Source organism: Bubalus kerabau, chromosome 21 (assembly GCF_029407905.1).
Source record: "Bubalus kerabau isolate K-KA32 ecotype Philippines breed swamp buffalo chromosome 21, PCC_UOA_SB_1v2, whole genome shotgun sequence".
Taxonomy (NCBI): domain Eukaryota; kingdom Metazoa; phylum Chordata; class Mammalia; order Artiodactyla; family Bovidae; genus Bubalus; species Bubalus kerabau.
The window spans coordinates 12,837,293-12,981,471 of NC_073644.1; the positions used below are offsets into that span (position 1 = coordinate 12,837,293).

The 144,179-nt window shown below is 37.8% G+C and overlaps 1 long non-coding RNA gene across 1 annotated transcript; it reads left to right on the forward strand.

Moving 5' to 3' along the window:
- Positions 1-15,296: 15,296 nt before the first annotated feature.
- LOC129635912 (uncharacterized) lies at positions 15,297-113,857 on the forward strand. Its single transcript, XR_008706530.1, has 4 exons — positions 15,297-15,358; positions 16,108-16,280; positions 64,312-64,376; positions 113,604-113,857. It is a non-coding gene; the product is annotated as an uncharacterized LOC129635912 (long non-coding RNA).
- The last annotated feature ends 30,322 nt before the right edge of the window (positions 113,858-144,179 follow it).

Here is a 144,179-nt window from a genome sequence, read left to right on the forward strand (position 1 = left end):
AAATGACTTTTGATTCTTTGCTTTGTGTCTCTTTTTATCTCTTTCTTAGAGAGTATTGGTGGAAACAATTAGCTGTCTGATGTCCTTAGTTTTCATAACATTTACATTAAGCTCTTGTAAACCTTTACAGAGTACAAAATCAATGTTGAGACTTTGTCAGGATTATTTTGTCTGCTTCTTTTAAGTGAGCCATTGAATGCACCTCAAGTAATTCCAGTGCATGTATGAGAGAAGAAACTAAATCAAAGTCTGAGTCTAGAGTCCAAGAGATGAGGCTGATCATTAGTAAACCCATAAAAGGAAGCTGGGATAAAAGGGCAAGTAATCTGAAAAGCAGACGAGCATGAAGATCTAAAGATAAACATTCTGAGAATGTAAACAACTTGTTTAGAAAAGAAAGAAAGAAAGAAAAGGCATATGCCAAAAAATTAAAAGGCTCAGAAGCATAGACAGATTAATTGGATTCACAGAGAAAAAGGAATCACAGAGCTGTCATATTCAGTCAAGAGATAAAATGTTGTTTGGATCTATGATAGGGAGAAAGGCATTAAAGCGATAGAAAGGGTCTGTGCGTGTCAGCACCACCCTTTCAAATCTCATGGCTTAGACATAATCACACCAATTTAAAGCAAGTGCCAGTTACAACTCTGGAAATTGACTATTTGGAGATCTCCATCACCCTTGGGTGACATATTCACAGCTTCCGGATAGGGCATTATGTTGAGGGACATATCATAAATAAGAATAGCACTCCAACATGACTCAAATAATTCAACAGTATTCGCCTACACATAGAGGAGAAATTGTTCCCATACAGACAGGATGCCAAATAATGGAGGCAGAGAGAATGAACATTACAGAGCAGTCGTCTTAGGAATGTGAAACATAGCCCAGCTTGTGCAAGACAATCAAACCCCATGAGCAAGTCAGGTTAGCAGGACCGAGAACACTGTCTCTTACCTCCTTTGAACCTGCTGAAAGAGGTGCTCCGCTAGGTTGGAACAAAAGCTTGAATAACCCAACCTGAGAATTACAAAATAGCTTCTCTCTTTGTCCTAACATTAGCTTTGCTCAGGCTTCAACATATTATTATGTTCCTTTCATTTTCTTCCTGAGACCTCAAAATTTAAGTACTTTGTAATATCAGTATATTTTTCACATTTAAGAAGTACTGTTGGGAATTTGATGGTGTCCAGGAATTTAGACACACCAAAAGTCCTATCCTGATTTTACACCCTCCTATATGATATTGTTTTGATCTTCCCTGTAGCTCAGATGGTAAAGAATCTGCCTGCAGTGTGGGAGATGCAGGTTCGATCTCTGGGTTGGAAAGATCCTCTGGAGAAGGGAATGGCAACCCACTCCAGTATTCTTGCCCGGAGAATCCCATGGACAGAGGAGCCTGGCAGGCCACAGTTCATGGGGTCGCAAAGAGTTGGACACAACTGAGCAACTAACACTACTACTACAATGATATTAAGTGTTGACCCCAGAACCCTTTTTCCCTTGTTCTGTACATTATGAAAAATGCCAGTGATGGATCAAAATCTATCCATACATCCTAATCCACTTAAAATCCATGCCCTGTAGTCATCTCAAGCAAACGTTGCTCATTATCCTCTCATGCTAGTCAGAATACTGGCCTTCAAAAAACATCACATCTTAATCACCAGAACCCGTGAATATACTGTGCATGACACAAAGAGGGACCATGCAGGAACAGTTAATGTTAGGAGGCTTACAATAGATTATCAGAGCTTATCTGGGTGGGTCTGGCCAAATCCCATGGACCTTTAAAAGCAGAACTTTCTCTAGCAGGAATTAGAGAGATGCAGTAGAAAGGGTGGGAGAAGGCAATGACACCCTACTCCAGTGTTCTTGCCTGGAAAATCCCATGGATAGGGGACCCTGGTGGGCTGCCATCTATGGGGTCGCACAGAGTTAGACACGACTGAAGCGACTTAGCAGCAGCAGCAGCAGTAGAAATGGTAGATTTGAAGCACAAATTTTTCTCCAACCACTGTTTCTAGAAAGGGCCATATGAGAGAGCAGGGAAAGGAATATGGGCAGCTTCTAAGAGCAAAGGCTGGTCCACTGCCCACACCCAGCAAAGAAAGAGAGACTTCAGTCCAACAAGGGCCGCAGTTCTATGAATGCGTGGAGATGAACTTGGCCAACGTCCTGAATTAACTTGGGGGCAGATTCAACCCCAGAGCTTCTGCAAGGGAGTGCAGCCCCTCCAACACCTTGATTTCAGTCTTGTGGGAATCATTGCAGAAGGCTCACCTGAGCCATGCTGCACTCATACTTCTGATTTGCAGATGACTAGGATAATAAATATAGCTTCCCTGGTGGCTCTGATGGTAAACAGTCTGCCTGCAATGCAGCAGACCCAGGTTTGATCCCTGGGTGAGGAAGATCCCCTGGAGAAGAGAATGACAACCCACTCCGGTATTCTTGCTTGGAAAATCCCATGGATGGAGGAGCCTGGTGGACTGAACCCCCTGTGTTTGCAAAGAGTCAGACACGACTAAGTGACTAACACACACAGGATAATAAATAGCTGTTGCTGATGATGTGTTATGGGAGCAACAGAAAGCTGATATACCCAGTTCTCCCATGGATCTGTTCACCCATGGATCTAGAATTGAGCTGGATATCCTCACTCTGGGCTTCCCAGGTGGCTCAGTGGTAAAGAATCCGCCTGCCAATGCAGGAGATGCAGGAGATACAGGTTTGATCCCTAAGTTGAGAAGATCCCCTGGAGAAGAAAATGGCTACCAACTCTGGTATTCTTGCCTAGATAATCCCAAGAATAGTTCATGGGGTCACAAACAGTCTGACATGACTTAGCAACTGAGCATGCATGCACATCATTATTTTACCCTGATGCTTCAAGATCGTTCCAGGGATAATCAGGAATGCCAACCTTTCCTACTCTGAATAGCTGTCATTTTCTCCTATATTAATTGCAGGCTTCAGCACCAATTCCTAGTCTATGCCATCACCCTACCAATAGCATGAAAACTCTCAAATACCACATGCATGACATATCTAGTGTCCTAGCCTCTCAATTTTCTTATCTCCTTATATCCCCAGCTACCGTCACTCAGCTCCACTTTAGCAACTCGCTCAGTTGACATGCCCTAGAATTCAGATTGCAGAGAACTGTCTCACTGTGAAAACACTTAAAAAGAAAAAATCTTCTTCCTAGTCATATTTTCACATCTTTCTTTTTAGAAAATAATTCTTCCCGGATCTCTCATATTTCTGCCTACATTTAACAGTTTTTGTTCCAGATTATCTTTTTAAGGAGGTGTATATAACAACTTTGGGCTAGAGAGGCAGTGTCCACTTTTTGAACATCAGGATGATAAAAATGATGTTTGCTTCAGGTTTATTTCCAGCCCTTCCTTCACTGAATGTTTCCTAAGCTGGGGTTTCTAACTAGAGTATGGATCAGCTATGCGGGCAGCCTTTGTCTGGGTTGCTCCACACTATGCTGTGAGACTTGGGGGGAAAGAGGAAATAATGCAGACATTCAGTTCATGCTACCTGCTGTGCAAAGAGTAATGAGTAATAAGTCCTTCATCTCTTGTCTCTGTCTTTGATTCAGGGCTCTTGTGTCTTCTGCCAGCACCCAGAGACTAGACAGGCTAACCTGTCAGCTTGTAAGTAGAGCAAAATCTCAGAGCCTTTACAGTTTTTGACACCTTCTTGTTCTCTTGCAATCTTTGGATACTGAAACTTTCTCCTTTTCTCATAATCTCCTCATATTTTAAGTTACTTTCCTATCCAGGTATATAAGGAAACAGTGAACTTGCATCTGATCCTGGGGAGAAGTATGCTTAGCTCCAGGGATTTCTGGAAGGATGCTGTTGCCACTTGGCCAAGATTAGGATGGGATGTGCTATGCGGTGATTTATAATGTGCTGTTTGGTGTCCACACTGCTCTGGAGGCTAAGAAGTGCTAATTTGTCTACAGTGTTTAGAGAAAATGTATGAACTGATGATTTGAACCTCTTGACTTAGACTGGCTTTAGCTATGTGACCAGCACATCACAAAAGACCCCGTAAACGGGTGCTATGTGCGCTGTGTGCTGTGCTTCGTCACTCAGTCATGTCCGACTCTTTGTGACCCCCACGAACTGCAGCCTGCCAGGCTCCTTAGTCCATGGGGATTCTCCAGGCAAGAATAGTGGAGTGGGTTGCCATGCCCTTCCCCAGGGCATCTTTCCAACCCAGGGATTAAACCCAGGTCTCCCGCATTGCAGGTGGATTCTTTACCATCTCAGACACCAGGGAATCCCAACTTATGCTATAGCTTTCTTGAAACCAAGATATCTGGCATATTTCTTGATATTTCATAATCTGAATGCATAGCATGTTGTGTGTGTTAAAGGAGGTATGAGAGCCTGAAGTTAGAAGCTGTGGGGCTCTCACTGATTGTCTATGTTTATTTTCTCTGTCTTACTGACTGTGTATCTTTATCAAAACCTTATACAGGACTGTGGAGTCTTATGAGCCTTGGATTATGGATCAATTATTTTAATCACTTTATTGCCAAATTCTTCAATTCTATATCCCATTTTTCTTTCACCTCACTAATTTGGCAAATATTAAGACGGGCAAGCAAAGCTGTACATGTACTACCTGATAACACTAGACATAGAACTGCCATAGGTAAAGAGCCTCTGATTGAAACTCAACTCCTAATGCTACCTTTCCAGTTGTGAAATCACTTCTTTATTTTTCTTATCACTTAGTATTTAGATTTAATAAGTGGAAGTTACATTTCTTCTTTACATTTTGAAATGCATACCCAAAGTCAGTATCTTCCTAGAATTAGCAAAATTGCTGCTTGTCCACAAAATGAAAATCAAAGACTTCTTTATATATTGAAAATGAGAGTTCCCTTAATTCTTACTATGATAGTACATTTATCAAGTGGAACCCTCCTATGATTAAGGATGAGGTATTTCACATGTGGAAGATTTTCAAACAAAGATATGTATATATGTATTTGTTAATTCCTTAGAGAGGGATTACCCTAAAATTGGTAGAAATGCTACATTCTACATTCTGCCTCTTACCTTTAGATACATTTTTTTTTCTATTTTTTCTAAATTCTTGCCCCACTTTTTTCTAGTGGAGGCAATTCATATGTTATTCAATTCAATTAAACACATGTTTTCTGATTATGCATTTATGGGCTAGACATAATCTTAACGCTGTATATAAATTGATACAAAGAAGAATTCTCAAAAAGTTCTCAAGCACAGTAATTAGCCGTAATGTAAGGGGAAAGGTAGCATGTTGTGGTATGCACAAAATTCTTCAGGATCACACTAAAGGTAACAAATTTTTCCTCTGGGTCTTGAAGGGTTGAGAAGGGTCTTTGTAACCAGAAGATCTGATATGATTAAAATATGGCACAGAAATGACACTTGCATTGGACATTAAAGATTCGGATTTTCCACACAGCTTTTGGAAAAAAGCGGTCTATAAGGGGTCTAATAAGTTAAGAAAATGCATTTCAACATACATATGTAAACAGACTAGAAAGAATGAGTAGTCTGTCCAATGACAATGTTATTTAAGTGGTGTGAATAGCAGATGAAGCTGATCATTATTATTTCATAAATAATACATAAAGAACATTTAAACTGAAATCACTTGGCAGATGGTGCAATATATTCTAGAAGATAATGCAAAGACAGAAAGGAACAGACATAACAAGACATCATAATGTGTGGTAGGAAACTTAGCAAAAATTTACAGTGAAAATGTGATTGAATTTGAAGATTTTACTTGGAAACCTAAGATACATTTACTTAGAAAATATTACTGGTATTTAAAAGGAAAACTGGCTAAAAGGTTTTACTTTGTATGAAAGAAAAAGCCATCTTGTCTTGTCGTGCCTATGGATCAGCCCAGGGGTTACTAGACTACATTCAGTGACCATAATAGTTTCTTTCCTGAGGCTGTACTCTTGACCCTTCACCTTTCTTTCAACAATTGCCTGATGATGCCATGAATCTTGCTAGCAAAATAACTTTCCTGCTCTTTTTTCCGCCTTGTCTCATACCATTATCTGCCCTTGTTGTTAGCACTGTGCCCTTGACTTACTCTGATTGAACACTGAGGATGTTGAAGTGGAGGTAACATCCAGCCCTCTTGCCCTGATACGGCCTTTATAGTACTTTGTCCAGCAGGGGGAAAAAAAATGTAGGCATTTTTGTATTGGGCATTTGGAAATTCTTTTGGGGAAGTTGCTATTCAAGACATTAACTTTTATTTATTTTTTTTCCCTGTCTAGCTTCTTACTAACTTGTAGGAGTCTTAAAATTTTAAAAGGGAGCTTTCAAAGTTGAAGATATAATTTTAAAGTGAAAAATATATCTGCAAGCTTAAAAAATTTAGCATAACCAACTAGGGAATAAGTAAGCACACATGAAAAATCAAAGTGCTTGGGAAATAATACTAGTATAAGGAAAACTGGCTAAATGATTTTACCTTGTATGAAAGTACAAAGTACTGAAAATGGAATATCTTGCAATAATTAACAGAATTCAGACAGTGACAACTTTTATAGCTCTTAATGACTATATATATAATTTTTAATTGAACATATAGATATTTTATGGCCTCTATTTGTAGAATTAAATAAATGGAAGAGAAAAGATATTCAGAGGCAGAATTCATGGAAAATTCCCTGGCGTGTAGGAATAACTGAACCTTTTTAAAAAATATGTGCTTTTTGTATTCCAGGAAAAATTGATATAGAGCAATTATATCAACTATATTTTATGATTATTTACCCTCTAGGAAAAATAAACACATCTTCTGGGATTCAAACAGTAAAAGCATGTCATCCGCAGGAGGAAGAAGTTAGGCTGGCCTGAAACTAACTGCAGTAATTATCCACAAAATCCCAGTGCAAAAAGACGGCAGAACAAAATCAATGTTCTAAACAAAAAAATGTGCGATCCAATAGCATTACACCAGCCAGTTTGTGTTTTATATTCAAGACGGTCTGTTTCCTTGAATATAAAAGCAATTACCTCTTGTTATCAGTTGCCTGAGCTCTCAGAAATATGACAGTTATGATGTCTCCTTTTAAAAATAAATTATTGACAATAAATTCAGCTCTTCATTGATAAATGATAGAGAAGATATGTATAAATTGAATACACTAATTAGATAAATAAGAATAAATAACTAAGGGAATTATTGTGACAGATTATAAATATTATAAGTCTTGAAATAATATGAATAACAACTTACCCATCCAGGGAGTAGATGTGAAATGTTGTGCAGGAGTAGAGACTTTATCACACATGACACAAGATCTATTTGTAGTTCAGCTCCTAAAATTGAAGAAGGCATTTACAAATCTGTATTATTACAGAGTCCTGATATTTGTGTATATTCTTTATTCAGAAGGAAACTTTAGAAACAAATATTTCATGTATCAAAATATTTATCCAGAAGTTCAGCAATTCTTTTCAGCTTTAAAAAATAAATATATAATGATTTCAAATGGTGATGTTATATCTGTATCTAATATAAATCTAGCAAAGTAATGCTCAAAATTCTCCAAGCCAGGCTTTAACAGTACGTGAACCGAGAACTTCCAGGTGTTCAAGCTGGATTTAGAAAAGGCAGAGGAACCAGAGGTCAAATTGCCAACATCCGTTGGATCATAGAAAAAGCAAGAGAGTTCCAGAAAAACATCTATTTCTGCTTTATTGACTATGCCAAAGCCTTTGACTACATAAATCACAACAAACTGTGGAAAATTCTGAAAGAGATGGGAATACCAGACCACCTTACCTGCTTCCTGAGAAATCTGTATGCAGGTCAAGAAGCAACAGTGAGAACTGGACATGGAACAACAGACTGCTTCCAAATTGGGAAAGGAGTATGTCAAGGCTGTATTTTGTCACCATGCTTTTTTAACTTCTATGCAGAATGCTGCTGCTGCTGCCAAATCGCTTCAGTCATGTCCGACTCTGTGCACCTCTATAGACGGCAGCCCACCAGGCTCCTCCATCCCTGGGATTCTCGAGGCAAGAACACTAGAGTGGGCTGCCATTTCCTTCTCCAATGCATGAAAGTGAAAAGTGACAGTGAAGTCGCTCAGTCGTGTCCAACTCTTCGCGACCCCATGGACTACAGCCTACCAGGCTACTCCGTCCATGGGATTTTCCAGGCAATAGAACTGGAGTGGGTTGCCATTGCCTTTTCCTTCTATGCAGAAAACATCATACCAAATGCCAGGCTGGATGCAGCACAAGCTGGAATCAAGATTGCTGGGGGAAATATCAATAACCTCAGATATGCAGATGACATCACCCTTATGGCAGAAAGTGAAGAAGAAAAACTAAAGAACCTCTTAATGAAAGTGAAAGAGGAAAGTGAAAAAGCTGGCTTAAAACACATTCAAAGAGTGAAGATCATGGCATCCAGTCCCATCACTTCATTGCAAATAGATGGGGAAACAGTGTAAACAGTGGCTGACTTTATTTTTGGGGGCTCCAAAATCACTGCAGATGGTGACTGTAGCCATGAAATTAAAAGACGCTTGCTCCTTGGAAGAAAAGTTATGACCAACCTAGATAGCATATTAAAAAGCAGAGACATTACCTTGACAACAAAGGTCCATCTAGTCAGAGCTATGGTTTTTCCAGTGGTCATGTATGGATGTGAGAGTTGGACTGTGAAGAAAGCTGAGCACCAAAGAATTGATGTTTTTGAACTGTGGTGTTGGAGAAGACTCTTGAGAGTCCCTTGGACTGCAAGGAGATCCAACCTGACAATCCTAAAGGAAATCAGTCCTAAATGTTCATTAGAAGGACTGATGCTTATGCTAAAACTCCAATACCTTGGCCACCTGATGCAAAGAACTGACTCATTAGAAAAGACCCTGATCCTGGGAAAAATGGAAGGCAGGAGGAGAAGGAGACGACAGAGGATGAGATGGTTGGATGGCATCACTGACTCAATGGACGTGGGTTTAAGCATGCTCCAGTAGTTGGTGTTGGACAGGGAAGCCTGTTGTGCTGCAGTCCATGGGGGTTGTAAACAGTCGGAAATGACTGTGTGACTGACATAAACTGAATCTATCTGGCTTTAGAATTATTTACTATAATTTATTTAGGAATATTACTGATGTGACTTTAAGTAGTACCATAAAGCAGGAACTGAGGAATAAGAAGAGGGAAATAAGTCTTAGGAACTGTATAGCTTCAAAAAAAATCAGAGGTACATGTGTTAAAGTGAATAAAGTGCTGCATCAAAAAATAATATCTAAAAGCTTTCATATATTAAAGCAAAACATGCATACATTTCTCTTTCATCTACTCAGAACAAAAATATGAAGTACTTTCAATTTTGCTTACACATTTCAAAATATGTTCTAGGATAAAGGATAATCACAAATGGCTACATTTCTTATATGTATTAAAATAATTTTCCTTTGTAATAACTGTTGTTAAATCTCCACACGACACGGAAAGTTGATTTTCACTTTGTACCTGGCAACACTGATAAATGCTGCTTGAGCCACTTGCCAGTGGGAGGTACATTAAGTAGAAGGTATCTGTGACAAAGTAGTAGCAGCATCAGCAGAAGATTAATGCTGAAGCTGTGGAACGAAAGAGATATGAGGCCAGAACCCTGGAGGAGCCATGGGCAGGCTGCAGCATGTTGGACCATAAAGTGAACACAACTGCAGAGGAGTAAGAACAAATGCCTAAGTGTCAGGAAACAGTTACGAAGCAAGATAAGTCATCAAAGTTAATGTGAAAGATAACGTCGTGAGCCTCTGTGAAGATAAATATTTAAGCTTTATCTATGTAGTATATGTGTCACCTGATCTGCCTCTTGAGAAAATTGTATGCAGGTCAGGAAGCAACAGTTAAAACTGGGCATGGAACAACAGACTGGTTCCAAATAGCAAAAGGAGTTCGTCAAGGCTGTATATTGTCACCCTGTTTATTTAACTTATATGCAGAGTACATCATGAGAAATGCTGGACTGGAAGAAGAACAAGCTGGAATCAAGATTGCCAGGAGAAATATCAATAACCTCAGATATGCAGACGACACCACCCTTATGGCAGAAAGTGAAGAGGAATTAAAAAGCCTCTTGATGAAAGTGAAAGCGGAGAGTGTAAAAGTTGGCTTAAAGCTCAACATTCAGAAAACAAAGATCATGGCATCCGGTCCCATCACTTCATGGGAAATAGATGGGGAAACAGTGGAAACAGTGTCAGACTTTATTTTTTTGGGCTCCAAAATCACTACAGATGGTGACTGCAGCCATGAAATTAAAAGGCGCCCACTCCTTGGAAGGAAAGTTATGACCAACCTAGATAGCATATTCAAAAGCAGAGACATTACTTTGCCAACAAAGGTTCGTCTAGTCAAGGCTATGGTTTTTCCTGTGGTCATGTATGGATGTGAGAGTTGGACTGTGAAAAAGGCTGAGCGCAGAAGAATTGATGCTTTTGAACTGTGGTGTTGGAGAAGACTCTTGAGAGTCCCTTGGACTGCAAGGAGATCCAAGCAATCCATTCTGAAGGAGATCAGCCCTGGGATCTCTTTGGAAGGAATGATGCTAAAGCTGAAACTCCAGTACTTTGGCCACCTCATGCAAAGAGTTGATTCATTGGAAAAGACTCTGATGCTGGGAGGGATTGGGGGCAAGAGGAGAAGGGGACGACAGAGGATGAGATGGCTGAATGGCATCACTGACTCAATGGACGTGAGTCCGAGTGAACTCCGGGAGTTGGTGATGGACAGGGAGGCCTGGCGTGCTGCAATTCATGGGGTTGCAAAGAGTCAGACATGACTGAGCGACTGATCTGATCTGATCTGATGTAGTCTATGCAGGTGGAGAAACTATGAGCTGTGAAACAAAAAGTATGATGTTAGTATCTGAGTTGGGTAAGTCAGTTTCCGATGAGTGCTGTAATAAACTATGACAAACGGAGTGAGTGGCTTCAAAGAACATGCATTTATTGTCTTATGATTCAGGAGGTCACACATCTGAAAAGGGGTTTCCGGGTTAAGACCAAGGTGATAGGAAAGGTATGTTTCTTTCTTGAGACTCTCAGGGAACATCTGTTTTCTTGCCTTTTCCAGCTTTGGGGCGTTACCTGTTTTTTGAGGGCTCATCTCCCTTGGTTCTACCTGCAAAGTCAAGAGTTTAGCATCTTCAAGCTTTCTTCTGTCCATGCTCTTCTTTTTGACTGCCCTCTTTCACTTAAAAAGACCCTTGCAATGACAATGAGCCCACACAGATAATGTAAAATAATTTCCTTATTTTAAAGTCAGCCGAGGAGTAACCTGCTTCCATCTGCAACCATAATTAGTCCCTGCCGTGTAACAGATCATATGCCCAGGTTCCGGGGATTCAGACACGGACATCTTTAAAGGATCATTATTATGTTCACCACAATGGGTTTGAAACTGGAAATTACAATTTGGTGCCCATACTTAATCCATCTCTAATTTTATGGTTGTGTTGCAAGAAGGAGAACCCCTTCCAGAAACCCGTGAGTGGGCTCTTAGGTCTAACACTTGAAAATGAGTTGTCCAAGGAGACACGCTTGCTGATAAAACAAGGCTTTACTGGTAAGGGGCCCCAGGCAGAGAGCAGGAGAATAAGAGAACCTAGGAGAACTGCTCTGCCACACGGCTCGCTGTCTCAGGTTTTATGGTGATGGTGTTAATTTCTGGGTTGTCTCTGACCAATGACTCTGACTCAGGGTCCTTCCTGAGGTGACTCCAGCAAGGAGGATTCTGGGAGCTCTGTGGGACATATGGACAGGTGTCTCCTCTCTCCTTTTGACCTTTTTTGCATTTTTCCGGTTGGTGCTATTTTATCAATTGTATGTTCCTTACCAGGACATCCTATCGCAAGATAATTCATGCAAGTGGTAACTGCCGTGCCCAGCCAGGGCGGGTGTTTTCAATGAGTGGTTCCCCTAATAGTTATACTTTGTAGGAGAAACTCTGTGTTCCCTCAACTCTACTAGAAACTTTTAAAACCCTATGTTTTTTCTAACAATACAGGTATGAAGTCATGAGACTGGATGAGAACCAAAAACATATGTGTAAACACCAACGAGGAAAGGACCAAAGATTTCTGGTGCAGAAAAATATTAGGAGGTCACGTCAAAAGACTTAAGCCAGCCAATGAGACTAAAAAAGGAACTCCCCAAGAGTAAGGAGGCAGGTAGAGAGAGCTTCCCCTCCTGGACTCGGGGAAGTCAGTGCAGCTGGGCAGGGCTGGAGACAATGGTGTCAAACGCTGCTGATGAAATCTGGTGCTGAGATGAAATCTGGTAACTGAGTGCCGCATTTATCACTGGTCTTCTCCACAACAAGGGAATCGGCCCTGGGCACTTGAGAAAATGGTTCCTATTATCCAAAAGCGCTCAGTAAGAGTGCTGTTATAATAGGCTTTCCCTTCTGCAGCTGTCTCAGCCTTTCAGGGTTTAAACAGGTGGGTCCACTAGAAGCTATCACAGGTCACCTAGCTCCCTTGGCTTCCCGCTAGATTAAGCATTTTAATAAGTTGCTTCAGTCATGTCCAACTCCTTGCGACCCCTTGGACTGTAGCCCGCCAGGCTCCTCCATCCTTTAGGCAAGAATACTGGAGTGGGTTGTCATGCCCTCCTCCAGGGGATCTTCCTGACTCAGGGATCAAACCCAAGTCTCTTTACGGCTCCTTCACTGGCAGGCGGGTATTTTTTTTTTTTAACCACTAGAGCCACCTGGGAAGCCCCTTAATAAGAGCTTAATTTGTTTTTAATGGGTTAATAAGTACTCTCTGAGTATATGAAATGGAGAAGGTCTGAGAGTCACTAGTGACCCCTGGCACATAGCATCCCTAGGCTGAGTCATCTCTGATACAGCTGGCGAGTGGGTTTGGTAGCTGTATAAAGTGAAAGTGTCAGTTGCTCAGTCGTGTCTGACTCTTTTTGTGATCCCATAGATTGCAGTCCGTCAGGCTCCTCTGTCCATGGAATTCTCCAGGCAAGAATACTGGAGTGGGTAGCCATTCCCTTATCTAGGGGATTTTTCTGACTCAGGGATTGAACTGGTGTCTCCCGCATTGCAGGCAGATTCTTTACCATCTGAGCAACCAGAAAAGCCCTTGCTCCTTGACATCCTTCTTAAGATAGACTGACTGTCCACCCTGGGCTGCTAACGTGACACTGGACGCTGACCTACAATCCCTGGAAGAGCACGCTGTGCAGCATGATGTTCATTTCGCCCTGGCTTTTTCTTTTACTTTGTCCAGCCACTATGACAGGCTACTTGGTGCCTTGAAAATATCAGAACCGAGGGGCTGGGACATCTTTTCCAACCTGCACCAGCCAAAGTTGAAGTAGTAGACAAACCCATAGCACAGCCTAATTCACTAAGTAAATCTTCTGAAACATCCTAAACATGGACTCCTGTTCTTCCTCCTTGTCTCTCATTGCCTAGTTGCTGGCACCACAAAAAACTGGAATAATTCATTTTTTCACTCCCATGTATACACATAAAATTATATTTATGAAATATTTAGGAAATTTTTCCACCAACAGTCACTCATTTGCTTTCATGTTAATTACATCACTGGAAAGATAACGTGATGTTCCTTAACTTCTTCCTTGTCTTCTGTAACAGAAGAAACAATTAAAGCATTGCCCAGATTTGTTCTTTCTCACTCCTTCTCACTGGTGTAGCCTCAACAAGGTATTCCATCACATAACCCTGGACTAAATTGCAGTTAACTCATGAATTGAATAAACATTCCTTTGGAGTACGCCCTTGTCCCAGACACACACACAAAAGGCATTCCATCATGCTGATCTCCTCTGCTTTCAAATAACCACTTCGCTGTGAGTAACAGGAATCAGAGTGGCGCTGTCAGTCATGAGCTGGTTCTGAAAACACCTAGCTGCAATACAATTAACACTAACATGAAGAGGGGATATTATGCAAGGCAACCTTGTCTTTTTAAAAACAAGTTACTGCAGAGGTGTTTTATTTTATGATTCTAACATTTTATGTTAGAAAATAGAGAGAAGATGATGCAGACTGTCTATGACCATAGTACTGCAAGCGCAGGGAATGTGGGCTAGTGTATGAACTCTGGGAAGTTTGTATTACAGATTGATGTTTGAGCCCCTATGTGCCACCTGTAGGGTGAAGCAAAATAGCTGCCACCAGTCCTGGGTCCTTTTTGTTACCTTGAGCATTGGTGGGTGCCTCCTGTCTTTAAAATAAATTAGAGCTGCACGAATTATGCTCAGCAGCAGCCCACATTAAATTCCCCTCTTCCTGTCAATTCACAGGGCAGTTCCTAGCACCCAGGGGAAACTGAGGAAACATCAAGCCAGTGACAAATGACAAGTTCTATGGAATCAGCAGTGTAGTATAGACAGGATTTTGAATATGTTTCTCAGTTGCAGATTATTTTTATAAATGGTGATTTGAATGTAAAAGCCCAAACTTTAAAACATACAATGAGGGATGGTATGGGGAGGGAGGAGGGAGGAGGGTTCAGGATGGGGAACACATGTATACCTGTGGCGGATTCATTTTGATATTTGGCAAAACTAATACAATATTGTAAAGTTTAAAAATAAAATAAAAAAAATTAAAAAATTTTTAAAAATAAATAAAACATACAATGATTAACAATAATGACAGTTGTATATGTATCTGTAGTTCACAAGGTGTATACTGATAATGCAACTAAGGGTCTAATTGCACTTTCAAACACTGGTTGCACATGCTCTTGTATAGTGAAGATACACATCCTCCTGTGTAGTATTCATCCACTAAGCTCATAAAAATCAGCTCTGTTAAAGGGAAAACAAACGAGCTATATAATATTACCAAGATCATTATGTATTTACTTGGCTCCAGGCTTTACTTAAAGGCACTTTTCAAACACAGAAATGACCTTCATATATCTTCAAACTGTGGGAACCAAGTAAAAATTATTTGATTAATTAGCTAATTAACTCTGAGTATAGCACTTACTCATCTGCATATTAAAAACCCATTAATAGATCATGATAGAATTTAGTACCTATAAATTAATCAAAAGAAAAAAAATTGTCCAAAGAGGGGGAAAATATTTTCAAAGGTAATCATGTAAAGCAGGATGAAAGTGAAAATAGAGATACAGTCAGTGTATGGACTTGAAAGAGTACTAAATTTAGGAGTCACCTGGACTCCACTGGGGTCAGGAATTCAAACTCCATCCTCTGCAGCTCCGTCATCAGTAAAACAAGATTTAAAGCACCAGAGTGCCAAGATTTTACACTTGCGCTTACGATGGGATGGTAAGTAATGGTGACTTTGGACAATGACTTGATTTCATTTTCTCTTGGACTCTGTTCCAGCTTCAATCATTTCACCCATCTCATTATCAGTCTCTGTCTTCCTTGGGCTCTTTTATTTATTCTCTTTAATATAGAATGAAACACAGGATAGTGAATTATTCACAACTCCTACCCTAGAATCTTTATTGATTCATTTATCCAACTTAACACTTGGTTGGCTTGAGGAAGTTATTTAACTTTCTAGTTCCCAGTTTCTGAATACATAAACTTGATGTATCTGAATTATCTTTCCCAGAGAATTTACGTAATAGTTAAGTGAAATTGCTCATGTAAAACACTTGATGCCATGACTAGTATGCGGTCATTAGTACAAAAATATAACTGTATTCTTTTATCCTTACTTTCATTTTTATTTGCATTCATTCTCTTCATACATATCCATTGAGTTCTGTGTATGTTAGGCATCCTACCAAATTTGGATAAAGCCTGAAGTTAAAACTGGGTTCCTACTTCCAAGTTAACTCACAGTTAACCAATAAATCATTAAATGAAATGATTTTATTATTAAAAATTTAACACATAGAGAAGGGCTGAATGAATGATTCAATGAACACCTGTTTATCCATCACCTAGATTCTACAGTTGCCAATTTTTTACTGATTTTGCTTGCCTTTTCTACACACATATATATGTATTTGCTCAGTCATTAAACTATATAATTTTGTAATGTTCATATTTTAAATGTTCAGGATAACAAACACAATGAATTACAGAAGAAGGAACGCTGGCTTTAAAGTCTTGGTTCGGCCCCTTCCTGGGACCTTTCTGACCTTCCTGTGCAGCTAACTGGGAGCCTAACCACAGATGGTGGGCTTCAAGCGACAGGACAGCCATGCGCATGAGAAGGAGCTTCACAAAGAGAGTATGTGCTTATAATGGGAAACCAAATTTAATTACTGTTGCTAACACTTAACACTTATTTTATGGTTTAGCATTTCTTTTTATACACAAAATTTTTTCAGTGCTTAGAATTCCTAAACATCTTAATCCTTTCGACATGGCATATAATCCTCTTTGACCTGGCATATAAAATTGGAGAGATATCATCTACCTTGCACATTTGAAATAATAACTAAGCCAAATAATTTACACTGTGGCTAGCCTATAGTATATCCTAACAATTTATACTTTCCTAAGTATCTTGGGCTATGGAAGATCATGTAGAATATTTAATAAGAGTGGTTCAAATTAGAGTTTAGGAAAGTGTTGGGGCTTTTAGGGTTTAGTAGCAACATCTATCCTTTCCTCTGCATTCAGAATTGAGAAACAGAAGTGGCAATCTGCCTTATGGGTATGAATTTTTAATTTTTTAATATAAAAGTCTGGATTGCAGGATATGACTTAGATGGGCATTTGGGGCCTCACTGTACATCGCTGCCAGATTGAAGCTACCTGCCAAAACACAGATGCCCCTTGCAGGACTAGGGCCTTCCTCTGGGAGTTTACCTGTTGGGAAGGTAGACATTGTTTTCCTCTGCGCCCTCAGCTTAGACTGGGAGAGAGAGAGAGACAGATAGACAGAACGGGTCTAATAGAAGAAGCTCCTTAGGTCAAAAGCAACTGTCATCGGTCCTGTTGGATTTCACAGTGGGCTTAAAAATCAGCTTGTTTTGGAGGCTCACATGGCATAAATGTATGATTCCAAGTTTGGTATATTAAAAAACATAATATGCTTTTGTTCTAATAATTTTCTTGCCAATGGTTGGCATCATTTATGTTTATGCCAGTTCCTGTCACTATAATTCAATTGAATACAATATGAAATGGATGATACAAGTAATAATTCTTGCTGCTGGGTGAATCATAGTGCTTCATGACATTGGGGTTGCATAATGAATTTTTGAGTTTTAATCTTCCCAAATTTATTCTAAAAACTTCAAGATGTTTATTTAAAGACAGGTTTTGAGACTTTTTTCTTTGGAAGAGACAAATGCCCTTTATTGTAAATGATTTATTTTAGCTAATAGATACAGCAAGCTGTCTTGTTTGAATCCAATTCTAGTTTTGATGCCTTGCTGACATTACCCTAATTGAAGAGTATCATTTCTTGCACATTAAACCTGCAAAGAATGTTCACAATATTCGAGAGTCCTACCCATCTGTTTATCATACAAATGATTAAACAACTGAGAAATATTGACTTGCAAATAATCAAATACCTATATCTATCTGGCAAGAGATCTGATGACTGACTCATTGCATGCAATTTCCACCCCTCTATCCTTTATCCCTCCTTCCTGTTATATAGATATATTTATGTGCATAGATAAAGATGCTCTGCCATGCTAGGTTCATTTTTATACATCAAATTTCTGTGGAGCAGAAGGTCACAGTTCTTTTTAGTTTACTCAACCTTCAAAATGAAAATGCATTGCTGAATAGCAACTCTAATTTTCTACTAGTAAAGATGTAAGGGGAGGGAGCTATCAAACAAATCTGTGGTGGAAATTATTCTCTTTCCTTATCCTCAACTTCTGCCTTTAAACTACTATGTTCCCTGTAAGTGGTAAATCTGGAATTTGCAGTAAACTTCTAGAAAAATAATTCATGGAGTTAATTCCCTGTTTTCTAAGTTCCAAGTCACTGCAGCTTAAGCGTGATCATTCCTATTTGAATGATCAAATAGGTAGAGCCTATTAGGTCCTACCAACCTTTTATGTAGACTAATTTAGGGCTTGGGAATAAATCTTCATATGGCAATAATATAATCTTTAGAGAAGAATATTTCCTGGTCTTTGATTTCCAAACATGAAAGAAGAGAGGGCAGATAACCTGTGGAACATTAATTTCTCTGTAGTTCAAGGGTCTACAAAATGATGCATGAAGGGTTAGTTGCTCAGGTTACAGGGTAGTAGCGGATTATAGACGTTTAACAGGAACCATATCATTTAAGCTATGCTATGATGAGTTGCACATTGAATAATCTAATAAAATTGTTCAAGTAATTGCTTCACTTTATATAAGATCAAAAACAGTGAAATTGCTCCTTTTTCTTAATATACTATATGAAGTATAATTTTAAATGAATTTAAGCTTTGTCTAGATGGAAATCAGAATTTCTTCAGCCCAGGATTGGTAAGACATTTATAAATACATTAAAGGACTAGACTTCCTGTCTTATTATTCTCAGGAAAATACATAAGACCCATAAGCATAATTATGTAAGTGATTCCATAAGGTAACAAACCATCTCTTACATTTCTCCTCACAGACATCAATGTCTGAATGTTTGGCTATTAAACTCACTGACTTAAAAGAAAACAAGAAAATCGAAACAGAAAGTGGTAAACTGTTGTCAGTTATTCTCTTCCCATGCTTTCCACACTCACTCCTAAGTAGGAGGAATTTTTCTGAATAGATTGATTATAGTTAAGACATTAATGAGGTCCCTGATAATAGAAATGGAACTTTTGCACAGTTTATATAGATTAGCATATATTAAGAAAAACTTCTCATTTTATCTTTCAGGAATGTTGTATAAGATGGTGTTTGGGAGATTTTCTTGCTTATTAAGTGGAGCATATTTGCCAATTTATTATAAGTCCATGCACTGAGGCTGGAACAAAGGTTCAGTCAACTAATCTAAAAAGAGCAAAGATGTTCTCATTTCCCCAGGTAGTCTAGCTCTGCTCAGCAGAAATCAAGTTTTGTACTGAATCTTACACCCAAAGAGACAACCAGTAGGGAGAGGTTTCTTTGCCTATGCATGTCCCAAATATGTATATATATATATGAGATTTCTGAAGATGAGAAGGTGGTAGACAAGATATATATGTTGGTGTAAGATAAGATACAGATGTTGATGAGTCCAGCTCCATATGCTAAATCCTTCTCACTTTTTGAGACTCAGCTTATAATTATAAAGCTTTCAAAATTTGTGATGCATAATCTGATAAAGGAATTCTTAACTTGGCAATCATAGATTTTTTTTGGGTGCTCATTGAGAGTGTTTTAGAGGCTGATGGATTCCTAAAAATAACACTTAAAGATTTTTTTCTGTACATTTTTCTAGAAAGTTGAGCATACCCTACTGCATCAGTAGGGTTGTGACTTCCCCCTCTTAAGTATAAGAATGATCATCTGCTAACAAAAGACAAACAGAATCCATTGTCAAATAGAATCAGATATGTGTTGCTGAGTGACTGCTTCTTGAGAATCCCAGGCTAGTAATACTTAGAGCTTGCAATTTTCAGACTAGGAATCCCACAAATCTTTCAGTGACTATTATTGCTATTAAATACCAAATTCCTTCAAGGTAATAAGTGTTTTGGGTAGTACAGTCAGGAATCAGACTCAGGGTTGTCAGCAACCAGGGTTGTCATGTTAATAACATTAGTAGTAATAGAAATAGTAGTAGTCATGCTAATGTGGTCATTTAAACGGTGTTTAATCTGTAGACTCTCAAGGCCATTTGTATATATTTATGTCAATTTTAATGTTACATGATTAAATCATGTGATAGGTATGATTAGTGGTGAGGTGTCTTAACTTTGGCTTCCACATCTTAAAGATAGAATAAATACTACATTTTTAAAGGATTCCTAAGAGGCTAAATTAGAAAATCAAGGTAATTTGTACAGTTTTTGGCACAAGGATTCAATAAACAGTAGATGTTTTAAAGTTAATCATGATAATGAGGATGCAGTTTATTTTAGAAAGTAACCATTCTATTATGTACTGCTTTTCCAAAATAATAATTTAATTTTAATTTATGCACTGGATTGAGCTTTCAACATTTCCATGTTAAGATTGTACCCTAAATATAATGAAATTTGAAAGACGATTTCGCAAAACATAAATGACATCTAGTTTTCCTGTGAATTATTTGCTGTATGAAAAGCCCCAGCTATTTTTTTCTTTAATAGGCATTTAGAGCATTTGATGGTAGTTGCAGAGACTCAAGAGTGGGAGGAATTTGTGGGATAGGTCTGCACTTCAGTGTCAATTCGCCTGAATTAGAAAGAAAAGAGATTAATGGAAGGATTTAGAATTCTGTCAATAGTCATATTAAAGGTAAAAAGCAAGTAGTTGTAATGTCTTATATGTACATTCTATTAAACTTATCATCAAAGATAAATTATGAGAATGCTTTTATTTTATGACAAAAGATCTAGTCCTCTTCTAAAAACACAATCACTTATGCCACATTAATTTCAAAAGTAATTTTTTCTGACTCATTTAATTCTGTTAGTCAAAAAACTAAACTCAACACAAAAATGTACCCACACGCATGCACACACACACACTTTCATGCACCATGAGTGATTTTCACTGAAGACACTTCATAATACATGTTGTTTTCAAAAGCGTGCTTTAATAATGCACCATGTAAAAAGGCAGTATCAGAGAAAAATTTATTTATGAGAGTTTCTTAGACGAATGATACAAGAAAATGGGAAAGAAATCACAGATGTCACAGCAATGATTTTTTAACACAGGAAAGAGATGGTTGTCATCAGAAATCAAGATATCTTCTCCACTGGAAAGTTACCAAAACAATAACAAGAAAATACCAAGTCTGAAGAAAACTGGATATGGTAAGCATAAAAACAATCTGTGAGTCCCAAAACATTTGTGATAAAATAATTCTCTCTCTAGCGCTCTGAAAGGGTAAAGGAAAGGTAGTGGCTTAGTTAGAATGTATCTGAAAGAAATTTCTTACCCATTAATAAGTTTCTGTGTGAGCTACACTTTCAATGGGGTAAACCCCTCCTCCCGCCCCTCCGCCAGCTATAGCACAAACCTCATGAAAGCAAACACATACAGCTGAGTTCTGGGAAAGCCAAGAGGTTGTATATTTGAAAAATGTACAAAAGCCAAGAATCTCTACAAAACCAACAATGCAGGACGTCACACACATCCACACCTCTGCTTACCAGCAAAACACTGCATGTTTGTGAGAGGGAGATTGAAGTACTTTGGGTTATCCCAGCTCATCAGAATTCAAAGTGAGAGAGCAATGGATATTCGAATACATTGTACCTCAGAAGATTTAATTTCCTTTCCATCTTGTACAGTGTGCAAGTTGCTCTCTGTCTATAAATACTGCACAAAATTGCAACTCTGCGTGCACGATGTGTCCTTCAAAGTCAAGTCAAGTATATCACTCAGGGCCTAATGATAGAAATAACAGTCTGTTTTTGGAGAAAAATTTGGCTGTACAATACTTGGAATTATTGCTAGACGATGTAGTATTCCATGACATGCATATTGGGTGATTTAGTAGACTTCTTAGGGTAATTTTGTCTAGAAGGAATTTTTGCTTTATATATCTATTAAGAAATAGTACTGTCACCATTCACTCTACATTAAGACTCAAATACATCAGTAAAATGCAATAGTAAAATGAATGTTTCTTAAAGACTAAGAGTATCTGGGAAATTTCAGTGCCTGTGTATAATCTCGCACACAGTTTTGGATATATGTGATGTATTGTATGTTTTGTTAATTCAGTGTCCAAATCTCTGTATTTAGTCAGTATGTTCATTATTTAGAATACTTCCAATGGCCTAGGGAAATGCAGGGATAAGATAGGCTCACCCAGAAATTTCCGTAAAATCAATTACCTATAATAGTTTCTGTAAAAATAATTATGCACTATTTTTGTGCTAATTATGTGTCAATACTCTTTAGAAGCAAAGAAAATGGTTATTAATGACTTGTGATATTATGGAGATAGCAGTGATAGAATATAATATTTAGGTAGTGGTCCCATTAATATGGCTTCCCTGGTGCTCAGATGGTAAAGAATCTGCCTGTAATTCAGGAAACCTGAGTTTGATCCCTGGGTGGGGAAAAATCCCCCGGAAAAGGGAATGGCTACCCACTCCAGTATTCTTGCCTGGAGAATTCCATGGACAGAGGAGCCTGGTGGGCTAGTTCATGGAGTCTCAAATGTTCCTTGACATACTAGTTTTCTCAATCAATTCCCCAGAGGAAATTTAAACACAAAAGAAAAAGCTAAGAAACACTTTAATGCTAGCTGGATCTTTCACTGAATAGGATCTATAGAGATGGCAGGGTGTGAGAACGTCTATTTTGACCTTGGGTACAAGTGGAGCTATCTGATCCATTTTTAATGGCAACCAAGATGGTATTTTAAACTCTAGATGTCTCTTCCATTTTTTTCAATTGGTTTAGTGTTCAAAGGGAAAACCGTAAGTGGCTTTCTCCTCTAGTGTGCAGACTATAGAAGAATAGGCTGTACCATCTGAAAAAGTGGGCTCTTTTTACGGTCATAGTAGTTCAAGAAGCATAAAATTAAGAGAAGCCAAAAGGTGATGATTTTTATCTTCAGTGGTATATCAAAAACAGCGTTTTCAATCTTGCAACTAAAAAGGGACAAGAGGAACACAGACCCATCAATATCAGGAGACCAAAACAGGCAGAAGGGGAGGTATTGCTTGACTGCGTAGGGGAAGATATTCTAGGTCACAGGCGCAGATATTTGCTCAAGTGAGGTTGAAGTTTCCAATTCAATCTCCACTTTCAACAGAAAAGAGAAAAAAGAAAAGGAAAACATAAGAAAAGCAGTTGGAAAGTCATCACCTGTGCAGGCACCTCCAGTTAGATTTAAGTTTTCTTTGAAAAGGAAACTCTTGTGTATACAGGTGTCATTTGGCTATCAGGGACAAGAAGGGAAAAATAGCTCTCCCCGTATTCTAACCACCTTGAATTTGAAAAAGGTCATACCCCCAAAGAATGACAGCCATTAACTAAACATAGCTTTTCTGATCCTAAATAAATAAAAGATATTGCCACATCTCTGAACTGCTTGTAATATGTATGTTAAATAGGACTGATTCGTAATAATTTGAAATGATTGATTCTATCACTTTATTGGTTACTTGGATTTTGAAACACATAATTTTAATTCAGTAGGGATCTTGTATTTTCACTGTGTATAAGCAAGTGATATTGGAAAACTGGGCTTCCTGATTGAGCAAGAGAAAAAAGTCAAACTGAGTATTTTGATAAAGTAAATCCTTAGTTGGTAAAGTATACAAAAGAGGTAAGTTGAATGGCAAATTGTTAAATTGTTTGATAACCCTAATGATATATTTTTATTTATACTTTAAAAAATAAACAAATTTGTGTTTAAAATAGAATACTGTGTGTTTAAAATAGAGTACTTCATTGACTCAGACTGTAAAGAATCCGCCTGCAGTGTAGGAGACCTGGGTTTGATCCTGGGTTGGGAAGATCCCCTGAAGAAGTGAATGTTTATCCACTCCAGTATTCTCACCTGGAGAATTCCATGGACAGAGAAGCCTGGCGGACTGCATTTCATGGGGTCACGAAGAGTCAGACCCTACTGAGCAACTAACACACACACACACATTGAAGCTATGCTGTGAACATTCATAATCATTGGTCAGAAAAATAAAATTCTTTAAACAGTCACTTACACAAGCTTTTGAAGAAAGTCAAAATGATCCAGGATGCCAATCGTTGTTTAAGAAAGAAAAGGGTTGTGACTTAGGAGTCACATTTATTATCTATCCTCTCAAGATACATAGGCTCAAATAGTTAGCTAACATCCCCTAAGCATTTTAGATGGTATTCAGATAATGGGCTGTGATACAAGTATGGTCAAGAGTTAAAAAAAAAAAAGAATCTGTAGATATAGAAGTATAGAACATGTAATGTGACAAGAGAATACAATACCTTAAAATGTAGGTAATGCCAAATAATTCTAAATCTGACACTTATTTTAAAACAACAAAATGGTTCTTTACTTAAATGATTTTAAACACATAATGTAGCACCATCAAAATTTAACAATATGTTAATTTGTGTATATATACGTAATGAACTGGTAAAGAATTTGAGCATTAAATAAAGTCATATAAGACTAATATAGAGCAATTTAGATTTCTTCTGAGTGGCACTTTTAATTAAATATATTTGTTAGTTTTAAGATGACATTTAATTACTAAAGGTAATTTTAGGTTAATATGTCATCATGATTTTCTTTCAAGTTAAAAGGCACATAGTTTAAAGGTGAAATATGTTTCTCAAATATGAAACTGATCCAAATATATTGTTCCATGCAACACAATCAACGAGTTAATGGAACTATTTTTGTAAATGCTGCAAATAGTAATATTTATTTTAAAATGAACTTAAAAGATATCTTTCAGAATATGGTGAGTTAGACTAAATTAAGATTTTTTTATAATTAAAATTGATTTGTCCAAGTTATATAAAGTCACTTTGAATACTTGTACTCAATTGCTATTTCAGATAATTCTAAAGAACCAAAATCAAAAGTATTCAGACCACATATTTCCAACCTATTCTTTGTAAAGGACATGATTTCATGGATTATGGACACCCTTCTGAGTTTTCATGTTAAAGCTTTAAATAGAAATGAGGCAACCCTTTCCCTTTTACTTTAGAAGGCTGAATGAAAAGCTTAGAATTTTTATCATGTTGGGCAGGTCTTAACCTTCTATGGGTTCAAGAGGCTGATTTCTAATGAAACATAGTAACAATAAGCGGGGGTGGGGAAGCAACATTTTGAAGGAAGGCACTCTATCTCCCTCTTGTGCTTCATTTAAAAAAACAAAGTCTAACAGTTACTGACTTTATGGTTTCTGTCCTTAGACAATTGCAATCAGAGTGGCCAAAGAAAGCCAGTTGCTTCATTGTTACTAACATCACTTGAAACACATCACAAAAGCAGTTAGAGAAATGCTGAACAGTTCGCAGTTCACTTTGTGTTTGTATCCTGAGATGTTTGGAAGCTAATAAGCTAGAAAAATAGTATTGACTCTTTGTTCTGCTCCTGTTCTCACCAAGCTCGTTTGTCAGATGAAATCTGAGAACATGCCAGCAATATGTCTTATTAAGTAAAACAAACTGAAAGCCTGGCTTAGGTCACCCTGCAGTACAAATGATAGAATTAGCTACAAGGAATCTAAAGAAAGAAATTATTTTTCAGTTGAGGACCATAACAGGAAAAATGGTGGCCCCCATGTCTGCATGATAAAACGGCTACCTTTGGAACTAAAATGGATTACCAGGCTTAATAAAAATCCCACTAGTTATTTCGATTTAAGAGCAAGTTCTTTAATATTTTAAAATAAGACTGAATAAATGCATGCTGCCAAGTCGCTTCAGTCGTGTCCGACTCTGTGCGACCCCATGGACTGCAGCCTACCAGGCTTCTCCGTCCCTAGGATTCTCCAGGCAAGAACACTGGAGTGGGTTGCCATTTCCTTCTCCAGAATAAATGCATACACATACATTATTCATGTAATATCAATCTAAATGTTCACACTTGCTCTAGAATTGAGGGGAATTATAAATTGGTATATATGTTGATGAGCCAAAAAATAGGTGATTGCCTGGTGATCCTTCCATGTATTTGTAATCAACTAATATTATTCACAGACATTTATTGTTCCAAGATGTTTTTTTTTCTTTTTGTTTTTAGAGAAGGTATCAGTCAAATTCCCTTTATAACAGATTATCCCCAAAATCTAAGGCTGAAAGGAATAGGAACAGTCATTTCTTCTTGTTCATGGGTCTGTAAGTCGGCTAAGGTTCAAATCAGCTCCTCTCCTTCAAGCCGCTGGTCCTGAGCTTAGTTTAGGCTCAGGTCTACAGGCATCTGCTTAATGGGAGCTCAGACTGGAGAAGTGGTGGCCATCAGGGGAGAGTTCTTCTCCTGGGAAAGCTTAAGGCTCTTGCCAGCAAGTTCAGTCGTTCAAGCACACTTGAGTTTCTGCTTTCCTCAGCACTGTTAAAATCCCATTGGTTAAAGCAAGTCACATGAGCCCATTTATAGTCAAGGGGTGGGAATTCTCTGCCTCTAAGGGGAAGAACTTCAAGGTCACATGGCAAAGGACCTGGGTGCAGGGATTGGTGAAATCTTGAAAGACATGCTTTATTCCAAAGAAAAGCACTGTGCTTAATAAACGAGGAGAGCATCTTCTAATGAAAAACACAAAACATTAGAGCCTGTATTTTCAGGACAACTGAGAACTCTTCACATTTACATTGGACACTAAAGCAGCTTTTAAACGTTGTCTTATCATTTCATCAGTTTTGATATACTAAATCCTAATTTTCATTCAGTTGAAAATATTTTATAATTCCTCATTTCTTTCATTGGTTAAATTATTATTTGGAACAATATTGCTTAATGTTTAGACAGTTGAGTATTTTCTATTTATATTTTTACTCTGATATCCATCTTAATTATTCAATTACTTAATATTCTGAGTAATTCCATTCTTTTGAATCAGTATTTCCAAATAGGCTGATGCTTCTTGCATGTATGATATCTAATAAAAGGATATATTTCATATACCTTTTAAAGACTATATACTTTGCACTTACTGACATCAGGTCAATTTTTTGAAATGTGCTTTTAGGTCAACAATCTTTTTCTGTTATATTTTTCCAACAGATATTAAGATGTCTTTTCACTGAAGCACTGAAATAAAGAAATAGAGCTTCAGAATTGGGAAAGAGCACAAAAATCTCTTGCTATACCTTATTTTTTATGAATAAAAATGTTCAAACATGAAGTTTTCAGGTGATTTCTCACCTCAACTCTGTTTTCCTTTTAAGAGCTGTTTCTCTCATTTGGAAATATACAGTAGCTGCAGTTTATAAGTCTTATCTCCCTAAGCTTCTTACTGACTTGCCAGTGTATATGTTTTTTAAAAGGATTATGATATAATCTTTAAATCTTAATGGTATTTGTCATCTGATTTTTATTTCAGTAATAAACTGCCAGTAAGAAAGGATTTTACAGGATTTTAAAATATGAAATTAATTTTGTAGAATTAGTGAACCATGTTATATTTAATTCCTTACAGTGATCCATAAAGAAGCAGGTAAAGAAGCATATAAATATATCATTAACATTATTATTAAATATTATATATATATATATAATATTACCTATGATCAGTGCTCAGTTACTCAGTTGTGTCTGACTCTTTGCAACCCTATGAGCTATAGACTGCCAGGCTCCTCTGTCCATGGGATTCTCCAGGAAAGCATACTGAAGTGTGTTGGCATTTCCTCCTCCAGGGGATCTTCCCAACCCAGAGATTGAACTCAAATCTCCTGGATTGCAGATAGATTCTTTCACTGCTGAGCCATTGGAAAAGCCCCATAGTATTACCTATATAGACAATTAAAAGTACTGAACATATAAATTTAACAACTACATTGCATAGCATAACAATATCTAGTAACATATCTAACATAACAATATGTGTTATTTATTTTTCTTGAGGTATAAACATATGTGAAGATATTTAGTTTAAGAGGTAACTATATTGTCTTCATTCTTCAGATGGGGAAAATTATGTAGTTGTATAGAGATTGCAAAGGCTTTCCTGGTGGCTCAGCAATAAAGAATCTGCTTGCAATGCAGGAGACGCAGGTTCACTCCCTGGGTCCTTAAAATCCCCTGGAAGAGGAAATGGCTACCCACTCCAGTATTCTGGCCTGGAGAATCCCATGGACAGGGGAGCCTGGCAGGCTACAGTCCATGGAGCTGCAAAGCCAGACACAAGGTAGCGACTCAACAACAACAAAATAAACAGTTATACATGTCAATTTGAATAAAATTCACAGACTATGTTACATAAATAAGTGAAAAATGCAGAACCGTATAAACAGCATGATGCTATAATAAAATCCATATAGTTTACTAATGCTGAGGATGAAATTATAATATAAAGCTTTCATGAGGAATAAATGCTCCATAGTGTGGTGGTTACTTTCAAGATATCACTTCTAGAATGGGAGGAAAGGGAACCAATTTGGGAAGGTTTCATTGGGCTTCAATTCTTTCTGTAATATTCACTTAGTAAAAAAAAGTCTGAAGGAAATATGGTCATTGTTCAGATTTGATTAAGCAATGTACTGATCATTATTGCTTTATTATCTACATTTTATTTTCTGCACTTTTAAATATTTTATTTTTTAATTGAAAATACCTTGGAAGGCACACTGTTCTAATATTGAACTCTGCAGTTTATAATTCTGAAAGGAAATATATTACTCAGGCAAGGTATGCAAACTCCCTGTGCTTTCCTTTTCCTTATAAAAGCAACAATACCTGCCTCTGAGGAATCTTATGAGGGAAAAATGTGGGGGAAAGTGTCCTGAAACTTTGAAAGTCTTATTCAAAACTAAAGTATTCATGGAAGTGCAGAAACAAATGGTCAGAATTTTTTAAATTAAATATGTAGATTGGTGACCTGAAGTATGGGGAATTATAGTAATAGCGGGAATAAAATAATGTTTTGGGGCAGTTTTTCCTTTTAATTATGATTAATTAATTATTGGCTAAAGTCAATTTAAACTAGAAATAAAAACTATTTTTGTAAAATATCAAGGATATGTAGAAATAATTTGACTTGTTTTAATATACGATTGATGTAGTGTGTTCTTCCAAAGAAGACTTAGCCATATTGATGGGATCATTTCAATCCTGAGTGAAATGTTAGGGTCTGGCGTAGAGTTGACTGATTAATAGTGAAAGCTCGCCATCTGGTGGACAAACTAAAAACTGTGGCGCGTTGAATAATCTTTCGGGTTAAGCAATCGCTTTCCAATTAGCAGCCGCAGCAGGGTATATCCCGTGTCCATGCACTAATAACAGACACTTCCTGCATCAAGACACCATCTTCTCTTAGCTGAATAATTCAGTCCCTGTCCCTATCTGTGCCCTCTTTTGGTCCGTATTCAACACAACCACATCCTGTCAAATGTGATCATTTTCTTTTTCTAAAAATTTCAGTGGCTTCTCGTACCGTCAGATGAAAAGCCTAAGAGCTGTCGTCCACTCCCAGTGTTTTCCTTCTAATGATCCCCGCTTCCTTCTTCCTTCACCACACTTCCGTCCTTGGCATGTCATCAGAGAATCACTCCCACCCCCTTGAGGGCGCACGCACTTGCTGTTTTCTCTGCGTCAGTTCTCTCCTCTGACAATTTCAAGACTCACGCCCTCAACACTCTTCAGATCTTTCCATAAATGTCCTTGCCACACCCTCCCTGACTCACACTTTTAAACTTAAACTTCCCCCAACACATAGTCTCCTTCTATATTTTACTCTTCTTCAATTCATATGTTATTTTCTATCAGACTATGTATTTCCACTTTTATTTTCTTTGTTGAGTATTTCCACAATGTAGAATATAAATTACATGAATGCTTAAAACAATATATCTCTAATATTCAGAACAGACCCTGACAAATAGTAAGTGTTTAAAATTTTTCTGTTGAATCTAAAAAATAAATCTCCTGTTCAACCCTACAATGTTTTTCAATTAGTGATGGTTTATATTATGAGTTCTTGCTTGACCCACAAAACTGGATATTGTCCATTTTAGAAATCTTTTCTAATATCCACATATAAATATCACTGTTATTGTTCAAAAAATAAAGTATAACAACTCTTGCAGAAACAAAAATGTTAATTTTCCATGGGAGTTAAACCTTTCTTTTGAAAATAGAACAGAGTTAATTCTGCCAGTTGGTTTTCACACTCTGGTAGATAGAAAGAATTCATTACATTTGTATTGCTCCCAAACTTCTAGGTACAAGACTTTTCAGAAATTATGAAATTTTTCTTTTGTTTTGAATCCAGAACTATAACTCAAAGGATAAGCAAAGTGTTAGAAGTTAACCTAAGTATTATTCAATTTGAAAGAAAGTGAAAGTGAAAGTCTCTCAGTCTTGTCCAACTCTTTGCAACCCCATGGACTTAACAGTCCCTGAAATTCTCCAGGCCAGAATACTGGAGAGGGTCTAGCCTTTCCCTTCTTCAGGGGATCTTCCCAACCAGGGATTAAACCCAAGTTTCCTGCATTGCAGGCAGAGTCTTTACCAGCTGAGCCATAAGGGAAGCCCAAGAATAATGGAGTGGGTAGCCTATTACTTCTCTAGCAGATCTTTCCAACCCAGGAATTGAACTGGGGTCTCCTGCATTACAGGCAGATTCTTTAGCAACTGAGCTATCAGGGAAGCCCCTTATTCAATTTAGGAATATAGCTTTGATTTGTAAAATTTTGACATCTATGCTCCATTTAAATTATTTCTCATGAATCATTTCTCACGATATTAGTTGAATGTATAGCTTAATTATTGAAATTCAACATTAAAATCAAGTACTTTGTCAATAATTAAGATTTTTCTGGATCATAAAGATATACTCATTCATGTATGTAGCCAAATATTGTAATTAACTGTGATATCTGTATTGTAGCCAATTACCTCCAGTCATTAGATTTAATCAAGAGATCCATTATAAAAATAATTTATTGAAAGTTAAAATTTATCCATAAATGTAACTAAATATGAGTAGTATCTAAATGAGAGTCAACTTATTGTTGAATTCAGATGTAACTGTGATTCATTATTCTTACTTCTAACCCTCACTCCCTGTCAAATTTTACATCAACCGCTAAAGTAAATTACAAAGAAAATCAAACCTATATAGCCTTATGAATAGTTATGATTTACTTTAAAACATTGTTCATTATCACATTTCCAAAATCTTAGAACAATTGAAGAAAAAAGTCAGATTTTACACTGGACTCTCCATCAGTATCTTGGCCTTAATTTCTTTTGATTTTTATATATTCCAATATATATTTTCATGTATCTTATGGAAATTTACTGAAAATTATAACAAAATTACATAAAAATAAAAAAATAGATTTAAAAGGAAAAATGATGTATACTTCATATAATTTTGTGTGATATAACCTGAAAGTAACATTCAGTCTCAGTGGTAAAAAATCCTGCTGCCAAGCAGGAGACAGGGTTCCGAGTCCTCAGTCAGAAGATCCCCTGGAGAAGGAAATAGCAACCCACTTCAGTAAGCTTGCCTGGGAAGTCCCATGGAGAGAGGAGCCTGCAGGGCTACAGTCCATGGGGTCGCAAAGACTCAGATACGACTTAGTGAGTAACCAACAACAACATACACCACAAAAATACTGTTAAAACACATCACTCAGTTCTAGGACTGAGCAATGTGTTATATCTTTTCTGAGTCAAATATTGGGGACAATAAAACATCAAGTCTGTTTGGGCTTGGTGTCTCATTTGTTCACAGAGTTTTATATATGGATTAATTTTCTTTAGTAGTTACAAGATTATTCAAGTATATATTTGAATATTTTATCTATTTTTATCTATGAGGGGCTTCCTTCATAGCTCAGTTCATAAAGAATCTGCCTGCAATGCAGGAGACCCTGGCTCGATTCCTGGATCGGGATGATCCCTAGAGAAGGGAATGCCAATCCCTCCGGTATTCTTGCCTGGAAAATCCCATGGACAAAGGGGCCTTGCAGTCTACAATCCATGAGGTTGCAGGAGTTGGACACGACTTAGTGACTAAACCATCTATTTTTATCAGGCTTGCCAGGGATTCATTAATTAATCTTTCAAAAAATAACTTTTTAAAAAACTATTTCCTTCATTGTTTTTATTTTATCAATTTCAGTGTGCTTTTTTTTTTTTTTAATGAGTTAAGTAGTGGTACAATAATTGGTAGGATATTTGTCTACGGTTACTTTGAAACATGCTCATTAAACTTGTGCACATGGACACGATATTTTTCAGGTAAAATGTTAGAAAGCTAACCTTGTTCCTCATTATTGATAAAATACAGTAAAGAAGTATGCAAGCAGAATTAGAGGACGTATGGAGACTCAGGATAGAAAAACAGAATCATTTTACGTCTCTATCCTTTGTAAGCAGTAAAAGATAATTAACTTGAAATACTGACAGGGTAAAAAACTCAAATTATGAGTCTGACCATTAAGGCATACCTTCTGACATTAACCAATTTAAATACATGGCCATTATTTCTTTATTGAAAAATCTTTGAATTAGATATCAAGACCCTTGCTGTTTTAGGAAAATACTTTTTGAGTCTATCTATAATCTAATTGGTCAGACATGATTTCCTTCTATAAGAAGGAAAATGTTTTTATTCAATCTGTTTTTGAAAAATTATATTCATTTTCCTGAAAGTGTTTTAAGGTAGGGCTACTGGGACTTCCCTGGTGGCTCAGATGGTAAAGAATCTGCCTGCAATGCAGGTTCGATTCCTGGGTCAGGAAAATCCCTTGAAAAAGGCAATGGCATCCCACTCCAGTATTCTCTTCTGGAGAATCCCACAGATAGGAGCCTAGAGGACTACAGTCCATGGGGTCACAAAGAGCTGGATGCGACCGAGCAAGAAATTCTTGACTATTGGCTAAAGAAATACAATTTAAGGAGTCAATGTCTGGTCCTGGTGATATTGCCCAGATTATTGGCTTTGGTCATGGCTTTGGTCATATCTTTGGGAATAATAGCATTTAAAAGAACAATAAGCATACTGGTACATTTATAAATTTAATTTATAAATTAAAATTGAAATTAACATAACACTTTGCAAATTAAATTTACAGTGGTTGTTGCAGCCATAACAAAAACTTTGGCAAATTTTCACTTTACTTATTCAAAAGAATTGGGAACAAATACAACACAAAAACAAAGTCAAAATTTCAAATAAGAAGCATTCCAATCATAATTGTTTTTCTCCAGATTTAAACAGTAAAAGATTACATATATCACAATAATTTGTCTTAATTTTTCTAAATGTTAAAGAGAGTTTCCTAAGGAGTAGAGTTCAGAAGGGGTCTTGTTGAAGGAACACACAAAAAAATTATCTTTCCCTCCATTACCACATTAATTATGTCTGAACTCACATGGTTTAGATCAAATACAAGATTCAAATATTCAGAAATGTTTAGATATAGCATTAGAGGAAATTTGTCTATTAAATTATGATTTTAACTACTTTAAACTTCAGAAATTATGGAAAAAGAGTCATGAAAGTTTAATTACTTGCTCTAATACTGGTTCCAAATAGGAAAAGGAGTACGTCAAGGCTGTATATTGTCACCCTGCTTATTTAACTTATATACAGAGTACATCATGAGAAATGCTGGGCTGGATGAAGCACAAGCTGGAATCAAGATTGCTGGGAGAAATATCAATAACCTCAGATATGCAGACGACACCACCCTTATGGCAGAAAGTGAAGAGGAACTAAAAAGCCTCTTGATGAAAGTGAAAGAGGAGAGTGAAAAAGTTGGCTTAAAGCTCAACATTCAGAAAACTAAGATCATGGCATCTAGTCCCATCACTGCATGGCAAATACTGGGGAAACAGTGGAAACAGTGTCAGACTTTACTTTTTTGGGCTCCAAAATCATTGCAGATGGTGATTGCAGCCATGAAATTAAAAGATGCTTGCTCCTTGGAGGAAAAGTTATGACTAACTTAGCACATTCAAAAGCAGAGACATTACTTTGCCAACAAAGATCCGTCTAGTCAAAGTTATGGTTTTTCCAGTGGTCATGTATGGATGTGAGAGTTGGACTGTGAAGAAAGCTGAGCACTGAAGAATTGATGCTTTTGAACTGTGGTGTTGGAGAAGACTCTTGAGAGTCCTTTGGACTGCAAGGAGATCCAGCCAGTCCATCCTAAAGTAGATCAGTCCTGGGTGTTCATTGCAAGGACTGATATTGAAGCTGAAACTCCAATACTTTGGCCATCTGATGCAAAGAGCTGACTCATTGTAAAAGACCCTGATGCTGGAAAAGATTGAGGGCCGGAGGAGAAGGGGACGACAGAGGATAAGATGGCTGAATGGCATCACTAACTTGATGGACATGAGTTTGGGTGAACTCCTGGAGTTGGTGATGGACAGGGAGGCCTGGTGTGCTGCGATTCATGGGATTGCAAAGAGTCGGACACGACTGAGTGACTGAACTGAACCAAACCCTTCTCTGTACTTTTGTAGCTGATTTATTGCAATCATGTGGACAGGATGAAACCGAACTTAAATGGACAGAGCATAGCATAAAGTGGTGACCACAGAACAAACACAGCCTATGGAATGGCCCCACCAAGGACATAATAAATATAATAAGTACTGAATGTCAACAAATGTGATTCAAGCCCAAACTACATATCAGGAGTTGGAAGAAATGAGGATAATTGTATTCGGGCTTCTTTGAGAAATCTATATTCCTTTTACTCGTGGATGTTTGCTAAGAGCATAGAACAATGCATGACGAATGCCAGGTTTTCACTATGTATCTGTTGAATTACTGAAGCCACAGACTTGGCTAATCAAAGGACAGATTGATCTAGAGGTTATATTAGTAAACATAATTTAATTGACATGATAAGATCTTATAGAGATTGAATAAATATCCTTCTTTTGCTCTTAATTGCTAAAAATGGCATCTTGATTGTTTAGGATAGTGAACAATAGCTGCAAAGCCTGAGAGAAAACCATAAGCCTTCTTTATTGAGCCACACATCACCTAGACACAGCTCTGAATAGCTGAAGCGTCTACTCTGAGACACAAAGTTTTTGAATGGTGGACAGAAGGGAAATATAAGGCCCAAATTAGGAACTGAAGACCTATTTCCCTAAATCCATGACATAAAATACTAGTCCTTTTGAAAGTCAGTTGCTGGATTCTTACTGTGACTTAGTCGGAGAAAAACAAATTTTAACGACCACTACTATTAACACCACCACACACAATAATAAAAACAGTCATCAAGGGACTTTGTGTCCATCCAAAATCCAAGACTCCTATGTGAATTGGATCATTTCCACCTCAGCAAAAGAGAGCTGTATTGGGAAATGGAAACAGGACACCAGGAGTTGCATTAAAGTTGGCTCTAGCACCTAAATTCCTCCCCACCGCCCCCCCCAACCCCCACTGCCCGCCAAACTACTTGGATTTTGAGCAAGAGCAGATCTTATGTTAACTATTCCAACCACAAAAACAGCATTAATAATAATGGGAGTTGGCAGACATTTTGTGAGGTACTTGGGTATGTCTGTGATGCTTATGGTGGTGAAGGTTTCATGGGTGTGTACTTACCTGAAAATTCACCAAGTTAGGTGTAATTAAATATGCACAGATGTTTTACATGTCAATCATGCTTCAAATAAAGTGATTTAAAAAGAAACAGGAAGACACTAGATCATTATCTGAAAGACAGTTTAGAAAAGCAATCAAGATTAAATTTACTATCAGGATGTAGAAGATAGCTTTTTCTTTATGACAATATAATGGCAAAACAACTTTTCAATTATCTGATGACTGTGTTAAAGAAAATTTCCTCACCATTTGGCGTCATATCACTCTCTAAACATAGCACAATTTAAATAAATAAAAATCAGTAACTGAGTCATCCAAATAAACTATATTTAAGCCCCTGTATCACTTTGTATGTCTATACCATACCACAAGTTGAAGTCATCAGTCATCTAGAATATTCAAGAAAAATATTTTAAAGCTTTTTACTCTTCTTAAACTTGAAAAATAAGAACAAAGCTAAAGGGCTACATCTGTCTTGGTATCTTGTTCTCTTCAATTTATTAAAACATGGATGTCATGGCTTTGTTCCATTTTTCCCTGATGTGTTATGAAAATTATATTCCATATTTCTGCTCCTTACGTCTAACAACTTCTTCTGTGTTCTAGATTTACTATAGTATATAAACAGGTTTATATATTTTGTATATGTAACAGGTTTCTTTTTCAATTATATCTTCTATTCTATGAATTTTTAGTTAGATGGTCATATTATGATTATCTTTTAGTCTCAATATTATTAATTATTCATAGGAAGTTACTATTTTATAGGTATAGTACCCATTTACATTGCTTATATGAGTTTGCTCTGGTTTTAGCTTTTCTCTCTTTACTGCAGTGCCTGAGATTACAGTGATTTAGATAAATTATTTATTGATTTTTGTCGACTCACACTTATTTTTGAGAAATGTACACTGGCTCCTGATTACTATAGTCAGCTTATTCTGATCGAGGAGGGCAGAGGAGGCTGGGCATTTGTACTTTTAAGTATAGGCTGTTCATAGCTTCTGAGAGGTTTTGGATGAAAGACTACTTTTCCTTTCCAGCCCCGGGTCATGTTTAGCTTTCCTCTTCATGCCCTGGGTCATTATCTTGGAAGTCGATACTGCACTTTTATTTTTGCCATTCAGTGAGATGGAAAGTGGAGTAGGAACGCACACCCAGATCCTAAGAGTTCATTCACAAGGTGTCCTTCCGGTTACTTCAGGCGTCCTACACACACCATGATTTCACTACTTGTAAGTTAGTGATTCTGGAACTGTCTTATCTCCTCAGCTAACTGCTCATGTGCATCTCTTGGGTTTTAGCTTGTCTTCCTTCTTGCTTGTTAAAAAGTAAACCTAATGATGTTGGCATTTAATCTATTTCAGCAGTTTTTAAAATTATGAAATGCAATCTTAGAAGCCTTTCTAGTGTCACTGCATTCTTTCAGATTGATTGATTTAAAATTCCATTTTCATTCTGCCATGACATTTTGGTCTGAAGAAAAGATAAATGCTGATGTGGATACTGATCATATTATCATAATTTTAATCATGGAGTTGTTCCTTTGAGAAGGGATCATGACTTATTCATCTTTCTATTTCGTTAGGCATTTAGAAATGGATCTTGCATATGGCATAGTTTTAATAATAATGTTGATGATAATGGTTAAATTTACTGAGCGTTTACCATACATAGGCCTTTGACAAGTCCTCAATAATCTTACAAGAGTATTATCAGGTAGGTACCGATAGCATTTCATGTTATAGATAAGGGAACATAAGCTCCGAGAGGTGAAATAACTTGCTCATGGTTAAATGCCTACTGATGTCTGATTTAGAATGTGAACACTAATATTCTCACTGTAGAGACTGTGCCATAAGATATTTTAACCTAAATGCCATTTTCCAAAGCCAGGGCTCTAATTTGCAGGTTTTTCTTCATTTGTATGATATAACTTATCAAACATATAATCTTGTATTCAGAGTATCTCTCCTAGTTCTACCAAAATACAGTCTCCAGACAAAATGACTTACTTTTTTTGCTAATTTGTTACTAAATACTTCACCTACAACTATATAAGACCAACACCTGACTTTAGAATTAAAAATTAATCGTTCTTAAAATTAATTTTAAATATGAATATCCAAATGTTTGATAAAATACAATATAGAACTTTATCCCAATTTATAGTCTTGGTTGAGTTTTCACATGTTCTATAGTCACAGCATACATTTATAAACAAATAATAAGCCCAGGCAAAGAATATTTAGAGTAACAACAATCTAGAGACTTAATTTGTTAAATAAAGTTAGTGATAAACCACCAAATATAGCAAAATAGAAACTCAAAAATTCAAATAATTATCAGTTAAATATAACTCAAACTTGTGAAGACATAACATTTCATTTTACCAAAGCATTCACATTTATGGTGACTTTTTATAAAATATTTTAAATTGCCACACTCTGAGACTAATCATTTACTGGTCTATAGATTAATAGCATGGGTTTGGTGTCATACTTTCCTGGCATAATGAAGCAATTCACTATCTCACTAGGAGTCCAAAAGTAATTCTCAGAAATATAATTCACAACTCATTATATTTTAACATGACATATTTCAGGACATATATCAAGTTGTCTGCATCTTCATCTCCCCAAGTCACAATTAAAATGAGTTAATGAAATCATTATCCAACTTGCTCATTCTCACCGTTTATATATGATGCAACTTGTTATTTATGATATTATTGATCTTCTAATATACACCATAAAAATAAATTCTTCTCTTTTGCAGTGGTTATAGTAATGAAATATTTTTTAAGAAATGTTATATGTACTTAAAAAGCATCAATTTATACTATATTTACTTAAATATTGAACTAATTTGGTAGGATGGAAAAATGTCTAGCTTCCATTTAAGCAACATTTCAGTCCCCTATTATCTGTGATAATACACTAAGGAGAACCGTCACACTATGAATAATTTTCTTTGACTGGCCCAAGAAGATAACCTCAAATTAATCTGAAAATGGAAAAGAAGAATATTGTGAAATATTTGGAAAGATAAAAATTAGGATAAAATTTTATTAAAGTATGAAATAGTTTGAACATATTTCTTTAGACATATTTGAACTTATTTGATAAACTCTGTGAGATCTTAAGTTTTGAGAATAATCTTAAGTTTGATGGTCTGCTTCCTAGACTCAGTGGGTTGGTCCTCCTGCTCCCAGTATCCACTAAAGTTGATGGTATATTAATTAATAAAAGATAGATGAATAAATAAAGAAGATGGGGTACATATATACAATGAAATATTACTCAGCCATAAAAAGGAATGAAATTGGGTCATTTGTAAAAATGTGGATAGACCAGGAGTCTGTCGTACAGAGTGAAGTAAGTCAGAAAGAGAAAAACAAATATCATATATTAATGTGTATATATAAAATCTAGAAAAGTGGTATAGGTGATCTTATTTGAAAAGCAGAAATAGAGACACAGACTATGGACACTAAAGGGGGAATGGAGGGGGGTGGGATAAGTTGGGGGATTGGGATTGGCATATATACACGACCATGTATAAAATAGATGACTAATAAGAACCTACTAATAGCTCAGGGAATGCTACTTAGTGCTCTGTAGTGACCCAAAGGGGAAGGAAATCCAAAAAAAGAGGGGCTGTATGTATATGTATAGCTGATTCACTTTGCTGTACAATAGAAACTAACACAACATTATAAAACTCCAATAAAATTAATTTTACAAAATCTGTTAAAAAAGAGAGAGAGAGAGACTGCAGTACTCTAAAGTCTGTGTGGATTTTTCTCAGTCTACCTCATAGTTAAATGTTTTTCAGTCTTCATTTTCAATCTTGTGAGCTATGACTTTGCCTGCATCTGATTTGAAATTAGAAAAGTTAAATTTAAGATGCTGATGAAATTCTATTTTTAAATAAAAAGCTCACATATATTACTACTTTATAATAACAGAATAGATCTTTTTCCTTTACAATATCAATTTAAAATTTTGATAATCATAATTAAATTAGCATTGTTAAAATATGGCAAAAAATAAAATTTGACTTTTGCTCTGGGACTTAATGTGACTCTGGGCATGTAATTTATCTCTTGCTGAGCTCCACTAAGTTTTTATAAAATTAAAACTCACCTCATAAGTTTTCGTGACATTCATAGCCTGACACTTATTAGTATTAAATTAGTGGAAATATCATAATTATTAATAATCATGTACTGTTTTATTCATTGTTATTAATTACTTTTGAAACACTGTTGTAGGCTTAGTCACAAATTATTCTCAATAGTTTCTAAAGTCATATTTTTGAAATGTCATATTGTAGCAATAATTTCCATAATTGGAAAAGTAGGTTATTTTATGACTGTTAGCAGAGAATTAGATATGTCCTTTTTCCCTAAAACTTAGTATGAAAACTGTTTAAACACATATAAGCTGTTCTCATATTATTTTGCAAATTTACCTTCATTGCTTTCTTTTATTCCTTGATGCAACATAAAAATATTTATTTAATGAATTCCTAATTTCCAGTATCTATAGTAACATGTTTCATTTGATGTAAATTAATTCATCTAAAATATTAAATACATTTCTGGAATACATCCAATAAATACATATAGAACATTTATCAAATGTGTTGCATTGTGATAATTATAATTATTATTAAATCTAATATATATAATCTAAAGGATTTTCACTTCCCAAGCCTGGATATGGTCTAGGTAAGATAAGCACTTCTTTAAATGTTGCTTTAGAAATTTAGTTCATAAAAATGGAAAATTTTGTGTTTCACAAAAGGCAACTTGTCATATGATGTTATATGCTTTATTTTTGGGGAACAGATCCTCATTATTGATGCTATAGATGCAGTTTTTAAGGATGAACTAGCAACTGAACAGTCTTGCCTTTCCTGTCTTACTGTTGATAACAATGGAATCTGATTAACTAATAGTGAGATGGAATATTGTACAACGACCACCAGATGTCGCCAAACTACACCGTTTGGAAAGAACCTGCCAAAGACACACTTCCACGAATAAATGAAGAATAGCAGTGACAGCGGAGAAGGCAACGGCACCCCACTCCAGTACTCTTGCCCGGAGAATCCCATGGACGGAGGAGACTGGTAGGCTGCAGTCCATGGAGTCGCGAAGAGTCGGACACGACTGAGAGACTTCACTTTCACTTTTCACTTTCATGCATTGGAGAAGGAAATGGCAACCCACTCCAGTGTTCTTGCCTGGAGAATCCCAGGGACGGAGGAGCCTGGTGGGCTGCCGTCTATGGGGTCGCACAGAGTCGGACACGACAAGCGACTTAGCAGCAGCAGTAGCAGCATCAGCAGTGACAGGGCACAAAATATTCATTGGGAGGACTGATGCTGAAGCGGCAGCTCCAATACTTTGGCCACCTGATACGAAGAGTCGACTTATTGGAAAAGACCCCTGATGCTGGGAAAGATTGAAGGCAGGAGGAGAAGGCGACGACAGAAGATAAGACGGTTGGATGGCATCACCGACTCAACGGACATGAGTTTGAATAAACTGGGAGCTGGTGATGGACAGGGAGGCCTGGCGTGCTGCGGTTCATGGGGTCGCAAAGAGTCAGACACAACTGAGCGACTGAACAACAACAAAAATAAGAGCAAAAAACAATATTTTTCAGAAAAACAATTTAAGAAAATTGATAATAGGGAAGAAATCACGTGGACTTTATTTTCTCCCAAGAAACATATCTGTGATGGGAAGCGTCTAAGGCCACGGTCACCGTGTATACTGACCTTCCGCAGCAGTGACTGAAGGATGAGCTGTCTGGGAAAGGAGGCCTTCGGAGTGGCCACTTGCGATAATCCAGGAGGCCCTGGGTGATTGCCGAGGTATCAGTACAACTGAAGCCAGAAACGGAAGAGCAGCCTGATGTCAGGCTGGAATAGACAGTGAGGGGGTGTAGCACGGGCTTTGGTAGGACATCAAACAGGTCTACGCAGAACGGTGAAGTTGCTGCCGGTTTACAAGCTACTATGATAATATCTGCATGGGCGGGCACGCACTGTGGTAAGAGACAATCCATGGGAGAGGAATAACAGGCTGGATTATGGGGAACGAATCTAGAAAGAATAAGGAAAATAAGACTAGCTAGATCCCTGCACAGGAGAAATCTCCCCCAGCACCTTCACCTTGGGAGCTTGTCTCATTCAGCGGGAAGGTGCCTCCCAGACCAGCCAGAGAATTCACTCGCTACGACCCTGAAACAGCTCCACCAGCAGGAGGAGCGGCTGGACTTAGAAGTGTCTGTCTTATGCCAAACGTGAGATAGGGTTCACAGGGAGCTTCCCAGAGTGCAGAGCACTGGAAGCTTTCCTGTGCCCTCCGAATGGCTCCCAATGCACTTAGTGACATCGGGTGAAGGCGGCTTGCTCCTTGGAGAAATGCGGAAAGAAAGGGAATGGTCCTACAATTGTGATTGGTGACTGACAATCTCCTTCTAAAGGAGAAACTGGTATTAAAAAGAACAACAAGACTTCTGTTTATGGTACAGTACCAGGATGTACGTTTCTTCTTTTATAGTACATAAGTTTATTTTGTACCCATGCAATGGTCATGAACTTGGGCAAACTTCGGGAGATGGTGAGGGGCAGGAAGGCCTGGCATGCTGCAGTCCATGGAATCAAACATGACTGGGTGACTGAGCAGCAACAACAAAGTTTATTTTAGGGCCAGGTGATTGACAATAAATTTGGTTATTATTTGTTTATTTTATTTTATGGTCATCAATTTATCATACATGATGAATCCCAAGTTTCCCTAAACTTACAAAAGGTATGTTAATCACTTATGTTTTGAGCTGAAAACATTTCTCATACTGGAGGTTGAACAGCACTGAATGAGAAAATCTTTACAACATGGTATTTGAAATATGAAGCGCTAATTCTCTGCCGTGTGTGTAAACATGAATTTTAAAATTGGATTTTAAAAGCCTTAACTTTATTTTTATAGCAACCTCATTCAAAGTTTCAGATTTTATCAGTAGCCAGAAGAATTCACCAATAGCCAACATTTTCAAAAGCCAGAAAATAATTATTCACTAAAGAACTGCTAAACATGGATTGCCATTTCCTTCTCCAAAACATGAATAAGCATCATTATAAGATTCTGTGAGTGTGTGCGTGTGTGTGTGTGTGTGTGTGTACTCAGTCATTCAGTGATGTCTGACTCTTTGTGACCCCATGGACTGTAACCTGCCAGGATCCTCTGTCCATGGGATTCTCTAGACAAGAATACTGGAGTGGGTTGCCATTTCCTCCTCTAAGGGATATTCCTTGACCCAGGGATCAAACCTGAGTCTCCTGCAATGGCAGGCAGATTCTTTACCTCTGAGCCACCTGGGAATGTAAGATTCTGTAAGGTATGTCAACTTCTCAATTGTCCTCACACTTAGAAATGGTCAACAGCATGTAGGTATTAAGAAGTTATCTGTGGAAATAATCTTTTCTCATATGAATGAAGTAAGAATTTCTTTAGACTACTCTTCTTTGTGGTTGTTCTGAAATACTCAACTACGTTTGAGTAGTTGAGTCAATATTCAACTACATTTCTAGTAATTTGAGTATTTTTTTAAGTTCCAAACTTTTGAGTTGATCTATAAGATAGCTTTGACTTGATTGATATGACATAGTAAAAATTATGTACTTAGATAATTAGATAAATACAGATGGAATTCTCTCTTTTAGCCCATAATTTATATCATTCCTATTTATATGAGGTGTGAGGTAAAGGAAAAGAGCATAAATGATGAAAAAAAGTGATCTAGTGTGCTTCTTGACATAGAGTTTATAAAAAGTAAAGCTACACAAAATACATTGATAGGGATTATATAGAAATTAAAAGTTGGGAGCTAAGAAGATTTTCCCATGATGAATTAGCATTACGTAAAGAATATAATTGTGTCAAGAAATTTGAAATAATCAAGACAGTGGTGCTTCAAGAATTCTTATATTTTTCAAAAGAACAGAACTTTTAACTTGGAACCATCGTATCAACTTTTCATCCTCTGGAGCTATATTAACCTTTAAAAATTATCATATAAAGTGAAATATACTTTTTGTACAACTTAAGTAGGCCAATTTAATCTCTTCTCTTATGAAAAACACAGGTATTATTTTTAAATGACTTTTTTTTTTAATGACTTTCATCTGCAAATATCTTTAAAATCCTGGAAAGGAGTCATTTGCTTTTTAGATTCTTAAAAGGTTTGGGTATCTCCATGGCCACATTTATACTATCTCTAATGTCTTCCTTCATTAACCATGCTACAGCATCTGACTGTGATCTGTACAATTTATTAGAAAGTAGAAAGAAGTGTGTTATTTATAAACCTGAAAAATAGCTATTTTCAGTCTGTCTAGATCTTTAAGTTGTAGCCTACAATTCAGTATTCTAGGTAAAAAAATTTTGATTTCTTCTTTAATTTTTATTAAAGAGCAAATTAGTGTTCAGTGAATATTTTTAAATTTTAGGGGCTTTGTCACACTTAATCTGTTTCTATTGAATTCTTATCCTTCCATTTTCAACAAAGAGTCTGCTCTCAGGAAGGATGCTGAACTGGGTGTACTCTAACAGCACCTGGCTAGTCTGTTCATCTGATTGAGGAGAAAACTAGAAAAATTTCACCCTCCTACTTTCAGGCTCTGCTAAAAAATATTTCTCTTTAGAATAATAGCTAAAGCAGAATTATGTAATAAATAACAGAACAATTACAGAAGACATGCATTTTTCTGTGTCCCTAGGCAGACATATCTTCTTCCCTCTTAAGCTTCAGTTGAAATATTTCTTCTCTTTAATGTGCACATTCTTGGACCTGAATCCTGAGAGATTCTCTGTTTTCACATTGGTCTCAATCTAGCTAAATCAGTCAGTCCTTCTCTTATATAGGAGTCTTTTATTTTTTTAATCCAGTAAAAATCTGCATGTTACATACAGATACTGGTATGGAGAAATAACTGCAGATTTTCAATGATAGCTGAGATTGTCCTATCTTTTTAGTTGAAAAGAGAAAAACTTTAAAGTATTATATTTGTCACTATTAATAAAGAGCTGAACTTGTAAATCTTAGAATTAAAATTTTAACATTAAAAAATCATAATTAATTTGGCTCCAAGATAGACTATGAGAGGCATATATAACAAAGGTACATATATAACAAAGATGGCATATATAATTAAAAAATTGATGCTGAAGCTGAAATGCCAATACTTTGGCCACCTGATGCAAAGAACTGACTCATTGGAAAAGACCCTGATGCTGGGAAAGATTGAAAGCAGGAGGAGAAGAGGACGACAGAGGATGAGATGGTTGGATGGCATCGCTGACTTGATGGCCATTGAGTTTAAGTAAGCTCCGGGAGTGGGTGATGGACAGGGAAGCCTGGCATGTTGCAGTCCATGGGTCGCAAAGAGTTGGACACAACTGAGTGACTGAACTGAACTAACATAACAAAGGACAATTGAGTTTTTGGTTGTGAGGTTATTTTTCTATGCTGCATTATCTATTACCAACTCGGAGTCATCCCCAGCACCCAAGGACTCATAGTACTGAGCATATGGTTGTACTCACAGCTAAGATTTACTACAGTGACTGTGTGAGGATGTGACGCTGGGCCAGTAAGGGGGAAAGACACATCAGGTGGAGTCAGAGAAATCCATGTACTAGTTTCTTGTGCTTTCTCCCATTCCCTGGTGGGAGTCACTCAGAGCATGACCTTTTTACAAGCAGCAACATGCGTCATTGCGGGTGCATAGTATTTTTGTCCAGGGAAGCCCCTTTGTGACTTAATGGTTGAGTTTTACTGAGGACTAATCATATAGACAGGCTTCCCTGGTTGCTCAGTGGTGAAGAATCTGCCTTCCAATGCAGGAGACGTGGGTTCAGTCCCTGTATCGGGAAGATCCCTGGTAGAAGAAAATGGCAATCCACTCCAGTATTCTTGCTGGGAAAATCTCATGGACAGAGGAGTCTGGCTGGCTACAGTCCATGGGATTGCAAAGGGTTGGACACAACTTAGAGACTAAATGACAACAATCATGTAGACACTTTCCACCCATGAAAATTCTGGACTTCTAGAAGGAAATCAGATATTCACACTCTAGAAACAGTCTGGACAGGCTGGCAACACCCCGTAAGTAAGCCCTTCTTACATCAAACCTGCATATTCTTCCCTGCATGCAGACATGCAGATAACTGCAAATATATGCAAACATCTACAAGTATTAAAAATCCTATTGAAAAATAATTTCTGGTGGCTATTGATCCCTGGTGTAGACTGAACACTTGATCATGGGGTACCTTGACGTGTCCTTCATGAAACTGATGTGAACATAGTCATAGTACTACAAGGAAAGTCAGACTTAAGACAGTTCTGAAGGAGAGAGCACAGCAAGTACTTTAGATTATTATGGTAACTATAACTATGCCTGTTACATTGAATCCTGTCCCTCAACTCACATCTACAGCATCACAGGGAAATTACTATGACTCATTGACTTTTGAAGAAGATATTGTTTTTTTGGCTTTTGGATGATTCTGCACTAAAAGTGGAACACATGAAACTAGATAGCTTGAGGATTATAATTTCACCTAGTCATGGCCCCGAACGACCACGACAGAAATGCTTTCAATGAGCAAAATTTGAAACAGTGAATGTGGAATTTCCCACTCTATCTGGAAGAGGTTATGAAGCAAGTGTAGATTAATGTTGATTCTTAACAGCTTTACTGAGGTATGATTAACATACAATGATCTATACATATTCATGCTGTGCAGTTTGATAAGATCATATACACATCCATTACCACAGTTAAGAGAGTGAACAAATTGAGCACTTTCAAAAGTCTCCATGTGACATTTTGTAATCTCTCTTCCTCATCCCTCCCCAGATCTCCCTCCTAGACAACTAGTGTTTTCTTTATATATCACAGTGAATTGGCTACAGTCCATGGGGTCGCTAGGAGTTGGACATGACTGAGTGACTTCACTTTCACTTTTCACTTTCGTGCATTGGAGAAGGCAGTGGCAACCCACTCCAGTATTCTTGCCTGGAGAATCCCAGGGACGGGGGAGCCTGGTGGGCTGCTGTCCATGGGGTCGCACGGAGTTGGACACGACTGACGTGACTTAGCAGCAGCAGCAGCACAGGGAATTAGTATTTTTGTTTCCAGTGAACAGAATCACATAGTATATACCTTTGTTGCCTGACTATTTTCATTTACAATTATTTATAGTATATTTCAATAATTATTTTTCCTGAGTACAACTCTATTGTTTGTATACACTACAATTTGTTTATACTTTTCCTGATTGATAAATTTTGAGTTATTTCTAGATTTTGTGATTACAAACATAACTGATATAAACACATACAAAACGTATATGAACATATGGCTCCTTTCCTCTTGGGGTAAAAGGTTAGGAATGAAACAACCAGGTCATATGGTAAATGATTGATTAATTTTTGTGATAGTCATAAGCGTTGACTGGATCACAAGTCAAGTGATATCTGCTGCTGCTGCTAAGTTGCTTCAGTCGTGTCTGACTCTGTGTGACCCCATAGACAGCAGCCCACCAGGCTCCACAGTCCCTGGGTGCCGGGGACCAGCCCCGGCTGATCCAGGGTATTCGAAGGAGAGACGGCTAGGCGAGGGTCAGAGAATAACTGCTTAATTACACTTTAATTAAGGATACAAAGAGTAATAGAATAAGGATAGCTCAGTGAGGAAATTCAGTGGAGAAAAGCGGCTGAAATAAGGATAGCCCAGTAGGAAAATTCAGTGGAGAAAAGAAGCTGAGTGGCTTGGTTTACGTGGAAAATCAATATAACCCGTGACACCAGGTTAGCTCTGACCACGGAGGCCGCAGGCGCCCTCTCGAATAGCGGAAGGTGCCCCACCTTAGACACCTTCTCGAGTGGGTCTTAGAAGCCCAGGCAAATAAATGGTCGCAGAGGATATCCACGCTCCAGATGGACGCTCAGCTGGAATTTGGGAGAGATAGTGACATGGGGAGACCAAGTTTCAGTGAACAAGGCCCGCACTTTATTTTCCAAAGTAGTTTTTATACCTTAAGGTATGCATAGAGGATAATGGGGGAAGGGGTGGAGTCATGCAAGGACAGCAGTTCCTGGTTCTAATCTAAGCCAGGCTTTCAAACTTATCATATGCAAAAGTTCAGGTGATTGACATCATCTTCTGGCCCGGAGGCCTGTTAACATTTTAAGAAACTTATTTTTCTCTAAAGGTGATTATTCCAAAGTCAGGCACCAGCCTTCCAAAAAGCATTGGACAAAGCTGCATTTTACATTTCTATACACCCATTATATCAATCAATACACTGCCAAAGACACAGTAGGTAAGGAGTATGGAGACTTAGCAGCAAACATTGGCCCAACAAGTGAAAAACCCTTCACCAATACATTTTCTAATCAATCTTTTAACTACTCAAAGGAATCTGTGTTTAGGCAGTTTAGAACATCTCCTGCCTCTCACAGTTGGGAGGCTCTGAACAATCACATGTGGCCGGAAAAACCCATTCAGGCAGGCTAGAGGATTTCCAAAGGAGTTTGTAGGTTGAAACACTGTCACATCCAGGAATTATTAACTGGAGCTGTAAGCTAACTCTCTTTTCAGAGAGAGGTAGTGGGGGACAGCCCCCCGTAAAGTCAGAGGTGTAGGTGAAAGCACAAAGCAGAAAGTAGGCAGACTCTGGTTTTGGGGGTAGATGCTCGAGAATTTCCAGGGGGACTCCTGAGGCTCGATCCCGCCTTTGCGTATGCCGAGCCTCCTTCCTCATGACCTTTGTCATGGGCGGAATTCCTCACGCTGGCTCCCGGCAGTGATAGAATTCCAGTTGAGCTATTACAGATCCTCACTCAATATGCAAAATGCCGGCTCCCAGCACCTGGGATTCTCCAGGCAAGAACACTGGAGTGGGTTGCCATTTCCTTCTCCAATGCATGAAAGTGAAAATAGAAAGTGAAGTCGCTCAGTCGTGTCCGACTCTTCGTGACTCCATGGACTGCAGCCTACCAGTCTCCTCCGTCCATGGGATTCTCTGGGCAAGAGTACTGGAGTGGGGTGCCATTGCCTTCTCCAAAGTGATATCTGGTGAAATGTTATTTCTGAGTGATCTGTGAGGGTATTTCTGGGGGACATTACATTTGAATCAGAAAGCTGAGTAAAGCAGATGGCCCTCCCCAATGAGAAAAGGCATCATCCAATGTATTGAGGATCTAAACAACACAACAACAACAGCAAAACAAAGAAACATTGGCTTTACTCTTTATGTAATTGCTGAGCTGGAATGTTGATCTTCTTCTGCCCTCAGCACTCTTGGTTCTTAAACTTTTGGACTCAGACTAGAGTCTAGATCATAACTTTCTACCTTTCAGGCCTTCAAATTACATCTTGGGCTTTCCTGCGTTTCCAGTTTGCAGACTGCAGATCCTGTGACTCTCAGTCTTCACAATCACATGAACCAATACCCTGTAATAATTTCTGTCTATGTATATCCTAGAACTGGTTTCTTTGGAGAACCCTGACTAATACAGCTTTTTGATAACCTGTCAAACTCTTTCATAATGTGATTACACCATTTTACAGTCCACCAGGATTGTATGAGCATTCCACTTCTGCTGATTGTATGATTGTATGAACGTTCCACAGTCTCGTCAAACTTCTGAAAAATAGAAGAGGTGGGGACATTTCCTAACTAATTTTGTTGCTGGTATTACTTCATTATCAGAACCAGATGATGACACCATAAGAAAACTAGAGACTATACCCCTTCTAGATGAAAAATATCCTCAACAAAATATGAGCAACAATATATGAAAAGTGAATGCAACAATATATGAAAAGGACAATGCCCATGACTGCATGGGATTTATCTTAAGAATGCAAGATGTTTTATAAGAAAGTCAGTTAATTAGCACACTACATTGGAGGATTGAGAGAGTGAAATATACAACCATCCCAAATGACAAAAGAAAAACATTTTACAAAAATCCAAAACCCCTTTGTGATAAAATTACTCAGGAAACCAGGAGCATAAAGAAGCTTACTCTACATGATAAAGGGCATGCATGAAAAACCCACAGCTAACACTTTACACAATGGTGAAAAACCTACAGCTTTCCCTTGAGATCAGAAAGTGGACCAAAAAAATCTTGCTTTCATCACTGCTATTCAATATTGTACCGCAAGCTTGGGTTAAAATAATGAAGCAATAAATGGCATCCAAATTAGAAAGAAAGAAGTAAAATTACCAAGAGTAAATACTGAAGTGGAAAAAATTCTAGGTTCAAGGGCAGGAATTTTCAGTATGTGGTTGCCTCAAAAACCAGGGACCACAGCCCTAGAGAAGCTATTCATTTTTCTGACAGACTCAGAGCCCTGTTCAGGAACTGGAGTAAGGGGAAAAGGAAATTTGTCTCTTTCGGCATTAGCTTCTATGCTGATAGCTATTGTGATTTTCAATGCAGTTGCATCAGTGGTTATCTTCTCTCAGTTTCTGGCAAATTTTGGCTTTTTGATATTTGCAAGTGTTCATTTTTTGTTTCTATATATATTTTTACAGGGATTATTTTTAGATGCTATTAAGTAGTATCTACTTGAAAAAAGATAGGAAACTGATGATAACACAAGAAAGTGAATGAAGATTACTAACTGCTCTCATTGTAATAGGAACTTCTCTTATGGCTCAGCAGGGAAAGAATCCACTTGCTAATGCAAAAGATACAGGAGAGTTGGGTTCAATCCCCGAATCGGGAAAGTCCCCTAGATAAAATATGGCAGTCCACTCCAGTATTCTTGCCTGAGAAATCAATGGACAGAGAAGCCTGTGGGCAACAGTCCAAAGGGTTGCAAAGAGTCAAGCAAGAGTGAGCATGCATGTTATATTAAAATTACGGATGTCAATATAAAAGTGACTTTAGTAATGGAAAACATTTAGTTATTTTTAAAATAATTTTACTAAAATATTTAAAATTAGCATTTTTGTAGTTTGGGGGCCCTTATTAAAGCAATTTCTTTTCATTAACATTATGTGGAAAATAAGTTTTATTTAATTATTTTAATGTGTATTAATTATATAATCTTAAATCATGAATTTGCGGTAGGGAGAGGGCATGAAGAATGAGTGAATCCAGTTTGTGAACCTTAGTTCTCTATTTCTTGCAAGATAAAAATACAAAGAAATAGAATTTGCCTAGAATTGGAACCCATGAGTACTGACTTTGAAGTCTTCACTTTAAAAATGACAATAAACATTAGAGAAACTAACTGCTGTGAGTCCTGGTGTTCATGGGATGAGGGTATTAGGTACAGGAATTGAAACAGCCTTAAGACTATGTAGCCATTAGAAAAGTAGTGAAAGAAGATAAATTGAGCTATTTTCACTTTTGCTATACTTTGATTTGTGGGGTTTTTTTTTTTTTTTTTTTTTGGTATTGATATTGGCTCACTCCATTCAACTGGATAAGTTGCACTTAAAATGCTGTGATTTCTTAATAGATATAGCTGAGTATAAGGATCAGCCCCTCCAATAGCCATTTCTCTGTTAATTATTTAGTACCAGCAGCATATTGAGTCAATTCTAAAGTAGAAACACAAACCTAAAATGGCAAACTCAGACATATGTTCAAGAGACACAGAGCTTCTTTTACCAAAAGAGTCAATACATTTCCTGGAGCTAGCAACAATAGGGATATTCTATAGCAGTTCACTTACTTTCTCTGGAGCCAAATTACTTTTATTATTTAGGAAACATGCACAATATTGTTTAAGGCACACACTCAGCAACCTGATAATGTAGAAATTTTCGTAAGTGCTTCCAAGACCCTTGGTAAAGACTTAAATCTTAAGGTAAACCAAATTTACAGAATATTTAAAGTATGTGCTGCCAAATAACTGTGATAAGGACCCACCATCTATGCCACACATCAGTACACACCACACTATCTCCAATGGGCAAAGGCTTTTGTTGGTATTATCGACTTTAAAAATAGCCACCACCTAAAAGTTGAGAGTTATGTTTTATTTGGCAGAAATTTTTAGGACTTAAGCCCAGGAAGCAGCATCTCAAGTAGCCCTGAGAGAGCTGCTCCGAGGAGGTGGGGTGAGGGGCCAGGTTATATAGAAGTTTGCAGCAAAGGGCGGGTAGTCTGATCATTTAAAGTTTTTTTTTTTTTAATGAATTAAAAAGAAAAAAAAAAAAAAACCTCTGACATCTCAATTTAAGAAATTTACTGTTTTTCTCTGGAGAAGGCAATGGCACCCCACTCCAGTACTCCTGCCTGGAAAATCCCATGGACAGAGGAGCCTGAAAAGCTGCGTTCCATGGGGTCCCTGAGGGTCAGACACGACTGAGCGACTTTACTTTCACTTTTCACTTTCATGCACTGAAGAAGGAAATGGCAACCCACTCCAGTGTTCTTGTCTGGAGAATCCCAGGGACGGGGGAGCCTGGTGGGCTGCTGCTCTATGGGGTCGCACAGAGTCAGACACGACTGAAGTGATTTAGCAGCAGCAGCAGCAGTGTGTTTCTCTATATGGGAAGATGTAAGATTCTGGGTGCAACTGAATTCATCCCTCTCATATGCATCACAGCTATCTGGGGCCAGTATCCTGTGCTTTTCACATCCTGAGTTCTTCAGTGCTCATTGTAGAGAGTGGATGTAGCCTAGTGGCTGCCAAATCACACAGGTATTCTCCTTCCTGAGTACACTTAGGGCTCAGGAATTCACACTGGGGGGCTGGAATTGTTGATAACTGTGACATCCTTATTTACTCATATGGCAGGAAATACTCCATTTCTCAGAATCATAGCTTAATAATAAGTATTGCCTTTTTACTCTGCACAACAAGGAAATCTACAGAGTAGGAGTATTTGTAAAGTACATATCTGATAAGATGTTGGTATTGAAAATATATGAGGAACTCATACAACTCAATAGCAAAATAAAACAAAATAGCCCAATTAAACAATGAGCCAAGGACTTGAACAGATATTTCTCATAAGACATACAAAAGGGTAACGGTATGTTAAAAGATGCTCAACATTAATAATCATCAGTGAAATTAAAATAAAACTACAAAAAGATATTACTTCATACCTTTCAGGATGGCTATTAAAAAATAAAAACAAAAGATAAATATTGGTGAGTGTGTGAAGAAATTGGGACACTGTTATGCAGTTGATGAGGATGTAAAAGAGTGAGACAACTATGGAAAAAGAATGTGAAAGACCCTCAAAAAATTAGAAACAGACTCCTAAATGATTCACAGTCCAATTTCTGGGTATATTTACAAAAGAATTGAAATTAGGATCTTAAAGAGATATTTGTACTCCCACATTTATTGCAACATTATTCATAATAGTTAAGATATGGAAGCAATGTAAATATCCATCCACAGATTCACGTGTAAATAAAATGGTATATACATACAATGGAATTTTATTTAGCCTCATAAAGTAAGACAGCTCTGTTACTTGCTGCAACATGGCTGGACCCAGAGGCCATTATTCTAAGTGAAATAGGCTTGAAATAGAAAGACAAGTAGTACATATAGGTAACAGTATGGTGGTGTTCTCTTCACAATGTATTAAAAGGGTAGGTTTCATGATAAGTGTTTTATAAAACAAAACAACTTTGAAAAACCAAAAACCTCTTTATGAGGTGGTGTGTGTGTGTGTGTGTGTATGTGTGTTAGTCACTCAGTCATGTCTGACTCTTTGGGACCCCAGGTGGGGAGGTGTTGTGTATATGTATTTCCCTGTTTGTTGAGATGGCATCACAGGTATTCTTATATGTCCAAACTCTTTAAATTGCACACATTAAATATGTTCCATTATTTGTATGTCAATTATTCCCCAAGAAACTTGGAGACAAAAAGGAAAGCAAAAAGTTTGCTTATTAGTAATCAAATATAAACTTTCCTCCTTGCTTTCCTACTTATTCTAATTACACTGTGTTTTCCTTATGTTTACTCTTTCTTCAGTTATGAATGTTGTTTAAATAAGCAAAGCCTTACCAAATTCTATAAAAGAGTTGCTACTTTTAGCCAAATCCACAACAGAAGAGAGTCTATTGCAAAACACCCTGGGAAAATAGCAATTTTTTGGAAAATAGAGTTGCATGAAAAATGTCCTGATTAGGAAATTCATATACATAAAGGGTTTGGCTATGGCATTAATTGAATTTTAATATAATTTCTGGATGTAGTTTTTATTTGTATTTCTAAATGGAGAATTAAAAATCTTAGGATGAATACTTTCACAATTGGTTTTACTTAAATATCCAGTAATGTTTTATATTTGAGACTCTCATAATGACAAGAATTCTTTAGCCTCTCTAAGCACGGAATTGTGCAGGTGTTTTTTGAGAATTGGTGGGCAAATGCACTGGGGGCTATGTTCATGAAGAAATGTATTTCTAAGGATTGTTTGGTGTGATCTTTTAATCTTATGATAAACTAAACATACTGTTTGTAATATATTAGTAAACAATCTTCTTATCCACAAACTTAAGGAAACAGAGAGTAGCTTTACGTTTTCACATGGTTAGGAAATTATCTCTTGTGAAACATCAAGCATATAGGGTTTTTTTCCCATTATTATTTTTGAAAAAGTATGTTGAATAATTGCTTTTTTGTTCTAAAGGAAGTCCTTTGACTCAAATTCAACTATAATCATGGAGATTACCTTATTTAAATTAAAACTGTTTTATAGATGAAGAAAACTGATGTCTAGAAGGCTGAGTTGATTAAAATCATGGATTACTATTGGCATGAGAGATAAAAATCTTCAATACCCACCTTATATCTTATCCCCCCACTGTGCTTCTGCAGTTCCATGAGATAAGTAGATTTTAATATCTAACTGCTTAATTATTTAAAAAGCCTCAGAATTCCTTCCTCAAAAATATTATTAAGAAACATCATCAAAATGGAAGTTTAAACACTTCAAAATGCTTTTAAAACTAAGGCACTTGCCACATATCTTAAATTAGCTTGCCATTATTGAGATGGAATTCTTGATTAAACCAAAAATTCTGGGCAGGGCCATTGCTTGACTCTTCTCACAATGAAACTAATAGTGATTCAACTAAATATTTCTACCATACTTGTTTGACAACTTGAATATATCACCTTCATCTTTAAATAATCTTAATTCACCAAACCTTCCCCAAAGTACTTAGAATAAACTTTTCAGAAATAAATCCTTTAATAGATTCCTTAGATGAAAGTCTTGCTGCCACCTTTCACTTTGCTGATTATAGATTACACGTATATATCTTACTAGTGACATGAAATTAATGATGTATTACAGAGGCAAGTAATCAGCTTGGTGTTTCCTTAATAATGTTTCCCTCAAGTCATCAGGATCACGCCATTACAGAGATGTACATCGACAGTGGTCTCCACCAGCCTATCACCTATGCAATTGGACATCACTCCAGTGATGACGATGCTAATAAATCATCTGCTTCCGCCTTAGTACAGAATATTAACTTAGTGCTGCCATGAGATAATTGAAGAAATGGATTTTTTCTTCTACAACTCATTATCATTGAGGTGGAACCCAATGTCTGGATGCAACCAAGTTTTGGTGAGGCTTCCATAAAAGCAGGATAAACCTCTAGCACTTACGAAACTTTTGGGTCTGCATTGCCTCATCTGTTGGGATTAGAAGTTGCTTCAATCAACAAAATGCTTTTTCATTTGACTAGAACATTTAAATAATTTATCAAACTAGAAAATGCAAATAAGTATAGATAAATAATACAAAAATATATTTATAGATAGATGTTTCATAGGTGGTTATATTTCACTATAACTAAATTAAAAGACGCTTACTCCTTGGAAGAGAAGTTATGACCAACCTAGTTAGCATATTGAAAAGCAGAGATATTACTTTGCCAAGAAAGGTCCATCTAGTCAAGGCTATGGTTTTTCCAGTGGTCATGTATGGATCTGAGAGTTGGACTGTGAAGAAAGCTGAGCGCCAAAGAATTGATGCTTTTGAACTGTGGTGTTGGAGAAGACTCCCGAGAGTCCCTTGGACTGCAAGAAGATCCAACCAGTCCATTCTGAAGGAGATCAGCCCTGGGTGTTCTTTGGAAGGAATGATGCTAAAGCCGAAACTCCAGTACTTTGGCCACCTCATGTGAAGAGTTAACTCACTGGAAAAGACTCTGATGCTGGGAGGGATTGGGAGCAGGAGGAGAAGGGGACGACAGAGGATGAGATGGCTGGATGACATCACTGACTCGATGGACGTGAGTCTGGGTGAACTCCGGGAGTTGGTGATGGACAGGGAGGCCTGGCGTGCTGCGATTCATGGGGTCGCAAAGAGTCAGACACGACTGAGCGACGGAACTGACTGATTCTTGTTTTTTAGGGCTTTCCAGGTGATGCTAGTGGTAAAGAACCTACCTGCCAACTCAGGAGACATAAGAGATGTGGGTTTGATCTCTGAGTTGGAAAGATCCTCTGGAGTAGGGAATGGCTATTCCCTCTAGTATTCTTGCTGGAGATTTCCATGGTCAGAGGAGCCTGCTGGGCTACAGTCCACGGAATAACAAAGAGTCGGACAAGACTGAGCAACCACACTTTTTCACATTTGTTTTTAGATTTATTGGTCTGTAACTTTGCATTGTGATTTGGACAATTTATAGCAAAAAATCCCATGGACGGAGGAGCCTGGTAGGCTGCAGTCCATGGGGTCGTGAAGAGTCGGACACGACTGGGCGACTTCACTTCCACTTTTCACTTTCATGCATTGGAGAAGGAAATGGCAACCAACTCCAGTGTTCTTGCCTGGAGAATCCCAGGGACGGGGGAGCCTGATGGGCTGCCATCTATGGGGTGGCACAGAGTCAGACACTACTGAAGCGACTTAGTAGTAGTAGTAAAAGCAATATATGAGGGTCAGTTCAGTTCAGTTCAGTTACTCAGTTGTGTCCAACTCTGTGCGACCCCATGAATCACAGCACGCTAGGCCTCCCTGTCCTTTACCAACTCCTGGAGTTCCCCCAGACTCACGTCCATCGAGTCAGTGATGCCATCCAGCCATCTCATCCTTTGTCATCCCCTTCTCCTCCTGCCCCCAATCCCTCCCAGCATCAAAGTCTTTTCCAATGAGTCAACTCTTCGCATAAGGTGGCCAAAGTACTGGAGTTTCAGCTTTAGCATCATTTCCAAAGAAATCCCAGGGCTGATCTCCTTCAGAATGGACTGGTTGGATCTCCTTGCAGTCCAAGGGACTCTGAAGAGTCTTCTCCAACACCACAGTTCAAAAGCATCAATTCTTCGGCACTCAGCCTTCTTCACAGTCCAACTCTCACATCCATACATGACCACAGGAAAAACCATAGCCTGGACTAGACGGACCTTTGTTGGCAAAGTGATGTCTCTGCTTTTCAATATGCTATCTCGGTTGGACACAACTTTCCTTCCAAGGAGTAAGTGTCTTTTAATTTCATGGCTGCAGTCACCATCTGCAGTGATTTTGGAGCCCCCAAAAATAAAGTCTGACACTGTTTCCACTGTTTCCCCATCGATTTCCCATGAAGTGATGGGACCAGATGCCATGATCTTCGTTTTCTGAATGTTGAGCTTTAAGCCAACTTTTTCACTCTCCACTTTCACTTTCATCAAGAGCCTTTTTAGTTCCTCTTCACTTTCTGCCATAAGGGTGGTGTCATCTGCATATCTGAGGTTATTGATATTTCTCCCGGCAATCTTGATTCCAGCCTGTGCTTCTTCCAGCCCAGCGTTTCTCATGATGTACTCTGCATAGAAGTTAAATAAACAGGGTGACAATATACAGCCTTGATGTACTCCTTTTCCTGTTTGGAACCAGTCTGTTGTTCCCTGTCCAGTTCTAACTGTTGCTTCCTGACCTGCATACAGGTTTCCCAAGAGGCAGGTCAGGTGTTCTGGTATTCCCATCTCTTTCAGAATTTTCCACAGTTTATTGTGATCCACACAGTCAAAGGCTTTGGCATAGTCAATAAAGCACAAATAGATGTTTTTCTGGAACTCTCTTGCTATACTTAAAAGGAAGTCTTCTATAATTTAAGTGCTACTTTAAGGATAATTTTGGTGGCTGTGTGTATCTTCATCATTGTACAAAATGGCACGACTTTTCAATGTTTTGTATGATGATTACAGGAATATGCTCACATCTAATAGATAATACTTTGGCCACCTGATAATACTTTGGCCACCTGATGAGAAGAGCTGACTCATTTGTAAAGACCCTGATGCTGGGAAAGATTGATGGTGAGAGAAGGGAATGACAGAGGATGAGATGGTTGGATGGCATCACTGACTCAATGGATATGAGTTTGAGTAAACTCCGGGAGTTAGTGATTGACAGAGAGGCCTAGTGTGCTGTGGTCCATGGGGTTGCAAAGAGTCAGACACGACTGAGTGACTGAACTGACTGAATGGATATTTAAATCTTAAAAGATGGATTCCTAGTATTGTTGTTAAGATAATTGTTTTTTTCCCATCATTCCCCAAGTATTATCTAAATTATGAAGAAATGCAAAATTATATACAAAACTATAGAAATCAGAATTTTTCACACAATCATATTCAACAGTATATATGATATAATTGCTTTTTACTTCAAATAATTATGTTGTTGTGTCATGAATTTTAAGTCAGTAATAGTTTTACAATATTTATTTAAATCAATTAAATTGAAATAGGCTTATATTTTGTGAGGATTTTTTACCAAGCCATGTTTTATAAAAATAATTATTGAAACATCACTGTTTAAGTTGTGAAAATGGGGAAACCTATGCACAGTGGAAAGGAATGAGGCCATGTTGTTGGAAATAAATCTCACAGAATATTGTGTCAGTTACGTGTTACTATATGAGGGATAAGATACTGTCACAAGATTTCTGTAATAACTGAAGTTTTAAGGAGTCAACTAGTTTATAAAAAAAAAAAAGTAAGAGTTAAGAAATGAGCTTGTAGGAGGGCAGTGGATGTGAGTGAAACAGAAGGAATCCAGGAGGGACTTGGAGATTTGGGGGTAGACAGGACCCTGAATTCCAGGAAAGCACTTCAACAGAAATGACAAGAGGAGGTGACTGATGCTGAATTGTCAGGATCGGAGGATGCTATGAAGGATACACACCCTGATGATTTACATACAATGGGACTCACTGGGTCCAGGGTGAAACTGCAAAATTTAAGGGCTCTTTGAATTGAGCTAATGGGCTTTCGGGATCAAAGTGGCTCATTTCCAGGAGAACACATTTGTAACCAGCAAACCTTGGGGTGAGGGTCTCTGTGGGCTACAGTGAGAGCATGGTATGCATAATCACGTGGGCAAAGGCTTGATGCAGATGGGACCTGGGCTGTTGGGAATCAGTTTCGGGTTGGCTGAGTTTTCTAACTTACATAAAGGACACAAAAGTCGAAAGAAGCAGATGAAAGAAGATTTGGGTCATTGGATTATGTCAGTAGATAAGTAGTTTCAGCTTGAATGAAGCTTGGATATGACTTTCAGAAAAAAAGTTCTCTGGGTAAAGGAAAGAAGTTGATTGATTCTAGGTACAAGGTGAGCTTCCAGTCAAGCCATGCTCTAATGTATGCTTCTTGGTTTTTGTTGTTGTTTTTATTTATTTATTTTTTTGTAAAATCAACTCGAGACATAGGTATGATATTTTGTCCAATTTATAATCTTCAGATTATGAGTATTTAAAAACTATGAAATACAATATTGATATTATAGTGAGGACATGAGAAAGGGATAATGAATTATTATTGTTTCAATATCAATACATAATCCTCAGTTAAGTTAGTGAAAAAGAATAGGGGGCCTAATGCTAATTCTTCCTTGACTGGCTATGCCAAAGAAATCGTGAATTTTTTGCTCGTATATTAAAAGTAGACAGTGCTTCATGTTTAAGAAATTGCACGGCAGGTGACTCACAGTGGTACTTCATGTTGACTCTCTGGTAACAAATTCTACCAGAGCTGTTCCAGTGGAGTGGGAAAGGGCACTAGAGTAAAACAACTGGGGCTTACATTCTGGTCTGAAGTTCAGTTGCGTGCCTTAGTCAGTATTTCTTCATTTATTTCTATACTGTCTTTTTTCTTTTTCCCCTTTACAGGTTTACTAAGGCATACATTGCATATGATAAACTAAATATTTTAAATTGTACATTTACAATGTACCATTGGATAAACTGTGCCATCAATCATACATTTTTTTCTGAATATTTTTTTTTAACTTCCATGACTGTACTTAACTTTTGAACATGTAGAATGTGGTAGGAATAACTTTCAATTTTATTATCTTGGAATTCTGACATCAGTGTAGATCATGGCTCTATTACGAACTTTTTAATCATTATGGGTTGTTTTTTCTGCAGCTTCTCACACTCGGTGATCTTTGGATGTTAGACATGGTAAATTTTAAGTTATTGGTGTCTGATATTTTTGCATTCCTATAAATATTCTTGAGCTCTGTTCTGGATGAAGTTCAGTTATTTGGAAAGTTTGATGCTTTTGGTGCTTGCTTTTAAAGATTTATGAGGTGAGAGTAGGACTATGATTAATATAGGACTGTCTATGCAGGACTAGATAGTGAGGCAGGATCTCTCTAAGTGCTCCACCTGTTGCCCTATAAATTATACTTTTCTGTTTGGCTGGTGGAAGTCAGCTCTGTTCCTGGCCCTGAGTGGCTCCTTGGTCCTGCTCCCTATTTCTGTATGATAGGTTGTTTCTCGCCTCTCCAGATCCTGAAGGTTCTTTCTCCTCTGTAATATAGTCTCCCGTGAATTCTGTCAGTTTTGTTCCTGGAGTCCACTGAGTTGCTGTCTGGGATCCCCCTCATAAACTACTACTTGTAGATGCTCTGAAAGAAGTAACCTCGAGTATGTATAGGACCCATGTCCTTTGTTTCCCATCTCTCAGGAATCAGTATCCATTGTTGCTTGATATTAGTGTCCTGCAGTTCATTATTTAAAAAAAATATTTTATCAAAAGTTTTTCATTGTTCCAAGAATGTAAATCTCTTCTTTGTTGCTCCATTTTGTCTGAGCCTTCAGCAATTTAATGAATACCTCTGTGCCTGTGTTTCTGTCTACAAATTAGAGACAAGTTTAATCTTCTCCTAGATATTTTCTGAGATTACCACTTAGTTATTATGTCTAAAGGATGTGCAACTTTATTTGATAATTAGTAAGTGTCCAATAAATATTAGTTTGTATAATTAATATGAAGAAATATATATTGTTTGCATTTGTGCAGCTAGACAGAGTATTTTAATGTTTTGTTTCTTTTAGTTCTACAACCTCAAAAAAAAAAAAAAAGATAAAACCCTAGGAGTAGCATGAATCTATGTTATGATGCTATGGAACTTTGTGTGAATTGTTTAACCTTCTAAGCTTTAACTTCCTTATTTATTATATACACAATGAAATAGCACCTAACTCATAGAGTTATCACAAGGAATACATGTAATATTCAATGCAAAGCACTTGACACAATAAAGATCCTCCTGATTACTGGTTGTAATTCTCACTCTTATCCCTAGAAATGAGTTTGTCAAATAAATATTATGAAGCTGTATAAAAGGACTAATGGGTTGGTAGTGATTTAGTCGCTTAGTTGTGTCTGACTCTTGAGACCCCAGTGGACTATAGTCTGTCAGGCTCCTTTGTCCATAGGGGTGGGTTGCCATTTCCTTCTCCTAAAAGGACTAAAAAAAGTATTTAATTTATTGCAAATTAAACCTGTTTTAAATACACATTAAATATCATTCTGTATGTATATTTCTGTCAATGATTTTAAAAAATATGTATATGTTTTGTCAATGGATCAAGAATTCTTGAGTGTATAAAATACATAAGTATACTTTTGTCCAGAAACTGCTGGTCCTGTCATCTCTTCTTCTCATCTTTCAGTTAGTTTGAGCATCAGTCTTCCTAATAAAAGATAAGAATGCTGCTGCTACCAAAATTCCACAGGTTTATCTATTATCTTAGGAGGTGGGGGTACATCAACAATCTGTGTGACTTTATTAGCTTAATTCTATTACATCAGATATAAAGCATTTTAATTAAGGTATTTTGTTAATTGGACTTTCAAATAATTGTGTGCAATATATCAGATATTGAAATTAATTATTAGTGAATCTATTAAAATGCTTTTGACCATGACTGAAATAACAATGTTATCAAATGACTGAATCATTATTGGATTTAAATGCTTTATGGTTATGACCTACATATATAAAAAAGTTTCAAATTAGTAACTACTGCATTATTTCACCACTGATTAGCACTTTTAGTTACTATATTTTAAACTTTCAGAAAATATTAATAGATAAAAATACATGGCAACAATTTTACACATCTTGTTATTAGGAATCTTTTTATTAGAAGTGAAAGTGCAAGTCTCTCAGTCATGTCCTACTCTTTGTGACCCCATGGACTATACAGCCCATGGAATTCTCCAGGCCAGAATACTGAAGTGGGTAGCCTTTCCCTTCTCCAGGGGATCTTCCCAACCCAGGGATGGAACCCTGATCTCCCTCTCTCCCTCTTTGCAGGCTGATTCTTTACCAGCTGAGCCACAAGGGAAGCCCAAGAATACTGGAGTGGGTAGCCTATTCCTTCTCCAGCAGATCTTCCTCACCCAGGAATTGAACTGGTGTCTCCTGCATTGCAGGCAGATACTTTACCAACTGAGCTATCAGGGAAGCCCTTTTTATTAGAAAGTAATGCCTGGTGGCTCAGAGGTTAAAGCGTCTGCCTGCAATGCAGGAGATCTAAGTTTGATCCCTGGTTCAGGAAGATCCCCTGGAGAAGGAAATGGCAACCCACTCCAGTATTCTTGACTGGAGAATCCCATGGATGGAGGAGCCTGGTGGGCTACAGTCCACGGGGTTGCAAAGAGTCGGACACGACTGAGCGACTTCACTTTCACTTTCAATGCTTATTAGAAAGTGTTCCCAATCCCCATGGAAAACAAGCATTGTCAATGTACTTAGTATGTCTTAAAAATATTACTGAATTTGGCATTCTAGCTGAATGTAATCTCTTCTTCCTTGAAGTTTCCTAGTCTTTGTATTTATCTATACTTAACTCATGCTGTATTACTTTATAACTTGTATAAATTTATTTATATTTATTATTTGTTCATGTCTTATCTTCCTTAAACACATTAAGAAAGTATCTCTGATGGACTCATCTGTATACCCATGTCATCAAACCCAGTAGGCAGGGAATTGCATATTGCATATATGCTATAGGAAGAAAACACCTTCTCTGAATTTATTGGCTATAATAACAAAAGATAGATGAGAAAAATTTTTGTATCCTGTCCAAATCTGAGGCTTGTAAGAAAAAAATAGTGACTGTGAATGCATTTTAGCCATTCCCCTTTATTCTTGAATATCGCTAAACTCTGCTATTTAGTTCTTGGTGTAGATTTCTTATTTGTTAAAATTAGAATTCTGTATATTAATTTTTTGAAATTCTTTTTTGCTTTAGTTTCTTAATAAAAGTTTAAACAAAAAAAAAAAATATTACTGAATTTGGGGCTTTTCTGGTGGCTCAGATGGTAAAGAATTTGCTTGCAGTGCAGAAGACCTGAGTTGGAACCTTGGGTGGGGAAGATCCCCTGGAGAAGGGAATGGCTACCCACTCAAGTATTCTTGCCTCGAGAATTCCATGGACAGAGGAGCCTGGGAGACTACAGTTCATGGGGTCGCAGAGTCAGATATGCAACTACACTTTCACTGAATTCATGGAGACCATTGTCATTATTCTTTTGCTATTTGCTTTGATATAAAAAATTCAACTGTAAGGGTCCATAGACATATTTGAAGTGTGTAAGGAATCTCTATGTCTAAGATGATTAGATATTTCAGCTTTAGATTATGGTAGAAGTTATAGGACAAATCTAACCTGTTTTGGGGATTTCATAATAGAAATTTCATGGATGTCAACACAAGGCCACCTTGAATTTGGCAACTGCTATGTATGGATGTGAGAGTTGGACTGTGAAGAAAGCTGAGCACCAAAGAATTGATGCTTTTGAACAGTGGTGCTAGAGAAGACTCTTGAAAGTCCCTTGGACTGCAAGGTGATCCAACCAGTCCATTATAAAGGAGACCAGTCCTGGGTGTTCATTGGAAGGACTGATGCTGAGGCTGAAACTCCAATACTTTGGCCACCTCATGTGAAGAGTTGACTCATTGGAAAAGACCATGATGCTTGGAGGGATTGGGGGCAGGAGGAGAAGGGGACAACAGAGCATGAGATGGCTGGATGGCATCACCGAATCGATGCACATGAGTTTGGGTGAACTCTGGGAGTTGGTGAGGCCTGGTGTGCTGTGATTCATGGGGTCGCAAAGAGTCGGACATGACTGAGCGACTGAACTGAACTGATGGTGTATCTTTTTTTGGTCAGGGACCAAATTTTGCTAAGAATACTGAGCTTAGAGGAGTGATTACTTAATATATCTGGACTTATTAGCAATAGCAATTATATCACAAAGATAGCTATTTCTAACAAGTGTGAACTAAGAGAGTAAGCAATTTCTGTTTGATAAACTAACTTGCAGTCCAGAAAATAAAATAGAAAACAGTGATTAAAATCAAATCACAAGTTCTATTAGTTAAAGGCTGAAACCATGTCATAATGAAATTATTTTCCCTAGAGACAAAGTAGGATATGTGTGACATACCTTTTAAACTAATCATTTCAGGTTTTTGATACCATTGAGAAACATTTTATTTTGCCTATAATTACTGCTTTCCTCTGATGCGCATTTGAAGTGTGGTAGGGTGTTATTTTTCTTTATCCAGTTCACCTGGTTTTTCAATTGCTTTTCATATCTTGTTCCCTGTAGCTTTTCATTTTCCCCTAATCGAACCCGAGAATGTCTCAGCATGAGAGACTGCTGCTGATTTGCAGGTTCAGCTATTTTCTCTGTGAAAGTGTTTTTCACTTTGTTATTTGCTTCTTCTGGCCCTGATCTGTTGGACTAAGAAATGACGAATGGTAAAATACTGACTTGTGTCATGTTTTATATAATACACTATTGATACCTTATTTTTAACACAATTCAAAAACTTTAATAGCAGGTTTCATTAGCAATTTGTATAATTACCTAAATTATCAGAATTAAGTTATATTTCAGATTGTCTTAATATTGTTGGATCTTCAGAGAACTGTGAATATTACCATTGTATCAACTGTTCTGCCTTTTTGTGTTACATATGGCTAGCTGGGTGTATATGAGCTTATTTATCTGAATGCAGAGCTTTCTGATTTATATTTTTGTGACAACATAAAACATATGGACTGGCACATTGAAGGTCATTGATTGAAAATAGACACACACACACAAGTAAGACTTAACTGCATGTTGCCTATTGGAACTTTGTGCTCGGTCACTCAGTTGTGTCCAACTCTTTGCATTAACAGGCTCCTCTGTCCATGGGATTTTTCAGGCAAGAATATTGGAATGGGTTGCCACTTCCTATGCCAGAGGATCTTCCCAACACAGGGGTCGAACTCTCATCTCCTGTGTTTTCTGCATTGGCAGGTGGGTTCTTTACCACTAGCACCACCTGGAAAGCCCTATAGGAAGGTTGCTTCATATATAAAAACACAAAAAGAGGAAAAGATAAAGGATAGATTAAGTTATAATATACTAATAAAAATGAGAAGAAAACTAGAGAGGTTGTTAAGTAGGTTTCAGAACAAAGAGTATTACAAAGGGTAAGTGGATATTTCCTGATGATAACGGAGTTCACTAATGAGGAGTGCATAACTAATGTAAGGATTTATGTACCTAAAAACAAAGCTTTAATTTATATGAAACAAGGACTGATAGAATATTTTAAACAGAGAAATACACATATATAGTCAGAAATTTTAACACTTCTTTTCTGAACAATTGATAGAGTAGGTGGATAGAAAATCAGTGAGAAAACAGAAGAGTTGAGCAGTGCTTTCAAATGACTTGATGGACATGACTTGGATAAACCTCTCTTAACAGCATCAGGAGAATGAATGCACATTCTTTCCAAAAGCATATGGAGTATTTATCAAAATGGGTCATATTTTGGCACACCTACTGAGTCAAAATAAATCTAAAAGGAGTCAGTTCATACATAGTAAGATCTCTGATTACAGTGAAATTAAATTACATATCAAAGCCAGTATATTATTCAGCACTAAAAGCAACAAGGTATCAATCCAAGAAGAGACATGGAAGAAACTTAAATGCATATTACTAAGTGAAAGACTAAAAAGCCTACATAGTGTATGATTCAGGAGCATGACATTCTGAAAAGGACAAAACTAAAGACAGAGTAAAAAGATTACTGTTTGTTAGGTATTGAGGATGTGGGAGGAGTGAATAGGCAAAAAACAGAGGGCTTCTAGGGCAAAATTACTCTGTGAAAATACTCTGTATGCTATCATAATGATGGATACGTGTCATTATCCATTTGTCCAAATCCACAGGATGTTCACACAAAGAGTGGAATGTAATGTAATGTAAACTATGGTCTTTGGCTGATCACACTGCATCCAATTAGGTTCTTCAACTATAACAAATGTACCTATCACTCTGATGGGGTGATAGGTACATTTGGGGAGGCTATGCCTGTGTTGGGCAGGGGGTATACAAGATATTATTGTATTTCCCCCTCATTTTTGCTATGAAAATAACACAGGCTTATAACAAAAAGAATTACACAAAATCTGACCATGTGTGCATGTATAAACACACATGATATATAGATATACATTAATTATCTTTCAGTACTTTAAAAATCTTATTAAAATTATCAAATAAATATTTTATGTATTTTAGCTTATCTATGGATTGTTTTTCCAGTAGTCACGTATGGACATGAGAGTTGGACTCTAAAGAAAGCTGAGCACCAAAGAATTGATGCTTTTGTACTGTGGTGTTGGAGAAGACTCTTGAGAGTCCCTTGAACTGCAAGGAGATATAACCAGTCAATCCTAAAGGAGATCAGTCCTGAATATTCATTGGAAGGACTGATGCTGAAGCTGAAACTCCAATACTTTGGCCACCTGATATGAAGAACTGACTCATTAGAAAAGACCCTGATGCTGGGAAAGATTGAAGGCAGGAGGAGAAGGGTACGACAGAGGATGAGATGGCTGGATGGCATCACTGACTCAATGGACATGAATTTGAGTAAACTCCAAGAGTTGGTGATGGACAGGGAAGCCTGGCATGCTGCAGTCCATGGGGTTGCAAAGAGCTGGACACGACTGAGTGACTGAACTGATGGATGCTCTTAGTGCTGATTTGTGTATATCTATATATTTGTTTTTATACATTTCATAAAATAAGCACATTTTATTTTCATTACCAGAATAAATTTGAGTAACATAACATTTGGCTAATATTTGTATAGTACTATTTATAGACCTAGAAACATGCAAGTATAAATTAAGTAATATGGTGAAATTATTGAAAAAAAATATAGTATTAGATAAATGTTAGGACTTCAGGCCACTATAATTTTCAAGTTTATTTCTTTTTTATTATTTATATGGGCTTCCCTCATAGTTCAATCAGTTAAGAATCTGCCTGCCTTGCAGGAGACCCAGGTTTGATTCCTGGATTGGGAAGATTCTCTGGAGAAGGAAATGACAACCCACTCCAGTATTCTCACTTGGAGAATCCCATGGACAGAGGAGCTTGGCAGGCTACAGTTCATGGGATCACAAGAGTGATCCCTGATAGCTTCCTGAAGTATTAGATAAAGGTTAGGACTTTAGACCACTATAATTTCCAAATTTACCTCTATTTTTATTATTTATAAAAATGTTTCTGTTAATTATCCACAAATTGATTTAATGCATAGCTTAGCATAGTTCGAGTAAACATGGAGATTGGACCCTATTTCAAAAGTGAGTAATGGAAACTAAGAAAATATAAATATCTTTGCAATTGAAAGAAATAAATGTTGGTCAACATGTGATATTCAATTTTGAAAATATTTAGCCATTATATGTACTGATACAGAGAAATTAATCTCTTAAAATTCAATATTATTATCAAAAATAAGAAGTTAAATTAATATATCCAGACAAAATTATTTCTACAAAAAGGCTTTTACTGAGAAACAATTGCTCTCTGCCTCAACAAGAAGTAGCTTTATATACAGTGATCCACATAAGTGAAAATGGTAGATATCTTTTTGGTCTAACTGAAATAATGATTCCTTCGATGGTCTCATGAATCATATCACATCTAATTTCCAGTACAATAATTGAATTCACACAGTGGAAACTGACATAGAATTAAAGGATGTCAGGAAACCAGACATTCTTTTCCCTCTCTCTTTCTCTCTTTTTCTTCCCTCTCTCAAGGAACAGAACTCCATTTTTGGCTGGGCCACTAAAAGCCTATGTGACCCTTTATCTCCATGTTTCTTAGAAAATAAACAAACTAAATTTCACCATGTGTTCTACTGCTATATATCTGCTTGTGGAGGCAATGGGTAGTTTTTAATCAAACTTTTCTGATGACATAAAATAAAACAAACTGCGGGGAGGGAAGAAACAAAACAAGTCCTTTAAATGAACCGTAGAGCAACTGAGTTAGTCAGGATGAAATTGCCAAGATCCTTGGAGGAGGGACATGAATTCAGGCAAGTCAATCACTCTCCGTTAATTTTCCATTTGAGACAATTGACAATTCATATGCTATAATGGTTCAGGGTCTCACTTTCTGCCATATTACAAAAATGGAAGAATGCTGCTGAGAGTTACTAAGGAGGTCTGAAGCTGAGTAGTCAAAAACGTGGAGAAAGGGACCCAGAGAGAAGTCAGCCTGCTAGTCTGCTTCACACTGGCTCTCAGAGCATCTGCAGAAGCTAAGTTGTGTGGAGAAAGAGGCCAATAACAGAGCATCAACTAAAAGGCCAAAGACCTCAGGAGAACTTTCAACCATCTCAGTGCTGAGAAGGGAGTCATTGTAAACCCAGGATCTACAGAGGAAAAGGTGGCCTGATTTATAGCCCAGGCTTTCAAGGGAGAGAGGCTAAAGCTTAACACTAGGGGCAAACATACAAATACTGTAACTAGGTTCTGCCGCTGCTAAGTCTCTCAGTTGTGTCCGACTCTGTGAGACCCCAGAGACGGCAGCCCACCAGGCTCCCCCATCCCTGGGATTCTCCAGGCAAGAACACTGGAGTGGGTTGCCATTTCATTCTCCAGTACGTGAAAGTGAAAAGTGAAAGGGAAGTCGCTCAGTCGTGTCCGACTCTTAGCAACCCCATGGACTGCAGCCCACCAGGCTCCTCATCCATGGGATTTTCCAGGCAAGAGTACTGGAATGGGGTGCCATTGCCTTCTCCGTAACTAGGTTCAAGTCACCTCAAACACGGGTTGCATAAAGGTGATTTGACCATAGGTTTACAAATTGCTAGGAGCGAGTATATGTTTATAGGAAGAAGATAACATTACCTCTCTATATTTCTCATACAGCGTTGAATTTTCATACAAAATGTTAAGCAATTTTCATTCTCCCACAGCCAGACAGCATTAAAGCCATTTTCAAACCCGAGTAAATGAATAGTAGACAGTAGAACAGTAGAGACTAAGGTAAATATTTATACCCCGAAAGGGCACTCTTCTTTTTCTGCTAGGCTTCTCAACAGGGTGTGTGCGTGTTTCATTTAACCCTTTACACTAGGAAGAAGCTTGACTCACGCAGTGCCTACTACAGTGTATACTGCTCTTTTCCAACTTCTGTAAATTTCTCCCATAGACACAGTCATTTAGCTTTTGTTCTACTATTTTAAAAGGGCTTCTCAGTTCACTTCAGTTTAGTCACTCCATCATGTTCAACTCTTTGCGACCCCATGAATCACAGCACGCCAGGCCTCCCTGTCCATCACCAACTCCTGGAGTTTATGCAAACTCATGTCCACTAAGTCGGTGATGCCATCCAACCATCTCATCCTCTGTCATCCCCTTCTCCTCCTGCCCTCAATCTTTCCCAGCATCAGGGTCTTTTCAAATGAGTCAGTTCTTCACATCAGGTGGCCAAAGTATTGGAGTTTCAGCTTCAGCAACAGTCCTTCTAATGAACACCCAGGATTGATCTCCTTTAGGATGGATTGGTTGAATCTCCTTGCAGTCTAAGGGACTCTTCTCAAGTGGCTCTAATGGTAAAGAACCCATTTGTCAACGCAGGAAACATATGAGACGTGAGTTCCATCCCTGGGTCAGGAGGATCCCCTGGAGGAGGGCATAGCAACCCACTCCAATGTTCTTGCCTGGAGAAACCCATGGACAGAGGAGCCTGGTGGGCTACAGTCCATAGCGTCACAAACAGTCAGACATGACTGAAGTGACTTAGCATGCATGCTACTATTTTAAAAAAATTATATTTTTATTTTGCCTCTAAGAGGGCATGTAGTATAGGGCCTCATATATTATTAATCATTTGATTTAGAACATTTTTTTAACCATAGTTGGAACAGTAGAACTAGAGTTTAAAAGTTCTCAGAGTAAAGAGCTTAAATTATGCCAAGGAAAAGTCAAGAAATCTCCATTTACAGTGTGACTTACTGTTTGGCCTGTTATAAGTTGGCATGCTTGAGGCCTTCTATTTAATAAAAAGAAGTGCAGTTAACTGGATTGATAAAAAGAGTGAGAGGAGAGAGAGTGCAAAAGAAGAATGAAGAGAAGAACAAAGTTCTGGAAAAGTATTTCGTGACTTGAAGCATTATAGATACAGTGCCAGCCACTGTCAAGTGAATTATTTTGTGCCATTTGGCAGTTAAGATGAGTGCTCTGACTTCCAAGTTGAAAATTACTTCCTTATCCTCAACTGAACAGTGACGTATAGGGAGAGTGTTGGGGAAAAAATTAAAAGGGAAAAAGTTACTCTGTCACAGGGAATCATATTTTACCATTTAGACTCCTGTGTCAGAGCGACAAGACAGACTGAGGACCGATTAGGAGATAATAATACAGACACATGACCTAATATCAAAGATGAACGCTTGAGTGATGAAAGCTTTTTCTCCCACTAATGCTGACTTATTACAGGCAGAGGTCCCACTGTGATTCATTTCACGATGTTACCAATTGCCCTGACTTTTCAAATATCATTTATAAATAAAATTTTGACCTTAATATTTCAGCAGCTTTAATGAGACTGAAATCAAAGATAACCCCGATTCAAGAAAGGATATACAACAGGGAATGTCAGAACACAGAACTTTTCTCTGGCATACTATGATGATGAGGGGAAACTCATGAGTTTAACAAAGTTTCTAGTTATATGCTGCTGCTGCTAAGTCGCTTCAGTCGTGTCTGACTCTGTGTGACCCCATTGACAGCAGTCCACCAGGCTCCCCCGTCCCTGGGATTCTCCAGGCAAGAACACTGGAGTGGGTTACCATTTCCTTCTTCAATGCATGAAAGTGAAAAGTGAAAGTGAAGTCCCTCAGTCATGTCCAACTCTTAGCAACTCCATGGACTGCAGCCTACTAGGCTCCTCCATCCATGGGATTTTCCAGGCCAAGAGTATTGGAGTAGGTTTCCATTGCCTTCTCCCTTCTAATTATATATAGGGATGCTAAGAGCACTCCCAGCCAAGGGTCCCCAAACCGATACCAAGATTCAGCCTGGGGACACAGCGGTAATCCACATGAACAGCTGTCCAAGGACAATGCATATATGGGGTGTCCTCAGACTTGAAACACGTGTTGTCTTTCTCTTACTGCATCTGATCCCTTACTGTATGTTTCTGTAGAGTCTTGTGAGTCCTTTTAAATATCTAACTTGGGGACAATGCAGTTAGATAATGTAAATACATTAAAACATGTAGTTAAACCTTTTAAAAAATATCCACAATGACCAAAAGAGTAATGAATCACAACAAGACTCCAGTTTCAGGAAAGATTTGTTTGTATATTTCCCCACATATTTAAGTAAGGTATAATCTCCATCTTAACCTTCCAGAAAAGGGAAGAAGAGGTAGAACTTTCTGAATCATTTTATGGATTCAGCGTGACTATTGTACTATGTGCATGCTCGTCACTCAGTTATGTTTTTTGCAATCCCACGGACTGTAGCCTGCCAGTCTCCTCTGTCCATGAGATTTTCCAGGCATGAATGCTGTAGTGGGTTGCTATTTTCTTCTCCAGGGGATCTTCCAGACCCAGAGATTGAACCTGGGTCTCCTGCTTAGACAGAGAGATTCTTTACCATGGAGCCACCTGGGAAGCCCAATTATTGTATGAGAATCTGATAAAGATACCATTTTACTATGGATTAAAATGCAATAAAAATGTCAACAAGTCAAATCTTCCAAAATATAACAAGGGAGGTTGCATCAACCACACTGATTATGTTTAGAATTGAAAGGGGATTTAGCACTAAACATTTATTGACAATGTGATTTTTCACATTAGCAAGAAGATGTAGAAAAAAACATGTGAGCAATTCAATGGATGCTAAAAAGCATCACTTGATAGAAAACAAATTTTCTTAATATGGTAAAGTGTCCAAAATGAATGCAAGCAACATCACTCAAATGGCCGAAGAATTGAGAATGTTTCTTCTGAGTTCTTTAATAACTCTGTTTGTATCAAGCATTTTGTAGCTTAAGAAGCAGAGCCTACCACATGGTATATGTTCAAAAACTGTTAGCTCTGCAACTATTATTTTGATGGGATAAAGTTATTTTTAGTAAATGATGGACATTAAAATGTTCCATTTTGACACTTGGGGGGCAGCCCTAAGATGGTGGAGGAATAGGACGGGGAAACCACTTTCTCCCCCACAAATTCATCAAAAGAACATTTGAATGCTGAATAAATTCCACAAAACAATTTCTGAATGCTGGCAGAGGACATCAGGCACCCAGAAAAGCAGCCCATTGTCTTCAAAAGGAGGTAGGAAAAAACATAAAAGATAAAAAGAGAGACAAAAGCGGTAGGGATGGAGATCTGTCCCAGGAAGGGGTCTTAAAAAAGAGAGAAGTTTCCAAACACCAGGACATACTCTCACTGGCTAATCTGTGGTGAGCCTTGGAACCTCAGAGGGCAGCATAACCAGGAGGAAAAATAAATAAATAATTAAAACCCACAGATTATGTGCCCAATGGTAAATCCCAGCAGAGAAGCAGCGCAGATGCCTGCATCTGCCACTAGCAAGCAGGGGCTGGGCAGGGAGGTGCAGGCTGCATTGCTTCCGGCCGGAATGCCTCAAGGGCAATCTAAGGGAACTAACTTGAGATAGCATACCAGACTGTGGGATAGCTACCCTGGGAAAAGCCCTAACCTAAGACACCCCCAGGCCCGCTCACAGAACAAAGGACTGAGTAGAGTTAGCCAGCTGCGGACCGGCCCATTCCCTGCCGGAGACAGGCAAGCGAGGGCAGCCAGAGCTGGAAGGGGGCAATCGTGGCCCCAGAGAGGCATCATCTACCATCAGCAAGCAGGCTTCATTGCTAACCAAGACTTCTCGGGATTCTGGACGGTCTACATCCACCAGGAGGCTCGCAGCCAGAGATCAGCTCCCCAGAACAAACACACGGCACACCTGAGAAGGTGCACCAGTTGTACATCCAGAAAACCGAGAGGCAGGGATGGGGGAGGCTATAAGTTTCAGTGACAGTGCTCTCCAAGCACCTGGTCACCTGAGCTTCTTGGACTTGGGAAGGGCACAAAACGCAGGCACAACCAAGTCTGCACCTTTGAGGAGTACCCAAGTGCCTGAACCTGAGCAGCTTAGACCTGGGAAGTGCAGACAACCCAGGGCCCATCTTAGACAGTTCCCAGCAGAACAACCTAGAGCCTAAGCAGTGTAGACAGGGAAAGCACACATGCCATAAGCAGAGGCAAACCCAGTGTGGCTGAGACACTGTGAGCAAAAGCCAGTGTTATTTGTTTGCAGTGTTCCTCCCTCTCCACAGCATGACTGAACAAGTGAGCCTAAAAAAGTGTCCACCACCTCTCCCTTGTATCAGGGCAGCAATTAGACACTGAAGAGACCAGCAAACAGAAGAAGCTAAAACAAACAGAGCAAACCGCCTTGGAAGTGACAGGTGCAGTAGATTAAAACCCTGTAGTTAGCACCGACTACATAGGAAGGGGCCTATAGATCTTGAGAAGTATAAGCCTGATCAAGGAACTATCTGAAAATGAACTGATCCCACACTGTCCACAACAACACCAGAAAAAGTCTTAGATATAGTTTTACTATCATCATTCTTTAAATTTAAAAGAAAAAAATTAATTTTAAGTCCTCTATTACTCCTTTAATTTTCATTTTTATAATCTACTATTACTTTGCAAAAAAATCCCCTATTTTTTAAAGCAAACTTCATATATATACATTTTATAATTTTTGTGACTTTTTTTTTTCTTTAATATTGTATTTTTGAGAATCCAACCTCTACTCTAGATTTTTAAACTTTTCCTTTTGGTATTTGTTATCAATTTTGTACCTTTAAAAACCCAATCTTCAGTACCCATTTTACTTGGGAGCGAGATTACTGGCTTGACTGCTCTCTCCCCCTTTGGACTCTCCTTTTTCTCCACCAGGTTGCCTCTATCTCCTCCCTCCCCCTTCTCTTCTCTACCCAACTCTCTGAATCTCTTTGTGTGTTCCAGACTGTGGAGAACACTTAGGGAACTGATTACTGGCTGGATCTGTCTCTCTTCTTTAGATCCCCCCCTTTATCCTCCTGGCCACCTCTGTCTCCTTCCTCCCTCTTCTCTTCTGTGTATAACTCTGTGAACATCTCTGAGCGGTCCAGACTGTGGAGAGCACAAAGGAAGTGATTACTGGCTAGCTTGCCCTCGCCTCTTTAGATTCCCCCTCTTCTCCTCCTGGTCACCTCTATCTCCCTCCTCCCTCTTCTCTTCTCCATGTAACTCTTTGAACCTCTCTGAGTGTCCCTCACTGTGGGGAAACTTTTCATCTTTAACCTAGATGTTTTATTATCGGTGCTGTATAGATGGAGGAGTCTTGAGGCTACTGTAAGAATAAGACTGAAAACCAGAGGCAGGAGGCTTAAGTCCAAATCCTGAGAACATCAGAGAACTCCTGACTCCAGAGAGCATTAATCGATAGGAGCTCATCAAATGCCTCCATACCTACACTGAAACCAAGCACCACCCAAGGGCCAACAAGTTCCAGAGCAAGACATACCATGCAAATTCTCCAGCAACACAGGAACATAGCCCTGAGCTTCAATATACAGGCTGCCCAAAGTCACTCCAAACCCATAGACATCTCATAACTCATTACTGGACACTTCATTGCACTCCTGAGAGAAGAAATCCAGCTCCACCAACCAGAACACTGACACAAGCTTCCCTAACCAGGAAACCTTGACAAGCCACCCATACAACTCCACCCACAGTGAGGAAACTCCACCATAAAGAGAACTCCAGAAACTGCCAGATTACAGAAAGGCCACCCCAAATACAGCAATATAAACAAGATGAAGAGGCAGAGAAATAGCCAGCAGGTAAAGGGACAGGATAAATGCCCACCAAACCAAACAAAAGAAAGAGGGAATCTACCTGATAAAGAATTCTGAATAATGATAGTGAAAATGATCCAAAATCTTGAAACCAAACTGGAGTTATGGATAAATAGCCTGGAGACGAGGATTGAGAAGACACAAGAAAAGTTTAACAAGGACCTAGAAGAAATAAAAAAGAGTCAGTATATAAGGAATAATGCAAAAATGAGATAAAAAACACTCTGGAGGGAACCAACAGTAGAATAACAGAGGCAGAAGATAGGATAAGTGAGGTAGAAGATAGAATGGCAGAAATAAATGAAACAGGAAAAAAAAGAAAAAAGAAAAACGAATTAAAAGAAATGAGGACAATTTCAGAGACCTCCGGGACAATGTTAAATGCCCCAACATTCGAATCATAGGAGTTCCAGAAGAAGAAGACAAAAAGAAAGACCATGAGAAAATACTTGAGGAGATAATAGTTGAAAACTTCCCTAAGATGGGGAAGGAAATAATCACCCAAGTCCAAGAAACCCAGAGAGTCCCAAACAGGATAAACCCAAGGCGAAACACCCCACAACACATATTAATCAAATTAACAAAGATCAAACACAAAAAACAAATATTAAAAGCAGCAAGGGGAAAACAACAAATAGCACACAAAGGGATTCCCATAATGATACCAGCTGATCTTTCAATAGAAACTCTTCAGGCCAGGAGGGAATGGCAAGACATACTTAAAGGGAAGAAAGAAAATAGCCTACAGCCCAGATTACTGTACGCAGCAAGGATCTCATTCAAATATGAAGGACAAATCAAAAGCTTAACAGACAAGCAAAAGCTGAGAAATTCAGCACCACCAAACCAGCTCTCCAACAAATGCTAAAGGATCTTCTCTAGACAGTAAACACAGAAAGGGTGTACAAACTTGAACCCCAAGCAATAAAGTAAATGGCAATGGGATCATACTTTTCAATACTTACCTTAAAAGTAAATGGGTTGAATGCCCCAACCAAAAGACAAAGACTGGCTGAATGGATACAAAAACAAGACCCGTATATATGTTGTCTACAAGAGACCCACATCAAAACAAGGGACACAGACTTAAAGTGAAGGGCTTGAAAAAGATATTCCATGCAAATAGAGACCAAAAGAAAGCAGGAGTAGCAATACTCATATCAGATAAAATAGACTTTAAAACAAAGGTTGTGAAAAGAGACAAAGAAGGACACTACATAATGATTAAAGGATCAATCCAAGAAGAAGACATAACAATTATAAATATATATGCACCCAACATAGGAGCACTGCAATATGTAAGACAAATGCTAACAAGTATGAAAGCGGAAATCAACAATAACATAATAATAGTGGGAGACTTTAATACCCCACTCACATCTATGGATAGATCAACTAAACAGAAAATTAACAAAGAAACACAAACTTTAAATGATACAATAGACCAGTTAGACCTAATTGATATCTATAGGACATTTCATCCCAAAACAATGAATTTTACCTTTTTCTCAAGTGTACACAGAACCTTCTCCAGGATAGATCACATCCTGGGCCATAAATCTAGCCTTGGTAAATTCAAAAAAATTGAAATTATTCCAAGCGTTTTTTCTGACCACAATGTAGTAAGATTAGATCTCAATTACAGGAGAAAAACTATTAAAAATTCCAACATATTGAGGCTGAATAACACACTGCTGAATAACCAACAAATCACAAAAGAAATCAAAATATGCATAGAAACTAATGAAAATGAAACCACAGCAACCCAAAACCTGTGGGACACTGTAAAAGCAGTGCTAAGGGGAAAGTTCATAGCAATACAGGCATACCTCAAGAAACAAAAAAAAAGTCAAATAAATAACCTAACTCTACACCTAAAGAAACTAGAAAAGGAAGAAACGAAGAACCCCAGGGTTAGTATAAGGAAAGAAATCTTAAAAATTAGGGCAGAAATAAATGGAAAAGAAACAAAAGAGACCATAGCAAAAATCAACAAAGCCAAAAGCTGGTTCTTTGAAAGGATAAATAAAAATGACAAAACATTAGCCAGACTCATCAAGAAACAAAGGGAGAAAAATCAAATCAATAAAATTAGAAATGAAAATGGAGAGATCACAACAGACAACACAGAAATACAAAGGATCATAAAAGACTACTATAAGCAATTCAGTTCAGTTCAGTTCAGTCGCTCAGTCGTGTCCGACTCTTTGCGACCCCATGAATCACAGCACGCCAAGCCATCACCAACTTCCAGAGTTCACTGAAACTTCTGTCCATTGAGTCAGTGATGCCATCCAGCCATCTCACCCTCTGCCATCCCCTTCTCCTCCCGCCCTCAATCCCTCCCAGCACCAGGGTCTTTTCCAATGAGTCAACTCTTCGCATGAGGTGGCCAAAGTATTGGAGTTTCAGCTTCAGCATCAGTCCTTCCAATGAACACCCAGGACTGATCTCCTTTAGGATGGATTGGTTGGATCTCCTTACATATACACAATGGAGTATTACTCAGCCATTAAAAATAATACATTTGAATCAGTTCTAACGAGGTGGATGAGACTGGAGCCTATTATACTGAGTGAAGTAAGCCAGAAAGAAAAACACCAATATAGTATACTATCGCATATATATGGAATTTATAAAGATGGTAATGATAACCCTGTGTGCGAGACAGCAAAAGAGACACAGATGTATAGAACAGTCTTTTGGACTCTGTGGGAGAGGGTGAGGGTGGGATGATTTGGGAGAATGGCACTGAAACATGTATATTATCATATGTGAAATGAATTGCCAGTGCAGGTTTGATGCATGATACAGTATGCTCGGGGCTGGTGCACTGGGATGACCCAGAAGGATGGGATGGGGAATGAGGTGGGAGGGGCGTTCAGGATGGAGAACACATGTACACCTGTGGCGGATTCATGTCAATGTATGGCAAAAGAAATACAATATTGTAAAGTAATTAGCCTCCAATTAAAATAAATAAATTTATATTAAAATAAATAAATTTATATTAAAATAAATAAAATATTCCATTTCATGTTGCATGCCTGGTCGCTCAGCTGTGTCTGACTCTTTGCAGTCCCATGGACTGTAGTCCATTAGGCTCCTATGTCCATGGGATTTCCCAGGCAAGAATACTGGAGTGCATTGCCATTTCCTCCTCCAGAGGATCTTCCGGACACGAGGATGAAATCTGCATCTCCTGCATCTCCTGTATTGCAGGCAGATTCTTTACCACTGAGTCACCTGGGAAACCCCTCCTGTTTCATGCTATTAGGTACCCATTACTTCATTTCAGACTCTAGTATGTAAGGATAAGTTTCTGTCCTTGCAACTCTTCCTGTTCGCTAAATTAAGCTTGTCCAGAAACGTTCTGTGAAATATGATTCCCCACTTTTATAAAGATTTGTCCTGGATTCCGGTAATCTTCCAAAGTCTTCACAATCAAATCTTACATGTTTTCTTATACTAATTCACTGTATGAACTTCCTGATCAACTTACCGTAGTGTTATATTCACCCCAACCCTCCTCCCAAACCCTACAAATTCTGACCTTTCAGTTAAGTTCAGTCACTCAGTCGTGTCCGACTCTTTGTGACCCCATGAATTGCAGCATGCCAGGCCTCGCTGTCCATCACCAACTCCCGGAGCTCACTCAGACTCATGTCCATCGAGTCAGCGATGCCATCCAGCCATCTCATCCTCTGTTGTCCCCTTCTCCTCCTGCCCCCAATCCCTCCCAGCATCAGAGTCTTTTCCAATGAGTTAACTTCGCATGAGGTGGCCAAAGTACTGGAGGTTCAGCTTCAGCATCATTCCTTCCAAAGAAATCCCAGGGCTGATCTCCTTCAGAATGGACTGGTTGGATCTCCTTGCAGTCCCAGGGACTCTCAAGAGTCTTCTCCAACACCACAGTTCAAAAGCATCAATTCTTCGGTACTCAGCCTTCTTCACAGTCCAACTCTTACATCCATACATGACCATAGGAAAAACCATAGCCTTGACTAGACGGACTTTTGTTGGCAAAGTAATGTCTCTGCTTTTGAATATGCTATCTAGGTTGGACATAACTTTCCTTCCAAGGAGTAAGCGTCTTTTAATTTCATGGCTGCAGTCACCATCTGCACTGACTTTGGAGCCCAGAAAAATAAACTCTGACACTGTTTCCACTGTTTCCCTATCTATTTCCCATGAAGTGATGGGACCGGATGCCATGATCTTCGTTTTCTGAATGTTGAGCTTTAAGCCAACTTTTTCACTCTCCTCTTTCACTTTCATCAAGAGGCTTTTTAGTTCCTCTTCACTTTCTGCCATAAGGGTGGTGTCATCTGCATATCTGAGGTTATTGATATTTTTCCCGGAAATCTTGATTCCAGCTTGTGTTTCTTTCAGTCCAGCGTTTCTCATGATGTACTCTGCATATAAGTTAAATAAGCAGGGTGACAATATACAGCCTTGACTTACTCCTTTTCCTATTTGGAACCAGTCTGTTGTTCCCTGTCCAGTTCTAACTGTTGCTTCCTGACCTGCATACAGATTTCTCAAGAGGCAGGTCAGGTGGTCTGGTATTCCCATCTCTTTCAGAATTTTCCACAGTTTATTGTGATCCACACAGTCAAAGGCTTTGGCATAGTCAATAAAGCGGAAATAGATGTTTTTCTGGAACTCTCTTGCTTTTTCGATGATCCAGTGGATGTTGGCAATTTGATGTCTGGTTCCTCTGCCTTTTCTAAAACCAGCTTGAACATCAGGAAGTTCACGGTTCACGTATTGCTGAAGCCTGGCTTGGAGAATTTTGAGCATTACTTTACTAGCGTGTGAGATGAGTGCAATTGTGTGGTAGTTTGAGCATTCCTTGGCATTGCCTTTCTTTGTGATTGGAATGAAAACTGACCTTTTCCAGTCCTGTGGCCACTGCTGTTTTCCAAATTTGCTGGCATATTGAGTGCAGCACTTTCACAGTATCATCTTTCAAGATTTGAAATAGCTCCACTGGAATTCCATCACCTCCACTAGATTTGTTTGTAGTGATGCTTTCTAAGGCCCACTTGACTTCACACTCCAGGATGTCTGGCTCTAGATGAGTGATCACACCATCGTGATTATCTGGGTTGTGAAGATCTTTTTTGTATAGTTCTTCTCTGTATTCTTTCCACCTCCTCTTAATATCTTCTGCTTCTGTTAGGTCCATACTATTTCTGTCCTTTATCGAGCCCATCTTTGCATGAAATGTCCCCTTGGTATCTCTAATTTTCTTGAAGAGATCGCTAGTCTTTCCCATTCTGTTGTTTTTCTCTATTTCTTTGCATTGATCACTGAAGAAGGCTTTCTTATCTCTTCTTGCTATTCTTTGGAACTCTGCATTCAGATGCTTATATCTTTCCTTTTCTCCTTTGCTTTTCGCTTCTTTTCTTTTCACAGCTATTTGTAAGGCCTCCTCAGACAGCCATTTTGCTTTTTTGCGTTTCTTTTCCATGAGGATGGTCTTGATCCCTGTCTCCTGTAGAATGTCACAAACTTCATTCCATAGTTCATCAGGCACTCTATCTATCAGATCTAGTCCCTTAAATCTATTTCTCACTTCCACTGTATAATCATAAGGGATTTGAAATAGGTCATACCTGAATGGTCTAGTGGTTTTCCCTACTTTCTTCAATTTCAGTCTGAATTTGGCAATAAGGAGTTCATGATGTGAGCCAGGGTCAGCTCCTGGTCTTGTTTTGGTTGACTGTATAAAGCTTCTTCATCTTTGGCTGCAAAGAATATATTCAATCTGATTTTGGTGTTGACCATCTGGTGATGTCCATGTGTAGAGTCTTCTCTTGTGTTGTTGGAAGAGGGTGTTTGCTATGACCAGTGCATTTTTTTGGCAAATCTCTATTAGTCTTTGCCCTGCTTCATTCCATATTCCAAGGCCAAATTTGCCTGTTACTCCAGGTGTTTCTTGACTTCCTACTTTTGCATTCCAGTCCCTTATAATGAAAAGGACATCTTTTTTGGGTGTTAGTTCTAAAAGGTCTTGTAGGTCTTCATAGAACCATTCGATTTCAGCTTCTTCAGAGTTACTGGTTGGCGCATAGACTTGGATTGCTGTGATATTGAATGGTTTGCCTTGGAAACTAACAGAGATCATTCTGTCATTTTTGAGATTGCATCCAAGGACTGCATTTTGGACTCTTTTGTTGACCATGATGGCTACTCCATTTCTTCTGAGGGATTCCTGCCCGCAGTAGTAGATATAATGGTAATCTGAGTTAAATTCACCCATTCCAGTCCATTTTAGTTCGCTGATTCCTAGAATGTTGACATTCACTCTTGCCATCTCTTGTTTGACCACTTCCAATTCTGACCTTTAATGGCTCATATTTCCCTGAAATGCAGTGTCCTCCTCGTGACCTCTGTTTGAGTCTTACAAATTCTTAAAGTTGCAGCTCAAGTTCTGTCTACACAATAACAACCTCTCTAACTCCTCTGATTCATTTGCATCCTGCTATTGTCAGAACTAGAAAGCAAACTATTTTGTTTTGAACTTGACATATGCTCATCCCTATTGTGTGTTTCCATACATATAGTTTATGGATGAAGCTTCATGGAAAACTCCTCCAGCTCAAGACCATGACTCTGGTTCATACCTTCCTCCAGAATGCAGAATGACTGTCCTATTTTGGTCTTTCCATACTTGACCAACAGAATTTTATGGGTTCTGTCATCACAAATACCTTTCTTACTTATAGGGCTGGGGCTTGGAAGAAGTGAATATGGGACTCACTTTGAGCATAAAATTAAGGAGAGGGTAACAACATCAAAAAAAGTCTCAAGCATCCAGATAAGTAACAGATGCAACAAATTTTAAAAATTACAGTTAATGCAAAATTTATGATGAACAAAATATAAAATTTTATATACATACAGGTTCAGTATTACTAAATTTGCCTTATGTCTCAGGCCCTGTATTACTCAGTATGACAATGCTTATTTATAAGCCTGGAAAAAAATTACATATCTTGGGTCTTTTCATCATTCTTTTATTTTAGTCTATTGGTAACTGCAAACACAAAACTGAAATGGCAGAATGACACCAGCAATCCTTTGGAACATGCAGGTGAATTCAATTTTTAAATAATTTTATCCTGTTAAGAAACGATTTGCAGTGATCAGAGCTCAGATATTGAAGTCATACAGATAATTCATAATTGTGGCCCTTTAAAAATTATTGTTAACTGGAAACTCTTGAGAAAATACTTAACACTGAGGATATAGTTTTCTGATTTATAAAAAGAAAAAGATGCTAATGTCTTTGTAGAGCTTTTAGGAAGATTAAGGGAAAGAAGTAATACATATAAGGCAATTGCTGGAAGCATTGTAATAATCTCTAAATTACAGATATTATGGTTACTAAGAACCATTTATAAGATATGTTCAAAAGAGTTCTTTTTTGATCTGTAAAAATATTCCTGAAGAGAGGAATAAAAAATGGTGCTTTTTGGAATTTATGATCAGTTCAAGGTAAACAGGGAAGCCGGAATTCATCAAGAATCCAAAAACTCTCTAAATGGGTCATGAACGTTTGTAATACTCCTTTGTCCCTATCTGACAACATCCTTCAAAATGAAAAACTAATGCTTTGACCTGAAAAACTGACACCCCAAAAAAGAGCAAACTGCAGATTGTATCAGGGCTTCCCAAGTGGTGCAGTGGTCAAGAATCCATGTGCAAAAGACATGGATTCAATCCCTGGGTGGCGAAGATCCTGTGGAGGAGGAAATGGCAACCCACTGCAGTATTTTTCCCTGAAAATTCCATGGGCACAGGAGCCTGGCAGATTACAGTTCATGAGGTCGCAAAAGAGTGGGACACGACTGAGCACATGTGCACACAGTTTGGATAAGACAGGCAGATGGAGCCAGAGGGGCTCTGCTGCCTGTGACTGCTGCGGAGTAAGCTGGGGGGAGGCTTCCGTTCAACTTTCTATAGAATTCGAGAAAAAAGATACAGCATTAGAATCCTTGAAGAATGGTTTGGACTCCTGAGAAATAAACTTTATTTACAATCTTGCTTAACAAGGAATCAGTAAGCACATGCTGTGGGTCAAAACTAAAACAAACAGATAATAGGTGGGAAAATTTTAAATTATAAACTTCTGATAGATGTGATTTCTATATCTAGGGACTCATAATGGAATGGAAGAAACAGAGTGATGTTGATGACTATAACTCAGAGAACACTGGAGAATTATTTAAGCTATTAGGAATGTATAAAGAAAGAGCCTAAAAAAGATAGAGGGTTCCTGATTCTTTGTTTTGATCGGCAGAATTCAGGACAGTGTATTTAATATATGAACATTTGTATTTTTTAAAAAAAGAGGGGGGAAAAGAGGAGGTGGTAGATATAGTCAGACTACATATTTACATACATAATGAATATATACTTTTTAAACTCACATGGAAAACACAATGATCCTATTGTATAACCAAGAGACCAATACTATTGGTCACTTTTAGTAGGTAAGGTGTTGTATGGTCACAAGTTCAAGGGTGAAGGTAAGACAAATTTCCACATTATCTTTGTCTTTGAATCAAATAAATACACTCAGTTTCAAAAAGTAATCACAAAAATATAAATTAAGGGCAGACAGTTGCTAACCAAGAGAGGCGCAGATAGGAAATTACCTGAGGTGAAGACTAAAGGGAGCAGATAGGCCCTGCTGATATTAGGAAATGGACCACCTGAGACCCTGCAGGAGGGCTTCCCTCATGGTTCGGACGGCAAGGAATCCACCTGCAATGCAAGAGCACTGGGTTTGATCCCTGGGCTGTGAAGGTCCCCTGGAGAAAGGAATGGCTACCCTCTCCAGTATTCTGGCTTGGAGAATTCCATGGACAGAGGAGCCTGGAGGGCTACAGTCCATGGGGTTGCAAAGAGTCAGACAAGACTGAGTGAGTAACACTTTCACTTTTCACTTTTCAGCACCCTACACACACCCAAATCTTGTCAGCAACCCCACCCTTTTGAAACTTTTGCAGAAGACAGAGGAATACAAGACTGTTACTTCCTTGATCTTATCACACACCCCTGCCTGACTATATAACCCCTTTCTATTCACCAGGGAGAGGGCACAGTTCTTCAGGCAGTAGCCTGCTGTGTTCCATCTTTGCCTAGCAAAGCAATAAAGCTACTCTCTCCTTCTCCAAAGGGGAAAAAAAGAAAAAAAGCCCTCTGAATGAATTCAAGTGGAAACAAATCAACCTAATCTTTAGATCAATTTCATAGTATTAACACAGGAAGAAATAATTTATATCAAGTAATTTAATGAAAAGCTGCTGACTGTACTTTAAGATTGTACTTTTTGTGATGAATTTTAATTAAAAAAAAGTTCGAGGAAGTTTAAAATTTCACACTATAGTGTTTTTTTTTTAGTAACGAACTTGATATTTTGTTTTGAAGCTACTGTTATATATTGCCAGATAAACTTGGTAATTACTATGTCGATGAAATTACAAATCAAGATTTTTTGATTAGGAGAAAATATCATGAGAAATGCTGGGCTGGAAGAAGCACAAGCTGGAATCAAGATTGCCAGAAGAAATATCAATAACTTCAGATATGCAGATGACACCACCCTTATGGCAGAAAGTGAAGAGGAACTAAAAAGCCTCTTGATGAAAGTGAATGAGGAGAGTGAAAAAGTTGGCTTAAAGCTCAACATTCAGAAAATGAAGATCATGGCATCTGGTCCCATCACTTCATGGGAATTAGATGCGGAAACAGTGGAAACAGTGTCAGATTTTATTTTGGGGGGCTCCAAAATCACTGCAGATGGTGATTACTTACTCCTTGAAAGGAAAGTTATGACCAACCTAGATAGCATATTCAAAAGCAAAGGTATCACTTTGTCAACAAAGGTCCATCTGGTCAAGGCTATGGTTTTTCCAGTGGTCACATATGGATGTGACAATTGGACTGTGAAGAAAGCTGAGCACTGAAGAATTGATGCTTTTGAACTGTGGTTTTGGAGAAGACTCTTGAGAGTCCCTTGGACTGCAAGGAGATCCAACCAGTCCATCCTAAAGGAGAGCGGTCCTGGGTGTTCATTGGAAGGACTGATGCTGAAGCTGAAATTCCAGTACTTTGGCCACCTCATGTGAAGAGCTAACTCATTGGAAAAAACCCTGATGCTGGGAGTGATTGGGGACAGGAGGAGAAGGGGATGACAGAAGATGAGATGGCTGGATGGCATCACCAACTCGAAGGACCTGAGTTTGAGTGAACTCCGGGTAATGAACAGGGAGGCCTGGTGTGCTGCAATTCATGGGGTCGCAAAGAGTCGGACATGACTGATCATCTGAACTGAACTGATACACATAACAAAATCACTAAAATATTAAGATGAAATTGGAAGATCCAATACAAATTCATGAACTTATGATATGTACTGTGCTGTGCTGTGCTTAGTTGTTCAGCTGTGTCTGACTCTTTGCGACCCCATGGACTGTACCCCGCCAAGCTCCTCTGTCCATGAAATTCTCCAGGAAAGAATACTTGAGTGGATTGCCATGCCCTTCTCAAGGGGATCTTCCCAACCCAGGGATCAAACTCAGGTCTCCCACATTGTGGGCAGATTCTTTACTGTCTGAGTCAATAAGCTTTATGTTTATAATCTGTGTATTTATAATATAATATACAATATATACTTGCAAAATAAATACAAACATTTTTAATGCTTTTTGGGTCTTAAACTTTTTATATTGGAGTATAGCCAATTAAGAATGCTGTGATAGTTTCAGTTGGACAGCAAAGGGATTCAGCCAATGATATACACATACTCATTCTCACCCAAAATAATGTTTATGTTATATGTTATTTTCTTACTTTTTTACAAGCTTCTAAATGTTTATTGTGCATCCTAGTTTGGAAGTGCAAAATGTATTTTAACTGAAATATACTAAGGTCCATATATAAACCACTGAGTAAGAGCTAGCCTTCACTATCCTTGGAGTGTCAAGCAAGAGCCAAGAAAATGGAGAAGAGGTAAGCTCAGGAAATTGACAGAATATGACACAACAGCATAAGCATAAAAACAAACAAACAAACAAAAAAAAACAGGAGAACTCTGAGGAGAGACACCAGACTGGAAATATATGGTAACATAAGGCCAAATGAGGAATAAGAGGTAAACAGAGGTGCAGGACATTAACTACCAATAATTAGCTAACTGACTTGGACAAGTCAGTAAATTTGAATGGGCCTTGATTCTATCATCTGTAAACAACACAATTTAATACAGTGATTTCTTAGGACTATTTCATCTCTACCACTATAAAACAATATTCTAAGCATCTGTTACATCTCTCTGACCCAGCAACTCAGTCAGCTCAGATTTACCTTTCCAAAACTACCTTGCATAATAAAATCTCTCAATAAGTTAGAAATAGAGGGAAAACAAATAGAGAAATAGAGGGCTTCCCTCATAACTCAGTTGGTAAAGAAGGGATAGGCTACCCACTCCTTATTCTTGGGCTTCCCTTGTGGCTCAGCTGGTAAAGAATCCACCTGCAATGCAGGAGGCCTGGGTTGGGAAGATTTCCTGGAGAAGGGAAAGGCTACCCACTCCCATATTCTGGCCTGGAGAATCCCATAGACTGTTCAGTCCATGGGTTGCAAAGAGTCAGACATGACTGAGCGACTTTCACTTTCACTTTCAGAGGGAATACATCTCAACATAATAAATACCATATATAACATCAAACTCAGTGGTGAAAAGCTAAAGGTTTTTTCTCTAAAAACAGGAACAAAACAAGAATGCTTCCTCTCTCCACTTCTATTCAACTTAGTACTTAAAGTCCTGACTAGAGCAATTAGAATGGGAAAAAGAAAATCCTAACAGGAAGGAAAGAAGCAAAATTGTCTTTGTTTGCAGATTGTGCTACCTAATATATAGAAGACCCTAAAGATTACACATGCACACACGCACACACACAAACTGGAATGAAGTCAGCAAAATTTCTAGGTAAAAAACTCAACATACAAAAATCAACTTCTGTTCTATACACTAACACAGCATATCTGAAAATCAAAATAAAGAAAAAAGTTACATTTACAATAGAATAAAAAAACAATAGAATATTGAGGAATAAGTTTAACTAGGAATATAAAAGACTTTTACAATGAAAACTATTAAGATATTGATGAATGAAATTGAAGAAGGCACAAATAAATGGAAAGACATCTTTTGTCTGTGGATCAGAAGGATTAATAACGCTAAAATGTCCAAAGTACTAAAATGTATTTATAGAGTCAATATAATTCTTGTCAAAATTTTAATGATTTTTTTTTTCATAGAAATAGAAAACATTTGTATGGAGCCACAAAAAATACATCAAATAGCCAAAGCCACAAGAACAGATCTAAAGGCATTGCACTTTCTTACTTCAAACTATGTTACAAAACCATAATAATCAAAAAAGTATTGTACTGGCATAAAAATAGACATATGAACTATGAAATAAAATCAAGAATCTGTAAGTAAACTCAAGGTCAACTAATATTTGACAGGGGAGCCAAAAATACTCAATGGGTAAAAGAAAGTTTTTCAGTAAATGGTATTGGATAACTGGTTATTTACTCAAAAGAACAAAACTGGACCTTTGTCTTACATCACTCACAAAAACTTAAATGGATTAAAGGATACAGTGTAAGATGTAGAAATATAAAATTCCTTCAGGAAAATATAGCTAAAAACACCTTGAAACATTGGCGCTGGCAATTTTTTGGATATGACACCAAAAGTACAAACAACAAAAGCAAAAAGAAGCAAGTGGAACTGCATCAAACTAACACCTTTGTTTCTTCTACAGAACAAAAGAAATAATCAACTAAAATGGGAAAAAAATATTTGCAAATCATTATCAAATAGGCAGTCAATAGCCAAAATATGTAAGAAACTCATGCATACTAAGACAGAACAAAATAACTCACAAATAATCCAATTAAAAATTGAAAAATGACCTGAAATATACATTTTTCCAAAAAGGCAGAGAATTAACCAATTGGTATGTTAAAAGAAGCTCAACATTACTAGCCATCAGGGAAATGCAGATCAAAACCACAAGATATCTCCCCACTCCTGTTAGAGTGACTGGCATCAGAAAGTCAGAGACAGGTGTTGGAGAGGACTAGGGAATAAAAGAATATATTGATGGGAATATAAATTGCTGCAGCCAGTAGGGAAACAGCATGGAGTTTCATCAATAAATTAAGCGTATAACTACCATATGGCCCAGCAAACCACTTTTGGATATATATACAATAGGATTGAAATCACTATCTCAAAGAGATATCTACAGCCCCACGTTCGCTGCAGCAATTTTTACCGTAGCTAAGATAGGAAGACAATGTAAATGTTTATTCATACGTGAATAAAGATGTTTATATAATATATACATAGAATGAAAAAATATATATATTTGACCATAAAAAGGAAGGAAATTACGATAGTGTGGTTAGACTTGGAGGGCATTATGTAAATAAGTAAGACAGAGAAAGACAAATATTATATAATCTCACTTAGCAGAATCTGAAAAAAAGAGACACCCAGAGAAACATAGAGAAGCTTGGTGGTTGCCAGAGGCTAGGTTGTGGGAAATGAGGAAATGTCAGTCAAAGAGTCTAAACTTCCACTTAGAAAATGAGTAAAAATTCTTGGGACCTAATATTCAATATGGTGATTATAGCAAACAGTAATGTGTTATATACTTGAAAGTTGCCAAGAGATGAATCTTAAAGATTTTCATCACAAAAATTTTAATAATGTGATTATGCAATTTTCATGTTAACTAATTCTATTGTGATGGTCATTTCACAATATACACATGTATCAAATCATTGGGCTTCCCAGGTGGCTCAGAAGGTAAAGAATCTGCCTGTTAATACAGGAGATGTGGGTTTGATCCCTGGGTCAGGAAGATCCTCTGAAGAAGGAAATGACAACCCACACCAGTATTCTAGCCTAGGAAATCCCATGGACAGAGGAACCTGATGGCTACAGTCTATGAGTTCTCAAGAGTTAGATACAATCTAGCAACTAAATAACAATCACAGTGAATCAAATCATCACATTGCATACCTTACATCAGTTCTATCCTCAATAAAGCTCGGAAAAAAAAAATATATTTCTGCTTGGAGTTAATTGATAGCATCTCCAAGCAGATGAAATTACTGCAACCCAAACCTGTGCCCACTTTGTGCATACTTGGTTGTTTTACTTCTCACAGTGTGTTGCTTTTGCCAGCTTGCATATTTGTCTCCTCTGCGGGCTTGCCTCTTTTCTGAAGCTGTGTGTTCTCATCTTCACATCTTTAATTCCTGTGTGCCTAGCACGGTATCTAGCTCACAATAGGGATTCAGTAAGTGTTTGCAGATAGGATTTAATGATTCTGTAACTAAGCTCCCAGCATAAGAGACAGAGTCTGTTGTGATTAAATGATTGATAAACTGAGCAGATGTAGGGAAACAAAAGGAGATTCCAGAATCACTGCCATGTGTACTGTGAGATGCTGCATTGATTCCTCTCACTGGGTTGCCTGGAAAGTCGTTTTAGTTGGTAATAGAGCATTAGTGGGAAATAGATAGGGAAACAGTGGAAACAGTGGCAGACTTTATTTTTTGGGGCTCCAAAATCACTGCAAATGGTGATTGTAGCCATGAAATTAAAAGACGTTTACTCCTTGGATAGCATATTCAAAAGCAGAGACATTACTTTGCCAACAAAGGTCCATCTAGTCAAGGCTATGGTTTTTCCAGTAATCAGGTATGGATGTGAGAGTTGGACTGTGAAGAATGTTGAGCGCAGAAGAATTGATGCTTTTGAACTGTGGTGTTGGAGAAGACTTTTGAGAGTCCCTTGGACTGCAAGGAGATCCAACCAGTCCATTCTAAAGGAGATCAGTCCTGGGTATTCTTTGAAAGGAATGATGCTAAAGCTGAAACTCCAGTACTTTGGCCACCTCATGCGAAGAGTTGACTCATTGGAAAAGACTCTGATGCTGGGAGGGATTAGGGGCAGGAGGAAAAGGGGATGACAGAGGATGAGATGGCTGAATGGCATCACCGACTGGATGGACGTGAGTTTGAGTGAACTCTGGGAGTTGGTGATGCACAGGGACGCCTGGCATGCTGCAATTCATCAGGTCGCAAAGAGTCGGACACGACTGAGCGACTGAACTGAACTGAACTGAAGAGCATTAGTTGGTGGAGAAGGAAATGGCAACCCACTCCAGTATTCTTGCCTGGAGAATCCTGTGGACAGAGGAGCCTGGTGGGCTGCTGTCCATGGGGTTGCACAGAGTCGGACACAACTGAAGTGACTTTGCATGCATGCCTGCATGCATTGGAGAAGTAAATGGCAATCCACTCCAGTGTTCTTGCCTGGAGAATCCCAGGGACAGAGGAGCCTGGTGGGCTGCCGTTTATGGGGTCACATAGCTTTGGACACGACTGAAGCAACTTAGTAGCAACAGCAGCAGCAAAGCATTAATTCTCTACCCAAGCCCTCGCCCCCCCCAAATATATGTATTGTGATTATATCTGAAGTATTAAAAAACAAAATAATCCAAAATAAGTAAATCATAACTTAGGAGTATTAAGTCAATTCAAAGTAGCTCTGTATCTGCAAATAAAGGAGACAGGGAGTGATGAAGAGAATTCGCAGTATGAACAGAAAGTTCTCTGTTTCTCACCTTTGTGTATTCACTGTTCATCACTGCGATTTAAAGTGTTACATCTCTGAACAAATCTCCACTTGCTTTTCCACGCTGATGCTAAATTCAGTTCTAGATCTTTGCAAATATACTTCATGTCTGAATTCATTTTAAAAGGGGAGCTCTTATTTTTATTTTTTTAAAAAAGAATTTGATATGTAAAACTCATCTGACAGTGATAAACACATTAACTGCAAAAAAATGCATCCATTCCACCCCATAAATATTTCGAGGGATTTCTTAAATATATTATTTTATCATATTTATATTTGGAGGCTTTATTTAATCTGTTAATTTGAAAAGTAAGTGAAACTGTCATTTTCTAATGCTATAAAATGTAATACTGATTTTTAAGCAGCATTTTCTTTTATCCTGCACTCACTGGGGACTGGATATTGAGACATACTGAAGTGTACAAGACAGAAAAACAAAGGTGTAAATCTTAAGTGCATTTTGAAGCAGCGATAAAGATGATTCTGCAAGTGTGATATGCATGGAAATGGTAAAGGCCTCAATATGTTCAGAACTACTTCATCAAGCAAATACATTTACAAAGCATTGGAGCCAGCGGGTTGGCTCCCTCTGTATGAGATGTCTGAATTATGTTGACAATCTAATAATGCGGCTGAGTAGCTAAAGGCTGATGCAGGCCTTCAGGAGTTGGTAATGTTGCTGCAACGCTTTACAACATTAATGGCATCATGGAGATAAATGAGACTAATATAGTTTGAAAATGATCATCTCTCTTGTTTTAAAGAAAGATTTAAAATGTATAAATATTATATATTTACATGCTTATGCCTCATAATTCACATTATGAGTCCCGGGAAACTGAGCACTGCATATAAAGTAGGAGAAACCAACAGTAGTAGAAAGATTGTGAAATTCAATGCAACATTTTCTTGAAAAGGCTTATTATAATAAATAATAAAAGATTGATTTTGATTTTGAAAATGATTTTTAAGAGCGAAGAGCATGCACATTTCTTCCCCCCCTCCAAACATCGGCTATATCCTTGTAAAAATACCCATAAAATAATACATGAAAAAGTAATGAAGTGTGAGTGAACACGTTGACAGAGATGATATACACAATAAGATGTTTTACAACTGTATGTGATGGCAATTTAAATATAGTGAAAATACTGCTCAGTAAAGCACTTCAAACAAATGGTTGGTGATTTTATTTCATTCAATTTTAAACAGTAACATATTAAACCACAGGAGACTTGCTGAAACAGAAGTCAAAGACACTATATTATGAAGTGCTTTGTATTCAATATTATTTTCTTAACAAAATTTTAATGCCCACTAAGGAAAAATTCAATTAGAAACTAATATGATAAATATGATTGTCACTTAATCCATTTTAACTAATTACTAATTCATTTGCTCTAAATAATTACTTTAACAATGCATTGGCTGCAAGAGAAAGATTCAAGGAAAATAAATATAAAAAAACATTGAGATAAAGAGACATTTTTGTCTTTCAGTTGATACTAAAGAAAGGGTCAATGTAACCATTCATTTTCAGAATCGCATGTTTCTTTGTTTTGTTGTTGGTCAGTCACTAAGTCTTGTCTGACTCTGTGACCCCATGAACTGCAACAAGCCAGGCTCCCCTATCCTTCACTATATCCTGGAGTTTGCTCAGTTCATATCCACAGAGGCTGGAAAAAAATGCACGGTCCAACGGAAAATAGAAAAGTGAAAGTGCTAAGCCCCAGTGGACATCACCAAGGTGATTTGATGCTGGTGAAGGAAGTCTGCAATGGGAGACTTCATGTAATCACTTCAGCTCTGACAAACTGCACATGGCAGGAGCTAGGAGGCTGTAGCAGCTAGGACATCTTGGGTATTTTGTGTAAACTTGCCAAAGCAGCAAAAGCATTAAGATTTATTTTGGGGCTGACAGAAAGACACAGTGATCTGGTTTAGAGAGCACTGTTTATTATCCATGTATTTATTCATTCAGCAGTAGTTATTGTTGTGCATCTTTATTTGGAAAGCATTTTGATCAGATACAGTGAGGAATACATGTTAAGAAGACAAGTCTAATATCTGAGAGAACCATATGAACACCAGCCAGTTCTCTAAGTCTGGCCAATCCACCGAGCCTTGGTCACTTCACGAAGATAAATTAAAACCCAAATTAGTGATGCTTTTTCACATCAATTCCTCCATCTTTTACTTCTGATTCACATCTTCTTGGCCTCATTTCCTTGGCATAGGGCTTCTAATTTCCATTCTCTTTTTAATCTACTGACAATGTAGTTGTCTTTGCGGTTCAATCACCATCCTTTGGAAGAGTCACCATTCTTGCATGGTTTTTCACTTTGTGTGAACCTTTGTTTTTGGTGTTCTCTGCTATTTCAGTTGACAATATTGACCACACTCTGGACTCTTTTCAGCACCTGTAATTAGCCTGCCCCCAGCTTGTTAATATATACCCTACCAAATACTCATCTCATAATAGAGGGGATTTGGATATTTTATTTCAGATAGAATGAAAGTGAACTAAAATATAGTCTAACTTGAGGATACCGATGAAAGGAAAACACAAATGCATATGCATTAAAAGAAACTAAAATGAATCTGACAAAGCATAAACTATATTTATTTATTTAAATAGGAACTACATGTATTTGTTACGCCATAAATTTTTTATTCTTTACATTTTCTTCACCATGGTCCATCTACATTAATTTGATCATATGGGGAAACTTAATATTTCATATGGCATATAAAAGCAGCAAAAGAGTAAGTGCTGATTAAAACAGAGCTGAATGTGTTTGGGAGAAACATATTTGAGGATTGACATTAAATAGTCCAGAAATGTTGGGCAGTTTCCAGTAACCGTAGACAAAATGTTTGGTTTTAAAGTGCAGAACTGGAAGACCAAACCCAGCAAAATACATATTTGGCTCTTCCTCATTCCTTGGGGGATGGAGTTGTTTTTGAAATCTATAAAAATTTAAATAAACCCATAGTTACAGGATTTCCACATCTATTTTTAATTGCTAGGTCGTAATTCCTACCCCACACCCCAATCCCACAATGTCAACCATTTTCAGAGTACCTTGATTACTGGCATTATTGTTAACACGCCTTTGTGTTAGCGACAGGTTTTTATGGTAATAACATGCTGCTGCTGCATGAGGCCATCAAAAAAGCCCATCTCTATTATTTCCTGTGAAATTTTAAATTAGCATTTTAAATGTAATGCTGATATAGAGAAAAATAGGTGCAGTGGATGAGTCATATAACAGTCAACATTAATTAGTTATTGAATAAATGACTCACTGGGAGAAATATGATATTAATGTTTAAATATATGCTTTTTATTTATGAGAGTATCTTGGCTGGTGTTATTTTTTTTCTTGGTAGAAAAATATGACTTGGTACAACCATGTATCTCTACAACAAGACCCGCACTTTCTATCTGTACCCTATTTTTCTGTTACAAATAATGAAAACTGGCCTTAAGCAAAATAGGTAAAGAAATATAAGTGAAAGCAGCAATGGAAGCAAACTGTCCATTTTCCTCTTTGTCCCAAGTACCAGGTGGCTCCCAGCTGCACAGCAGTTTTCCCACTGCCTCTCAAAGTCAGGCAACTGTTCTCTTCCCACATGAATGTAAAGATTTTTAGTGTTGCACCCACAAATAAAAGTGTAGTTGCCTCAATTTTTGCTTCCTGTTTATTGATGGCATGGCTTCAAGCACAAAGAATGAGAAGCAGATGGAGAAGAAAACAAAATTAACACAGGAAGGATTTGATCTCTCTGGAGTCCAGACATGTCTGTGTTTCATTTCTTCCCTTCACTTCCCAATTCACATTTGAATTTATATTATCAGTAGTCTGCCGATACAATAAACATAACGTCCATTAAGAAAAGCTTGTGTACAAAATCTAGGAAGAATTTCTTCCTGTTTTTTTTTTCTTGTTGGATGTAAAGGATGTTGTAAGATAAAAAAATTGGAATTCCATTGCACTGCACTTCAGCCTGGGCACCAAGTTTCTTACAGTGTGAAATGTATCATTCCCATCTAGTTTCAACAGGAAAATAAGAAGTATCTAGCAATTTTAGGAAGATGAGCCAAAATTCCTTTACTATTTGCTGTACATGCAAAGAGCTCCCCAGGTGGAACCAGTGGTAAAGAACCTGCCTGCCAATGCCAGGAGACATCAGAGATGCAGCTTCGACCCCTGGGTTGGGAAGATCCCCTGGAGTAGGAAATGGCACCCCATTCCAGTATTCTTGCCTGGAAAATTCCATGGGCAGAGGAGCCTGGCAGGGTACAGTCCATGGGGCTGCAAAGAATCTGCATGACTGAATGACTGAGCACACGCACACACATATAAGTTCAGATGTAAAGGAGACTCTTCCAGTGCAGTTTCTCAAGTGTGGCCCATCTTAATTTCTAGTCCTATAAACTAAGAAATGAATGATCTTTTCACACTCACAGATATCATGGCTAGACAACTGGTGGATACTGTAATAAATCTTCATGTTTTAAGAGGTGAAGAATGAGATGTACACAGCAGACACTGGTTCACAAAAAATCTGAAATCCCACAGGACACATGGGCCAGGCCTGCTTGCTGAACAGCAGTGTATGCCACTTCCCTTAGTTCTAACTTGTGGGAACTGGTCCCTAGTGCATTGTTCTCCATGTCTTTTGGCTCCATCATAGGAAATCTTTACTCTGCTTCCTGTGATGTTCCACTTTTTTTCTTAAGAAATTGCCAACATTTGTGGTTTAATAGCTTTCTCAACAAACTTCCTGCTTGTAGAAAGCTGGCAAACCTGAGGGCCTCTTGAAATTTGATCAATCTCAATTCCCCTTAAGAACTTTTGTGAGGATATTATCTTTACAATCCATTATCTTTATAATCTTTATATTATCTTTCAGTTCAGTTCAGTTCATTACAGTCACTCAGTCATGTCCGACTCTTTGCGACCCCATGAATCGCAGCACGCCAGGCCTCCCTGTCCATCACCAACTCCTGGAGTTTATAATCCATTTATTACAAAAACACAAAAACTACAGTTCTTTCTGAGATTGGCCTTTCTCTGTTTTGTAAGTTTCAGCTTTGTGTAATGCCTCTTATTGCAGCTGAGAGAGTATATTAGGCATTAAATCTTTTGAAGGTATTAATACATACAGCCATATCTTTGACATTAACTATTTTGTCAGTCTTTCTTTTATTTCAATAATCTTTTACTGACTTGGAGACTAGAGGAAAGTAAGAGTTTATTTTCCAGCCCAATAATTTAAACCTCTTCTGTCACCATTTTAAATTATTTTTGCGATTTTAAGTTTCTTCCCTTGCTCCTGAAGTTCTTTATCATATGCAGTTAGGAACATACAACTGACACTTTCAATATTCTATCTAGAGCTCTCTGGAAAAATTCATGTTTATTAGGGAGATTTTCTACCTGCCAAGTTATTGCAGGTTACAGCTCTGCCAATTGTCTCACGATGACATAAATAAGTTGTCATTTTCTTCCATCCTTCAGTAATAATTTCTGCACCATTTCTCTAGCCTTCTTCAACAGTTTAGTGATTTTTCATTTTCTGACTATCACCCAGTTCCAAAGCCAATACCATATGCTTCAGGATTTATGAAGACAATACTCCTCTAGGTAACAATTTCTGTTCTGTGTAGGTTTTCTCTTTGTAAAACAAACAAACAAACAAACAAAAACCCTCAAATAGTTACAACAGCAACATTATATCACAATTTATTTTCGTGAAACAGTCTGTCACTGCTCCGGCTTATCTGCATCATTGCTCTCTGCTGTGTTTGCTCATGCCTCCAATAATGTGAAGGAGCCAGTTAGTCGGAAGCTGCTGTCTGGCGTTCAGCAGACTGTTTTAACTGGGACAGCTCATTATCAGTTCCACGTGGTCTCTCGGTGTCTAGAAGTCTAGTCTGGCCTTATTAATGTGTTTGTCTTAGGGTTTGGCAGAGCGGCAACTGAGTGAGCTCTCGTGTACAAACACTTGTCAGAGCCTCTGTGTGATCACAGTTGGGAAAGGTCTAATTGCATGCATCACTCACTCCTTCGCCAACCTAGACTCAAGGATTGGAGAGGTAGATGACACATTTTGATGAGAGGGAAGGATCTCTAGTCATTTTTAACTCTACCAATGCATGTTTCTGCTGCTCTTTTGGGCTTCTGCCCTCAGGAGGAGAAAAGCTTCTACCAGGTACTGGAAAGTCTAACAGAATAGTGACTATAGCCCATTTCTCCAGCTCAGCCTTAAGAGGAATTGTGTTTCATTTGCCTTCTTGCCCTTCTTCTAGCACTATAAGAAATGTTTTCTCCAGGTAGCTTCTGCCTCCTTGGCTTGGATTCCAGAGTGCAAAATATGTGGAATGTCAACTACAAATTTGGCACCTGCCATCCACGATAAGAAATAACTCATGAGCTGCTGCAGGTTCTGACCTTCAAGACACCCTGAAAGGAGCTCAGTATGGAGAGCAGGAAAGAGGCACTCTGTGCTCTGGAAAAAAACTGCAGAACAGGCCTTTAGATAGATATCTCCAGAAAATTTTATGAGCCCAATTCTTGCATTTCCTCATATCTAAACAAACAAACAAAAAAAAAAAACCTGACACCATTAATGGTTACATCTTTGTGACTAGCAGCAAGCCGGGGCCAAAATGCATGCTTGACTGCTGGTATTCCCCTTCTCTAAAATCATATAACACTGATCTCTCCCCCTCCCTGTCTGGAGCAGTTTCTCAGAGCTATCTGAAATGCTGTCTCCAAGGCTACAGTTTTAATTTTGCTCCAAATAATGCTTAATTTACACTCTCATGTTATGCTGTTTTTTGTTTTGTTTTAAGTCAACAGGAGTATGTTTTATCCAACATACCATGGGACTCCAGTCCAGCTAGTTCTGTAACTATTTGTCTATCTGGACTATCTTCCTGAAGTAGATAACCCAGACTAGCCCATTGTACCTCAGTAAACCACAACCAGACACACATGTGTGTGAATGAAAGTAAGTGAAGTGATATTCAGTGCTACTGAGGGTGGAGTGTTTTCTAGTGAATCAGTAGCTATAATACCTGCAGATATATATAGATATAATACTTCGATGACTAGGAAGATACACTGAAGATTTAACCTGTACTAGTGGATTTATTTCCTTAGATAAACTGATAATCTTTATGAAGTTTACTTAATTATTCATCTATATGAAGCAATGCACTTGTTTTCATGTTCAGTTATAAGAACTACATGGCATGTTATTGCCAGATACAGTCAGTGTGTTTTCATTGCAATGACCCCTCACAATCGACAAGGAGTGAGTGAGCTTTGTCACTCAGTTGCGTCTGACCCTCTGTGACTCCATGAACTATAGCCTGCCAGGCTCCTCTGTCCATGGAATTCTCCAAGCAAGAACACTGAAGTGGGTTCCCATTTCCTGAGAAGGAAATGGCAACAAGGAACCTGAGGCCAACTCATTTCTTTTTTCCATTGATGAGAAGACTATCTACAGTGAATTCTAAAAAATATCGGTTTAATATGTTATACTCAGACACCTGATAATGAAGGCAAGGTCACACATGAATAATAAATGAGCAAGTTTGGGCCCCATTTTAAAAAGTTTTTATTTCTTATTCAATTTCTATGTGATGATTTTGTCTAAATAGTTGCTTAAGTCTTCTAGTTTGGGTATTTATTAATACTAGTTTATAGCAGTCTTTGAAATCAAAACTTTTGGGAATAATAAAAGTTCTGTTGAGCAAAATTTAATGGAAACTATGGAATGAATAATGATGACTTCAAGAATGACCTTTAGCTAAACAACCCCCCCAGCACACACACACACACACACACACTCACACACCAAGACCCAGGAATTAGAGGGCTAAACCTCCACATCAGTTCTTATATTATCTTTGCAATCTGCTGATTCATATCTATAGTATCTGATTTTTCAATTATATAATCCTATATCCAGATATATAAAACTGATTACTTCCTTAATCCAGTAATTATAAGTGCTCTCCATCTTTCTGTCTATATTCTCTTCACATATGATCATTAAAACATAGGAAATATATTACTTGAAATAATTTCCTATTGTAATGACTAACATAATATGAAGGCCCTGGGGTGCAAACATTTTCCTCTTTAAGTGGACTCCACTAACAAGTTCTACAAACACTGTTATACAAATTATGGCTAGATTACATATATATATATATATATATTTTTTTTTTGGTGTGGGGAGACAGAGTTTATAAATGTTGATGGCTTTAAGAGCAGAAATGATTCTCTGGGGTTTGAATATTGCTTGAGGAATTCCCCACTGTCTCAGAATCAGGTTCTTTGGCTGGTATTTACAGCAAAGCTTATGGATTATCTGGTTACCTCAGCCAAATGGATGGTGACCTTTTAAGTATTTCATACACATATCATGATTATGAGAATCCTGAAAAATGATCCTAGTGCTATTCTTTGCTTTGGTAGGAACTCCAGAGACTTATAGGGCACTGGAAAAATTTTATTTTCTTTGGGTGTTTTATTTCTATGTCCTATTTTATTCTGTCGGTCTTGCTCAAGCATTTATTTATGAAGCAGAGGAGTCAAACTTCAAATAGGTGGGAGGGGAGGCTAGAAGGGCAAGTCTCTGAAGTTTCCTGGGCAGCCCAGCATCCCTGCGGCATCTTGTTACTTTTGCCTTCATGTGACTGCAGGTGCCCGTTACCTTTGATTAAGTAATTGGGTCCAGGGAACTCCCAGGCATGAACACACAATTATTGCTCCTGTTTTCTTTTTGCTCCTCTGACCCACAAGAAGACATCTAGCTCAACTGTACTATCAGGAATGAAGGAAAAAAACAATTGAACAATTGATTCAAATTGAAACTTTTAAATTTCTTATGAATTTTCTTTTCAACCAAGAAGCAATATAGGTGTTTGCTCTTCACTGCCCTTGAGAGACATAAAACAGGAAACCTACAATAAAACATGCAACAATTCAAACAACAATTTTAACTTTCAAAGGAAGACAGTACACACTTTCATAAACAACAAAATGGCATTTTAGTTTTTGTGGCCAACATGGAATGGAGAGAAATATCTAAAAATGAAATGAAAACACTGAAGAATAATCATAGAGCTGTCCATACTTTTTATTTTTTCTTTATTTTTCTCCAAAATTGTTGTTAAAATGGTTATATTGGCAATTTTCAATTTTAAAAAAGAAAAATATGTTCTAAAAATGGCACGACTTTGAGGCTTGTTGAGTAGCTTATCCCGTCCTCATGCCAGTATGAAAACACAGCTGAGAAGGCAGGTGATATTTTCTGATGTTGTCAACTGTTTCATTTTTATTATTAAAATGGCACTTTTTAAATGTGATAACTAATGTTTAATATGAGCAAAGAGAAAATCATGTTTAATTTTCAACTGGTTACTAGGAAGGATTGTAATCTCAGATCTTGCATCCAGCAATTCAGATGTTGATATAATTTCCATGCTTTAAAAATGTGCATCAGTGTATGTGTGCATGATTGGCTGTCATGTTGCAGGTCATTCACACAGCTTACTGCTTGCTACTGACAAGACTCCAGGGATCTATTGTTTTGAAGTTTTTCAAACATCGGGATCACTTCCCAACTTTATTTCATGCTATTATGTAACATACCCATCTAAACAATGTTATTTTGGACTTTTAGAGACTATTTCAGAATATTAAGATGCAAGGAAGAAGATCATGAAGGAATGAGAAGCAATCTTTTGGTATCCTACCCTCTAACTAATTTTTCAACCTAACTTCAGGTAGAATATAATGGTTACTTCTGGAGACTATCTAGGATTAAGAAGCAAATGATGAATGCTAGCTAGATTATAACAATTTTTAGAGCAAGAACATTATTGCTAAATGAAGTCTTGGTGAAAAATTTAGTTTTAATTATAATTTTGTAAAAAAAAAATACACATACACAAACTCAGATGATTCTACTCCAGTATTAGAATGGAACTATTTATCAAAGCAAGAAACTGTTAGAGAATTCAGCAGGCTTTCTGCCATTGTGGGAAGATGAATGATGAATCAGATGCAATGTAGGATTCCTTAATAATTTATTGGGTCATGAGTTATGGTTTTGTTCAATTGAAAATTATTAGATGGGTTTGCCTCAGGCAAAGCGCATAGTGTATGGAAAAGGAAAATAGATTAAGCAAACATTCCATGAGTTTAATCATTTCAAACAGTGTACTGGATAAAGGCCCTGATGCATTTGTCATTAATTCAAGGGACAATTTTACCTCTACACAACATAATCACAAGATGGGAGTTGTCAGTCCAGTTCTGTAAATGAGATGTTCATAATGAATAGATGGTATAAGTCATTACTTTCATCCAATGTTTTTCTTTGTGAATTAAGATAAGGAACAGTGCAACAGTCCAAGCTTGTGATTACTTTTTTTAATTGAAAGGGTTTTTTAAAAACCTCTAATCACTTATTAAACATCGACTGTCCCATACATATAACATATATTTATTAAGCACCAATTTTATGGCAGCAACACTGTTCAGAGTTCATTATAAGAACCACTTTTAAATAAAAGCTTGGTGACTGACACTTTTAAACTGAAATTACCTTTCCTGGGCTTTCTTACACTAAAATATCTGTAAAGTTGCCCAGATTTGGCCAAAATAATGAAACTATTGTAAAGTTACAGCCTCAGTCTTTATTTAACTAATACCCTGTTACAGTTTTTGAGGTGCTGGGCTATGTCTGCTCTTATATACTATAAAGCAATGCTATGTTAAGCAACTTAGTATAAATAATATTTACTTAAAGGGTATCAGTCAATGTTACATCAACCTCTAACCAATAGGTATTTGGTTTCAGGATTTGGGATTTCATTTTGGGAGGTTTTTCATGATGCTCTGAACTGTTGTTCTTTATTAGTAGCTCCTCTTACAATGTTATTAGTGCTGGTAAAAAACAAACAGCAATAATAAAATCATAGTAGTCACTTTAGTTTTACTCTTTCCTTGTTAAATCTCCAGCCTATATTTCCAGATACTGGGCTGTAGGAATCTCAAAGGAGGAACAGTTTGGTCATATATTTTGATTATAATGTTCCTCTGGCAGTATGTTGTCCAAGAAATGTGCCTCTTGAGAAATGAAGGTCAACCTCCTACTGGCTTAGAAAGAGACACACTAAATATTTCAGCTACCTATCATCGCTACACTTTAGGAGAGACTAGTGAGAGACTGTCCCATATTGTTCAGGTGGAGACGTCTCTTGTCTGAAGCTGTGAGTGAAATCTGGGTTCATTTATTGTCCCAGATAGAAGGTATATGTTCCTTTCTGTAGGGCACTGCAGAGGCAACCTACACAAGTTCTTGTATAGTACAGACATTAACAAAAATCAATTTGATTACTTTAAGTATGTTTAAAGATCATCCAAATCCCTCTATTTTCTTCCAAGTATTTATTACATATTTTGGGCAAGAAATTTTGAGCTGCTGGTGTATCCTAACTGAATACACACTCATCAGATCACACCTGTCATGACTCTTGTGTAGCTTTCTACTGTCAACATCCCCCACTAGAGTGGCGCCTTTGCTACAACTGATGAGCCTAAATTGACACAGCATAATCACCCTGAAGTTCATTCTTGGTGTCCTACATTCTGTGGGTCTGGACAAATTGTATAAAGGCATGTAGCCATCCTTATGGTATCCTACAGAGCATTTTCGAGGTGTTAGTGTGCACAGGCCACGTGCTATTACCTGAAGGATGGGCAGCGCCTTCGTCCTCATCATTAGTTGTCACTACACTGCAGTGTACACAGGAACATCCTGAGAAGCTTGTCAATACACACTTGGCCCCTCCCCGAGTTGTTGTTGATTTATTAGTTGTGTGAGGTACAGGAACCTGCATGATGTTTAAGTGCCCCCTTTGATGTCATTTGGGTGATATGATGGCTTATGTTAAGCTACACTTGTCTAGATGTTATAAATTTTAACTTTAAAGTGAGATGCTTTCTTTGCCTAGATTTCTAGAAAACCTAGAGTCAAATTTGTAGTTTAGTCAACTCTTATAGAATGAAAACAATACTTACACATATACGTATATGGGTCAATGTAAATTGATATATAATTCATGTCCTTTTTTCTGGAATAGATAATAAAAATAATTGGATATATATGTATATATAGATATATACATAAATATTATATACACATATTTGTATAATAGTGCAGGTTGATGGGACTATATATCCTATGGCCGCAATGTTCAAGAATTGTATTTTTAATTGTATTTTCCAGAGGAAAGTTGTGGGTGGATTTATGATTAAAAACGCACTCGTGCTCATGCTCAGTCACTCAGTCATGTCTGACTCTTTGTGACCCCCTGGACTGTAGCCCACCAGACTCTTCTGTCCATGGGATTTCCCAGGCAAGAATACTGGAGTAGGTTGCCATTTCCTTCTCCAGGGGATCTTCCTGATCCAGGAACCAAACTTGTGTCTCTTGCATCTCCTGCACTGCCGGTAGATTCTTTACCACTGAGCTTCGGGGGAAGCCCCAGTCCAACATTGCAGTAAATCAACTTAAAATGACTGGCATAGATAATATTTCCCAAAATAAGTTCACAGGAGAAGAGTGGAAAAGTAAAAGTATTCAGTGCCTCCAAATTCTTGAACCCTGCATGTGCTTAACAAATAAACTAACCATAGAATACATGCATCATAATACATTATGACAGATTTTAAGGACTGCAACATTAACATTTCATTTTTGGCTCCCTCAGTAACTACACTGAAAAATTAGAGGGAAAAGTGGAGAAATCACCTCTTCAGGTTAAAAAGCAAACTAAAAACTGATTCAGAGCAACCCCATTAAGAATGAACATATTCTTCCTGATTTCAATATAGCTTAAGAAACCAATACTTCATTCAGTTCAGTTCAGTTCAGTCACTCAGTCGTGTCTGGATGTTTGTGACCCCATGATTCGCAGCACGCCAGGCCTCCCTGTTGATCACCAACTCCCCGAGTTTACCCAAACTCATTTCCATCAAGCCGGTGATGCCATCCAGCCATCTCATCCTCTGTCGTCCTCTTCTCCTCCTGCCCCCTCCCAGCATCAGGGTCTTTTCCAATGAGTCAACTCTTCGCATGAGGTGGCCAAAGTATTGGAGTTTCAGCTTCAGCATCAGTCCTTCCAAAGAGCACCCAGGGCTGATCTCCTTTAGGATGGACTAGTTGGATCTCCTTGCAGTCCAAGGGACTCTCAGGAGTCTTCTCCAACACCACAATTCAAAAGTATCAATTCTTTGGCACTCAGCTTTCTTCACAGTCCAACTCTCACATCCATATATGACCACTGGAAAAACCATAGCCTTGACTAGATGGAACTTTGTTGGCAAAGTAATGTCTCTGCTCTTGAATATGCTATCTAGGTTGGTCATAACTTTCCTTCCAAGGAGTAAACATCTTTTAAATTCATGGCTGCAGTCACCATCTGCAGTGATTTTGGAGCCCAGAAAAATAAAGTCTGACACTGTTTCCACTGTTTCCCCATCGATTTCCCATGAAGTGATGGGACCAGATGCCATGATCTTCGTTTTCTGAATGTTGAGCTTTAAGACAACTTTTTCACTCTCCTCTTTCACTTTCATCAAGAGGCTTTTTAGCACCTCTTCACTTTCTGCCATAAGGATGGTGTCATCTGCATATCTGAGGTTACTGATATTTCTTCCAGCAATCTTGATTCCAGCTTGTGCTTCTTCCAGCCCAGCGTTTCTCATGATGTACTCTGTATAGAAGTTAAATAAGCAGGGTGACAATATACAGCTTTGATGTACTCCTTTTCCTATTTAGAACCAGTCTGTATTTCCATGTCCAGTTCTAACTGTTCCTTCCTGACCTGCATGTAGGTTTCTCAAGAGGCAGGTCAGGTGGTTTGGTATTCCCATCTCTTGAAGAATTTTCCATAGTTTATTGTGATCCACACAGTCAAAGGCTTTGGCATAGTCAATAAAGCAGAAATAGATGTTTTTCTGGATCTCTCTTGCTTTTTTGATACAGCAGATGTTGGCAATTTGATCTCCGGTTCCTTTGCCTTTTCTAAAACCATCTTGAACATTTTTTTTTTTCTCAAATATATTTGATTCATACAGGAGACATAAGAAGCACAGGTTCGATCCCTGGTTCCAGAAGATCCTCTGGAGGAATGAACGGCAATCCACTACAGTATTCTTGGCTAGAAAATCCCTTGGACAGAGGAGCCAGGCAGGTTACAGTCCGTAGGGTCACAAAGAGTCAGACATGAGTGAAACAACTCAGAACAAATACACACACTCATGTTTGAGTCACTGTTGGTTGAATTAAAAGATATGTACTCATGAATACAGAGGGCCAACAATCTTAACTGCATTCTAAATTTATAATACATTAAACTAATGATGGATTTGATCATCCTATTGTAGGGAGATCTGGAGAGTTAATGAAGAACTTCTGTTCAAGAAGGAAAACCTAAGGATAGTAAAGATGCAAAGTTGTCCTTTAAAAGTTGAGTTGGGGAAACAGTCTGTTCTCTAGAAGTCTCTTGTTTATGGTTACCTGTATCTGTGGATTCTGGGAAGGAAAAGCCAAAAATTTGCAAACTCAAAGTTGATATTTTCCTCACAAAGTAAACACAGGACAAGCAGGACAGATTTTACATTAACATTTAGTTTAACATAGAAAATCAGTAGTAGATAGAGCCAACCCTGGTTTGGGGGGAAATGGACTTGAGTCCCAGATGCAAGCAGGTCATCACTTTTTTTTTTTTTAATGTGAAAAGTCTTTAAGAAACAAATATTTTGGAAAATGCCTTAGAGACTCTTAATCAGAGGTAATAGTGAACGGAGCACAGTAGCTAAATCAGGGAAAGGCAGAGTATGAAAAAATAAGTGAAATGTTCCCAGAAAATGTCTAGTTTTAAACTACTGTTGCTTGAAATCCTCTTCAGTGTCTAGAACATAGTTTCTGTGAACTACTGAATGAATAAATATCCACTGACAGAAGTGGGAAGAGTGCCTGGCAAGCCAGTGGCATATGGATGTGAGAGAAGGGTGGAGAGGAGAGTTAGGCAGCCTGAGTTGGATGATTAATCACATCTATTTGTAACTTGGCAACAAGAGCAACAGAAAAGCAGAGAAAACTGAGCATTGTTGTAGGGTTAGGATATTCTGGTTGGCTAAGGTTTTACAGAAAATACTATGAAACAGAAATTTAACTCAATATTTTCTTTATAGGATGGCATATCAAATCAGCAGCTTCCCAGTTGGTGCTAATAATAAAGAATCAGCCTGTGAATACAGGAGACACAAAAGATGTGGGTTCAATCCCTGAGTTTGGAAGATCCGCTAGAGAAGGATATGGTAACCCATGCCGATATTCTTGCCTGGAGAATCCCATGGAAAGAGAAGCCTGGAGGGCTACAGTCCACGGGGTCGCAAAACGTTGAACAGGACTGAGCACAGCACACTATCAAATCAGAGGTATAAAAGCTTGACAGAACCAACTAAATTCTGTAAAGCAATCATTCTTCAATTAAATAAGTTTTTTTTTTTTTAAAAAAGCTTGGAAAAAACATTTTAAATAAATCTTTCAGTTCAGTCACTCAGTCATGTCCAACTCTTTGCAACCCCATGGACTGTGGCACACAGGACTTCCCTGTCCATCACCAACCCCCAAATCTTTTTCAAACTCCTGTCCATCGAGTCAGTGATGCCATCCAACCATCTCATCCTCTGTCATCCCCTTCTCCTCCTGCCTTCAATCTTTCCCAGCATCAGGGTCTTTTCCAATGAGTCAGTTCTACACATCAGGGGGCCAAAGTATTGGAGTTTCAGCTTCAGCATCAGTCCTTCCAATGAATATTCAGAACTGATTTCCCTTAGAATTGACTGGTTGGATTTTCTTGCTGTCCAAGGGACTCTCAAGAGTGTTCTCAGCACCACAGTTCAAAAGCATCAATTCTTCAGCACTGAGCTTTCTTTATGGTCCAACTCTCACATACATACATGACTACTGGAAAACCATAGCTTTGTCTAGACAGAACTTGTTGGCAAAGTAATGTCTCTGCTTTTTAATATGCTGTCTAGTTTGGTCATAGAGTTTCTTCCAAGGAGCAAGTACCTTTTTAATTTCATGGCTGCAGTCACCATCTGCAGTGATTTTGGAGTCCCCCAAAATAAAGTCTGTCACTGTTTCCATTCTTTATCCATCTATCTGCCATGAAGTGATGGGGCCAGATGCCATGATCTTAGTTTTCTGAATGTTGAGTTTTAAGCCAACTTTTTCACTGTCCTCTTATACTTTCGTCAAGAAGCTCTTTAGTTCTTTATTTTCTGCCATAAAGGTGGTGTCATCTGTGTATCTGAGGTTATTGATATTTCCCCCAGCAATCTTGATTCCAGCTTGTGCTTCATTCAGCCTGGCATTGCACAATACACTCTGCATATAAGTTAAATAAACAGGGTGACATATATAGCCTTGATGTACTCCTTTCCCTATTTGGAACCAGTCTGTTTTTCCATGTCTGGTTCTATCTATTGCTTCTTGACATGCATACAGATTTCTCAGTAAGGTGGCCTGGTATTCCTATCTTTTTAAAGAATTTTCCACAGTTTGTTGTGATCCACAGAGTCAAAAGCTTTTGCATAGTCAATAAATCAGAAGTAGATGTTTTTCTGGAACTCTCTTGCTGTTCAATGACCCAAAGGATGTTGGCTATTTGATCTCTAGCTCTTCTGCCTTTTCTGAATCCAACTTGAACCTCTGGAAGTTCACAGTTCTTGTACTATTGAAACCTGGCTTGGAGAATTTTGAGCATTACTTTACTAGCATGTGAGATAAGTGCAACTGAGTGGTAGTTTGAACATTCTTTGGCATAGCCTTTCTTTGGGATTGAAATGAAAACTGACCTTTTCCAGTCCTGTGGCCATTACTGTGTTTTCCAAATGTGCTGGCATATTGAGTGCAACACTTTCACAGCATCATCTTTTAGGATTTGAAATAGCTCAACTGGAATTCCATCACCTCCACTGGCTTTGTTTGTAGTGATGCTTCCTAAAGCCCACTTGACTTTGTATTCCAGGATGTCTGGCTCTAGGTGAGTGATCATACCATAGTGATTATGTAGGTCATTACGATTTCTTTATATAGTTCTTCTGTGTATTCTTGCCACCTCTTCTTAATAACTTCTGCTTCTGTTAGGTCCATACTATTTTTGTCTTTTATTGTGCCCATCTTTGCATGAAATGTTCCCTTGGTATCTAATTTTCTTGAAGAGATTTGTAGTTTTTCCCATTCTGTTGTTTTCCTCTATTTCTTTGCATTGATCACTGAGGAAAGCTTTCTTATCTCTCCCTGCTATTCTTAGGAACTCTACATTCAAATAGGTATATTGTTATTTTTCTCCTTTGCCTTTTGCTTATCTTCTTTTCTCAGCTATTTGTAAGGCCTCCTCAGACAACCATTTTGCCTTTTTGCATTGCTTTTTCTTGGGGATGGTCTTGATTCCTGCCTCTTGTACAATGTCACAAGCCTCCACCCATATTTCTTCAAGCACTCTATCAGATGTAATTCCTTGAATCTATTCGTCACTTCCACTCTATAATAGTAAAGGATTTGATTTAGGTCATACCTGAATGGCCTAGTGGTTTTCCCTACTTTCTTCAATTTGAGTCTGAATTTGGCAATAAGGAGTTCATGATCTGAGCCACAGTCAGTTCCTGGTCTTGTTTTTGCTGACTATATAGAGCTTCTCCATCTTCAGCTGCAAATAATTTAATCAATCTGATTTCAGTATTGACCATTGATGATGTCCATGTGTACAGGCTTCTCTTGTGTTGTTGGAAGAAGCTGTTTGCTATGACCAGTGCACTCTCCTGGCAAACCTCTGTTAGCCTTTACCCTGCTTCATTTTGTACTCCAAGGCCAAATTTGCCTGTTACTCCAGGTATCTCTTTACTTCCTACTTTTGCATTCTAGTCCCCTATGATGAAAAGGACATCTTTTTTTGGGTGTTGGTTCTAGAAGGTCTTGTAGGTCTTCATAGAACTATTCGACTTCAACCTCTTCACCATTACTGATTGGGGCATAGACTTGGATTACTGTGATATTGAATGGTTTGCCTTGGAAATGAGAGATCATTCTGTCATTTTTGAGATTGCACCCAAGTACTGCATTTTGGACTCTTTTGTTGACTACTATGGCTATTCCATTTCTTCTAAGGTTAGTAGATATAATATTTATCTGAGTTAAATTCACCCATTCCAGTCCATTTTAGTTCGCTGATTCCTAGAATTTTGATGTTCACTCTTGCCATCTCCTGTTTGACCACTTCCATTTTGCTTTGATTCATGGACCTGACATTCCAGGTTCCTATGCAATATTGCTCTTTACAGCATTGGGCCTTGCTTCTATCACCAGTCATATCCACAACTGGGTATTGTTTTTGCTTTGGGTCCATCCCTTCATTCTTTCTGGAGTTCTTTCTCCATTGATCTCCAGTAGCATATTGTGCACCTACCGGCCTAGGGAGTTCCTCTTTCAGTATCCTATCATTTTTGCCTTTCATACAGTTCATGGAGTTCTCAAGGCAAGAATACTGAAGTGGTTTGTCATTCCCTTCTCCAGTGGACCACATTCTGTCAGACCTCTCCACAATGACCTGCCCATCTTGGGTGGCCCCATAGGGCATGGCTTAGTTTCATTGAGTTAGACAAGGCTGTGTTCCGTGTGATGAGATTGACTAGTTTTCTGTGATTATGGTTTCAGTGTCTGCCCTCTGATGTCCCCTTGCAACACCTTCTGTCTTACTTGGGTTTCTCTATCCTTGGATGTGGGGTATCTCTTCATGCTGCTCCAGCAAAGCGCAGCTGCTGCTCCTTAGCTTAGATGAGGGGTATCTCCTCATGGCTGCCCCTTCTGATGTTGAACTTGAAGTAGCTCCTCAGCCCTCCTTCCCCTGCTCAGAGCCATGTTCAGTAAATCTTTAATCCAATTTTCTGTTGATGGGCGGGGCTGTGTTCCTTCCCTATTATTTGACCTGAGAGAAAACTATGGTGGTGGTAATGAAGATAATGTTGACCTCCTTCAAAAGGTCCTGTGCGTGCACTGATGCACTCAGTGCCCCAGACCCTGTAGCATGCCAACGCCAACCCATGCCTCAGCTGGAGACTCTTGGACTCTCACAGGCAAGTCTTAATTGGTTTCTTGTGAGGTCACTGCTCCTTTTCTTGGGTGCTGGTGCACACAAGATTTTGTTTGTGTCCTCCAAGAGTCTGGTTCCCCAGTTATATTTAAGTCCCCCTGGCCTCCAAATTCAAATTCTCTGGGGGCTCTCAGTCCCTTTGCCAGATCCCCAGGTTGGGAAATCTGTTGTGGGTCCTAGAACTTTCTTAACAGTGTGAGCATTTATTTGGTATAATTGTTCTGCAGTTTATGGGTTGTCTGCTCAGTGGCTCTATGGTGGGGTTAATGGCAACCTCCTCTAAGAGGGTTTATGCCACACACAGGACTGCTGTACCCAGAGCTCCTGCCCCTGTGGAAGGCCACTGTTGACCCATACCTCTGCAGGATATACTCAAAGGCAGGTCTGGATCAGTCTCTGTGGGGTCTCTGGATCCTGCTGCCCCTAACGTGTTGTTTAAGTCCTCCGAGTATCTCTGGCGGGTATGGGGTTTGATTCTAAACATGATTTCACCCCTCCTACCATCTTGCTTGAGCTTCTCCTTTTCCCTTGCACATGGGGTATCTTTTTCAGAAATCTTTCAGAAAATGGACAAAACCAAAAGTGGCTCCTCTTCTGTTGAAGAGGAGTTGTGGGCTCCAGAGCCCAGGTGATGTTTCTGTTCCTTTTGCACAAGTAGTGGTGATTTATCAGGCTCTCATTTAGAATGTTCTAGAACCCTTTTGATAATACTTGGCACAATGCAATCTCATGGACAAATTTAATCCTCCATCAAGACAGTCCCCTTAACCTCTTACCAAACAACAACAACCACAGATGCTAAAATATATTTGAATTGCTGAGCTCCTCAAAACTCTTTATATGTACAGAGAGTATAGACATCATGTACCAGTTTATCTGTGCTTCCCTGGTGGCTCAGATGGTAAAGAATCTGCCTGGAGTGTGGGAAACCTGGGTCCTATCTCTGGGTTGGGAAGATCCTCTGTAGGAGGGCATGGCAACCTACTCCAGCATTCTTGCCTGGAGAACCCCATAGACAGAGGAGCCTGGTGGGCTACAGTCCATATTATCACAAAAAGTCAGACATGACTGAGCAATGAAGCATGCATGTATGCACGCATCAGTGTATCTGTATTTGTTTCATGGCAACACATAGATCTAAGAACCAAATGTGAATCATGATGAATGAATCATCATAATCAAGAAGATACTGCCCCAACTCTAAAGAGTTTAATATCTGTGCAAGTTTGATATAAATTAGTCATTTCATAGAACCCTGGAATTCAGTGAAACAATTCTCTGCTGTGTAAAAGAACCACACAGTGTGAATTCTAGGTTAGGTTTTTATGTTGGGTTGGCCAAAAAGTTCATTAGATGTTATGGGAAAACCTAAATGAACTTTTTAGCCAACCCAATATTTTCATGACTGATGCAAAGTGAACTATGTATATAGATTATGGAAACATTCATTTCTATTCTGAGACCATAATTCAGAGACTTAATAGCCTATTGCTCTAAATTACAATTATACATATAGCATTAATATAATATTAGCTAAAAGGCTTGCCATATAGCTATGAAGTTAAGGGAAATTTTTCATTTATATTTTAATTTTAGCTTTAAATAGATAACTCTAGGAATATTCCTCAATCTATATTAACTAAGACTGAAAATCAATGCTTTCATTTAAACTTAAATACTAATGCATCCAACAGAATTAAATCCAATGACTCTGATTCTTTTTTCCTGGAGCTATTGTGAAATTATTTGATCCATCTTTCTTAACATTTTGAATCTGGTCCATTAAGACTTTGAAAAGGCAGAGAAATGCTGCATTAAAATTAAAAGCTCATATTCTGAGAAGCAGCTAGCTAAACTTTGAGGCATTAATGTCTAGATGTAATATGTCTATTGTATATGAAGGGAAATAAGCTTCTATTGCTTTTTCCCTTTCAGAAGCTGTGTTTTATATGTAGTTAAAATAAATAAACTCCTGTTGTCCGATCAATAAACGAGGCTGTTTTTGGAGTCAGTGGAAATAATTGTGTGTATACATGAAATTTTAGAAAGGTCTAAACTTTGTACCCTACAGCTATTCTGCTCTACTCATTTTTATTGTGCCAGATTCAATTATAGACAATTATTTATGTACTTTTACCCATCCATCTAAACTAGTTAATTTCTGCACTGATTTTTTTTTTTTAGTTTACAAGTTTGCTTGACTAGTAGAAAAAATCTGTTGCTTTAGGTACCAATAAATTATATTCTTTATTAAAATAAAAGTATTTGATGAAGATATTTCTCTGACTCTTCTCAGAGTTTTGTGTCACATTTTAATGATTATCTTTAAACACCTTAACACATCCTGTCTATGGTCCTTTCAGAAGTGTCATTTTCAGTCTAGATTTTTAGGATATGATGATGCTTGACTGCATTTACTTATAATGAGCATCTAGGAATAGATTTCTACTCAAGTCCTGTACACCTTGCCAACCAATTAGAATGAAAAGACAGAAATCCTGTTACAATTAGTGAACTTATACTTTGGCTAAAGCCATTCCTACACACCTTCTATATAATTATCATTAGTTCTAGTCTGTCCTTTTCATTCCTTATGGTGAGGTATGTCAATTTACAATGTGGAAAGTTCAGTACTTTTTAAAACAATACTAAAATCATCAACAATTAGATCATAGATTTAATAAGCAAACACACACTTCCATGTCATTTCATTTGAAATTATTTCTTTCTTAAGTTATATTATCCAAGATAATATACTGCTAAGATAATGTTTCAAATGTAAACATAATTTTATTCATATTTGGAAGTTTTAATTGGTTTTGACACTTCTCTGAAGATTCATAAATATTTTTTAGATATTAAATATTATGTAAATATTAAGTAATAATTATGGATAATGGGGTATATTCTAAATGAAGAATATCAAGGTATCTTAGTAATTGATAGTCATCCTGAAAACATGGTCAAAAGCTAAAGGACAGGATATACAATAAAAATCTACATCAATATCTTTTTAACTGTATACATAATTTAAAAAGGATAAAATGGAATATAAAATGTTTCACTCCACCATTCTTTCAGAGAAGAAATTTTTACTCAGTTTTTTAATGTTTGCTTTAAGAATCAAATGTCTATTAAAATTAATAATGAGTTTTTATGAGAATGAGCAGACTTTTTTTCCCATAGGTGTATGCTTAACTATGAACTTGAGACCCAAAAATTCCAAGAGTAAATCCTTTCATTTTCAACTCTTATGAAGGATAAACTGCTGCCTTGGCATCCTTCAACCTACAGTTCAAGCTAGAGGTTGAACGGCCATTTCTTTCTTCTTTTACAATTAATTTATCCCCAAGATAAAGTTATAATCATCAGAATGCTTTGCCACAATCTATATGGAAAGGGATATAAGAGAGTGGCCTTTCCAAAAACATTGCTAAAATCTGAATTCTGGATTTGTGACCTCAGCATTTACCGTCTATGATGTGCTTCTTCATGTTAAAAAATGGGATATCAGATATTATACTATTTTATAGTGTTTTCTATGAGTTCTAAATGAGTTACAATGGGAGAACTCTTAGAACTCTATCTCACACATAATATGACCTTCTTGCTGTTGTACAGTCACTAAGTCACGCCTGATTCTTTGCGACTCCATGGATTGCAGCACGCCAGCCTTCCCTTTGTCTCCTTGTAAGCCCATGGACTGCAGCATACCAGACTTCCCTGTCCTTTGTGGTTGGACCACCTCTGAATGCCAAGACAGGCTTGGGAGAATGGTGACCAGGCAAGTATATGTTGGGTTATATCGATGAATGGAAACAAACATACAAAATTTTAACTAAGAAATAGAACAAAGAACAACTTAAAATACGCTTTTATAGACAGAAATAAGGTCAGAAGCTAAGGAAATAAATACATGAATCAAATATAACACAGGAAAAGGAAAATACCTTACGATTTAGCTATAAACAAAAAGGGGTGCCAACATTTTGTTACCTGTTGTTCCTTGTGGCTCAGGATGAAATGGAAAATTTTATAAAGGCGAGTTCAGAGAGTTTAAGGAGGAGATTTTTTTTGTATCTTTCCAACCATAGAATCATAAAATTACGGATCAATGTGATCACCATGGTGATACAAGTGAATTTATATTTTTAAAATAATTTGTATATAAGGATTAACTGATATGATATTAACCACAGGACTTCTCTAGATATTAAAGAAGAAGAAGTTAGGATAACATACTAAAATTGTGCCTCAGAAAATCACTGTATCAACGAGAGAGCAAAGGAATTTAGGAGGGAGAGATTGTCAGCTCTGTAAATTTGTGCAGTTTACACCATCGTGATTATGAACATCTAGGAAATATGAGTTGAAGCTGTTAGTTCCAATATGTCTTGTGAAGTTTAAAGATCTGAGGTAACACTAATGAGGACAGGTCATTAGGCCCTGGTTTACCACTCTAATTCTACATCTTAGAACAGTTCTTCACATCCTCTAGGTACTCAATAAATATGTGTTGAATGAGTTAAAAAAAAATGACAGGTGGATGTTGAAATTTGCAGAAAAATATAGGAGATTAAAAACATGAAAAGAGCCACTGAACTGGACACACCAGGATAAAGTCAAATTTTATTATTAGAAAAACAGCTTCTTACAAATTTTAGGGTGTTTCCACATGGTTTCTTTACTGTGGAATCAGGACAAAAGAAAAGAACAAAATAACTCAGGCAGAATAAAATTTGTAATAGTTGAAAAGATTTCCCAGAACACAGATGCTCATATTACTTTATGAAAGAGCTTTCTATAGTGCATTAACATTTGATGTACTTCTGAAATGAAACACACCCATTTGTAATTCTTTATCCATCAACGTTCTCAGTGAGAAGTTCAGAAAAAAAGATGTTGGCATAAAAATGATAATAAACTTAATTTGCAATTATATTCTTCTATTAACAATGTCAAAAACAAATAAATCCTTCTCTGGGCAAAATTTATTCTATCTAAATATTTTGCATAATTTTAAAAGCACTTTTTGTTTTATCTTCACAGTAAGAGTCTTCACAGAAGAGTCTATTTTACTTTTCACCCTAATTAATAGGCTAATAGTCAATTAAAAAGTTATTCAAGGGTGAGTGGAGATATTTTTTAATATGGGATCAAATGGTTTTCTTAGCATGTCCTAAAACTGTTTTGCTGTAGCTTTATTTCTATACAATTCTATCAATCTTGGAATTTCACAAATGTTCTGTGTCATTTTTCCTAGTACTATGATGTAAATCAATTTTAGGATGCAATTAAAACTTTCACTCTCCTCTCACTGACTTAAGTTTACAATATTAACACCATAAAGACACTTGTCTTCTAGGCACTGAGATGATTCTGTGAAAGCTGCTTCTAAAGGCAGTGCCATGTTTTACTTGGATTCACTGTGTAATTAATATTTTTCTCTCAGATACAGACAATTGAAATAGCACACTCAATGTACACTTTTGATCTATTTATTTCTTAGAAGGGAGAGAAATCTATACCACAAGTTCTAGTCAAAGTATCCCCCATGCCCCATTCAAAGTATCCTCCTTTCACACATGAAATTTTAGCTATTTTTAAATGCTTGTGATTCCTAGAGCATCTCAGGGTGCTTCATATTCATTTCTTATCTTTGCTTATTGTTATTTGGTTGCTAAATCATGTCCAACTCTTTGCAACCTCATGGACTGCAGTACCCCAGGCTTCCTTGTCTTTCACTATCTCCTGGAGTTTACTCAAACTCATGTCCATGGAGTCAGTGATGCCACCCAACATCCCATCCTCTGTCATCCCCTTCTCCTAACCTCAATCTTTTCCAGCATCAGGGTTTTTTCCAATGACCTGGATCTTCACATCAGGTGGCCAAATTATTGGAGCTTCAGTTTCAGCATCAGTCCTTCCAATGAATATTCAGAGTTAATTTCCTTTAGGATTGACTGGTTTGACCTCCTTGCAGTTTAAGGTATTGCATTACCACAAATTGATAAGCTGAATGGTGGAAATACACACCTTTTGGAAAGTGCGAAAGTGTCCTATAAATACTGACTGATGCTGATATTTTAGGTAAACTAAATAAAACTTGTTTCCAGAATTTTAATGTCAACATTTTTTTTTTCAACATTAAAACATATCATTGAAATGAACACATTTGTCTCTAAGAATCTGGACAAATTTATATCAACACCCATCAGTTCAGTTCAGTTGTCACTCAGTCGTGTCTGACTCTTTGGACCCCATGGACTGTAGCACACCAGGATTCCCTGTCCATCACCAACTCCCAGAGTTTGCTTAAACTCACATCCATCGAATCGGTGATGCCATCGAACCATCTCATCCTCTGTCATCTCCTTCTCCTCCTGCCTTCAATCTTTCCCGGCATCAGGGTCTTTTCCAAGGAGTCAGTTCTTCATATCAGGTGACCAAAGTATTGGAGTTTCAGCTTCAGCATCTGTCCTTCCAATGAATATTCAGGTTTGATAGTCCATGCAACATTCTTAAATTGAATTTATTCACTTTTTTCCTCCAATGACCTCCAATTTTTATCCATGTTATCCAAACTCTTTTTTGATAATTGTCCAAATCTTGTCATTCATTTGAAATGATCCTTTTTATGAAACTAAGTCAAATAGGCCAGTTTCTGACCGCATTTCTCTATCACCCAGGGATTATTCAATGAATGTTCTCAGGCCTCAGACATACCCCTAGTCTCTTGACCCTCATTTTCTCCTTACCATACCGACTGCATGCTCTGTGAACATCTCTGTGTTTGTTAGACTCCACGATTAGGCTCTTCTGCCTTATACTAGGGGCTTCCCTGGTGGCTCAGAGGTTAAAGCCTCTGCCTGCAATGCGGGAGACCTGGGTTCAATCCCTGGGTCAGGAAGATCCCCTGGAGAAGGAAATGGCAACCCACTCTTGTATTCTTGTCTGGAGAATCCCATGGATGGAGGAACCTTATACTAGGAGTACCTTTGGATTCCCTGATGACTCAGCAGTAGAGAATTCGCTTGCTAAGTAGGAGATGCAAGTATGATCCCTGAGTTGGAAAGATCCTTGGAGTAGGAAATGGAATCCCACTCCAATCTCCTGCACAGAGGACTGTGGCGGGCTACAGTCCATGGGGTCACAGAAGAGTCAGACAAGACTTAGTAACTAAAAAACAACAGGATTACCTTTATCCTAGATCAATCCATCCAGCTAGCTTCTCTATAGCAACTCTCAGACTGATGAAGTGTAATGGAAAATAAAGTAACAATGCTTCAGATATGATCTCTTTATTGATTTCCTAACTCTGCATCAACTGAGCCCTGATTAGTGCCCAGAAAACCTTTGTTCCAAATTGGTTTTACCTTTTTTCCCATCCTTTCCATAGTGGATGTTTCAAACGTTTTACTTTTCTTTCTTTCTTTCTTTTTTAACCTATGGCATTGCTATCCATGCATACTTTCAATGAACTCAATCTCTAGTAACAAAAATATAAACCATCAATAAGAATTTCCCACAACATTATGCCACCAACTCCTATACCTTCACTGTCCTCCATGTGTCAGACTCTGATGAACAAAAAAAACATCCTACAGAATAAGGGTTATTCTTCCCCTAGTCATGAGAAATGCTGGGCTGGAAGAAGCACAAGTTGGAATCAAGATTGCTGGGAGAAATATCAATAACCTCAGATATGCAGATGACATCATCCTTATGGCAGAAAGGGAAGAGGAACTAAAAAGCCTCTTGATGAAAGTGAAAGAGCAGAGTGAAAAAGTTGGCTTAAAGCTCAACATTCAGAAAACGAAGATCATGGCACCTGGTCCCATCACTTCATGGGAAATAGATGGGGAAACGGTGGAAACAGTGTCAGACTTTATTTTTTGGGGGCTCCAAAATCACTGCAGATGGTGATTGCAGCCATGAAATTAAAAGGCGCTTACTCCTTGGAAGGAAAGTTATGACCAACCTAGATAGCATATTCAAAAGCAGAGACATTACTTTGCCAACAAAGGTCTGTCTTGTCAAAGCTATGGTTTTTCCAGTGGTCATGTATGGCAGTGAGAGTTGGACTGTGAAGAAAGCTGAGCACCGAAGAATTGATGCTTTTAAACTGTGGCATTGGAGAAGACTCCTGAGAGTCCCTTTGACTGCAAGGAGATCCAACCAGTCCATTCTGAAGGAGATCAGCCCTGGGATTTCTTTGGAAGGAATGATGCTAAAGCTGAAATTCCAGTACTTCGGCCACCTCATGCGAAGAGTTGACTCATTGGAAAAGACTCTGATGCTGGGAGGGATTGGGGGCAGGAGGAGAAGGGGATGACAGAGGATGAGATGGCTGGATGGCATCACCGACTGGATGGACGTGAGTCTGAGTGAACTCCCAGAGTTGGTAATGAACAGGGAGCCCTAGTGTGCTGTGATTCATGGGGTCGCAAAGAGTCAGACACGACTGAGCAACTGAACTGAACTGAACTGAGTGTTGGGGCTACTTCAACCCTCCCTCCCTAATCCCCAGAATTCACATACAGTATAGAATACTGAAGGAGAAGTGAGTGACAATATTTATATTCATCCTTCATTATTATGAAACAATAGGTGATCCAGAGAGTATTGTGAGAAACAGCATAGAGAATGCTTTTAAAATTATTGAAGGTAGTAGCATCCTATTTCATACAAGCAAAAAATTATGATGATGTTTTATGCCATATCTCTTTCAAATAGAAAAGAATTAAGACTTTTTCAAAAGTGTGTAAGCCAACGCCATCTCTGCATTTTCATAATTTTCAGTAATGAAAGAGTGCTTAGGGCACATTCTCAACCATCCTCGTCTCATCTGAATATTAGCTATATGTTTGCATTTTTTCATGAAGGCACATGGCTAATTCTCCACTTTTAATTCCAACAGATAAATTATATATCTTCAAATAAAATAACTGACAGAGTTAAAGTGAAAGTGAAGTCACTCAGTCGTGTCCGACTCTTTGGGACCCAATGGACTGTATGTAGCTTACCAGGCTTTTCCGTCCATGGGATTCTCCAGGCAAGAATATTGGAGTGGGTTACCATTTCCTTCTCCAGGGGACCTTTCTGACCCAGGGATCAAACTTGGGTCTCTTGCATTGGAGGCAGACGCTTTAACTTCTGAGACACAGGGAAGCCTTACAGAGTTTCAGTTCAGTTCAGTCGCTCAGTCGTGTCTGACTCTTTGAGACCCCATGAATGGCAGCACGCCAGGCCTCCCTGTCCATCATCAACTTCCAGAGTTCACTCAAACTCACGTCCATTGAGTCAGTGATGCCATCCAGCCATCTCATCCTGTGTCGTCCCCTTCTCCTCCTGCCCCCAATCCCTCCCAGCATCAGAGTCTTTTCCAATGAGTCAACTCTTTGCATGAGGTGGCCAAAGTACTGGAGTTTCAGCTTTAGCATCATTCTTTCCAAAGAAATCCCAGGACTGATCTCTTTTAGAATGGACTGGTTGGATCTCCTTGCAGTCCAAGGGCCTCGCAAGAGTCTTCTCCAACACCACAGTTCAAAAGCATCAATTCTTCGGCACTCAGCTTTCTTCACAGTCCAACTCTCACATCCATACATGACTACTGGAATAGCCTTAACTAGACGGACCTTTGTTGGCAAAGTAATGTCTCTGCTTTTGAATATGCTATCTAGATTGGTCATAACTTTCCTTCCAAGGAGTAAGCGCCTTTTAATTTCATGGCTGCAATCACCATCTGCAGTGATTTTGGAGCCCCCAGAAATAAAGTCTGACACAGTTTCCTCTGTTTCTCCATCGATTTCCCATGAAGTGATGGGACCATATGCCATGATCTTTGTTTTCTGAATGTTGAGCTTTAAGCCAACTTTTTTGCTCTCCTCTTTTACTTTCATCAAGAGGCTTTTTAGTTCTTCTTCACTTTCTGCCATAAGGGTGGTGTCATCTGCATATCTGAGGTTATTGATATTTCTCCCGGCAATCTTGATTCCAGCTTGTGCTTCTTCCAGTCCAGCGTTTCTCATGATGTACTCTGCATATAAGTTAAATAAGCAGGGTGACAATATACGGCCTTGATGTACTCCTTTTCCTATTTGGAATCAGTCTGTTGTTCCATGTCCAGTTCTAACTGTTGCTTCCTGACCTGCATACAGGTTTCTCAAGAGGCAGGTCAGGTGGTCTGGTATTCCCATCTTTAGGTGATGTTTTATCATCTTTTCAGATTTAAAGAAGATTATTGGAAACTGAAGATTCATGCTTTCTACTTACATAATTTTATAGCATGTTCTTCTGTTAAGCTTTATTCCTATCATGTACTTATTATGTTTGATCTTATGTGTTTTATAGATCATACAGTTGAGCATATGCTATTCAATATAAAATGTTATAGATATCTACCCTTTCTAAGGCTTGCATCACATTTAAGTATGTAGCAAAAAAAACAAACAAACATAAATGATGATTACTTCTACTCAAATACTATACTCATTAGAAAAAGTAAATTACTTATTAATTTATAGTTAAACTTTATTTAAATCACAAATATCTTGTGGTCTTTCTCTCCATGAATTATAAATTATAAAAGGCTGACAAATTCCTTAGAAAGTCTCTGTAAAATTGGGATGAAAATATTTTTCATGAGACCTATTTTGTATTTGGGAATTCACTAACTTTTGCACTGTTCTTATTTATTTTTACCTGTAATTATTTTAAGATAAAATACTGTCTCATGATTACTATAAATTTCCTTTGTTCTTATGTGTGCCAAAGAAATTTTGTAAAAGATATAGTGTAAAATAATTTAATCAAATATCACATACATATAGCATGTTTTACAGATAGTACTAAACTGGATGGAAAAAACATCTGATAACATCTTTTTTTAGACAGCCATATTTAAACAGTATGACAACTCTGTTTTTCTTAAACTTTTCATTAATAAAAATAAAGTTGAAATTCACATAAGAATGCTTGTACTATGCCTGGACCTTGCTGAAAAAATTAAAACTAGAAATGACTGAAATACAGTTAATCAGAATGAATCTCCAGTTTTCCCAAACCTAGACCTTAACAATTAATAAGGAGAGAGAGAGAGGGAAACCGCACCAGCAGGCAGGTAACACTGAGCTGCTTGCTACTCATGGGATCAGGGATCCTGCAACACCAACAGTAACTAATAACTGATTTTCATTATAAGCTAACCAAGAAATATTTCAAAGTAAGAAGCGTGAAAATATCAATAAAATAAAGATTGCTACAAATCTTACTTATATTTGTTAAGCTTCCCTCAACTGCCTTTTACTTATACTACCTTCTGTTTACCATTGTTCCTAAAGTTAGATTGGAATGTCTTTATAATTACAGGCTGCTGTTTATTTTCTTATAATGTAAAAACTTTAGTAAAAGAAAAAGAACAACAAAATCATAATAAGTAAAATGTCCCATAAATTCATGAAGTCTTTTGTAGGAATCAAAAGAAGGGGAGGGTTAATAAAACAGTACTGCCCATTCCCAATCCCCAGTTCACTCTAATTGCAAACTTGATAATAGATTTCTTTGGGCATTTTCTCATCTAGAAAAACAAAATGAGAATTAAGACTGTAAATGCATGAAAAAAATCTTAACAGAATCATCACTCAGCAAATATAAATATTTTTTGTTTTTGTTATTATTCTTTTCCCTTTGAAATGGAGTATTAAGCAAAACCTAAATGATAGGTGAAATAAGATTTAAAATGATCATTCAAAATATTTTTGTAAACCTCCTTAACAAATTCTACCATCACAAATTTATGATAGTCACCGTACCTGGGCTATGTTGTTTAGTAGCTAAGTCGTGTCCGACTTTTTGTGACCCTGTGGACTGTAGCCCCCCAGGCTCCCTTGTCCATGAGATTTCCCAGGCAAGAATACTGGAGTGGGTTGCCATTTCCTTCTCCAGGGGATCTTCCTGACCCAGGATTCGACCCCACATCTCCTGCATCTCCTGTTTTGGCAGGCAGGTTCTTTACCACTGAGCCACCCAGGGCAGCACACCTGGGCTGTGACAAAGTATTTATTACAAGAAATACTGTCTCAAGTATTTAAGTCAATCACAAGAAGTTTGTAATGGGCTTGTTCAGACAGAGGAGGCAGGGGGACATTTGTCTCCTAGCAGTATATTGGATGTTTAGATTTCAAGATCAAATGTTCATGAAAAGAAGTAGGGGAGAAAATAATAAGAGGAAAAAAATATTCTAGGAAGTTCTTTGTGGGATAATATCACTGGAGATTATCCTAGTGAAAATGATTTTTTCCTCACACTTCTTTATCATCTCTGTTCCTGGGATAAATAGAGATGGTATTTTGACATCAGCAGTTAACATCATAATGATATTGCCAGAAAGAAAAACTGAAAGTAGAAATGCAATTTTGATAGGAGGAAATTGATGCCAGCAACGTATCAGCTGAGTGGACACAAACTGTATGGAAAGGAACAGTTATGAAGAACTCAAATAGTAACATCTAATATGTGGAGAAACATTATGTAATTCCTGCCATATTTCCTCTTTCTCTCTAAAATATCCAATGTCCTCTTTGATTACTAAAACTGATAAATTAGGCTTGATTAGAACAAAAATAAGTTTAACTTGGAAAAGGTGGGTGTTTGTATATTACAATGTAAGAAAATGTAGTTGTTCAAATAAGTGTTGAATAACAGAATTAGTCAAGCTACAGTTAACATGGATTTATCTTCCACATTTTGATTCTGCATATTTTCTATTGATTTGTTTAGCATTCATGCAGAGACCTTGAAAAAAGATTCATTTTGCTGATGGATGTCTAGGGTGGAACTGCATCATTGCACAGAAAATGCATTAACTGATATAATACAGTCATAAATGTAGTAGGAGTCATCACTACCAATAAATAGTGCTATGATGACTACAAACTTTTTCTCTGGTTTTTAAAATGTGTATAAAATAGAAAGTTCACTAAGATTTTAAACCTATAGGGATTTCCATTATAGTTAATAAATAAACTGAAGCTAACCATTGCTGGCCGGAGAAGGCGATGGCACCCCACTCCAGGACTCTTGGCTGCAAAATCCCATGGACGGAGGAGCCTGGTGGGCTGCAGTCCATGGGGTCCCTAGGAGTCGGACACGACTGAGTGACTTCACTTTCACTTTTCACTTTCATGCATTGGAGAACGAAATGGCAACCCACTCCAGTGTTCTTGCCTGGAGAATCCCAGGGACGGGGGAGCCTGGTGGGCTGCCGTCTATGGGGCTGCACAGAATCGAACACGACTGAAGCGACTTAGCAGCAGCAGCAACCATCGCTGGTGGCTCAGACAGTAAAGAATCTGCCAACAGCGCAGGAGACCTGGGTTTGGTCCCTAGATCAGGAAGATACCATGGAGAAGGGAATGGCTACCCATTCCAGTATTCTTTCCTGGAGAATCCCCATGGACAGAGGAGCCTGGCAGACTAGTCCATGGGGTCGCAAAGAGTCAGACACCACAGAACGACCAACAGTTTCACTTTCTTTCAGGATACTTGAAGGTAGAGGGGCAGTTGATGTGATACAATAGACCCTTTCATTTAAGTCAAAGTGGAAAAAACTCTTTCTTCTGAGAAAAGAAAAAGTTTTCCTCACTTTCTTTTAAAACAATGACCCAAATAATATGAATATAATTTGCAACTTTCTTTGTGAAATTTATTTCAAATTACTCAGCCTTAGTTGTAAATTGAGCTTATTTTTTTGCTGGCTGTCTTGTTTAATTCAAGGGGAAAATACATAAACATATCAGAATAAGGAAATTCACAAGTTTCCTTCTGGCAGATCTTTCCATGTACTACCTCAATAATTCTTATGAGTAAGGTCTGCTTGCTTATGAATCAGATGATAAATGTATTTTGCTTAAGGTCCACCCTGTACAATCATGAAATCTTCAGTTGGGAAATGGATTAGTAGTTATCTCATTTAATCTTCCATTAGTTAAAATAGTTGCTCCTTTAAGATTCTTTTCAAGCTATCATTCAACCAACACTTCAAGTTAAGTGGAAATTTTTCTTTTATATGGAAACATGATAAATAGCCAACAAATGTGCTGAGAAAACATTTGCCTCATATTTTCTCTTGGTTCTTAACCAAATTAAACTGTAAGTAGTCATATTTTGTCAGTAAATGATTTTAGTCATAGTGTATAAATTCCTCTCCATCTTTAAGTATTTCATAGATACAAAATCAGAACCTTACACATTACCATCAAGGAAAGAGTACCATTACAAATTTATTAAGAGCACAAACTATTTTCATCTTACTCATTTCCCAGATATTTTGAAAGAAATAGATATGCATCACTTGTTAAATATTAAAATGCTCATCAAATTTACAGCAAAATTGATCTAGCCATATTCACCCATCTAAATTATATAGCTACATTTTTTTTATTTTTCCTCCTGGTGATTCATCCTGCCTACCTTACAAAAGCATGTTTATTTATGCGTCACCCTACAATATAATAGGGAAAAATATCTATTTCTATACTAATTTACATCATTAATAAATGTTTTTAGTGTATCTTTCAAAGAATTCCATTTTAACTGTTTTGACCTATATATAAACTGCTGTCCTCATCAGTACAGTGGTGAGTATCCCCACCTGTCATGTAGAAGACCAGGGTTTGATTCCCCAATGGGGAATATATAAATTACATGCAGCTACTAATTAATGATCATGTTACTAAAGGTGTAATAGAATTACTGAATCCTTTTTTAATTAGAGCAATTAGGCATCTTAACAACAAGCTTTTTAATGTTTACCCAGAAACATTCCTTCTTCATTTTAAATTCTTGAGATTTTACAGTAACCACTATTTGAGTGAATCAAAGAGAAATATATGTAATGCAAAATAGAATTTTTACTATTGTAGATGGCATTTATGTATTATGGGTCTAGGATTAGTAGTACATTTAATAATGTACAAGTATTGTTTTTCTTTAAAAATATTTACAGACATTCTGTTTATTGATAGGAAAAGAAAAAAGTCACAGCCATCAAACTATTTTTATGTTCATGCATTAAATGAGTCCTGATACTATATTTGAGATTTTAACTGCCACTTTCTCAGAATTTCACATTATAAAGTTGTATACCATGACATTTTCATTTCCTAGAATATATTTGTTGATGCCACACAAAAAGTTAGCATTGTTGAAATATCAAATATTTTTTCAGTCTAATATTAACTCTTAAAATTCATTACAGAAAAATTCCACAGAATTCCTTTTTTTAAGCTCTTCATTAATGGCAGAAGTAGCCTATGCCATATTTCCTTCTAACTTTTCAAAAAAAAAGAAGAAAGAATGAAATGCATTAATTAATGGAAGAAAGATAAAACAACAACAAATGAATGCCCTTTGATACTGAAATATCATGACTAGAATAGCAGTCAGACCCAGACTGTGATAAAGTTGCGTAACATGTAAAGCAAGATGGGGGAGACTGACAGTGTCACTGGATCGAGTTGAGAAATATCCATTCTGGAGAAGCACTAAAAGATTATCACCAATAAAATGAATTTTCCAAAAATGTAATAATGGCCTGAAGTAATCTGTAAATTGAGGACAAGATCTTCGAAGCAGGACTCTCTGAGATATTTAACTGGATAATTCATTTATGAAAACAAGGCAACAAGGTAATGCTGCCATATGTTACGCTATTCACCGCAATTAGCTTCTGAAGCTTGTCCCAAGATAATTTAAACACTGTTCTCTAACATATGAAGTCTTAAACATAAGCATTCGGTGTAAACACTGGATATGAAAAAATGGAATTTTCCACAGGTAACGTGGCTATCTGGGGAAACACAAGAATCACTACAGGATAGAAAAATCACTGATGCACATTGAAAGGAAATCACCCATCACCAGCTTCCTTCCCTTCTTCCCACAACATCACCAGGATCAGGGCTTTGTCAACACATTTAGTGACAACCCAGGGGTAGAAGTGGAGGTTTCCCGGGTGGCTTAGTCAGTAAAAGATTCTGCTCGCAACGCAGGAGACTGCAAGAGACCCAGGCTCGATTCCTGAGTTGGGACGATCCCCTGGAGAAGGAAATGGCACCCACTTCAGTATTCTTGCCTGGAGAATCCCATGGACAGAGGAGCTTTGTGGGCTACAGCCCATGGGGTCACACGAGTCAGACAAAACTTAGTGACTAAACCACTACCACCACCAGGGGCAGAAGTACAATTTTTACCTGGGGTGATGAAAGTAACTCAAATTACTAAAGCTTACTAACTTAGCCATTTTTCCTAAAGTTTGACGAGTACATTTAAAACTTTACCAAATATTAGAGCATAATAAATGATTAATTTAGGAAACAAAACCACAAACCTTAACCACTTATTCAGAAAAAAAAAGTTGACTCAAAAATTAAGGAATATTTTAAGTATAATTAACCACATCTGAAACATCTGAAAATATGTCTAATTGGAGAAGAGGATTAGATCTGACAGAGTGCCTCAAGAACTATGGACAGAGACTTGTAACACTGTACAGGAGGCGGTGATCAAAACCATCCCCAAGATAAATGTAAAAAGGCAAAATGGGGTTGTCTGAGGAGGCTTTACAGATAGCTGAGGAAAGAGAAACTAAAGGCAAAGGAGAAAGGAAAGATATATCCATCTGAATGCAGAGTTCCAAAGAATAGCAAGGAGAGATAAGAAAAGCTTCCTCAGTGATCAATGCAAAGAAATAGAAGAAAACAATAGAATGGAAAGACTAGAAATCTCTTCAAGAAAATTAGATACCAAGGGAATATTTCACGCAAGATGAGCACAATAAAGGACAGAAACAGTATGGACCTAACAGAAGCAGAAGATATTAAAAAGAAGTGGTGAGAATACACAGAAGAACTATACAAAAAAAAGATCTTCATGACCCAGATAACTATCATGGTGTGATCACTCACCTAGAGCCAGACATCCTGGAATGCAAAGTCAAGTGGGCCTTAAGAAGCATCACTATGATCAAAGCTAGCGGAGGTGATAGAATTCCAGCTGAGCTATTGAAATCCTAAAAGATGATGCTGTGAAAGTGTTGCACTCAATATGCCAGTAAATTTGGAAAATTCAGCAGTGGTCATAGGACTGGAAAAGGTCAGTTTTCATTCCAATCCCAAAAAAGGCAATGCCAAAGAATGTTCAAACTATTGCACAATTGCACTCATCTCACATGCTAGCAAAGTAATGCTCAAAGTTCTCCAAGCTAGGCTTCAACAGTACGTGAACCAAGAACTTCCAGATGTTCAAACTGGACTTAGAAAAGGCAGAGGAACCAGAAGATCAAATTGCCAACATCTGTTGGATCATAGAAAAAGCAAGAGAATTCCATAAAAAAAATCTATTTCTGCTTCATTCACTACACTAATGCCTTGACTGTGTGAACCACAACAAACTGGAAAATTCTTAAAAGAGAAGGGAATGCCAGACCACCTTACCTGCCTCCTGAGAAATCTGTATGCAGGTCAAGAAGCAACAGTTAGAACCAGATGTGGAACAATGAACTGGTTCCAAATTGGGAACCAGTACACCAGGGCTGTATATTGCCACCTGATTATTTAACTTCTATGCAGAGTACAACATGTGAAATGATGGGCTGGATGAAGCACAAGCTGGAATAAAGATTGCCGGGATAAATATCAATAACCTCATATATGCAGATGACACCACCCTTATGACAGAAAGTGAAGAAGAACTTAAGAGTCTCTTGATGGTATTGAAAGAGACTGAAAAACCTGGCTTAAAACTCAAAATTCAAAAAACAAAGATCATGGCATTCAGTCCCATCACTTCATGGCAAATAGATGGGGAAACAATGAAAACAGTGAGAGACTTTATTTTCTTGGGCTTCAAAATCAGTGTAGATGGTGACTGCAGCCATGAAATTAAAAGATGCTTGCCCCTTGGAAGAAAAGTTATGACCAACCTAGACAGCATATTAAAAAGCAGAGACATTACCTTGCTGACAAAGGTCCATCTAGTCAAAGGTTTGGTTTTTCCAGTAGTCATGTTGTGAGAGTTGGACTATAAAGAAAGCTGAGTGCTGAAGAATTGATGGTTTTGAACCGTGGTTTTGTATAAGGCTGTTGAGAGTCCCTTGGACTGCAAGGAGATCCAACCAGTCCATCGTAAAGAAAATCAGTCCTGAATATTCATTGTAAGGACTAATGATGAAGCTGACACTCCAATATTTTGGCCACCTTATGTGAAAAATGGACTCATTGGAAAATACCCTGATGCTGGGAAAGATTGAATGCAGGAGGAGAAGGGTGTTGACAGAGGATGAGATGGTTGGATGGCATCATTGACTTGAAGGACATGAGTTGAGCAAGCTCTGGCACTTGGACAGGGCAGCCTGGTGTGCTGCAGTCCATATCTCAAAGAGTTAGACACAGCTGAGTGAGTGAATAGAACTGAACTCAGGCAGCTATGAAAAACAATATACTCTTGAAAAATAAAAATAATGAATAATAAAAATGGAGCACAAATTATCACAATGTCTGGAGTAAACTCTTTTTCTGTGGGTTTGCTTCTAATTTCAAATAAGCCTCACTATTTTTCCAGTGAAATTTTCACTTACTATAACTTGTAGGCTAGCAGTTGGAAGCATATATTTTGTAAGCAGGTAATTGGGTATAATAACCTGAAGTGCAACACCTCATGTTAGTTACAGAAACCATGTTCATTGACTTTGGGGGAAATGTCATAGATGAATGGCTAGTTCAATTTATGCACGATATGTGAATTTGCTCAGTCACGTCCGACTCTTTGCGACCTGTGGACTGTAGCTCACCAGGCTCCTCTGTCCATGGGATTTTCCAGGCAAAAATATTGGAGTGGGTTGCCATTTCCTTCTTCAGGGGATCTTCCCCACACAGGGATCAAATCCACATCTTCCGCATTACAGGCAGACGCTTTACTGTCTGAGCTGCTTGTAAATCAGTAAACACTCAGATCATAATTGAGCTTTCCATAGTCTATTTCTCCTGCATGGTGGGCTGGTTTTATATTGCAAAATACATATTAAGAGGAGAGTCCACTGCTTAACAATCTGTCTGTGAAGGAAGTCCTTAATTTTTGCATGAACAGCCATAAGAGTGGAGAAAGCCATCAATGATGGGTAGAATTGAGTGAGGCAGTGAAATTTTATCCAAATGTGGAATAAACAACTATCCTGGTGATGATGAAAAAATAAAATTGAACTTACTATACAAGTAATAGGCAATCAAAGGACACTTCGTTGTTTGAAACCTGGTAGGCGAGACCACCTCTTTTGTTCAGGGAATACTCTAGAGCAGTGCTGTCCAAGAGAACTTTGTGTGATGAGAGATATGTTTATACTGCACAGACCTATTCAGTAGCCCAGGAGCCCCCTGTGACTTTTATGCAATGGAGGGATTGGATTTATGGCAGTTTTTTGCATTTCAAATTATTTAAAATGAAATAAAGTATAGCTCCGAGAAACCCCTGGGCTAGCAGAGGCTGGAAGAGGCAAGGGAGGATTTTCCTCTAGAATATTTTGTGGAAAATGAATCCTGCCAGTGCCTTGACTTTGGACTTCTGGTTTCTGGAACTCTGGAAGAATAAATCGCTCTTCTTTGAGCCATCAACCTTGTTGTCATTTGTTACTGCAGCTCTAGAAAACTTATCAGATTGGTTCACTGAGGAATTTGAAATTGGAGCAAGGGGCAGAAAGAGTCGGAAACAAGGAAGCATTTGTTCATAACAGAGGTCCAGTGGCATCATCTATTAGTAACTGCCAGGTCTGAGTGCTGGTAGCCACAGCACCATCAGGCTGCCTGGGTCCTGCAATTTCACTGATGTTCCAAGACCTAGTCTCTAATGTTATTGTCCTCACTATAAGCCTGTTCCTTCGATCTTCCCATAAATTGAAATTCCCATAATTAATTCCCATTAATCTTCCCACCCACACACAGACGGTGTGACTTACCGTCTATCATCTGGTTTAGGTTAATGAGAATCGATTTCAGTCATCTACAACTAAGATCTAATACCTCAGTGGCTTTGAACACTTTTCCCAAGCTCAATAAGTAAAACTGTGTATATTCTATATCTAAATAAATAAATAAAATGTGCGTGCTCGTCATCTCTCAAAACTTGAGGCTGTACAAATAAAATGTGTCTCAGAAATACGATGCCCTTTTCAAAATAAAGCACACGATGAGTTGTCCTGTTGTTTAGGGAAAAGCGGAAAAGTGTCTTTTTTTTTCATATTGAGAAGTATGATTGCCATTAGGAAGCCAGGACTGAGAACATAAAAGCTGCCACAGTAGACATGTAAATTGAACTGAACTGAAATATTTCTTTTGGCAGCAATTCAATTTTAAAAGTATAACATAGTTATCAGGGAAAATGACATATATATTATGATTCTTATTTAACAATGACTGTTATTTAAAAGGCTTATTGCATTAGAGAGAAAAAAGCATTCTTCACACTGTAAAAACTTAACATCCCAGTAAGCTGTAAGAAGTGTTACTTCACATTATTGTGGATAATTCATATATTTTAAAAGTGTTTCTTTTTCAGTTAGAATTCAGAAACTGATAGGGCTAAGTAAACATCTTTATTATTTTCCTAGTCTAAAATTTTAAAAGCCATTTACATTTAAATGATTTGATGAGTGAACTAAATGCCTTGAAATATCCCAGAAAGTTATAGACATCATCTAGTTTATAGAATATGTGAATGAATGTATAGATATGTTTTCATTTATTATACCATTTCTGCTTTTTTCAGTATAGATATGTTTTTCATATAAGTATAGCCCTAGTAATACATTAAAACATCTTTTAATAATATAGTTCTGTCATACCAACTTTTCATTCTCAAAATTAAGGAACTGAGATTAGGACTGTCCTTTGGGCTTCTTGTGTGGTACCTGGTTTATGTTATCTATTGTTTTATAATTATCTGCATCTGCCTTCACCTGTGCAATGATCTATAATTAGCTTTGATATGAAATAATAGGGCATGTCAAATTTAGTATTTTGTAACTGTAGGATATGACTCTCTTTTGCTTGCCTTTTCCTACGTGTATGGTTGTCTCATGGTGAAATGGGCTTGTTTTTATCTCACTGCAGTGTGGCCACTGAATAATCCAACTGAGGTTGGTGTTTTGTGAAATGATCTGTTTTACATGTAAAACACCTTGGCCTAGCTGTGAGTATCCATACAACCACAACCTGAGAGCTGCCAGGGTTTATTTTTCTATTTTCTTATCTTCTACAGGCTACATCCTTTGCAAGGGGAGGAAAGCTCATACATGCAGGTTGCCATGGAGATGTCCATCTGAATTTTATACTCACTGCATTTAGATCATATCTTCCATGAAATGTATATGACCAACTGCTAAAGTTGTGGCCATTCTCTACCTATCAGGGCAGGAGGCTCCAGCACACACCATGTGACATCACGTAGGGAAACACATTTTTTAGGGGGTATTTTCTGAATATACAGAAGGGACTGTAGGAGAAGAAGCACTCTTTATAATATAGGACAGTTTGGATATTTATCCATGCGTTTTATTCATGTGTTTGCTTATTTTCTGATTCACACACTACTCTATTGTTAGGTACTAGTTTTGAATGGTGTTATGTTGGATATTTTCTGGAAGTTTTGGTAGTTTCTTTCAGGACATTCCAGTCATGATACTTTGGGATATATCTCTGCCTCGATTAGGATACTTCATTAGAGTCAAAGACATTACTTTGGTAGGAGACGGTGCTATTATAGCCCTCCGAGTGCCATGAGGAAAGAGAACCATGTCACTTCTCTGTCTTTGAATGTCTGTCCCCAACTAGGTAAAAGTACCACTTCACCCCAGCGACAGCCTGAAGGGCAAGTGGCAATAGGCACGTTGGTGTTATCCTTGCAGTGATATAAGGAAGTTATATCCAGGCTCATACTTAATCTGCTTGAAGCAGATAATAAAGATTCTGCTGATGCATTAAAAAAAAAAAGAAAAACAGCAACAAAAAAGGGAAAGGCATATAGAATATTCAATATTAAAGAAAGAGAATACGATTTACAAGTGAGAGCAATTATATGTTCAGGTGCTTAGATAATTCACATTTACTTAAGAAGAAGTCTTCTAACTGGATCCTTTTGTTGTTTTTGTTTGGTCGCTCAGTCGTGTCTGACTTTGAGACCCCATGAACTGCAGCACACCCAGCTTCCCTGTCCTTCACCATCTCCCTAAGTTTGCTCAAACTCATGTCCATTGAGTTGGTGATGCTATTCAACCATCTGATTCTAGGTCTGGCTCTTTAAACTTTATTAAACAGTTTATCACGGAGTTGTAATAAAGGCAAAAGTTTGAGATTTTTTTTCCCCTAAAAACTAGACAGATTATCTATAAATTACCTGAGAGAAAATGCATCTCAACTAAGAACACAAAGAATCTAAGAGCAGTAAGACTTCTGTTGTGAGAAAATAAAGTGGATGTTGAACTTTACCAAGTTGGAGATGTTGCTATTGGATTAAGCTGAACAATTAAAGGACAATCATGGAAACAACACTGTACTCAACAGACATTGTTATTATTGCTGCATGTGGGAGGGTGCTACATGCAATCATTGTGCTTATGTGTCTAATTTTAAAAAGGGTTTACAGTGTTTAAGAGGACCCTGCATTATGACTATATAAAGTGCTGCTACCACTAAGTCGCTTCAGTCGTGTCCGACTCTGTGTGACCCCATAGACAGCAGCCCACCAAGCTCCCCCGTCCCTGGGATTCTCCAGGCAAGAATACTGGAGTGGGTTGCTATTTCCTTCTCCAATGCATGAAAGTGAAAAGTGAAAGTGAAGTCGCTCAGTCGTGTCTGACTCTTAGCAACCCCATGGACTGCAGCCCACCAGGCTCCTCTGTCCATGGGATTTTCCAGGCAAGAGTACTGGAGTGGGATGCCATTGCCTTCTCTGATATAAAGTGCTGGGCCTGTGGAAAGCTAAATTTATTAAGTTTACAACCAGTTTTAAATGCTTTGGAAAATCTAAATCACCATATACACGCATTCAAAAATTTTGTTAGTTTGTGTAAACAATATTTGAATAATAAGAGGTCATGTCTAAGTAGCCCTGACTTTAACATTAGACTTTATTCCTGAAATGTCTTCTGAAGATGTATTTTTCACAGCCAATTAAGCATTCAAAAAGAGCACTTGGGATAAGATAGAATTAGTCCTGTGTATACACAGTACGTTAAAAGAAGTCCCTTTGCTCACTGGATAGAAAAGCATTCTCATTTCATTCACATAAGTGCCTCCGACATCCTGAGGTCACCTAAAGCCCATGGTCCTTATCAGCTTCAGTTTATTAGGACCTGTTGTGAAGAAACATGATGTCAGTTTTGAAATCTTCTGGGCAAGAGCTGCTGTAATTGGAAATGTTTAATTTTTTTTTTTTTAAGTAAAATAAGAACTTTTATTTTTCTTATTCTTGATTAATCTACAAATAACAGCTTATTTAAAATAATAATAGCAACAATATACTTGATTACATACATATATGTATATGTGTTTATAAATATGTTTATGTTTAAGTTAAATGAATAATACCAGTGATTACAGTAACAGGAGGGAGGATTTATTTATTTATTTATTTATTTTTTCTCTGTTGCAGGTAAGTTTTTTTTTTTTTTAATTTTATTTTATTTTTAAACTTTACATAACTGTATTAGTTTTGCCAAATATCAAAATGAATCCGCCACAGGTATACATGTGTTCCCCATCCTGAACCCTCCTCCCTCCTCCCTCCCCATTCCATCCCTCCCTGCCTGCCAATGCAGGAAATGTTTAATTTGTGATTCCTAGTCTTTGAAAAGCAGCAAAGGAAAAATAAAGCTATGTTTCAAGTTATGTTGGGTCCTTTATATATTATTCATAAAGGAAAAAAAAAATATATATATACCTGAGCTTTGATTTGGACTCAGAAAGACTATGTGCTAAAGGCTGTGGACTATGTGCCAGGAGTGTGGAAAAAAACTCAACTGATGGGAAGCATATGGACACTGATGATGACGATGATGGTAATGAGGGTGGTGGTGATGATGGTGGTTTCTTTGGCATATCCTGAGTAATAAGCACTGTTCTAAGATCTTCGCATATGTTGACTCATATTTTGTCCTTGGAACAACCTTGCAAATTGAGTGCTGCTATTTTCTCCATTTTGTGGATCATTAAACAAAACATAACAATATTGGGTGGCTCCCCTAGGTTTATACAGCTGGTAAATGGCAAAGGCTATTCATTAAATGTAATTATATCAGAATAAGAGGACAGAATCTTTATCCAGAGCTGCTAGCTTATCCAGAAAAGAAGTCACTCAAGTTTTCATAATAATAAAGACAGCTTATTTGTATGTAAAATTAATTACAAAAATATAGTTTAAACTATTTTAAAGCATAATAGTATGTAGCTTCTTCACTATCACTTTTAACTTAGTGTATTTTCTTTAAACTATGTCTACTAAATATTTGTTTTATAGGTAAATCTTGCCTAGAAATGCTATCATTTGTATAATAAACAAAATAGAAATAATTTAAAAAATATTTGGAGACCCAGAAATGTTTCTCTTCTTAAGATAATACCTCTTCAAGAAGAAAACCAAAATTATTAAACTGAAATCTGAACCTTTTCAGATAAAAATAGTGAAAATAATTTCTTGAGGAAAAAAAACAAACAGAAAATGTTTGTGTTAAATTTATACAAATTTATGTGTTATCTGGACTATTTAAAGCAGGTCACCAAATTAAATATGCATAGAAATAAACACTAAAACATGTCATTATTTTCAGGACTATCTCTGATCCTTAACATAACAATTTAAAATTTGATTGTGGTAATTTAAGAAACTGGTGGACTTTTCTATTTCAGGTAGTTATTTTTCAGGTAAAATTTTATCTTCTTAGGTAAAACAAGCAAATCCAGCCTCTCTTTCAGAGTCATCAACATTTTAGGATTTACAGGAAAAGCAGTTTAGGTCAGCTTGGTATCTTGCTGGTGGCCATACGTGTGGTGGTTTCTGAACTGAGAAAGGAATTAGGTGTAGAGGACAGTATACAATATTTCAGCTCTGAATAGACATGAATAATCAGAAGAATCATGTTAACAAATGTATCCTCACGATACTAGGAACCAGGAGTTCAAGCGGATAAAGCAGAAAAAGTGAGAGGCCTGAATTCCACCAGATGGCGCCTGTCCACTGCTTCTGATCAGGCACTACCCAAGCTCAGCTGGCTGCGAGGAGTATCATAAACTGGAGACTATCTGGTGAATGCCTAGGTGTAAGAGGCAATTAAAGAAACACAAAGACTCAGAGAAAGGCTGCTGAAATAAAAGTTGTGCCCTTGAAAGGGAAGGGCCACACAATTAGGCTCAGGAGAAAACAAAGACTTAAAATAAAGAGCCCGTAGAGGCGGGGTTAATCTGTGTCCCACCATTTTACGGATAAGATCAAGGTATTTTTGGCTTTTGGCTAAGGAAGAATAGCAGCCCTGCCTGGAATTAAAAATGATAGTATCTCCCTAGAAACTACTGATCTCTCTTAAGATCCCATAAAGTATGCAGGTAGTGTTTTCGTATCTAAAGAGACTTGCTAATTCCATAGGTAATGTGAAAAAATGGGATTGTCACAGAAATCGTCAATCTAAAATTCCTAGAAATTTCTTGGATGCGATTTCATTAATTAAAAAATATATTAATGGCCCCTTTTCAGATATGTATTTTTCTTATTTGGATTTTTAAAAATTATACATCATATTTAAGGAACGCTTTGGAGCCTATCAACAGGGCAAATTCAAGTGATTGTGTTCATTTTCAGTGTTAATTGTGCAGACCCAACAGAATGGGAATCGGGGGACCATGATGAGTTTTGAAAGTAAAAGTGAAAGTCGTTCAGTCATGTCTCTTTGCTACCCCATGACTGTCCATGGAATTCTCCAGGCCAGAATACCGGGGTGGGTAGCCTTTCCCTTCTCCAGGGGATCGTCCCAACCTAGGGATAGAACCCAGGTCTCCTGCATTGCAGGTGGATTCTTTACCAGCTGAACCACAAGGGAACTCAAGAACAGTGGAGTGGGTAGCCTTTCCCTTCTCTGGAGGATCTTCCCGACCCGGGAATCGAACTGGGGTCTCCTGCATTGCAGGTGGATTCTTTACCCACTGAGCTATCAGGGAAGTCCCTGACAAGTTTTAACTGATGTAAAAAAATGACTATTTCCAATAAATTTTCTATACCAATAATTCCTAAATTATGTGTTATTCTTTGTAAAAGTTAAGATATACATGCAGGGGGTAACTATCTGAACCCTATTTGTAAATACATCAAAAGACTTCTAAACATAATTTAAATAGAATTGAAACAAAATGTTTCAATGCTAGTTGACATATTTTTTTTTAGGAGTTTGTTGTTTTGGAGTTAAAAGATGGCTTAAAAATATTGACCTTTTATGAGTCGCCAGTCCAGGTTTGATGCACGATACTGGATGCTTGGGGCTGGTGCACTGGGACGACCCAGAGGGAGGGTATGGGGAGGGAGGAGGGAGGAGAGTTCAGGATGGAGAACACGGGTATACCTGTGGCGGATTCATTTCGATGTTTGGCAAAACTAATACAATATTGTAAAGTTTAAAAATAAAATAAAATTAAAAAAAAATTGACCTTTAGTACTCTTCTTGCTAAACTCTAGTAATGGGTTTCTTTCAACATCTAATATCAATGAACGTGACAATTGTAGGAAGGTTTTTTTTTTTTTCCCCGTTATGTTAAACATCTTTTCATTCAAGATATTTAAATTGAAGTTAATGGGAAACTTTTGAATGGCTTGATTCAGCTACAGATTTTGTGTTCCTATTGTCATAGTCTAAAGAAAACATTTTACTGTTTAGGTAATAAGACAGATCTGTAAAATGTATAATAGACAGTTCCTTTATGTTTTTATGTCCTTAACAATGCTGGAGCAACTGAGGAAAGAAATAGCAGTTGAGGAAAGAAATAGTTGAGGAAAGAAAGAACACATTGACTACACTTTGTGTATTAGTCAGTGTTCTCCAGAGAAATAGAATCAATAGGTTGTGTGTGTGTGTATATATATATATGCATATACATATATAAGAATGTGCTTAGTCTCTCAGTCATTTGACTCTTTGTGACAGTTTGGACTATAGCCCGCCAGGCTCCTCTGTCCATGTGATTTTTGGGGCAACATCCTGGAATGTATTGCCATTCTCTCCTTCAGGTATATATATAGGTGTGTGTGTGTATGGAAAGATATTTACTATAGGAATCTGTTCACTCAGGGTCTGAGAGGTCCTATGATATGCCATCTGCAAGCTAGAGGCCCAGGAGAGTCAGTGATACGAGTCAGTCCAAGTCTAGAGCACTTTGAACCTGGAGCACCAGGGGAAGAAGAAGATAAATGTCTCAGCTTAAGCAATTAGGCAGGAAGAAAAGGGATCAAATTCCTCCTTCCTCTGCCTTTTGTTCTATTCAGGTTCTCAACTGATTAGATGGTGCCCCCACTGGGCAAGGCAGTCTATGCTATGGATTTCACTAATTCAATTGTCATCTCCTCCAAAATACCTAGGGTTTCCCTGGTAGCTCAGCTGGTAAAGAATCTGCCTGCAATGCAGGAGACCCTGATTCAGTTCCTGGGTTGGGAAGATGCTCTGGAGAAGGGATAGGCTACCCACTCCAGTATTCTTGGGTTTCTCCAGTGGCTCAGATGGTAAAGAATCCTCCTGCAATGCAGGAGACCTGGATTCGATCCCTGGCTTGGGAAGATCCACTGGAGCAGGGCATGGCAACCCACTCCAGCATTTTTGCCTGGAGAATCCCATGGACAGAGGAACCTGCTGGGCTACAGTCCATGGGGTCGCAAAGAATCAGACACAATAGAGTAACTAAGCACAAGCACCAAAACACTCTCATGGACACACCCAGAAATATTGTTTAACTTAAGCATCCAAAGGCCAGTCAAGTGGCCATTCATCTCTGTGACAAGATGAATTCAAATTTGGGTAAGCCTCACTTTTATCCTAATGTTGTGGGGCAGGGGCATGCCACAGAGGGCAGCTCTGGGTGGAATTCTGCTTGGTCGTCATTCACCCTTCCAACCTTCTTTAATTGCAGGACTTGCAGCTCGTGTTCACCTCTAAACAGCTTCCAAAATTTACCATGCCATTTTGTGCTTATACCATAGTCAAAGTTTGGGGCCATTTTCCTCCTGCCTGAAATGTGCTTTGTTATTATCTTCTGGGTTGAACACTGGACATTTCACAACTTAGCATAGCCTCCCTTGTCTTACCAAAGCTCTTTCTGAAGCCTTCAAATAGAACTAAATGCTCCATCTTCCATGTTCCTGTAATACCTATAACTACTGGTAATGATGGGAAAGATATGGGAATACCAGACCACCTGACCTGCCTCTTGAGAAACCTGTATGCAGGTCAGGAAGCAACAAATAGAACTGGACATGGAACAACAGACTGGTTCCAAATAGGAAAAGGAGTATATCAAGGCTGTGTATCATCACCCTGCTTATTTCACTTCTTTGCAGAGTACATCATGAGAAACACTGGACTGGAGGAAGCACAAGCTGGAATCAAGATTGCTGGGAGAAATATCAATAACCTCAGATATGCAGATGACACCACCCTTATGGCAGAAAGTGATGAAGAACTAAAGAGCCTTTGATGAAAGTGAAAGAGGAGAGTGAAAAGGTTGGCTTAAAGCTCAACATTCAGAAAACTAAGATCATGGCATCCAGTCCCATCACTTCATTGCAAATAGATGGAGAAACAGTGGAAACAGTGCCATACTTTATTTTTGTGGGCTCCAAAATCACCGTAGATGGTGATTGGAGCCATGAAATTAAAAGATGCTTACTCCTTGGAAGGAAAGTTATGACCAACCTAGACAGCATATTAAAAAGCAGAGATGTTACTTTGTCAACAAAGGTCCATCTAGTCAAGGCTATGGTTTTTCCAGTAGTCCTGTATGGATGTGAGAGTTGGACTATAAAGAAAGCTGAGTGCCGAAGAACTGATGATTTTGAACTGTGGTGTTGGAGAAGACTCTTGAGAGTCCCTTGGACTGCAAAGAGATCAAACAGTCAATCCTAAAGAAGATCAGTCCTGTGTGTTCATTGGAAGAACTGATGCTGAAGCTGAAACTCCAATACTTTGGCCACCTGATGCGAAGAGCTGACTCATTGGAAAAGACCCTTATGCTGGGAAAGAATGAGGGCAGGAGGAGAAGGTGACGACAGAAGATGAGTTTGTTGGATGGCATCACCAACTCAATGGACATGGGTTTGGGTGGACTCTGGGATTTGGTGATGGACAGGAAGGCCTAACGTGCTGTGGTTCATGGGGTCACAAAAAGTCAGACATGACTGAGTGACTGAACTGAATTGAACTAGCTTTTAATGCCATTTTAACGTCATCCTATCTCCTCCCTGAGGAATATGTGTATGTGTTCAGTTTCTCAGTTGCATCTGACTCTTTGCAACCCCATGGACCACAGCCCACCAGGTTCCTCTGTCTGTTGGATTTCCCTGGCAAGAATTCTATACATATATATATACACACACACACACACACTCAGCACTTAACAAGAATTATCATTTAGTGAATAAATGAATAAAGAGGCAAAATTTATCACTAAGCTAGCCCAAATGAAATTAAAAGAGAATCAAATAACAAAGCACAATAAGGATAAACTCAGAGGTATAGGAATTTTTTTACCAAAAAGAAATACCTAGAAATTCCCATTCAAGAAAAGAGTAAAAGATGGCAAAGGAGGGAGAATCAGAAATAGAAGTCAGAAAACATTTATGAATTAGTGTAAATAATGCTAAATGGAGAAGAGCAAAGTGAGCATCTGAGAATATATTAGTCTTTGTATTGCTAACAGAGCTGAGTGAGCTTGTGAGATAAACTGAATCTAATACATATAAGGGGGATGGGGACAGTTTTGTAAAAAGAACTCAAGAACTTCTTAATTGCTAATTAAAATTCAGAAGAGTAGTTTGAGATAAAATTTATCTTAGTAGGATAGTGTTAAAGGCTATGCAAATTGTGAAGGGTTACCTTCTGCTATACCCCATCAATGGAGGAGGTAACTCGTGATGGTGGACCAGAATCATAAGTCTTCCCCATCCACTTAATAATGCTTCCCAGGGGACACATGAACTGAATAAACTGCTTTGGGCAAAGAGAGCATGTGGGAAGACAAAGGGAATTCTTAAGGTTAAAGAAAACTTAATAGAATACTTTCAATATATGAAAAAACAACTTTTATTTGAGGGACATCATCCGTAAGAGTAGATGGGGCCTCCATGAAGAATATAAGTGACAAGCTCCTTTACCCTGACATGTAGCTTCTTTGCTTATATATGAGATCCTTCAGGTATGTACAAGGCACGCATAATATAGAAACATAGAGTCACAAATGTCTGAGCAGAAGATGTAATATTCTTCATTTTGTTATCACAACCTTAAAAAATGCAAGATTAGGTAATATCTTGCCTGGTTGTGGTGAAATTAAGTGAAATGCAGTATGAGAAATGCTTGCTAAGTGTGATGAAATAATGTGAGTGAAATTTATAGTAGAAGCCTAGCAAATATTAAAGCATATTAAATGAGTTCTCCTTCTGCCGCCATTTTTATTGACCTGTGAGAGAGGCTAATCTGTCTCTCTCTTTAGTGTCTCTCCTCACTTAGAAACCTGAATCCTGAGAAAGAAAAGATACACAATTTTATAGCAATGGCAGATTTTTAAATTTTAAATTTAGTTTATGATGAAGAAATGTTGGCATGTTGTAAAAAATATATATGTATATATAGTCATAAGCAACATGTATATTGCTTTCTAGGAGTCCACAAATCTCCAATTCTTAATTATTTCATGGACATTTTTGTGACAAGTAGAACATAAAAAAGAATTTATGGAAATTAGAAAAGGCTTGCATTATTATTATTACAATAAAAAGACTTTTGATCAGTAAAGTTATTTAGTTTCTGAGAGGACTCCAGATGAAAGAAATTTGAAGAACCAATAAAACATGGTTAAACCTCTGAACATTTTAGTGCTGAGCTATTATTTTTACTTACACTAAGAGACAGCAGGAAATTTAGATATGATATACATAGACTTCACCATTATAATGAACCTGAAATTATTCTCATTGTTTCAAGGTCATCCATCAGACTGGCTGTGTAAAACGGATGAATCAATTGCTGAGTTTTGTTACTTATGGCAAATCTTTGTGCTTAAACTAAAAAAAAAAAAAAGAAGAAGAAACGGTTGCAGAAATAACAGTGCATCATTAATACAAGAAGTTTTTAATCAGCTAAATTTAATTAGACAGCTTATTATTTGCCATTTCCTTCTCCATGAGATCTTCCCAACCCAGGAATTGAACCCAGGTATCCTGCATTGTAGGCAGATGTTTTACCTTTTGAGCCACCAGGGAAATCCTTATTATATGCAAATGTCTTTAAAGTCCAAGAGAAACTTTGGGACCAGATAGTTGACTAAATTTCTTTGTTGACTGTTATTTCCTATTATTAATTATGTTTTCATGTCTAGGATCAATAATCTTGTGCCTGATTCAACCTTATGATTTTCATTGTATGATTTGAATGGTTATTTGAACAGAGTAATCCTTAGCGTGAACATATATTCATAATGAAAATATTAAAAAAGAGAGGACTTAAATTTATGCCATACAATAACTTAAAATTCCCTAACAATAACATAAAACTATTTTTACTATATGCAAAATAATTTTCACAACAAAATGTGATTAAGATGCTTTATATAAAATACTGAAAATTCAAAACCAGAAGTAGCAGCAACGAACTATCACTGCTCTATTTTTTTTAATCCCTTGATTTATGCATGTAATACATCAGCAAATCTGGAAAACTCAGCAGTGGTCACAGGACTGGAAAAGGTCAGTTTTCATTCCAATCCCAAAAAAGGGCATGCCAAAGAATGCTCAAACTACCACACAATTGCACTCATCTCACACGCTAGTAAAGTAGTGCTCAAAATTCTCTGGTTTTAGAAAAGACAGAGGAACCAGAGATCAAATTCCCAACATCCTCTGGATCATGGAAAAAGCAAGAGAGTTCCAGAAAAACATCTAGTTCTGCTTTATTGACTATGCCAAATCCTTTGACTGTGTGGATCACAGTAAACTGTGGAAGATTCTGAAAGAAATGGGAATACCAGACTACCTGACCTGCCTCTTGAGAAACCTTTATGCAGGTCAGGAAGCAACAGTTAAACTGGGCATGGAAAAACAGACTGGTTCCGAATAGGAAAAGGAGTACGTCAAGGCTGTATATTGTCACCCTGCTTATTTAACTTATATGCAGAGTACATCACGAGAAATGCTTGGCTGGAGGAAGCACAAGCTGGAATCAAGATTGTGGGAGAAATATCAATAACCTCAGATATGCAGATGACATCACTCCTATAGCAGAAAGTGAAGAACTAAAGAGCAGCCTCTTGATGAAAGTGAAAGAGGAGAGTGAAAAAGTTGGCTTAAAGCTCAACATTCAGAAAACGAAGATCATGGCATCTGGTCCCATCACTTCATGGGAAATAGATGGGGAAACAGTGGAAACAGTGTCAGACTTTATTTTTTTGGGCTCCAAAATCACTGCAGATGGTGATTGCAGCCATGAAATTAAAAGGCGCTTACTCCTTGGAAGGAAAGCTATGACCAACCTAGATAGCATACTCAAAAGCAGAGACTTGACTTTGCCAACAAAGGTCCATCTAGTCAAGGCTATGGTTTTTCCTGTGGTCATGTATGGATGTGAGAGTTGGACTGTGAAGAAGGCTGAGGGCTGAAGAATTAATGCTTTTGAACTGTGGTGTTGGAGAAGACTCTTGAGAGTCCCTTGGACTGCAAGGAGATCAAACCAGTCAATCCTAAAGGAGATCAGTCCTGGGTGTTCATTGGAAGCACTGATGTTGAAGCTGAAACTCCAATACTTTGGCCACCTGATGCGAAGAGCTGACTCATTTGAAAAGACTCTGATACTGGGAAAGATTGAGGGCAGGAGGAGAAGGTGATGACAGAGGATGAGATAGTTGGATGGTATCACCAACTCAATGGACATGAGTTTGGATGAACTCCAGGAGTTGGTGATGGACAGGGAGGCCTGGCGTGCTGTGGTTCATGGTGTCACAAAGAGTCGGACATGACTGAGTGACTGAACTAAACTGAACTGAACTGAACTGAATGTTTTAAAACTTCTGAAACTTGAATTTTTTGTTCAGTTGCTCAGTTATGTCTCTTTGCGACCCCATGGACTGCAGAATGCCAGGCTTCCCTGTTGTTCACCATCTCCTGGAGCTTACTCAAACTCATGTCCATTGAGTTGGTGATGCCATCCTAACATCTTATCCTCTGTTGTCCCCTTCTCCTCCTGCCTTCAATCTTTCCCAGCATCTTTTCCAATGAGTTGGCTCTTTGCATCAGGTGGCCAAAATATTGTAATTTCAGCTTCCACATCTGTTCTTCCAATGAATATTCAGGGTTGATTTCCTTTAGGATTGACTTGTTTGATCTTGCTGTTGAAAGGATTCTCAAGAGTGTTCTGCACCACAGTTCAAAGGAATCAATTCTTCAGTGCTCAGTCTTTTTTATTGTCCAGCTCCCACATCTGTACATGACTACTGGAAAAACTATAGCTTTAACTATACAGACTTTTGTTGGCAAAGTAATGTCTCTGCTTTTTAATATGCTGTCTAGATTTGTCATAGCTCTTTTTCCAGGGAGCATGTGTCTTTAATTTCATGGCTTAGGTTACCATCTGTAGTGATTTTGGAGCCAAAGAAAATAAAGTCTGTCATGGTTTCCACTGAATATATCTCAATAAATTTCTAGGTCTATTGGAAGTTGTGTCCTCCTTCCTTTCATAAAGATATTGTATAATCAATATACAACTTACAATCCAAAACACAATTATTACACCAAATGAGGAATGTCATTTTAGTAGAGTGTATCCAATATGATAGGTGGTGCCAGTGGTGAAGAATCCTCCTGCCAATGTAGGAGACGTAAGAGATGCTGGCTCCGTTGCTAGGTCAGGAAGAT